Genomic DNA, 107,978 nt, shown 5'->3' on the forward strand with positions numbered 1-107,978 from the left:
AGTCATCCAACAAATAGACAGGAAGCTAGCCATGAGCAATGTATACACTTGAGCGGGGATGATCTCAATGTTCACCATAATGTTGAGGAAAGATTCCAACTGCATATAAAATATGTCCAACAAAACGAAAATCACACAATAACCTATACACGTCTTATCAGAATAATCGGCTTTGCAAGGACACTCGCCTTTCTAGGTTCACGACTCATGGAAAGAAATGACGTGTACATGAATGAATACATGTTCATTGCAGCCATGCAGCTAGGTACGACGACCATGGGATGTTTCGTTAGAAAGTTAGACAACCAGAGTGAGATATAGGTAAAACAACAAAAACAAAAACGACGGACACAAAAAAACTTGGTCTTCCCTGCCAAGGGCGACATGAGGGCTCCACCTACCAGCCCTAGGCGCCACCGCCCCAATCTCCTTCCCCCCCTACATAGCGATGCCCGAGCGGCCGTCGGCAGTGGCGGGGTGCTCTCTTGCGGGGCTCCTAGTTCTACGGGTCGGCCTAGTTCGCCAGACAGAAGGGATCGAGGGTGTGCGCGAGTGACGGGTAACGAAGTAACGGACGCCTGAAGCACCAAATGTGGTTTTCGAGCTGGAGGCACGTGGGTCTATCTTGTTGATTGGTTTGCTGCTAACATTCTTGCCAATATTTGCCAAAATAATAAGTTGTTAAAACTTTGTAACTTTTTGTGAGACTAGGATAGGAAACTGATAACTAACCAATTTAGTCAACATTATGCTTTGTATTTCACAGAATAATCGTTGCCTGCAGCGACACGTGCATAAGCCAGGCCTGTGACGGGAGAGTGCGAGGCACACTTCTCACGGAAGCCACACACGCAGGGGTTTCTTTTCTTGCTTCAATTTTTTATATTTTATGTTTTAGATTTTACAATGCTTTTAGAAAATAGCTTAAGAAATTTACTATTTTTTGTACTGATCTATAGAAAATGTTTGGCTTGTCTTTGAGAAAATTGTTTATCACATATTTAAAAATTATCATCATTCATTTTAATTTTTTTGGTGTATTCAACAATGTTCAACATGTAATGACCAGGGTGTTTAGAATAATGTTCACAGAGTCTTTATAAAATTTCCGGCGTGTATTTGAAAAATGATAAACGGGTGTTGTAAAAATGTGCACATTGTCTTTAAAAATGTTCACAGTGTATTTGAATAATTTTCAGGATGCATTTGACAAATGTTCAACATCTCTGCCTAAAATTTTCAAAGTGTATTCAGAAATGTTTGACTTGTATCTGAATTTTTTAATATATATTTAGAAAAATGTTTGAGGTGTATCTTTAAAGCTTTTTTTTTGACTGGGAACTGTAGGGGAAACCCCCACAGCATATCAAAACTTTATTGAAAAAGAGAGAGCAAGTACAAGTACAATGGGGGATTACAAGAGGTAATCAAACTAAGCTAAGGGAAGAAGGAGAAGAAAACAAGTAAAAAATACAAAAAAATGGCCTCAAGGTGGCAGAAATGAGATCCATCTAAGGAGATCATCCTTATAGGCAGCTTTCACCCTATATTGCATTAAGGTAATATCATGGATGAATGCACTTCTCCATTTATTGAATCTAGCTCTCTCATGCCTGAAGACCTTAGCATTCCTGACAATCCAGATATTCCAGCAAGCAATAAACACCACTTCAGTGAAGAAGGGCTTCCTGAAGCTCCTGCTAGCATTGATAACCAAATCAGCCATAGAGTCACCAGATGACCAATCAATTTGCAGGTAGTTCCAAACTCTGACACTAAAATTGCAATTAAAGAACAGATGGTCTCTTGTTTCCCTAGTCTGCAAAGGACAAAGAACACAATTTACTCCATCCTCCAAATGCCAATGCCTCCTTTCCACCATGTCCTTGGTGTTCAACCTGTCCATAATAAGCATCCAAGCGAATACTTTTATTTTCATTGTACAGGAGGATTTCCAGATCCAAGCTGTCAAAGGGTTGAAGGACTCTGACACAAAAGTATGTGAGTAAAACAACTTAGGTGAGTATCCCTTGGCAGTGCCCCTCCAAAACCAAATATCCTTGGACCCAGGTGCTCTATTGTGGCCGTCCAACAGAAACTGGAGAGTGGTCAGGTCATCAAAAGCCTGGCTGGACAAAGGAAGGTGGAAGTGCTGGAACATGTCCTGGGAGTCCAAGAACTCTTTAACAGTGATCCAGGGGTCCTTAACATAGGAAAAGAGCCTGGGAAATCTGAATTGGAGGCTAGACACCTGATCATCAAGCTGCCAGTTGTCTGACCACATGAGGGCCGTGTCCCCTTCATTAATCTGAACCCAAGCACACTCCCTAAAGTTTTGCATGACCTTGCATATATCCTTCCACCAGAAAGAGCCACAATCAGAAGTTCCTTGGGGTACTCTGCCATGATAGTAGGAATCCCAAATTAAAGATACCCATGGGAGATCCTTTTTATTAAGAAAGTTATTTGCATGTTTGAGCAGAAGTGCAACATTCTGAACACCCAGATTAAGAATACCAAGGCCTCCCTTATTTTTTGGCCTGCAAATAAGGTCCCAAGCAGCAAGTGAAGGGGCAGGCTCACCCCTATTCTTCCTCCAGAGGCATTGTCTCTGGATTCTCTCCAATTGCTTTAGAATTCCAGCAGGAATAGCCAAACTGCAAAGGAAAAAAATGGGCATAGAAGACAAGGCAGAGTTCAGAAACTGCAGTCTTTCCCCCTGATTTAAAAAAGAGGAGCTAGCTGTCATTCTCCTCTCCATGCAGTCCACCAATGGCATAAAATCCACCATTTTGGGCCTTGTAGTTCCTACTGGCAACCCAAGGTAGGTAAATGGCATTTTCCCAATCTGGCATCCAAATGCAGCAGCTAATTCAGTCATGACAGCAGTGTCCACATTGATGGGAATAATAAAGGATTTGTGGTAATTCACATCAAGACCAGTGGACACAGAGAAGACCTTGAGCATGTCTTTCAGAGCTATAAGTTGGTCCTTGTCAGCAGGCAAGATAATCAAAGTGTCATCAGCATACTGAATCACAGGGTAATCCTGGTCATGACAAGGTATAGGTAGATGAAGAATGCCCCTTCTGAACATGTCATTGATTACAGTCTGCAGGAGATCAGCAGCTAGGACAAAAATGAGGGGAGAGACTGGATCACCCTGTCTGACACCCTTTTTACATATGAACTTCCTACCAGGAACTCCATTAAGCAGAACAGATGAGGTACCTGTGGACAAAAGCTGCTTCATCCAAAGAATCCACTTCTCATTAAAGCCCTTATATCTCAATAATTGCACTATTGCCTCATGCTCAAGGGAATCAAAAGCCTTCTCAAAATCCAATTTTAGAATCACAATTGGTCTCTTGGACTGGTGACACTGGTGTAAATACTCAAAAGTCCACCCAATACAATCCTGAATTGTTCTGCTTTTTATGAAACCATACTGGTTCTTGTGAACACACTGCATAATCACCTCTTGAAACCTATTGGCTGCCATCTTGGATAGGAACTTAAGACCCATTCCTGTTAAAGAGATAGGTCTGAAGTCACCCACCTCTTCAGGTGAGGGCTTCTTAGGCACCAGAGTGATATATGAATCATTGATATTTTCCAGATGAGCAGAACCATCAAAGAAAGCCTGGGCCAGTTCATAAAAATCCTGAGAAATTATGTGCCAGCACCTTTTGAAGAAGAGACCATTAAAACCATCTGGGCCTGGAGCTTTATCAACTGGCATATGCTTGACAATCTTGTCCATTTCCTCCTTCTCAAAAGGCTTAGTGAGAATATCTAAACCCTCCACTGGTTCAATGAGGGAAGAAAGGTCAAAACCCATGTTAATTCCCCTGGAAGAACCCATTCTGTTTTTAAAACAATTCCATATAATACCCTCCATTTGTGAGTGATCAGTCACCACAGAACCATCAGGCAATTTTAAGCTAGCAATAGAATTCCTTCTATGCCTCTCAGTAGCCATAGCATGAAAGAACTTGGTGTTCTCACCACCCACTTTTATATATCTGACAGTACATCTTTTCTTCCAATAAAGACATTGAAGGTGGAGCAATTTCTCCACATGGTTTTTAACCACCTTCCTGAAATTGGATTCATGTCTGTAAAGTGGTCTATATTCCTCAAGCTCATCCAAAAGCAGAATAACCTTATTGCATTTACAGACAAGAGTTTTCAGTTTGGAAATGTTCTTCTGCCATCTCTTGAGACACATTCTCAGGGACTTAAATTTGTCAGCTATCCTAGCAGTAATATGCCCCTTTCTGGATTGTTTCTGCCATGAAGAATCAACACAATCCATAAAACCCTCTAGCTCCAGCCAATAATTCTCAAACCTAAAAAGATTAGACTTGGGAATAGAAGTTTTGATTGTAACCACACAAGGCACATGGTCAGATGCAGTTTTAGCAAGAGGTAGCACCTCAGTCATGGGATAGTCAGATATCCAATCAACAGAAGTGAAGAACCAGTCTAGCTGCTCAAGCAGTGGAGTATCCTGCATATTGGACCAAGTGTAAGATCTGCCTTTGATGGGCAATTCCAAAAGACCTAAGTGCCCAATAATCTCATTAAAGATGAACATGTCATTCAAATCACCACCAGGCAGGTTTCTGTTATCCAAAGAACGCAAGAAATTAAAATCCCCCAGTAGCAGCCAATTTTCATCCACAGGAATATTCAGGTGGTACAGCCAGGTTACAAAATTATCCCTAGCTTCCCCCTGACAAGGACCATAAACAACCACAAGTGTCCACCTCTCATTGTTTTGCCTAGAAACAAACTCAATCACCACTGCAAATTGTTGGACTTCCAATAAAGTCCCATCAAAAATAGATGAGTTCCAAACAACTAGAATTCCACCAGAGGCCCCCAAAGAAGGAGAGAAAGCAAAGCTGTCAAATCTCTTAGGGCAAAAGCTTTTAATTGTTCTGGAATCGAATGAAGCACATTTAGTTTCTTGCAGACAAGCAATAGCACAGTGACTTTCATCAATCTTTTGTCTAACAGCTCTTTGCCTAGTCTCAGAGTTTAAACCCCTGACATTCCAGCACAGGACATTCCAGCTTCTACATTGAGTATTCATAAATAAAGATCATAAACAAGTCCCCAAACCACATGACACACAATGTCATATGCCCAAAAAGCACATAAAGGTCTGAACCAACATTATTACATATCCAGAGATCAGAAAAAGAAAACCAAACGCAGGAAGCAAATTTATGGGCTTGCAAAACCCAGCACTTGAAAAGCACACTATTCATTGGAGGCATGATTTGCGGCAGCAGCAGGGTCCACCATAAGTGCATCCTCAGTGAGCAGTGTTGCATCAATCTCCAGCTCCTTGCCAATAGCTTGCAGATGACTTATGGGAGTAGGTGGAGGAACATCCCCAAGTGCAGGGTCATCAGGCATCTCTGCAGAAAGGGGCTTGGCATTGGGCTTCTTCTTCTTGGGCTGTAGAACCAGCTCATGGAAAGTGGGCTTAAACCCATCACGATGGGCCGAACTTCTGGTACATCTTCGAACAGAGGTTTCAACGAGAGGCGTTGGCGCCAGAGTTTTGCAAGGCCTCCTCGTTTTTACACGCGCAGGGGGAGAAGGGACAACATCAGGCGCATCCCTCTCAGCATCATCCACAAATAAAGCTCTAGCCATAGGTCGAGCAGGTTCCGGCTCCTTCCACGTCAACAGAGGAAGATCAGCATGCTGAAAAGCAAAGTCCCACTTTCTCTTTGAAAAAGTGACCGGCGACAGAGGTTTAGGCAGCAACGGTTTTGGCACCTCAAACACAACTGGTGCATTCAGTAGGTTTTCAAATGATCGCCTCCAGATCATTTCAGGGGGTAGAGGGGGACCAAAGGGGATCTTAATCGCAGGTTGATCCAAAGCTTGAACCTCAATGACAGGAGGTTGATAGACCACAATTGCCCAGTTACTAGCATCCTCCAGGTCCGGTGCAATCTCCATCAGATCATTTTGGTTCATAGGTTCAGCCGCATCAATCAGAATGATAGGTGCAGGGGACACCTGTTGCTGCACATCAGAGCTTGGTTGAGCAGAACTTGGTTGAGCAGAGGCATTCAACACCATGGATTCTTGATCCTCAACAGCTGGTTCCGCAGCAGGCTCATCCCAGTTTCCCCAATTGTCCTCATGCACCTCATTATGTGCAGGTTCAGGCGGAGGTGGCAGCACATTGTTCCATCCCAGAGCTGGGAATGGAGGCAGAATAAAAGGTGGCATCTCCGGGAAGGGCACACCAGGCAGGGGATGAGGATTGCCATTGATGGGCATCCAGTCTTCATCTTGGGGCATCTGTTCAGCAAAATTGGCCCCAAGAATATACAGAGGCGCCGTCCAAGACACCCTGGCACCACCCCAGGCTGCATAATCCATGAACACCACATCTCTGGGCACTAGAATATCTTCTAGAAAGGATGCAAAGACTAAAGTACGCACAAGGTATGGATCCTGACTAACCCAATGATGAAATTTCCCAAAGGTGTTGACCGCTGCCCGAATACCTTCCTCATTGTGAAGATCAAGCGGAATCCCGAAAAACATTATTAGTCCCTGACGGAAACCCTGAACACCTCTAAAAGATTCGCCCTCATCGTGCTTCATAAAACGAACAAAACGATCATTGCCAAGAGGTTGGGGCGGCATCTGAAGGAGCGAGAATCTGACTGCAGCATCCCGTAGCTCAAAAAGACCCACCGATCTAATCCAAGGTTGAGCAGACCTCACCAAAACCCCATGAGCTTGCAGCCACTGAACAACTTCCTCTCTAGCAGCACCAATCTGATCAGGAGGAGGGATGGGCACCTTAGCTAACATGAACTCCTCATGGCGACACACAATTGGGATATGTGGCCTCACAAAGGTCCGAGGCAAACGAGCATCACCGCCGTCCACAATGTGATGGCCCGCCGACACATACAGCAAAGGGTCGAGGGGGAAGTTGGCCATCGGAGAGGCACAACCCGGGCTTGAAGCAGACAACGAGGACTCCGGCGGAGGAGGGGTCTCAGGCGGCACAGTCGAAGGTGTTTTGGGACCAGGACTGATGGAACAGGGCGAAGAAGTTAATGCGGAAGTGCAAGAGGAGTCCAAGTTTGGTAAAAGCTGTGTCAGAGAGATATTCTCGGTAGGAGCTGAGCGATCCTCGGAAGTTGCAACGTTACCGGGTTTCGGTTGCCAAACCAAACCCAAGATCTGTGCGAACCTTTTGCAATCTTTTTTTACCATGCCCCACCCTCAGACAAGAAGTACAACGCAGCTTGGACGTGCACGCCGCAGCAAAATGGCCCTTTTGCAAGCATTTCTGACACGTTAAAATTTCGTCCACCATACCCGAAGCCAAGTTATCAAAATCTTCTTCTGCTTGCTGAGAGGATGGAATAAAAGAAGGCCCAGAAGATAACACCGGCTCAATTTGGACCGTGGCACGTCTAGATGACGGCCCAACATGGGATGACACGTCCACATTCAAAGAGCCAGAATTCCCGCCCGAGATAGACGGCGTTCGTACCGCAGCTGGAAGAAGATCCCTAACCGTGCCAAAAGATATGGAGGGGGTGGTTGACGTCCACCGGAGTTCAGCCGGCGGCGGGGGATGGATGACCACCCTCTCATGCGCAGAAAGCGTGTACCCCGCATCTTCAATAGTTTGAATGCAATTTTGTGTGGCCGGATAACGATAACCACGACAAGCAGGATAATTCTAGAACTTTGAAAATGAAAGCTTCTTGGCAGGGGCATGTGATGATCTTACCGAAGACTTTGGGGGTTTGGAGTGCATGCCCAACATGCCAAGGGCAGCTCGATGTTTGGAAGGACTAACAATGATCCACTCAGCATCACATTCCAACTTCCAAAGTTTGAACTCACGGCCCCAATTTGGGCCCCCATTGCCCCAAAGATGAAAGAAACATTTAAAATGATCACAAGAGAATGAACGGAGCTTGAGAATGATCATAGCCACAACCTTGGAAGAAACTTGAAAACCAAAAACCTTATCCTTGACCAGAAAAACCATAAACTCAATGGCAGAACCTTCGATTGCCGCCTCAAGCGCCGCTGCCATTGAATCCTCATTCAAACGAAAAACATGCCAGCCAAAAGAAATTACCATGGTGAAGAAGCCCGTGTCATCCATGGGGTGCACCGGAAAGCCCGTAGATTGAAACACCATATCCGCAAAAACCAGACCCTTGGAGAAGTCCAAGCCAAGGGTGGATCCATCGACAGAACCCATGGAGATGGGTATTAGGACGTAGATCTCAGAGCGCCGGAGAGATCTAATGGAGAGGAAAGGAAATTAGGTGGCTAGGGGAGGAGATCACCGGAGGTGGTGGCGATCGCCGGGGAGGGGTGGCATCTTTGTCACTTGTTGACTGTAGTTTCTTGTCCATACCAAATCTTAGTTTATCTTTAAAGCTTTCAACGTGCATTTAAAAAAGAAAATATAAAGAAAGGAAAAAAATAAGATTAAACAAAGAAGCAATGCAAAAACCAAAATAGAAAAAACAAAATAGCAGGCTAGAGTGGTCCACCTGGCCGAGCCGGGTGAGAAGCAATGCACTATGTACCGAATCAAAAAATAAACCCCGCTGCATAAATAAGAAACATGTGAGATGAACTCGCGCAAATGGAAAACCACTTACTAGTCCAACCAACTACTAGGAGGGCCGAAGGAGGGCGCTGATGTATCTCGTAGTAAGCGAGATATCACATTCGCGAGCTGAATGCATAAAGAGGACTATGTTAGTGAGATCAGAGTACTTCTTATTTCAGTTGAGAGATCAGAGTAATTGAAAGATCAACTTATGTCCTCTCGTTCCCTCAAATAATAAAAAGAAAACAAAATATGTCCTCCCGTATGACTCGATGGCTTGTTTGATTGCCGCCATGCCGCCAGCTTTAGGGTATTAGAGCTGACGATCAATGAACAGGACGATGGAGGAGCTGCCACCCGCCCGCCTGATAGATTATCTTGTTACGTACGTATAGCCGCTAGATGGTGTTTATTGCTTAGATGTGCAAGGTACTCTTCCCGTCTCACAATATAAGACGTCTCCATTCCATAATATAAGACGTTTTTATAAGTTATGTTTGTCAAAACGTCTTATATTGTAGGACGAAGGAAATACGAATGCACGGAGTGATTCGTTAGATCAATGCAAATCAAGTTTGTTTTGTGTACCTTTTCTTATGGGAATACATATATTATGTACTCCCTTTAGTGATCTAAAAGATTTAATATTAGTTTACAGAGGGAATACTTACTAAACCAGGACAGTAGGAGTGTAGGATAGCATAAGTCAAGCGCAAAAAGAAAAACTGATTAAAGTATTGCCGCGTGCATGGAAGGAGCCACGCCTTCGACGACGCTGCGAGGTCCAACCGGTACCTTAAATCACATTCTGCCCACCAGAACCTAAATGATGCATCGCCCACAAAACAATAAACCTAACTGATGCATCAAGTGCTCTTATATCATGGGACGAGGGGAGTATTTTTTACTGCTTGGTCGACCTGGAACATCCATGCCTGGTGAAACCAGCCAGCAAAATATTTAAAGTTCTAAACTTGACTGATTAATCCCTGACGAAATGGTATGGCAAACAAATAGTTCAATTCATAGATAATGGTAGGCTGGGCGCCTGACAAATCCTTAGACCAGAGGAGGTTATAGTTCGGTTCTTCTCTACAGAAACAATTTAGTTCACCCTAATGGGAAAAATGAAAGCAACTGAGTTCACGTTAATTCAATTTATGCCTATCACTAATGCTCCAGGAAGAAAAAGAGAGACATAGAAAGCAAACCATTGTAAAAGCAATTAAAAACACACGAGAGGAACTGGGACCCAAAGGAGTTGGGGGATGGTGCCATGCCATTGAGGAGCCGCTCGACCTGCGCGATGACCTGCCTCCCATGGGCGTACATGACCAAAGTGTCCCTGTTGCACCTCAGCACATCCACGATGACGTTGAACTGCCGATCATTCACCACGTCAATCATCTGCCACACCATGCAGTTTGAATACTGGTGGATTATCATGCCCTGTATGACCAGGCAACCACGCAAGATTAGTCATGTACTATATCTCTCTAGGGATGTCGAGTAACAACGGTAAGATCTCAAGAGCCACATACCATGAGATGATCTGCTGTTTGACCACCGCCTGCAAAAAGGATCTCATTTATGACAAGCTTGCAATCGTGGTAGCTGGCATACATTAGGCACTTCTCAATTACTTTGGAAGAGTGCTTCTGGTGGCTCATCTGTACTATACTTCCAGCAAATCTCAACATAATAATTTGTCGATGATGAGGTCCTCCATGCTCCACAATGTACTACAACATGTCGATAGAACACACATGTGAATTGTTTGTTTAGCTGCGACAATATTTCATCAATTACAAACCAGTACACACTTTACCTGCACAACATAGTTTCCATATGGGTCTACAAACAACTCCTTTACACAATCGAGAATCTCTGTGATAAACCTGTCCATAATTTGGGGATCCTTGCAGAACTCCAGCATTTTCTAAGAAGATCACGAGGACGGGAGGAATAATCAGTGAACATGGTACAAACAAACGTCGAAAGATAGGAAGCGGTAAAAAGTGTAATGCCTAAACTAACAACCTGAACCACATGGCATCCGTAAGGATGGGTGGATAACATCTTGGCCTTGCCACATAACCGTCTATAGATGAATTGGATATAATGTGGTTGCACACACTCCATACAGTTCTGAACGACATGGTTTGCATGTTGATCACAAACACATTTGAATAAGTTCCTAACAAGCTCCTTGGCCATCTATATTTGTTGATCAATGTCGCTTATTTCAAAAGCCTGAAGAAAGCGACACCATCAATGACCAGGCTCGCAATGAAATAATATGGCATACCAAGGTAAAAACTTAAAACATAATGAAACATAATCAGCTTAAACTATTTATGCATTTGACATTATATTATATTTATAACAGAAGTAATCTAAGATAATGAACATATTAACAAGACAATAAATGAGTGAATGGTTTGACTAAATTACATATTCTATCTTACCTGACATTACAAAGCAGAGGCCTTCCAAATATAAAAGTGCAGTTTTGCAATCTACAAACACACCTTAATTCCTTCCGTCATGAGATGTTAGAAAAGATATATATACACTACAAAAAAAAGACACTTCCGTGATGATACATGTTTGTCACAGTAGGTCACGTTTTCTGTCATGCATGTACATCCATGACAATTTTATGACAGAATCAAGATAGTCATACCTGTGCTGTCGTACAAGTGTTCCATGACATTACCAAAATTATCATCACTGAAGTGTCCACTTCCATGACGATAAATCGCGCGTCATAGAAGTGCTTTCATCAAGGGTGACCGACACGTGGCATCCACCATAATAGGTCGCCGTTAAGCTATCGGGTCTAGTTTTGGATCCGATAACCCGTTAACAGCCCGGACCAATGGGTATTTTCCACGTGTAAAATTCTCATTGGCCAGAGGAAACACGTGTTGGCTCACCGTTGGGACAGATGTCATCCACTCATTGGACAGGAGGCGACTATGATACGTCGACACATGGCATGGCCCAATAGAGGCCCATTCCCGTGAAAAGGCCGCCCGTTTGATTTGGTCAAAAGGTAACGGCCTGGCCCACGGAAAGCCTGTTAATGGCATGTTCGTATATAGCCCATTTACGGCCCGCTAACTACCGGCCCGTTACGGCCTATCGGAATTAAGCCCAGTAGCTTCATCTAGGCCGTCCAATATGATTCCAGCCCGTTGTAACTTCCGGCCCATGTATGGCCCATGATGTCTTTCGGCCCATATGAGGCCCTTTGTAACTCTCGGCCCATTAAAGGCTCGAGATGAAACTGGCCCATAATGAACAGTGTATCGCTTTATACCCATTAACGGCCCATTATTCCGTCGGCCGTTTCCAGCCCGTGTTAACTTTTGGCCTTCTAAGGGCCCATTTATTCTTGGGCTCATTTCTAGAATTCGGTTAGATACGGTCCGTTACTGGCCTGTTCCATTTGTGGGCCAAATACAGCCCGTGGTTACATTCGGCCCATTTGTGGCCCGTTAACCCGTTGGGCTTTTCATATCGTTATCAAATACGGCCTATTAACGGCCCGTTATGGTCCATGAATAGTACAACCCATGTTTGGAAAAATTATTATACGCCCCGTAGAAGGCCCATGGATCCTACGGCCCGTAGAAGACCAATGGATCCTACGGCCCGTAGAAGGCCCATGGATCATACGGCCCATAGAAAGTCCATGGATCCTACGACCCGTAGAAGGCCCATAGATCCTACGGCCCGTAGAAGGCCCACGGATCCTACGGTCCGCAGGAGGCCCATGGTTACAACAGTCAGTGTGTTGCCATGATTATTGTGGCCTAGTTACCAAAAATAGGTTATTGTGGCCACTAGAAAAACGCGAAAAAAGAACTGCAGTGACTATAAGCAAACAACTAAACAAGACAATAAGGAAATAAATAAGCAAGCAACTAACGCTAGCCTATTACAGCTATTACACATATTACATCCACCGGGCATCAAAGTTCGCCACCCGTGCAAATATAGGGAACAAAGCAGCATATTACATACACTAGCCGTCAAAATTGGCCACCAGTGCAAATAAGCGCGGCAGCAAAACAAGTCCATAACTGAAACAACTTCAGAAGAGCTCAAGAAATGTTATCCTGGGTATCCACCATGCTGGCAATAAGCTTAGCAAGCTTATTAGCTTTGTCCTGTTTGGCGCTAAAATCCTCCAACGCTTGCTGTTGCACCAGAAAGTATGCATCTGAATGCTCCAGGGACTTCCGCAGTCCTTCCGCTTCTTGTCGCAGCACAGCTGATCGATGTCTTTCAGCTTGTAGTTGAGATTCAAGAAACCAAACTGATTCAGACAGTGAGTTTGAATAGCTTGTGCAAGCGGTAGTGGCCAGTAACTCGAACAGTAAACCATGACAGGACTTTGGGGTTGCCTCACTATCTTCAAGATAGTTTTCCTTAGCTGTTTTATCAAATTTGTTGGAGACCAACAAGGATGTCTCACGATCCTGAACCTTATCTGCATTACTTCCTTTATCATTGCTTAATAAGGCACTCTCCCCAATATTCTGTCAGCATTCTAAAAGAAGAAACAAGCAGACACATAACATGTTTAGCATGTACTAGTATATGAAGCTCATTTCGGTGAACCAGTTCATTAGTAAGGTGGACAAGATTAAACTACCAAGTCTTCTATTGCCAAGTAGTACATTATAAAAGCATCAAACAAACATATATCTATGTCCTATGGTCACTGCATTGTCTTGCCAAATCAAAATAGAGACACGGTTCAAATCATATCAGTTCAAGAGAAAGCAGCATTGAAAGAATACGAAGCGTGGGAAACTAAACTGCACAACAAGATTTCAGATGGGTACCACGGGTCTACATGTACAACAACACTATTGGCCCTATTATGGTGCTAGTAATGTGCATGATATGAGAAGTCAACTATATACACAATTGAAATTGAAATCAATAGAGTTATTTATAAGAGCAAACCTGTTAAAGAAACATGCGTAAACATACCTGCTGTGCCATTGGAGTTTCCATTGGATCGTTCAATTTAAAAATAAGTTTGTATGAGTAAATACAGTGATACAAGAGTAAAGCAGTATGCGCGATAGCAATGGAATCTTAAGTGAGAACATTTGTTCTTCAGGTTTAAGCACTTGTTCTACATGAACAGAGTACAGTAAGACGCAAGCATATAGTACTTAAAATAAAATGAGCTCATAGACCTTACCACATTCTTGGTTCGGGACCAGTAAAGAACAAGGCGTTCCTAATCATCGTCCAGTAAATGTGTCTCAGGAGAACGTAAGGGAATTTGATGAGTTTCTTTGCCAGTGAAGTATGTTTTCTTCAGGTAATTCCGATACTGCCACCAAGCATTCTTGAAGATAGCAGAGGTATTGGCACAGGTTACCTCATCCTGAGTTTCCAAATCGGTCCTTCCCTATAGAGAAAAATGGGAAAATTTGCTGTATTATAACCATCATGGAGGTAGAATGTATGGGACAAAGCAAAGTAATTGCCATGAATAACATTACTTACACATAACTCCTGGACAAACACCTGCAACTGGCATTTTCCTTCATCTTCAGTATAATATTTCCATGATGGGAAGATACGCACATAGGATTTAACAACATCAAATGTGATAGATGCTAAACTATGAATGGCTGGTTGTGCTTCCTCCACAGGAATAGGTGTACTAACTGGTGGAGTTGGGGTTCGCCGTGGTAGTACTGGCGCTTTGGGCACTGGAGCTGCCTTACTAACTGCTCTTGTTTGGGAGCTCTGTGGTGGAGATGGTGCTGTGTCAACAGGAACTGGATTACTATCTGCTGGGGTTGGGGTTAGATTGGGTGAAGCTGGTTCTCTGTCCATCGCAGTAGGTGTAAAATCTGCGAGAGTCTGGGTTATGTGTGGTAGGGCTGGTTCTCGTGCATGTACAAATGGGGTGCTATCTCCACCAAGAGGTAGCACTATTTTATTTGAAGACCGTGTTTTTACTCCGCTAGATACTGCCATCACCCGCTCCAATTCAAATGGCTGATAAGTTGAATGTACAGACATTGTATGAGAGACAGATGCAATAGATAGTGTGGAAAAAAGAGGGCATTAAATAGTTGACATGTATATTGTTTAACTAAAACGGATAGCATGACATAATTTCACATATATGATGTCTATCTAAACTGGATAGCATAGCATAACATAATTCAAAGATATGATGACTAACTAAACAGGATCACATGACATAATTCACATACATGTTATCTAAGTAACCAGGATCGCATGATTTAATTCACATATGTGATTTATATGCTAAGCGGAGGGCATTCGCATATATGATGTCTGAACTAAGAACATGGTGTTAAATATTGTGTATATGATGTCTAAACTATGCACACTAGTAGAAAAAGGGCCATTTGTCCTGGTTCGTAAGGCCCATTTGTCCCGGTTGCGGAACCGGGACTAAAGGGTCGGTACTAAAGCCCCATACCTTTAGTCCCGGTTCTTACACCAACCGGGACAGATGGGCCTCCACGTGGCCGCTGCGGCGAGCCCAGGCGGGAGGGCCTTTGGTCCGGTTGGTAGCACCAACAGGGACCAAAAGGAATCCACGCGTCAGCAGCTGGCAGGAGCTGAGGTTTTTGTTTTTTTTGAAAGGGGGTGGGTTTAGGGGGTTTTGGGGGGTTAATTTAGGGTGTTAACTAGCTAATAGAGAGAAGTGTCCTCTCTTATCTCCGTGCTTGGTTTACCAACGCTATTGCTATGCCTAAACATGGCTTAGATTGAAGTGAAGGCAACATGTGGTGCATGTCGAAAGCAATACTAATCCTAACTTGATCAAGTTTGGATTAGTACTACTTTCGACATGCACCACATGTTGCCTTCACCTCAATCCAATCCATGTTCATTTCACCCACTGATATATAATAACTCTTCATGCTCGCATCATGCATCATCATAATAACAAGTCCTACTAATCATCATCATACGACTTCTACTCGTTATTAATAACAAGTCATACGATCATCATCCTCATAGTCATCGAACCAACCCAACTTAATTGTTCTTAGCACATGATCATCAGTATTAGGTAGGACCTAAATACCCTCTTTAAGGTAAAATATCATAAAACAATATAGGCCCTGACTCTCCATTATGGAGAATGGAGATCATCCTGTCTCCAATTCTTGCACTTCGCTTTCTTTTGCTTCCAAGAACCTCCTTACGACTGTCCATACATTTTTTCCATTCTTTGATTAGCATGTGTTCACCTGTTTTAGAAATCCGGTATGGACACGTGAGATTCGTAGGATGACTTGGCTGTATGTTCAAAACATCAAGGCGACCATTTAGATACATTAAATGAGGCACACAACCCATCGGGATTTTCTATTGAAAAACATAGTAATAACTTCGTAGTTAGCAATGATGTACTAGTTTTAGAAGTATGCAAAAGATGCATGGATGTCGTAATAGTAAAAAATCTTACCAGGGTATCTCCATAGAAGTTACCGTGGTTCAACACGTGCACTAGTGGCACGTATTGACCATAATTTGGTGGAGTATCATAATAGGTATTGTAATTCTCAAGGTCAGTACAAAATGCGATCAGATGATTTTTTCTCCTGATAAGTTAATTCGGAGCCATCGGTGTAGTGGGTTTTGTCTACCATCTTCCGCACATTGTTTGAAGAATGAAAATAAGCTATTAATGGAAATAAGCTGTCAACTATTTTGAAATAAACAATATAAATTAGCTAATAACTATGTTTGAGAAACTCACATGGCGGTAGAATTGGAAGCGTATCAACAAGGACCCAAATGTCCATATTGTCTTGCTCGATGTCAGGATCACCAAGATCCATGGTGACAAGCATATCCTCATAAAAACCATACATCTTGCAAAATGCTTCCCAATTTGGGCAACCAAAATGGGTTACGCTCTGAGAATTGTACAGATTTACTTCAAAATCCATACCATGATGGGTCCTTAGGTGAATTTTCTTTGTTTCGAAACTTTCATGGTCTTCAAAACCCATCCTCTCCAAGACATAGCGTCTTGCATGGCATGGGATAAGCTAGTCGAATTGTAAAAGATGAAAATTACACGTTGAAATAGTTGAAGTCATGCTTAATTACGAAAAAAACACTTGTCGTTGTTGCGTACCATTTCAACATCGAAGGTCTCTTGAAGCTTAATGCTGAAGCGCCGATCTTCATCCAGGTGAGGGCACCTGTCGCACAGACCTCGGTCATCGTTGCACCAGGAGCACTCCCCCGGAAGACTTTCGTCGTCTGAGTACGACATTTCCTATGTTCATAATTCAAAGATTAAACTTGTACAATTAAATATATGTACTACAAAAACTAAATTAGAACATTATTATTCATCATGGGTTGACTATCAGTCTGTCGAGTCTTTTCTTTAAAACTCCCAGCTCACGTGGTGTATATATTCAACCGTCGGTGATGGTAGCTCCTCCTTTCGTTCCCGAGTGCATTACAACAAATTGTCTAGCACACGGGAACGAAGGAGAAGCTACCCCCACGACAACAGTCGGGATTATTCGTCCTCTCATATATGGTGGAGACTCTCCCTCACTGATTCCTCTCTGACATTTGCGATCGTTGGTGATGGTAGCTCCTCCTTTCGTTCCCGAGTGCATTACACCAAATTGTCTAGCACACGGGAATGAAGGAGAAGCTACCCCCACGACAACAGTCGGGATTGTTCGTCCTCTCATATATGGTGGAGACTCGACAGACTTAAAGTCAACCCGAAATATACATGTTTTTATCTACACCATATGAGCATTCAAACTTGATGGCCATTACATTTCAGTGGTTGAAAATATGAGAAAAAACATTTCAAAATATCTTATAGGACTCATATTGACATGGAGATTTGGCTGGTCGACGAGGACGGTGACGGGGACGACGGCGGGGATGATGGAGGGGGCTCCTAGATTTCTGCAAAATCAAAACCCCTATAAGCCATCAACTAATCAAATGCATATGCCTTGCAGCTCTCCAATTTTAGCATTCAAAGTAGGAGTAGTTTTCCAATTTGAGCATTTTTAAGCAAAACCAAATCGTAAAATAAATTAGTATTCAAATTAGCATGCATTCAATAAGCAAAACTACACCATCTCTTGCGTTCGTACATCGTCGAATATTATCACTAATACACCTCGAATAGTATCATACATATAGCATCGCTAATACAGCTAGAACCGTAGCGCCCGATGGGTATCGGCGCGGGTGGTGGACACCCAAAGAGAAGGAACCATCACGGGATCATAGCTCTAGTGAGATCCCTGAAGAACCTGCCAGGTATTTTTCGAACCTGCCCTCCAACGCAACCATGTAGCGACGGATGTGCTCGTCCTCCTCGCTGACGTACCACCTCCGCGGTGTCCGGAAGACTCGGCACCGTCACTGGCCCACGCGACCACCACCAAACAAGGTTCGGGTCAACAATGGGCTGGCTCCTCACCAAGCTACACCCCCGGAAGGTAGCACCTCCCAATACCAGCCCGGCGGAGCCCAGTCCCGAACATGGTCCCTCTGATCAAGCAGGCCTCCTCCGCCGAGTCGACGACGAGGATGCGGGATAGGCATCATCGACGTCGATATGGGAATAATTTCTTTAACTAAAAAATAAACTAGTTCTACTAATTTTCTTACTAAAAATAAACTACTTCTATAGTAAAATAAAGTAGTTTTATTAAATCAACTAGTTCAACTACTAAGCACTTACTATAAATAAAATAAAGTAGTACTTACTAAAAATAAACTACTTCTATAGTAAAATAGAGTAGTTTTATTAAATCAACTAGTTCAACTACTAAGCACTTACTATAAATAAAATAAAGTAGTACTTACTAAAAATAAACTAGTTTAACTAGTTCTATTATTTTTCTAACTAATTCTATTAAACACTTACTAAAAAACATCTAATTCAACTAATCTAAAATGCACACTAACCTAACATCTAATGCACTAACCTAAATCAGAGAATGTTCAAATAAAGTAGTATTGCTTGGTTTTTTTAAAGAAATGTTCAAATAGAAAATTTAGTCAAAAAGTAAAGGTTTTGCCTAATGCATTCTTCATATAGAAAATTGTTACTCTATAATTTAATAATTTAGTACTGCGTGACTATACATAATAATCTATACAAATTACTAGTATATATAAATGGAAAAAATACATATATTAAAAAAAATGAAAAAAAGAGAGCCGGGGCGGCGGCGGCTCATAGCGGGGCCGGCCGGCGAGGGCGACGGCGGGGGCGGCTAAGGCATCGGCGGGGGCGAGCGACGGCGACACGGGCGACGGCGACGGCGTGCGGGGGCAGGGGCAAGGGTGACGTACGGCGTGCGGGGGCGCGCGGGGGCAGGGGCAGGGGCACGGGCTCCGGTGACGGCGTGGGCGGCGGACAACGTCGGCGTGGGCTCCGGGGCGGGGCGACGATGACGGTGTCCGGCAGCCTGGCGGCGTCGAGGAGGTCCGCGCATGCGCGTCGTCGGTGGCAACTGCTAGATGAAAACTGAAATGTTCTAAGTGTTTGCTATATATACATGAAGCATTGGTCCCGGTTCGTGGCACTAACCGGGACCAATGCCCCCCTTTAGTCCCGGTTGGTGCCACCAACAGAGACCTTTGGTCCCGGTTGGTGGCACCAACCGGGACTAAAGGTGGCATTGGTCCCGGTTGGTGCCACCAACCGGGACCAAAGGCCTGTGCCTGCCAAAGTCGTGCTGCGGTGGGATGTTTAGTCCCACCTCACTAGCTGAGGAGCTGCCGCACCTGTTTATAAGCACCCCCTGCCATCTCTCTCGAACTCCTTTGAATTGCAGACCTTTGGTCCTAATCTCACACTGCTATGCCTGTGGGCCTGCTGGGCCTTCTGTGGGCCTGAATCCTGGCCCAACTAGCTGGGTTCCTAGTCGTATTCAGGCCGTGGTGGCCCAGTAGGTTGCATTTTTTTATTTTTTTCTCAGTTTTTTGTTTTCTTTTTTACCGTTGCTATTTTTATTTATTTTATTAAAGTTTTCTTATTTTATTTTATTAAGGTTTATTTTATTTTATTTTGTTTGTACTTATTTATTAAAGTTTACTTTGTTTCTACTTATTTATTTTATTTTGTTTCTACTTATTTATTTTATTTTCTTTTTTTGCTTTTTTATTTATTTTATGAAAATTCTTTTTGCTTATAATGTTTTGAAAAGAAAATACTTTGATAATTTTAGTTGCATAAATTTTATATAATTTTAGTTTCAATAACACTAGAGGTTTATAAAAGCTTTTTAGTTGATTCCTTTTGCTATTAGAGTTTCATTAAAGTTTTCTACTTCATTCTTTTTTCTATTAGAGTTTCATAAAAGTTTTCCAGATCATTCTTTTTTATATTAGTTCATTATTTGAGCCAAATGACCCTGAAATTGAAAAGCACTTCAGATGAACTCTGAAGAGGATGAAAGTTGGCATGGTATCATCATTTCACCCACATAGCATGTGCTAAAAAGTTGAGAGGGTTACGAGAAAAACTGGATGCACTTCATGTACAAAATGAACAATCTCTTTCAAAGCCACACCATCAATTTTCAACCCTTTCTGACTTCATTTGTTATTTTTCATGCATTTACTGATTTTTTTGAGCTAAATGACCCTGAAATTGAAAAAGCACTACAAATGAACTCTGAAAAGGTTGAAATTTGGCATGGTATCATCATTTCACCCAAATAGCATGTGCTAAAAAGTTGAGAGGGTTACAGCAGTAGTTGAGAGCGTTACAGCACTACAAAACAGACAATCTCTTTCGAAGTATCATGGATATTCTAGATCAAAGGCATCATCATAATAGTCGTGGAGAGAAAGTCTTCACTTTTTCTTCGCTTCTATCCTTTGCTTATTGCGCCGTAACCATGGATAATCTTCATCGTTTAACAGGGTGCTTGGGTCAGCCTTGACTTTGAAGGGAGGAATTTCATGAAACTTTTCATAATCTTTGGACATGTCTGTCTTGCCCTCCACTCCCCGATGTCTCTTTTTCCTGAAAGAACTATGTGGCGCTTTGGCTCATCGTATGATGTGTTCGCTTCCTTATCTTTTCTTTTTCTCGGTTTGGTAGACATGTCCTTCACATACAAAACCTGTGCCACATCATTGGCTAGGACGAATGGTTCGTCTTTGTACCCAAGATTGTTCAGATCCCCTGTTGTCATTCCGTACTGTGGGTCTACCTGTACCCCGCCTCCTGACAGATTGACCCATTTGCACTTAAACAAAGGGACCTTAAAATCATGTCCGTAGTCAAGTTCCCATATGTCCACTATGTAACCATAATATGTGTCCTTTCCCCTCTTGGTTACTGCATCAAAGCGGATACCGCTGTTTTGGTTGCTACTCTTCTGATCTTGGGCGATCGTTTAAAATGTATTCCCATTTGTCTCGTATCCTTTGTAAGTCAATACAGTCGAAGATGGTCCCCTGGACAATGAGTACAGCCCATCACAAATAGTGTTGTCACCTCTGAGACGTGTTTCCAACAAATGCCAAAAGTCCTGATGTGTTCACATGTAATCCAGTCGTCACACTGCTCCGGGTGTTTGGAGCGCAGCCTGTTCTTGTGCTCATCGACATACGGGGTCACCAAGGCAGAGTTATGTAGAACTGTGTAGTGTGCTTGAGACCAAGAATGCCCGTCCCTGCATATTATTGAGTCCCCTCCAAGTGTGCCTTTTCCATTCAGTCTCCCCTCATACTGCGATTTAGGGAGACCAATCTTATTAAGGCCAAGAATGAAGTCAACACAAAATCCAATGACATCCTCTGTTTGATGGCCCATGGAGGTGCTTCCTTCTGGCCTAGCGCGGTTACAGACATATTTCTTTAGGACTCCCATGAACCTCTCAAAGGGGAACATATTGTGTAGAAATACGGGGCCCAGAATGACAATCTCGTCGACTAGATGAACTAGGACGTGCATCATGATATTGAAGAAGGATGGTGGGAACACCAGCTCGAAACTGACAAGACATTGCGCCACATCACTCCTTAACCTTGGTATGATTTCTGGATCGATCACCTTCTAAGAGATTGCATTGAGGAATGCACATAGCTGCACAATGGCTGATCGGACGTTTTCCGGTAGAAGCCCCCTCAATGCAACCGGAAGCAGTTGCGTCATAATCACGTGGCAGTCATCAGACTTTAGGTTCTGGAACTTTTTCTCTGGCATATTTATTATTCCCTTTATATTCGACGAGAAGCCAGATGGGACCTTCATACTGAGCAGGCATTCAAAGAAGATTTCCTTCTCTTCTTTGGTAAGAGCTTAGCTGGCAGGACCTTCATACTGCTTTGGAGGCATGCCATCTTTTTCGTGCAAACGTTGCAGGTCCTCCCGTGCCTCCGGTGTATCTTTTGTCTTCCCATACACGCCCAAGAAGCCTAGCAGGTTCACGCATAAGTTTTTCGTCACGTGCATCACATCGATTGAAGAGCGGACCTCTAGGTCTTTCCAGTAGGGTAGGTCCCAAAATATAGATTTCTTCTTCCACATGGGTGCGCGTCCCTCAGCGTCATTCGGAACAGATAGTCCGCCGGGACCCTTTCCAAAGATTACGTGTAAATCATTGACCATAGCAAGTACGTGATCACCGGTACGCATGGCGGGCTTCTTCCAGTGATCTGCCTCGCCTTTGAAATGCTTGCCTTTCTTTTGACATTGATGGTTGGTCGAAAGAAATCGACGATGGCACATTCTTCCTGCATTTGTCCAGGTATATACTTTCGGTGTCAGCTAAATAGTGCGTGCATGCGTGGTATCCCTTGTTTGTCTGTCCTGAAAGGTTACTAAGAGCAGGCCAATCGTTGATGGTCACAAACAGCAACGCATGCAGGTCAAATTCCTCCTGTCTGTGTTCATCCGACACACGTACACCGTTTCCATTCCACAACTGTAAAAGTTCTTCAACTAATGGCCTTAGGTACACATCAATGTCGTTGCCGGGTTGCTTAGGGCCTTGGATGAGAACTCGCATCATAATGAACTTCCGCTTCATGCACATCCAAGGAGGAAGCTTGTACATACATAGAGTCACGGTCCAGGTGATGTGATTGCTGCTCTGCTCCCCGAAAGGATTAATGCCATCCGCGCTTAAACCAAACCATACGTTCCTTGGGCCACCTATAAACTTAGCCCGTTACTTTCTCTCGATTTTCTCCACTGCGACCCGTCAGCGGGTGCTCTCAATTTCCCGTCTTTCTTACGTCCTCACTGTGCCATCGCATCAACTTGGCATGCTCTTTGTTTCCGAATAGTCGTTTCAACCATGGTATTATAGGAGCATACCACATCACCTTCGCAGGAACCCTCTTCCCGTGGGGCTCGCCGTCAACATCACCAGGTTCATCTCGTCTGATCTCATACCGCAATGCACCGCATACCGAGCATGTGTTCAAATCCTCGTACGGACCGCGGTAGAGGATGCAGTCATTAGGGCATGCATGTATCTTCTGCACCTCCAATCCTAGAGGGCATACGACCTTCTTTGCTGCGTACGTACTGCTGGGCAATTCGTTATCCTTTGGAAGCTTCTTCTTCAATATTTTCAGTAGCTTCTCAAATCCTTTGTCAGGCATAGCATTCTCTGTCTTCCACTGCAGAAATTCTAGTACGGTACCGAGCTTTGTGTTGCCATCTTCGCAATTGGGGTACAGCCCTTTTTTGTGATCAGCTAACATGCGATCGAACTTCAGCTTCTCCTTTTCACTTTCGCACTGTGTCCTTGCATCAACAATAACCCGACGGAGATCATCATCGGGGACAATATCGTCTGGTTCCTCTTGATCTTCAGCAGCTTCCCCCATTGTAGCATCACCGTATTCCGGGGGCACATAGTTGTCATCGTCCTCTTCTTCTTCGCTGTCTTCCATCATAACCCCTATTTCTCCGTGCCTGGTCCAAACATTATAGTGTGGCATGAAACCCTTATAAAGAAGTTGGGTGTGAAGGATTTTCCGGTCAGAGTAAGACTTCGTATTCCCACATATAGGGCATGGACAACACATAAAACCATTCTGCTTGTTTGCCTCTGCCACTTCGAGAAATTTATGCACGCCCTTAATGTACTCGGAGGTGTGTTTGTCACCGTACATCCATTGCCGGTTCATCTGCGTGCATTACATATAATTATGTGTGTCAAAAACCATTACAGATTCACATGGATAGATAAGTGACCAAATTAATAGAAGTTCATCATCACATTAAAACCAAAGTACATACATAGTTCTCATTGAACAACATATAGCTCTCCAGAGCATCTAATTAAACCATACATTGAAACTATGTAAAACCTTTCAATGCAACAACAAATGCGATCGTAATCACAACCAAGGTAACAATTGATCCAACAACATAATGATACCAAGCCTCGGTATGAATGGCATATTTTCTAATCTTTCTAATCTTCAACCGCATTGCGTCCATCTTGATCTTGTGATCATCAACGACATCCGCAACATGCAACTCCAATATCATCTTCTCCTCCTCAATTTTTTTATTTTTTCCTTCAAATAATTGTTTTCTTCTTCAACTAAATTTAACCTCTTGACAATAGAGTCGGTTGGAATTTCCGGTTCAACTACCTCCTAGATAAATAAAATCTATGTCAACTTGATGGGCATAATTGTCATAAACAATAAATGAACCAAATAGTTATAGAAGATAATATATACCACATCCGAATCATAGCCAGGACGAGGGCCGAAGGGGGCGGATACCAAAACCATCGCACTATATAATAACAAGCAATAATAAAAGTAAGAAAATTAGACAAGTATCTATCTAAAGTAAGAATATTTTTCTTTCAGAAGAAGATAAGAACAAGAGGCTCACCACGGTGGTGCCGGCAACGAGATCGGTGCGGGCGATCGACGGCGTTGAAGACGGGGACGGGACGTGACGGACCGCCAAACCTAGACAAATCTCGAGGAAAATGGAGCTTGGAGGTCGAGCTTCGAGAGGAGAAAGTTTAACTAGTGTGGCTCGGGAATTTCATCGAACACCTCATGTGCATAGGAGGTGAGCTAGAGTACCACAAAGCTCTCCCCTCGCCGGCCAGAAAAAACAGAGCACTGTGGAGTGCTCTGCTCGCGGGCGAGGGGTATATATAGGCAACTCATTGGTCCAGGTTCTTGACTAGAACCAGGACTAAAGGCCCCCCTTCTGTCCCGGTTCTAGGAACGAACCGGGACCAATGGCTGTGGGCTAGGAGCGAGGGCCATTGGTCCCGGTTCATGCCTAGAACCGGGACAAATGGGTCCACACGAACCGGGAAAAATGCCTCCCGAGGCCCGACCGGCCCCGTGGGCGCACGAACCGGGACGTATGCCCCCATCGGTCCCGGTTCGTGACAGAACCAGGACTAATGGGCTTGCCAGGCCCCAAGCAAAGCCCTGTTTTCTACTAGTGGCAATGCAAGACACCATATGCATGATATGAGCAGTAGAACCGTGCCAAGTTAGAGCATACACCTCGGTGGGGGAATAGGACTGGTCATCTGTCTCTGAATCCATCTCCGAGGAGCTATCAGGACCCAGAAAGAGATCTGCTTCCACAGGTAGCACTGTCTGCTCTGAAGGCCTTATTTTCACTCCAGATTTTTCCATCACCCACTCAAATGGCTGATTCACAGGAAGAGTAGTTTAATGTACAAACATTGTCGACAAATGGAAATTTAATGAAGAAAAGGATGGGCTAGATATCATTCAAATATATGATGCCTGGTTAAACAGGATGGCATTGCACATTTGACATATATTATGGCTGGCTAAAAGACATGAGACAGCATAATTCCCATATATGATATTGAAACTAAACAGGTGGCATTACATAACATGTCTAAACTAAGCAGATGACATATATGATGTCAAAAGTAGGCACTACAAGGCAACATATGCATGATATGACTAACATCATCATGCCAAGTTAGAGCAAACACCTTGGGGGGTAAATAGGAGTGGTCAGTTGCGTCTGAATCCGCCTCAGAACAGATATCTTCCTCTGGATTACGATGTGGAGGGGGGAGAGTTTGCCATTGAACCCACCATGGAGCGATGTCTGCATGACATTGTATTGCCGCGCAAAACTCTTCTCTTTTTCTCTACATGTTCAACATGACTGTGTACAATATCTTACATGCATACAAAAAAATATAGTGAGATTATGTAAGGAGAGCATGTAGAAATCTAGAGTAATGGTAACAACCAGTGGATGGATCCAAAAATAATGATAGCAGGCTGATGATTGCTTTAATTTAGTAAAAAAACAGATGACGATTGCTTTACTATTTGTTTCCCACCCAAGATGAACAACATAGGCATACCCTAGGTAAACCAGATATTAGACAGAGATACTATTCATTGTTGCCTCGATATGTGCCCACAACTAATTTATAAATCAAGTTTGAACATCAATTTGGACCTGACTTGGAGTCTAAGAGGTGAACAGGACTATAAAGTAGCAGGTAATATTAAGCAATGCATAACATAAGCAGAAACAAAAGAGTGTGACCTCTCTTGTGGACCCGTGTACTCCTCAGGTTCATCTGCTGAGTCGATGATGGTGATGCCGTTGCGGTGGGTGCCGGTGGCAGGGAAGGAGATCTGAGGCGGCGAAAGACGGTCAAGAGTCGTGATGTTTGGTTTGGTGGACGCTTCTGTCGATGGAGCAGCTCAGGTGAGGCGGACAACATCACGGCAGGAGTAGGACAAACCACACAAAGTTTTCTTTGACACCTACCTGTAACTGAAGTAATTTTGTAAGGGCTCATTTGGCTTGCATGATTCTAAAAACGCAGGGTTAGGAGGAAAAACACCGGAATAGGATAGGAATGCACATGGGAAACAGAGCATTTGTGAACACAGGATTTCTGTCAACTTGGGTGTTTGGTTCATAGGAATTGGAGGAGCAGAGGAATGCAAAGAAACATGGCCAAAATAAAGTGAAACCATATGAAAGCATGTACAGTTAGAATGTTATTCTGCCACTAATGCACTTGGTCTTGTTTTCATGCATTGGATTTTGAAAAGTAGGTCCAGGTGGATGTTTTGCTCCATTCCTTTCAACAAAATGCATGAATAATTGAATAGTAGAGTGCCATAGGAAAAATTCCTATTGCTATGTTTTTCCGTTGAACCAAAATAGCCCTAATGGATTGACATGAATGTAGAGTAATAAGTGATGCGACAAGTGTACAACCTCTTTGCCGTAGTCGTGTCAACCTCACCATCATTGGGTTGGTCGCTGAAGAAGTTGAGGCAGAGGTGGCTGTCGGAGGTGTGGAGTAAGATCTGAGGAATCTGTAGATGGCGTTCAGGGCACTGCTCTGTTATGATGGATCGTTCCGTCGTTGGAGCAGCTCCGGTGAGCCGTAAGACGTCAAGGCTGAAGCAGCACAAGACATACATCGTTAATCTCAAGTGGGATTCTAATAGCATCTCCAATAGATGATGTAAAATGCATTACCAAAAACTGATAGATGTAAAATTTACATCACCAAAAACCACCTGACTACAACAGATGATGTAAAAACTGTTGACTCTGAACTTAACTGTCGAAACTGAAATTTACTGAGGAATCTGAATGCTACTGTCGAAACTGAACACAATGGTAGCAGAGAGGCACTTCACATGAGATAGTTTAGGGAGGGCCTGCAGTTCATCTTCTACCTGCACCCCCCTGAGCCGCCAGCCACCACCGGCCGAATCCCGCGTTGCCTCACCGCCCCGAAACAACTCCCCATCGCCGGTCCTCCGCCGCCTCTCCGCCTCGAAACAACTCCCCACCGCCGGTCCGCCGCCGCCCCGGCCAGCCCTCTAGCCCCCCCCCCCGCGCCAAGCTTTTTCACCGGCGATCCCCAAGACACCGCCTCACCACCGCACCTCCACCATCGGCGAGCAGCACCGCACCCAGAACCCTAAGATAGATAGTGGGGTACCTCTCCGGTGAGCCCCCTCCCTCCTGCGGGTGGTTCTTGCTTAACTCCGGCGAGACCCCCCACCCCCTGAAAATCGACTGACCCAAAAGTCGATTCAATCGACTGAAGTGTAGCTAAATCTGAGCAGAGCAGCAGCACGAGCGAGGGGGAGAGCAGCAGGAGCAGCGCGAGCGAGCGAGAGCCGGAGCAGCAGCAGCTAGGCGAGCGAGCGAGCGGGAGCCGGAGCAGCAGCAGCAGATCCGGCTGGTATGGCCGCCGCCGTTGAAGGGGCCTCGCACTGGGGGAGAGCCACCGTGGAGATGTCGCCCGCGGCGCCAGCTTCGATGTAGCCGCTCCATGGGGGTGCGGGATGGAGCACCGTCGGCGCCGGGAGGTGGAGTTAAGGAGAAGGTGCGATGCGATGAGTGTACAACCTCTTTGGTGGCGTCGAGTAGGCCTCGGCTTCGTCCGAGGAGTCAGTGAGGATGCTACGGTTCCGGTGGAGCAGGTTAAGGCGGCGTTGTGGGGATGGAGCAGCCGCGATAGACGAGGCGATCGACGGAGCAGCTCCTTGGAGGTGGAGGATGGGGCGGTTGAACCGGCGGGACGACGAGATGGACGAGGATCCTCATCCGGGGAGGTGGATGAGGGATGTCGAGCTGTTGCGGTGGACGACGTCGTCGGGGAAGAGGCTCCGACTGGGCAGCGGTGAGGTGGCGAACGGAGGAGGGTGGGGTTTCGCGGCTGGAGCGGAGAGGTTATGGCGGCCAGATTTCGAATGGCGAAAAGAGGCGATGGGAGGGGGGAACCATGACTTAGGGACGCGCTTGTCCAAAATGTAGGGTGTGTTACAAAAGTACCCCCACCGATTTGAACTAGCGGCCCTTTCGGCTCAGGGTTAGAAGGGGGATTTCGCGTGTCGGGATTTGGCAGCTGGAGGGAGTTTTCGCGCGCGTTGTAATTTCGGGATAGCAAGGCGCGGGTTGTGAAGGCGCCAGTTTTGGGAGCACGATATCTGAATTTTCGGGATATAACAAGGCGCAGGTTGAATTTTAGGGACAAGCCTAACGTGTAATATTCTACTTGGACGTACCAAATCAATTCGCACTTCCCTCAACGAAAAAAAACAAAAAAAACTATTCACACCACACAAAGAGAGAGTCTTGTCCCGTTTTACTATACAAATGTTATTCGAAGCTACTCCCTCCTTCCATCTATATAGGGCCTAATGCGTTTTTCGAGGCTAACTTTGACCAAATATTAGAGCAATAATATATGACATGCAACTTACACAAAGCACACCGTTAAATTCGTGTGTGAAAGGAGCTTTCAATGATATAATTTTCACATTCTGCATGTCATGTACTATTAATCTTGTCAATAGTCAATGGTGGTCTTAAAAAACGCATTAGGCCCTATATAGATGGAAGGAGGGAGTATGAATCCATGTTATGTCCAATTAAATTTTTTCGCTGGCTGTATAATGCATGTAACCTACTCATACCAACATTTTAGTGCATTCCAAATGTTTATACTACCGCTACAATTCGAACTGAATTTGAATTCGTTTCTCTATTTCAATAAGAATCTACAATCATGATTGTTGCCAAGTTCAACCATCATTCGTGTATTACATTAACAACACACCACATGATTACTATAGAGATAGATATGAAATATGTCTACTATATGAACTCGAATTCATTTTTATGAATACACTTGATGTTGATTCCAAATAATAGTACATTTGATGTACTAACTATATATATTCATAATCTAACCATGTTCCATACGTACACCATGTTTATCACACAAGGTATAGTGCCCCGCCCCCTACATTATGACAAGTATTAAGCCATGAGCTGCAAAAGCCACACATTAGCCCAAATTATAATCAATGTTCTATATATTATATGTAGTACTAGCAAGATGCCCATGCGTTCCACGGAACATCAACATGATCAAGGGGATGCCTTATTTGCAAATATGGAGAGGGGTGTGGGTATCTTTTTTCAAAATTGCCATAGTTTCCTTCCTATCCGTCAGATATAAATCGGACGGCCTATATTGCAAGATGGCAGGCACACCATCATCAAAAACTCTGTTTTTATAGGAGTAGAGATAAAATACATTATATGTAGTATAACATGTTCATAACCACACCATGTGTATCACCGTTATATATATTCACACATGCGTCGGTTAAAAACACTATGATAAATTCTTCAAATATCAGAATTCGCTTTTTATAATGAATTATGATCTCTATTCCTCTTTTACACCCACACAATCCTCTTATCTTTGTAGCTAGCGCAAACTTTCTCTTGTGCATGCACACGCCCACATCCCTCTCACCCTCCCTCAGCATTCTCTAGCTCCATCGCGCAAATTCGTCTTTTCACTTTAGGTCGTTCACCCATGGTGTGTGTAGCCCCCAGCTCCTTCTTTATGGCACACATCGATCGATATGCCTCTCTAGCCAGGTGTGCCTACCACAAACACATACTTCCCCTCTTCTCTTCTCACCATCCATGCCCCCCTATGTCCAATACGGTTCTACGCAGGTGCACACTCCCGCCCCTCTTTTCATCGATCTCATACTCGTACACTCCTACCCCCTCGACATGGTAGTCCTCTCGCACCACCTCCTAGCCGCACCCTCTCCCCCTGTCTGTCTCTCTGGACCTTATTTGCTTCCAACGCATGCATGCATGTATACGTACCGATCTCCCTACATATAGCCAGGTCGACTATAATTTGTTTTCCCCACGCACTGATAGACTTACCTCACTTGTTATGTCTCTCCCTTTCTCGGACACACGACGGCTGATCTTCCTATGTAGTTACGTATGCTTACCACAACCATATCGTCCCCCCTCATCATCATTGCATACCTCCCGACCCGTCTCTCACACGCACGTGCATTGACAGACATCCCTGGCCCTCTCTTATCGATATTGCACTCGTACCCTCCGTTTGTCTAGCAGGCCTCTCCCACCATTTGTGAGACGCCACTCCACCACCAACCCTTCGACACTCTACCTTTGTCTTTCTCCCAACCTTATTCCTCTGCTACACATATCCATGGATGCCGATCAATCTCCCTCTATACATAGCTAGGTCTCTCTCCTTCTCCACACATATACTAGTCGATCTACCTCTCTATAGTTAGGTATCCGCCCCGTCCCCCCCCACACACACCGATAGTCGAACGTTGTAGGTAGGTATCCATGCCACAGAGAAAAACTGCACCTCTGCCCTCTCAAATTCCAGTAGGCCAGCCGCCCTATATCTTTGACGTGGGCAAACACAAATTTGATGGCACTCTTTATTGATCGCGCAGCCACACACTTCATCCCTGTTTTCAATTCTATCGATATCTCACGCCGATGATCCCTCCACTCTCTTGTTGTGGATCGCTCCCTCTATATATGATATATCAATGACTCTGTTTCACACACATTGCATATGTTACGTTTTTTTGTTTGAGATATCATCGACACATTGCCTCGGTTTTGCACAAACCATCTCTCTCACACCCACCCACGTACTACGTACCTGCACCTAAAGAAGAGGTGCACGCAGGACGCACGTACTCACGTCTCGTTCCTGGCCACTCCCACGCGGGTACACGGTGGAGTTTGTTTCTGTACGAAAAGGCAGCCCACTTGATAATTTGACGCGTGTAGCGGTTATTTACTCGAAGGAGGGTCGGGTACCACGCCTAGACGGAACAAAGTTCGACTTGACGCATTAGTATTAAATAAAGTTATATATTCCTCCTCAATGGCACGTACTCCTTCCGTTCCAAATTACTTGACCCATATTTATCTAGACATGAATGTATCTAGACATAAACCAAGTATAGATACATCTGTATCTAGATTCTAGACAAATTCAAGTCAACTAATTCAGAACAGAGGGAGTAGTACAGAATATAAAATGATTGCCGTGGGGAAAATGGAAAAATCCGTTCCACTATATACAACGGAGCCTGCCTGCCGGGGTTTGTCTCTCGTCACACCATCTCACCCAAGGCGGCTGTGGCCTCTCTCTCTCACCGTTGGTCAGTGATCCGGCCGCATCCCGTCCGCCGGCGGAAAGGGAGGATGTGCATCGTTTCTCCGTTCGACGGCGTTGAGGCAGCACGTCCCGATCTGCGGTACCCGCCGTTCTCTCTGACCAAGCTCCAACGCGGTAGGGCCTTCGCCACTTGCTTGCCACCGCAGTATGGGCAGATCCCGGCCGCTGGTTCCCTCCTAGTAACATCCTGACGACCCTCAGATACAGCTTCCTCCGGCCTTGCTCCACTGCCCATCTTCCCACGTTGCTGCATGTGGATCTTCTTTAGTTGTTTGCTTAAAACGTATCTCGGCCGGCGTACTTTCCATCTTGCAATCTCGTCCTCAGACCATTTTTGATAAACCACCATGCTGCTATCTTTAACTTATTACATGGAATATGCTTCTTTTTTGTCGGCGTATGTGTCTTCAACTCGTGTTATTGGCCAGTGATTGTTTCCTTTCTACCTGTTTTTTGCAAAGAGGGCTATCCATTTCACCTCATTGCTATTGCGACCTTTTGGTGAACTACACAAATCACTTTTTTTCTTAAGAGTGTTTTGTGCAGTTCCGCCAAAATGTCACACGGGCAATGTTTTTTACATTTCTGTGGGACTGCAGAAAGGGATATTGGTTTTGCTATCCTCCTCATCCAACTCCGTGCCTAATCTTCTCCAACAAGTAGTTAGTCCTAAAGAGAGATCGCAGAGGTGACCGACTTCTACTTGTGTGTGTTATGTTTCATCATCTAGTTCCACTATTATTGTAATCACACTGACTGGATATCTTTGCAGACAGGGATGGTCAGCTCGCTTCTAGTAGAGCTACACAAAATGATCGGATTGTGGTGTCCTCCTTGGGTCCACTGAAAAATTACTTTTCTCTCTCCATCAAGTGCATTTATTGTCAATCTAACCCTGTCACCGAAACACCTCTTTGGCTACAGTTAGTTCAGTGTTAGTCATGAGTTAGTCTAACCTCTAGCTAAGTTAGAGTATCCAAACAGGAGCAGTATAGGACATGCAAGTTGCTCAAAGCATACTGTCAAATTCGTACGTGAAAGGATCTTTTTTCTTTTTGAAAACAGAACGTGAAAGGATCTTCGAATGATATAATTTTAAAATTATATAAAATCTTATCAATAGTCAAAGGCATCCTGAAAGAATACATTAGGCCGTACTCCCTCCGTCTAGGTGTATAAGTCACCTTACGAAAACCAAATAATCCCAAAATACTTAGGCACGGTGCATTAACTCCCACCTCATTTCTTGTTTCTTGACATATCCACCAATAAGAGATGTGGGGCGTGCATGTTTTCAATGAGTTAGACTACCAAACACGACATGCAATGGTTAGTTCATTGCATGCAATGCTATTAATTAGCAAATAAATATTAATTTCTCTCGTTTTCCCCTCTTCCTTGGTCACGGTGCACAATCTAAGATGCTTATTCTAGACAGAGGGAGTATATAAAATCTTACCAATAGTCAAAACCAAGTGTTACTACTACACCAAACAAGTTCAAAACGAGAAACTGGACCCACTCACGGCACGACACGCCTGTCTCGTTTGGTCCGTCGGTCAAAGCGCTTCCTCTTCTTGGCATAACAATATAGTACAATAATTATTTTTGAATGCTCTTGGCACGTTGCTAACATGTGATGAGATAACCGACCTCAATAGGTGGCAAAAATGCCTGCCCGCCGCACTTTGAGAGAGACGAGGAGCGAGAAGCGATACGGGCTGGTGGATTACTAGAGTTAGGTGTCGCACGGAGGCCAAGAAATATGGTGATAGCGTGGGTTGGCCATGTACAGTATGATGTAACTACACTGGGCTGCCATGTTTCGTACTCTTCCGGTCTACTGTGGAGATGATTGGTTGATTTTCTATCGCTAAATAATAGAAAATATTATGAGTGCAGACGCTCCACCACGAGGTTCCTTGCTCCTTCTTGGTTATCGGGAATCTATGTTCTTCCACTCTTTTTTTTGACATGATCTTTGTTCATCCTTTTGCCAACACGCGGGACATCTATCATCAAGGTGCACATGTCATGCAAGAAAATGGAGATAAGCAGTGCGTAAGTGAGTCGTGCACTACGATGGCACCTAGTACTACGCAATATTTTTCCTCCTTGATGGCACGTGAATAGTGCACATACTCAATGACGGAGCACGGGACGGTAGCCATGGACATGGTCGGCCCTTTTTGGAGAGAGTACTAAATACGTATTAACTTTGATGTGTCCCGTCAACTCGCAGAACGATGAGAAGCACACACTGAATGACGGAGCACGGGATGGGAGCCATGGACATGGTCAACCCTTTTTGGAGACTAATGCACTACTTTTGATGTGTCCAGTCTACTCGCAAACGAGGAGAAGCTTTGCTTACTAGTAGTACACTATTTACCATAGTACCATCATCATTGTTCGACTTTCGGAAGAGGCGAAGAGCCAAGCGCATGGTCACCTACTCACAGTATAACCGGCCATGTTTGCACTAATTTTTTAACGTAGTACCTGAGTGTATTGCTCCAGTGGTCATCACACGTGAGCCAATCGATTCGCACCCTTCCACACTCCATTTTGTCTTGCGTTCCTTCCTCCGTCCAACACGATGACAAGTGGGCCCAATGCTCATGTATACCAACGTGGTAGTTAATTATTTTGCAAGAGTCAGCTATCACACCCTTTCGATGCCACGTCAATGTACCCACTAGAAACAAGTTATACTTGTTCGGTTCAACCGCCTCCCTATGTGTTTGGAGCGGAATTGGCCAGTGCGAGGCAGTTCTATAGGTGGACAGGCGGCAAAAAACAGGGGAAAATGCGCGAACTAGCTAGATGAGGGAGGGATGCTTCTTCATTCGCAGGGGACGTGGCATTGGCTATTGGGCGGCACCAGGCGGTCATCCAGGTATGCCATAAATGATACAAAGAGGCATCCTATATCACCAAGGACCAACTTCCCTACCGATAGCTCATCTAACAGAACTCCCAAGTTATCTTTGTTTTGTAATTTTTGACATTTTTTTAAACACATGTTAATCGAAGGTATATTGTGTTACTTTTTAATTTTTTTTGAACACATGCTAATTGACTTGAAAGAAGGTATATGGCGTTACATTACGACATGTTTCCAAAAAAGGTCATATGACCTCTGACAACTTATAAGTCATGTCTGTCAAATCAACCTCGAGGTACTTGTTCTCAAATTAACCTCTAGGCCTTGCCGGAGTGCTCCAATGTAGCCGGCTGTTGGCTATAAGGAGATGCCACCTCACTTAGAGTCATCATAAAAAATACTCATATAATAGGTTGGCTCTTAGAATGGCTATTAGGTTGGCTCTAAGCATTTAATATTTGCATGAGCAAGGTACTCCCTCCGTCTAGGTGTATAAGTCACTTTACGAAAACAAAATAATCCCAAAACACTTAGGCGCGGTGCATTAACACCCACCTCGTTTCTTCTTTCTTGACATATCAACCAATAAGAGATGTGGGCGTGGATGTTTTCAGTGACTCGAGACTACCAAACACACGACATGCAGTGGTTAGTTCATTGCATGCAATGCTATTAATTAGCAAATAAACATTAAGTTCTCTTGTTTTTCCCTCCTTGGCTACACCAATAGACCTCAAACAGGTCCAGAAACTAGCCGGGTGCGTGGCAGCTTTAAGCCGCTTTATCTCCAAGTTAGGAGAAAAGGCATTGCCACTATATCGCCTGCTCCGACGCACCGACCACTTTGACTGGACGGACGCAGCAACGGCCGGAGTGGAAGAAATAAAAGCTCTTTTAGCAAGCAACCCAATCCTGACCGCGCCAAACGTCGGCGAACCCATGTTATTATACATCTCTGCAACACACCAGGTGGTGAGTGCGGTGCTCGTCATTGAACGAGAGGACGACGGATACAAATTCTCACTCCAGAAACTGGTATACTATGTATCCACTGTCCTCACATCATGCAAATCCCGGTGCCCTCATTACGAAAAGATAGCATACGCGGTCTTCATGGCATCCTGGAAGCTATGGCACTACTTTCAAGAGTGCTCGATCACAGTGGCTTCCGAGGTACCACTCAATGACATAATAAACAACCGCGGCGCTACAGGCCGGATTGCCAAGTGGGCCATTGAGCTCTTGCCATTCGACATAACATGCAAACCGCACTGAGCCATCAAATCCCAAGTATTGGCCGACTTCGTCGCCGAATGGACAGAGGCCGAACTCCCTAAAGAGTATGGTACATACTCTACTGCAGGATGCTGCTAACGCGACACTACAATCAGAGACCCTTCGAGAAACTGTGTGCGATGCCATAATCGCAAACGGTGCTGTATGAAAACCGTCAGAAATGTATAAAACATTTGCGATGACGGATGCATCAAATATGGTTCAGGTTTTAGTTGCGTGTGCGATGAAGGGCATACGGTTCAGTTCAATTAACTGTTTGCGATGAGGAGGAACAAAAGAAATAGGTAGACAGATGAAGGCGTGTGTGATACACATCATACGGTTCACTCGGATGAACTGTTTGTGATTAGGCAACACAAAAGAAATGGGCAGCTAGATGAAGGTGTGTGTGATATACAGCATACAGTTCACTCGGATGAACTGTTTGTGATTAGGCAACACAAAAGAAACGGTCAGCCAGATCAAGGTGTGTGGGATATACGGCATGCGGTTCACTCGGATGAACCGTTTGTTTTGACACAAGAGAACAGAAACGGTTCAACTTAACAAGACGTGTGTGTTGTGCGATGGGATTACAGGCGGTTCACTCGGCCCTTGTCGTCAGTGTGTGACCTCTGTGGCAACCGTTCGCTCGCCAGGCGCCTCTTCATGTACCGTGGCAATCGTCCATCGACTCTTCACCTTTCCCTCTCGATTTGGAACTACTGTCGCACGCTAGCTCTTCCTCCCTCCTACATTTGCCTTCACCCTTCCTTCTGCCATTGTTTGATCGTCTTCTCCATGGAGGGAACAAGCCAGAATCGACCCCGTTATTCTTGCCCCAATCTGAATGATGACACGGTGGAGGAAATCATTGATTGGTGCGACGTCATCACCTCGGCTAGCATGGCAGGTTCGTTCAAGACTGTCGGTGTCAAAATCGGTGGATCTCGGGTAGGGGGTCCCGAACTGTGCGTCTAAGGTGGATGGTAATAGGAGGCGGGGGACACAATGTTTACCCAGGTTTGGGCCCTCTCGATGGAGGTAATACCCTACTTCCTGCTTGATTGATCTTGATGATATGAGTATTACAAGAGTTGATCTACCACGGGATCGTACAGGCTAAACCCTAGAAGCTAGCCTATGGTATGATTGTTGTTGTCCTACGGACTAAACCCTCTGGTTTATATAGGCACCGGAGGGGGCTAGGGTTACACAGAGTTGGTTACAAGGGAGGAGATCTACATATCCGTATTGCCAAGCTTGCCTTCCACGCCAAGGAGAGTCCCACCCGGACACGGGACGAAGTCTTCAATCTTGTATCTTCATAATCCAACAGTACGGCTGTCTGAGGACGCCCGTGCGCGCCCCTCCACCCGGATCCGGCGCAGGTGGGATCTCCCGAACACTGTCCGTCGGCAGAGCTAAGTCATGCCTGTCGTGACTGTGCGGCGCACCTGACATGGGCTCGAATCCGTCGAAGATCAAGTCTCCGCGGATGTCGGTAGTATAGTTCAAGCTTCCAAACCTGACTTGATGGCCAGGGGCGTAGCTTTCGATCTGCTCCAGATGGCCAAGCGAGTTGGCCCGCAGTGCGAAGCCGCCGAATACGAAGATCTGTCCAGGGAGGAAAACCTCACCCTGGATCGCATTGTTGCCGATGATCGAAGTAGCCATCAAGCCTTATGGTGACGGCACAATGGAACTCTCAATGAAAGCACCAATGTCGGTGTCAAAACCGGCGCTCGGGTAGGGGGTCCCAAACTGTGCGTCTAAGGCGGATGGTAACAGGAGGTGGGGGACACGATGTTTACCCAGGTTTGGGCCCTCTCGATGGAGGTAATACCGTACTTCCTGCTTGATTGATCTTGATGATATGAGTATTACAAGAGTTGGTCTACCACGGGATCGTACAGGCTAAACCCTAGAAGCTAGCCTATGGTATGATTGTTGTTGTCCTACGGACTAAACCCTTCGGTTTATATAGGCACCGGAGGGGGCTAGGGTTACACAGAGTCGGTTACAAGGGAGGAGATCTACATATCCGTATTGCCAAGCTTGCCTTCCACGCCAAGGAGAGTCCCACCCGGACACGGGACGAAGACTTCAATCTTGTATCTTCATAATCCAACAGTCCGGCCAAAGGATATAGTCCGGCTGTCCGAGGACCCCCTAATCCAGGACTCCCTCAGTAGCCCCTGAACCAGGCTTCAATGACGATGAGTCCGGCGCGCAGATTGTTTTCGGCATTGCAAGGCGGGTTCTTCCTCCGAATACTCCATAGAAGATTTTGAACACAAGGATAGTGTCCAGCTCTGCAAAACAAATTCCACATACCACCGTAGAGAGAATAATATTCCCACAAATCTAATCTGCTGACAACTCTTCTTAACGTGACGTTCTGCCGTGGACTGGTCATGACGAACCATTTTTCCAAGCCTGCCACTGCACGTGTTGCGAGGCGGTTTATTGGCACGTCTTGTCGAAGCAGACATCGTGTCCCTCTTTTCACGGGATTCTCATCAATACGGGTGTGGGTAACCCAACCGTGCCCGCTGGTATGACTCCTCGATTTTAGGCAAGTTCCAGACGGTCGTGTGGAGGGCGCTTGATATTTACCCTCTTTATAAAGGGGTCAAGGCCTGTCATTTTTTTCTTGCGCTCGATCTTTCCCTTCTCCCACCTCGAATTCCAGCACCCAAGGCGGAGGCCAAGCGCTTCGGACCTTCAATCATGTCCGGATCCAACCTTCAAGGCCGGTGGGTGGCCTCCTCTGTCACAAAGGAGGACATCAAGAAGCTAGGAGAAGCCAGGTATCTGACCGCGGAAATCTCGCACAGGCTGCCTGCTCAAGGGCTGGTCATCCCCACTCCCGAACCTAACGAGAGCGTCATATTTGTTTCCCACTTCCTCCGAGGGCTGGGCTTTAGTCTTGATCCCTTTGTTAGAGGGCTTATGTTCTATTACGGGCTCGATTTCCATGATCTGGCTCTGGATTCCATCCTTCACATCTCGTAATTTATCGTCATGTGTGAGGCCTTCCTCCGCATCGCCCCACACTTCGGCTTATGGCTCAAGACCTTCAATGTGAAGCCGAAGTTGATCGATGGGCAACACGCAGAGTGCGGAGGCGCCATAATAAGCAAAGGCGTCGATGCTCCATGGCCGAAGGGATCCTTCCCCGAGATGTCCAACTTATGGCAGCGGGAGTGGTTTTACATCACGGCTCCCCGAAGTACTAAGTGGGTAGCTGCCCCTGCCATCCGTTTGCCCCCCCGCCACAACTGGCGCCATGGGTCAACAAGGGGCTAGACTGGGGGCTGGCTAATGATGTGCCGACATTGCAGAGTCGCATCCGGGATCTCCTCAAGAGAGATGTCAGCCTTGTCAAAGTAATGCAAGTCATGCTAGTTCGTCGGGTCCTGCCATGCCAACGTCGATCTCTCCGTATGTGGGAGTTCAACCCGGAAGGACCGCGAACCATTCAGCAATTCTTCGGCATGACGCTTGAAGAGATGTACAGATTGTTCTTCGGATCACGAATAAAGTGTCCAGACACCACCGAGGACGCGGGCCTAAACTACAACCGTCCAGACGCCCAAGTAAGTAACCCCTCGGCCGAACATTCTGTCTCTTTATTTATCACAACATCATTCTGAAAAGTCGGTCTTTGACTAGCACTAGATAAAAAAGGCGAAGATGATCAGGTGTTCGGCCCCCCTTCCCGAAGGCTCACCGGATCCTGTAGTAGCCAAGATGCTTGAGCTTGCGCCTTATCAAGCGCCATCGGGGGAAGATAAAGGGAGGAATGAAGAAGCCGAAAGCGGGCCTCACTCGTTATTCATCCAAACCGGGGGAATTAGTGCCTCCGCGAAGGAGGATAATCGGGGAGAAGAATTTAAAATTCCCTCTCCCTAGGGAAGGAAGAGGACCGCCTCTAAAGACTTGGAAATAATGGTCTCCAAACGAGGGAAGGAACCTTTGTCAGGGGGCCCTACCCCGGAGGGCATCCTTACCGCACAGTGCCTGCAAGGGGACCAGCCCTCCACCGAGCTGTAAGTAAACGAAAGTACTTTATAGTAAATATATCCTACTTTATTTTCGAGGACAATAACCGAGACGTATGTCTTGTAGTTCGGATCGTAGCCCTTCTCGACAGAGTTTGTCATCGGGGGATCTTCTTCCGGAGATGATGGAGAGCGAAACGCGTCCCCATGCCTCCCTGCCTCATGAGGCGGACGACCCAGAGGTGTCGTCACGAAGGATTTCTCCTGATCCACCAAGGCCAGAAGGTGACCCTTCGGCCTCCCGAAGTCCGGAGTATTCGGCTCCTAAGGGGAGCAACAGAAAGAGTCCGGAGTTGTCTGGTGCGCGACCAGACACACTGATGAATCTTCTGGAGCAAGCGGCTATCTTAGTAGCGCATCGTACGTTAATGGGTACGGTGGTTGAGAGGATTTCATCCGCCGAAAGCGGGTTGCATGAAGCTTTTACGAGCCTGCTGAGAGGCTTTGAGGTACGCAAAGTAATATGTATATTTTTGATGGTACCGCACATGCTAGGTGTGCCCTATGCAGATAGTAGCCCCTGAGACTCTGGTTTCTGTCGAAAAGGCGGCAAACAAAGGATCATAGTCCCAGGTGATGATCATGCCGCTTTCATGTGCAGGCGGCTGAGGGTCCGGTGGCTAGCCGGACTGGTGAGTTTGCCGAACTGAAGCGGCAGCTTGATGCGGCGGATGCCGACATCGTGCTTGTAAACAGGCGGCTTGACGAGGCACAGGGTATGTATTCTCCGGCGATCAACATATATTAAGAGGAGCATGATGCTAGTATCTATAATATGCTGTGACTGCAGATGGAGCTGCCACCGTGGAGACCCTTCGGGCGGAACTTGCCCGAGCCAAGGAACAAGCCAGGAGGAGTGACGCGGCCGCCCTAAAGGCGGTCGAAGAATTAAGAGCCGAACAGGCTGCGCATTGCCAGAGCAAAGAGAAATTAGCCAAGATGGCTATTGAGTTGAAAGATGTCGCCGACCGTTATGAGCTTCTTGAAAGGGAAAGTCGAAGAAAGACGGCGGACCTGGAGAAAGCCATGGTAGCAGCCAAGGAAACCCGCTCTAAAATCAGAGCGACGAAGGAGGAGCTACGTCAAGCCGGAGATATCACGGCTGGGAAGCCCTTTTTGTTGCGGACGAAGTTCGGAGATCCTAAGTATGCCCCTCTGGATCCATTATGGAGTTATGCGGACACGTACTTAGATTTGGCAGCGAGTGTTGCTGATGCGACCAAGTTTTTCAAAGATAAAAAAGATCACGAAGTGGAAAAGTTGTTCTGGTCGCAGTTCAATGCTCCAGCGCGTCCGCTGCTGTTAAATGAGCAAATGGCCGAGTGGGCCGAGCTCCATAGGTTGTCCGGACTTGCCATGAGGTCTGTCGCGGATCGTCTTTGGCCGGAAGGACCAATACCGAATAGTTATTTTGGTCTAGTGCAACGATTCCTTGGTGTTGTGCCGCATATCGACGCTGTAAATAGGTCGGCGTGCATAGAAGGTGCGCGGATGGCTCTTGCCCGTGTCAAGACATACTGGGCAGAGATGGAGGCCACCGCTATTGCAACCCAAAATCCGGCCGTAGGCCAGGTTTCGGCCGAGCATTATTTTGAAGAAGTCCAAGAAGGTGCTCGTTTAATAGAGACTCAATGCTCGAAGAGTGTCATGTTCGAGTGACATGTATCCCAATTGTAAGAACAATGCTATTTGAATTATAAAGGCTGTGTTTATACTTTTGCCTGAAAGTATTTATGCCTCCTGTGCGGTCGTTTATGTATATATATATATAACCTGAAAGTTTGCAGTCGTCGGCTTCAGCCCCCACGCATATAATGCGGGGGTGTTCGCAAAAGCGGGTGTTCACACTTGATCCAACGTCTTGGTCCATTAAGGAGGTGGTAGCACGGCGAACGAGGCAATCAGACTATATTGCTTTAACACTTTCACTTAACCATAGGAGTTTGATAGTGGGGCTACTATATAGCCCCTGGTACTTCCGCGCTCATCCGAGTACGGGGCGCGTACGTACATGACCGGGAAACCGGTCCTTCGTTAATGCGGAGGAATCATGAAGATTCCGATGAGTCATCGAGTGGTTGACCAGTCTCGCGCTTTATCATGACAATCAGTTTTTGGCTTTCTCTACTGAGGTGCTCGTCCAGATGAACCAGGGCACAATCGCAGTAGTTCTCCCAGTGCCACCTTAGCCGATAGAGTGGAACATAAGGTAGCAAAACACGGGAGCCGGGCAAACCCAACATTTGACCAAAGACATGATTCGGAGCTGATGCATATAAGGCCAAACTGGCGATGCCGAACACTCCCTAAGGTATTCGGTCTTTACAACATATACCGGGCTTAGTAACGCCCTTGAACCCTGAATTTCCAGGTACGTGCATTAGTCTGACGTGGCGAAATGCCAACAACGCCAGCATCCCTCACGGTTGTGTTAGGTATCCAGGGGGTGTCAAGCAACAAGAGACAGTAAGAAAGGTTTGCACAGGGTCTTAATCTAAAAAGAAACCTTTGAGCGGGCCCCTGCTGCACGTCTGCGCCTGTGTCTCCGTTGTGCCGTATCCTGGAAGGGTGTAGCACGATTGTCATCTGTACAAGAGAAAAACTTAGATGAAAGTCATCGTGCGAAAAACTGATTATTCTCACTAAAATTCAATCTAAATGAGATAAAGCCAAACTGTAGTCCTTTTTACATGCGGGAAGCCCCTGTTACCGCCTATGGGGGTATATCCATCAAACCAATCTCATGTTTATCTAAGCTGTTACAGTTGGTGGTGCGCCGGACTCGTCTAGCCGTGTCCGCGGTCTTGACGACCGACCATTTATTCTAGTTGGAGAGGCCGTTTAGTGTTCGACTGCTAAATCCGCCACACGTTCTTCCGCACGTAAGGAACACTCAGTGTTTCCGCTAACTATGATGATGCCACATGGACCGGGCATCTTAAGCTTAAGAGAAGCGTAATGCGGTACTACATTAAAACGAGCGAAGGCTGTTCTTCCAAGTAGTGCTTGATAGCCGCTTCAGAATGGAGCGATGTCGAAGGTTAACTTTTCACTTCGGAAGTTGTCGGGAGAACCGAATACAACCTCTAGTACTAGAGAGCCCGTACAGCGGGCCTTTGGGCCTGGTATTACTCCTTTAAAGGTAGAATTGCTTTGGCTAATTCTCGTTGGGTCTATCCCCATTTTTCGGACGGTGTCCTGATATATCAGATTAAGACTACTGCCGACGTCCATGAGGACTCGGGTGAGATGGTATCTGTTGATTATTGCGTCTAGCACCAAGGCAGCCAATCCTCCGTGCCGAATACTAGTCGGGTGATCCCTACTATCAAAAGTGATCGGGCAGGCCGACCAAGGGTTGAACTTAGGGGTGACGGGCTCTACGGCGCATATGTCTCGGAGTGCGTGTTTGCTCCTCCTCTTCGTCACATGAATCATGTTCACTGTTTTCACCTCCGGTGGGAACTTTTTCTGTCCCCCAGTGTTTTGCTGGCGAGGCTCATCCTCGTCTTCACTTGCTGTCTCCCTCCCCTTGTGTTCGGCGTTGAGCTTGCTGGCCTGCTTGAAGACCCAGCATTCTCTGTGGGTGTGATTTGCAGGTTTGTCGGAGGTGCCATGAATCTGACATAATTTGTCTAGAATCTTGTTTAGGCTGGATGGTCCATCTCTGCTGCCTTTGAAAGGCTTTTTCCGTTGAGCGGGTCGAGAGCCCCTAAATCCGGCTTTTACCGCCGTGTTGTCTGGGCTGTCTTCATTATTTCGACGCTTGCTTTTACTGCGTCATGGTTTTCCATTGCCATCCCTGACTTCAGATGTGCCTGGGTCGCTGGTGCTACTATGGGTCAGCCAGCTATCTTCGCCCGCACAAAAGCGGGTCATAAGGCTTGTTAGGGCTGCCATTGTCCTCGGTTTTTCTTGGCCGAGGTGTCGGGCGAGCCATTCGTCCCGGACACTGTGCTTAAAAGCTGCTAAAGCTTCGGCGTCCGGGCAATCGACGATTTGATTCTTCTTAGTGAGGAATCTGTTCCAAAGCTTTCGGGCTGACTCTCCGGGCTGTTGAATTATATGACTTAAATCGTCTGCATCCGGAGGTCGGACATAGGTCCCTTGAAAATTAGCCCTAAAAGCATCCTCAAGCTCTTCCCAACTTCCAACTGAGTTTTCGGGGAGGCTCTTCAGCCAGTGCCGAGCTGGTCCTTTCAGCTAGAGGGGCAAGTACTTGATGGCGTGGAGATCGTCTCCGCGAGCCATATGGATATGGAGGATGAAGTCCGCAATCCAGACCCCAGGGTCTGTCGTTCCGTCGTACGCCTCTATGTTCACGGGTTTGAATCCCTCTGGAAATTCGTGATCCATCACCTCATCGGTGAAACATAGGGGGTCCGCGGCACCCCTGTATTTGGATGTGCCATGGCGTTCTGACGGTTGTAGTGTTCGGTTTTGATTCTGCGCTGGAGCACACTTCCTAGATCCGTAGATGGATCTGGTCACGCCGGCTTTTTGATGCAAGTCCTCGCGTGAATCGTGTGCTGACTTATGTGCGGCCTCGTTAGCCGCCCTATCGCGGCCACGAGGTGGTCGGTCCGACCGGTCGGCCATTTTATTTTTCGGCTGTGTAGGCTCTAAGGCCTCATCATCGAATTCAGGCAACAGCTTGCGCTTTGGATAGCCCTTTGTGTGGTGACTGCCACCGTACTTTTCTTTAGTATCGAGCACTTTGTTACATCTACTGTTCAGCGTATTCTGCGCGGCCTTAAGCCTTTGCTTCTGCTTCTTCAGACTCCTCGCGGTGGCAATAAGTCTTCTATGGAGGTTCTCTTGTTCCAAGTGCCTTTTCGGGATGATGTGTGCATCGTCGTCCGGACTGTTTTCCTCTCCGGAGAGAGGTTGATGAGCTTTATCCTCGGCGTCGCCGTGATCGCACAGCGGCTCCGTACTGTGTTCGCCGTCCGCTGGTTCATCCTGCTCTGTCGCTGGGTCCGTGTGGTCGTTGTTTCCTCTAGAATCGACCGGGGTATTGTTTTTTCTTGCGCTGTTATCGCTGTTTTCGCCGAGGCGGGATTTGGAGCGGCGCCTACGCCGTCGCTTTGGTTGCTTCTCGAGGGAGCTATCCTTCGCGGCATCCTTCCGTTCCTCGTCATTGTTCTCTTTGGGTGTATCCACCATATATATATCGTGTGATGAAGTGGCTGTCCAGCGCCCTGTGGGCGGTGGTTCCTGTTCCTCTCCTGCATCGTCGTCCATACCGTCGATGTCTTTGGAGTCGAAATCGAGCATGTGGTTAAATCGTCGACAGTGGCTATTAAGTGGGTGGTGGGTGGGGAACGAATTTCTTCGTCGTCCGCTTCCCGTTCGAGCCGGACATAATTCGGCCAAGGGCCTCCTGACAAGGAGAGAGACCTTAATGAATTTAGCACATCGCCCAAGGGCGAGTGCTAAAAGATATCCGCGGAGGAAAACTCCATGATCAGTGCCCAATCAGATTCGATTGGCACGGACGCAGGCGGTTCGGAGCCCGTGGCCGGGGACGAATCCAAGTATTCGGCAACACGGGTCTCACAAGAGGTGAAGTCAGTATTCCGTTCTATCGCCGCTGAGTGTGCGGCCTCCGTGGCGGCGTCCATCCACCCGTCCTCGGACGGCGCAATCTGCTCCGGATCGAGGGCCGGAGTAGCTGCAGGTGGGATCTCCCGAACACTGTCCGTCGGCAGAGCTAAGTCATGCCTGTCGTGACTGTGCGGCGCACCTGACATGGGCTCGAATCCGTCGAAGATCAAGTCTCCGCGGATGTCGGCAGTATAGTTCAAGCTTCCAAACCTGACTTGATGGCCAGGGGCGTAGCTTTCGATCTGCTCCAGATGGCCAAGCGAGTTGGCCCGCAGTGCGAAGCCCCCGAATACGAAGATCTGTCCAGGGAGGAAAACCTCACCCTGGATCGCATTGTTGCCGATGATCGAAGTAGCCATCAAGCCTTATGGTGACGGCACAATGGAACTCTCAATGAAAGCACCAATGTCGGTGTCAAAACCGGCGCTCGGGTAGGGGGTCCCGAACTGTGCGTCTAAGGCGGATGGTAACAGGAGGTGGGGGACACGATGTTTACCCAGGTTTGGGCCCTCTCGATGGAGGTAATACCGTACTTCCTGCTTGATTGATCTTGATGATATGAGTATTACAAGAGTTGATCTACCACGGGATCGTACAGGCTAAACCCTAGAAGCTAGCCTATGGTATGATTGTTGTTGTCCTACGGACTAAACCCTCTGGTTTATATAGGCACCGGAGGGGGCTAGGGTTACACAGAGTTGGTTACAAGGGAGGAGATCTACATATCCGTATTGCCAAGCTTGCCTTCCACGCCAAGGAGAGTCCCACCCGGACACGGGACGAAGTCTTCAATCTTGTATCTTCATAATCCAACAGTACGGCTGTCTGAGGACGCCCTAATCCAGGACTCCCTCGAAGACCATTCTCGACTTAACTAATAACATCATTACAAGGAACCCAAGGGTTCAGGTGCGGTTTGATCTGCCCTATCTTCTTCGCCGTGACCCTGTTGACTCACGCGGGGACGAGGGAAGCCTCGCCTTGTGTAAGTTGATGCCGCTTGATAATGATACGTATGATGTTAAGATGCCATCGCTTGGGCAGGCGCAAATGGAGATTGGGCTGTTTATATTGGTACAACTGCGAGTGGGAACTTGTGAATGTGTACACTCGTCACCGGGTTCCACTTCGAAAAATCTCAGACGACTACCCAGAGGTTGAGTACACCGGTATTCTATGTGAGTTCAAATACGATCATGCTGACTGCCATCTACGGAAGATAGAAATTTGTCGAGTTCCCAACCGCTCTTGGGGTTATAGGAATGCTTATGTTGTCGCTATCTTCGACAAGCTTGTTGCCGTCCTTCATGGTTCGACTCGATGGATATTGCTCCAAAATCAGTTTCTATACACGGATGAGTACTGTGATGCAATTCAATATGATGGTCTTGTGTTTGCTACCACCACTCGTGGCACTGTTTTTGCATGGAATCCTCATGATTTCGGTAAGTTTGTCTTCCACCGTAATTATAATTGTATCATCCACATGCATGCGGGTTAGCTAGTTTCCCTTTACTAATTAACCTTCTTGTGTTTCCAAGGTCCTGTGAACATTCCACCACCTATACTTGAAAATTTTATTCACGAGCATGAGGACGAGCAGGACCCATATACTCAGTGGCGCCTGGCAACTTATTCCGATGGATCACCTCTTCTTGTCTGTATACGGGGCACTGCTGATGTTACTAAGGAAGCAGGTGTTGTCTCGTATGGTTGCACTCTCCGGACCTATTCCAACATCCGTTGCAAGGTATTCAGGATGGATACTGGTGTACTAGCGCCAACACCATCTCCCTGGTTCAGTATTGAAAGTCTTGGAGGAAACTCGCTCTTCCTTGGACAAAACTATCCAATGATGGTGGAAGGCGATCCAGCTGCTGTTGACACAATGTTACTACCATTTATGAGAAGCAACTGTATCTATACCTCAGACATTACTATGCTTCCCTACCGTCCCAATATGGGTATTGAAATAGGCCGCTTCAGCCTGGATGATCAGTCCTACGTTGGTCTCGAGATTGACAGTAGCTGGCCCTTCCCAGAGAATCACTTCTGGTTCAAAGCAAGCGTTTCCAACGCCGACGAGTGGTTGAGCTGAAGTTCATTTCATCGCTTTGTTATTTGTTGTGTGAGAAAAACTTTACTAGAATGTTTTGTTGGAAATGATCTATAATCCAACGTGTATCCTCGTTTTCGTTGTGGATTGATGAATTGTTGTATTTAATCAATGGTACATTTGCATATGCGTCCATGAACTCGCGCCTACTAGTGGTGTCCATATGAATAGTGCTAGTGATTTTAGGTTCAAAAATTAGATAGTGCTAGTGATTTGCAGCTGCATATTTTGACAAATCGCAGTGTTACAAGGTTGACAAATGGCAATGTTACTAGATAAACAAATGTCAATCTTTCCAGTTTGAGAAATGGCAACATACCCAAAATGATAGATATGCAAATCTTACCCAATTGTTTCTATGTAGTTGCACACGGGTCATGCAAAACAACCGTTTGCGTTGAAGGGATGCAGAAATCCTGCTCGGCACATTTTCCCTTGGCTTCCTGGGGAAGCTGTCGGTTTGCATACGGGTGTTCTAACTAAAACATTTGCGATGAGTGTTTTATATTTAAAAACAATTGATGTTTTTTTCAAAAGAAAATCCTTTGATAAGTCTGTACATTAAGAGAGAAAAACGCAAGTTCGTTCAAACCATATCTTTCATTCAGTCACACTGCAAATTTATATTCATATGATCGAGAATTGAAGATACAGTATTAAACCCCAAAAAAAACTATTTCCGGCGGCGGCGGAGGCGGCGTGCCGCGCCGTCGTTGTCGTCCTCCGGGACGCCGTTGTTGAAGTCTTCAAGGCAGCACAAAATGTTCTTCACTTGTAAATCAAACGTCATGTCGTCGCGCGATCGACGGGCGGGGCGCGGGAGGACGGCAACTGGCGCCGCTGAGAGGTAGCAGTCGACGGCAGCGTCCCATGCCGCTGAGGGGGGGCATGGGCACGGGCGCGGCGGGTGCAACCAAACGCACGGGGACCGGCGCCGCAGTGGGTGGAGGGGCGCGCACGGGCGCGGTGGGTGCAGCCAAACACACGGGGGCCGACGGCACGGTGGGTGGAGGGGCGCGCATGGGCATGGGCTCGGGCGCTGGCGCTGGCATGTACACGAGCTTGCGCGGGTCCGCGGAGACCTCGCTGACGCCCGCGGCTTCCAGCTCTGCGATAGTGCTTGGCGACCAGCTCGTCAATGCTACGGGGATGGTCGCTAGCATGGGCGCGGGGATGGGAGCTGGGACGGGAGCGGGGGCAGCAACCGCCGCGGCCAGCTCGTTCTGGGCCATGTCCATGAGGTCCCATTCCTCCTTATTTTCTATGTCCTCCGGCTCGGAGTCGACTTCACCAAACTTGAAGACTAGTGGCAGATGATCATTCTGCACCATGACGGTGGAGGTCCGGGGGGGGGGGGGATGGGAGGCAAATAGTAAGGCTGCCCGTATTAAACAGCAGCTCGGGCGCCATTAATGGAGAGGAAGGCGGGCGGCCATGGAAGTCAAAGGGCTCGCTTCCCAGTGAGCCTGCGTAGCGTAAATCTTGCACGCTTCCCGATGAGCCTGCGCATTGGAGGACAACTTGCACGCCTCTCGATCAGCCTGCTCACCGGACCGCGCTCGCACGCCTCCTGTTCAGTCAAGGTCAAGCAGCTGTCCGCACGGCACCTGCTACAACCATTAAAACCAAGACACATGGCGTCACGTGAATGGTTAACAGAACGCACGTGTTTTGAATTATACAAACGTTTAAGATATTAAGTGGCAGCTATTTTTTCAAAATGCCTTTGTTGGCTGTCATTATTCGAGTGCGTCTTCTCTCAAAATGGACACGAAAAATACCACATCATGTCGGGCGCCATTCCATGATAGCATGCCAAGTTTCATGAATTTTAGACGAGTTTTGGATTTACTAGAATTTAAAAACCAGGCATCTCAATGTTTTGACGGCAATCAATGGTGCCCTGGTGTTCGAAATTCATTCCCATTTATTGCATGGGACCTAAGCATGCACCAAAGGACACATATTTGATTTTTTAACAATTTTATATGCACTGGAGCATGTGCATGTAGTTCAAATTTGAATTGTGCACATAAATGGATTGAAAACTCAGTTAATGCATAAAAATGTCCAAAAGAACCCCAAAAAATCACAAAAATTGACACAACACTCCTGTTGTTCTACGTTGACAGGAGAAATTTTTTGGAAGCAATAAGAGGTAGTGGATATCGTTTCGTCCCGAAAGGTGGGACGTTCCCTACCGAAACCATGATGCTTGTTGTGAGAAGCTCTAGTTTGTGAGAAGCATATACCCAAACCTGCCCCAAACGGGACAAAATTTTTACCACGGCATATTGATGCCGCTCCATGAAAGCATGCCAAGTTTCATGAATTTCAGACGAGTTTTGGTTTACTAGAATTTAAAAATGAGGCATCTCAATGTTTTGCCGGCAATCAACGGTGCCCTGGTGTTTGAAATTCATTCCCATTTCTTGCATGGGACCTAAGCATGCACCCAAGGACACATATTTGATTTTTCAACCAATTTATATGCACTAGCGCATGTGCATGTAGTTCAAATTTGAATTATGCACATAAATGCATTGAAAATTCAGTTAATGCATAAAAATGTCCAAACAAACCCCAAAAAATCCCAAAAATTGACACAACACTCCTGTTGTTCTATGTTGACACAATAAATTTTTTGAAAGCAATAAGAGGCAATGGATATCGTTTCGTCCCCAAAGGTGGGACGTTCCCTACCGAAACCATCATGCTTGTTGCGAGAAGCTCTGGTTTGTGAGGAGCATATACCCGAACCTACCCCAAATGGGACAAATTTTTTAACACGGCATGTTGATGCCGCTCCATGATAGCATGCCAAGTTTCATGAATTTCAGACGAGTTTTGGATTTACTAGAATTTAAAAACCAGGCATCTCAATGTTTTGTCGGCAATACACAGTGCCCTGGTGTTTGAATTTCATTCCCGTCTCTTGCATGGGACCTAGAAATTCACCCATGGACACATATCGGATTTTTCAACCAACCTTAGTGCATTGGAGCATGTGCTTGTAGTTTAAATTTGAATTATGCACATAAAATGCCTAGAAAACCCAGTTAATGCATAAAAATGTCCAAACGAACCCCAAAAAATCACAAAAATTGACACAACACTCCTGTTGTTCTATGTTGACACTAGAAAATATTTGAAAGCAATAAGACACAATGGATATCGTTTCATCCCCAAAGGTGGGACGTTCCCTATCGAAACCATCATGCTTGTTGTGAGAAGCTCTCGTTTGTGAGAAGCTTATACCCGAACCTGCCCTAAACAATACAAATTTTTTACCATGGCATGTTGATGCCGCTCCATGATAGCATGCCAAGTTTCATGAATTTCAGACGAGTTATGGATTTACTAGAATTTAAAAACCAGGCATCTCAATGTTTTGCCGGCAATCAACAGTGCCCTGGTGTTTGAATTTCATTCCCATCTCTTGCATGGGACCAGGAAATTCTCCCAAGGACACACATGTGATTTTTCAACCAACTTTAGTGCATTGGAGCATGTGCTTGTACTTCAAATATGAATTATGCACATAAAATGCCTAGAAAACCTAGTTAATGTATAAAAAGGCCAAACGAACCCTGAAAAATTCCAAGATTGAACACAACACTCCTGTTGTTCTATGTTGACACTAGAAATTTTTTGAAAGCAATAAGAGGCAACGGATATCGTCTCGTCCCCAAATGTGGTATGTTCCCTATCGAAACCATCATGCTTGTTGTGAGAAGCTTTGATTTGTGAGAATCTTATACCCAAACCTGCCCCAAATGGGACAAAATTTTCACCACGACATGTTGATGCCGCTCCATGATAGCATGCCAAGTTTCATGAATTTCAGACGAGTTTTGGATTTACTAGAATTTAAAAACCAGGCATCTCAACGTTTTGCCGGCAATCAATAGTGCCCTGGTGTTTGAAATTCATTCACATCTCTTGCATGGGACCTAGAAATTCACCCAAGGACACACATGTGATTTTTCAACCAACTTTGGTGCATTGGAGCATGTGCTTGTAGTTCAAATTTGAATTATGCACATAAAATGCCTGGAAAACCCAGTTAATGTATAAAAAAGGCCAAACGAACCCCAAAAAATTCGCAATAAGAGGCAACGGATATCATCTCGTCCCCAAAGGTGGTATGTTCCCTATCGAAACCATCATGCTTGTTGTGAGAAACTCTGATTTGTGAGAAGCTTATACCCAAACCTGCCCCAAATGGGACAAAATTTTCACCATGTCATGTTGATGCCGCTCCATGATAGCATGCCAAGTTTCATGAATTTCAGACGAGTTTTGGATTAACTAGAATTTAAAAACCAGGTACCTCAATGTTTTGCCGATAATCAACAGTGCCCTGGTGTTTGAAATTCATTCCCATCTCTTGCATGGGACCTAGAAATTCACCCAAGGACACACATGTGATTTTTCAACCAACTTTAGTGCATTGGAGCATGTGCTTGTAGTTCAAATTTGAATTATGCACATAAAATGCCTAGAAAACCCAGTTAATGTATAAAAAAAGGTATCCATAGGACCTAAGAATGCACTGAAGGACACAGATTTGATTTTTCAACCAATTTGTATGCACCGGAGCATGTGCATGTATTTTAATTTTGAATTGTGCAGCTAAAATGGCTAGAAAACCAGTTTAATGTATGAAATGTCCAAACAAACCCTGAATAATTCCAATTCTTTTACGACACACATACAGTTGCATGTTCACCGCAGATAAAAGGTCTAGCAATTCAAACACCGTCCATTGCCGCTGTGACCCCATTTTGTAATTCAAATCAAGTAGACCCCACACAGTTTATTCTCACCAACCGTGTGAGATGTAGTACAAAATATCTTGGAGCACCATCGGTGTATAGTACGCGTATGGCTTACGCGAGAAGGTGCATCGGCTACAATCCACAACCGGCGTGTCAAGCACACTAGCTTGCTCCCCCAATACTCCCCCTCTGCATCCCTCTCCGCTTCAGTCCCTTGATTCAAATTTTCAGTAGGCCCGGCGTTTTACGCCCGCCTCTGCATCCCTCGCAATCTCAAAAATATCTGCTTTCCCTTGATCCAAATTTTTAGTAGCCCTGCCTTGTTACTCCCGCCTAGTAAAATTTTCAGTTGCCGCAGTATTTCCTCAAACACAACCTCCGCTCACACAGACACACACAACCCTAGAAACCATTGGTAGGTCGCCGCCATCACTGGCGCCTCCATCCTCAACCTCTACCTGTGTGGTGGGGAGCTCGAGTAGCCAATGGCCAAAAAGAGGTTTATCACGGCCTTTTCGCCCGACGCCGGCTAGGTGGCCGCCGAGGTGTCCCTGTCGTCCTCCGCGGGCCCGATCCACCGTCGTCGGTCCCCCGATCCGCCCGCCTCCGCGCCCCTATGCCGGTTCGAGGACTTCCCCGTCCTCCCCCGGACCCAGCAGCCAACGAAGTCCTACCTCGGGGTCCGGCAGCGGCGGTGGGGGACGTGGGTCGCCGAGATTACAGATCGAGAGACCCGCACCCGCCGGTGGCTTGGTAGCTTCCACAGTGCCGAGCTCGCGGCCATGGAGTACGACCGCTGGCAGGTCCGCTACCACGGCGCGGCGGCTAGGCTCAATTTCCCCTTCGACACACATCCGGTCCACCTCATTCCACCGACGCCAGGGTGGTGAGCTCGGCAATGGCGCGGGAGGACCGCGAGGCGTGGGAGCGTCTCGAGGCCTAGGCCGCCGACGAGGCCTACATGCAAGAGCTCCACCAGCAGCACCCGGAGCTCGTGGAGGCGGAGCGGGCCATCTTTGCCGGTGCGGAGGGCGGCGAGGTTATCGCGCTCTCCTCAGATGACGAGGTCGAACGCGGCGAGGACGGCAGCACGGAGGGCGGCGAGGTTATCACGCTCTCCTGTGATGACGAGGTCGAAGGCGGCGGCGACGGCGGCGCGAAGGGCGTCGAGGTGGGCCACGAGGACGAGGAGATCGACGTCGATGAGTGGAGGAGTGCCTTCCCCAATGACCCCGACGACGGGACTGGCCCGGACCCGGCTCGCAGCACACCGTACATGGCGAGGAAGGATTGGCTCGACCTCTACTTCGACCGAAAGTAGTTTAGCTTAGTTTAAATTTATGTTTTATGTTCGGTTATGCAAACCTATCTATGTTTATATTTGAATGCATGCTACTTTCGGTTGAACCTGCTTTGAACTTGTTCAAATTGATGTTTACAACCTTAAGTTTAGGGGATCGACTAGAAAAGGCCAAAAATTGCTGGAATATATATATATATATATATATCCACTAAGGGTTTTAGTCCTTTAACTTTTTAAGGATCGCCTAGAGATGTCCTTATGACTTGTTTATTTCAGTTCTTCACAATGTGATGCTCTATATGTGGAACTATTTGCTGTGCAGTTCAATTTCATCAATAACAATTTCAACAATACCACTATGAATTACGATATTTGGTTGTTATTAAGGATATTGCAGTTAACATGCCTTTTCGTTTTTCAATTGTTGTTTAGCGACATGCATTGTACTGAATGACTAAATATGCAATCCCAGGCTACATAGCAACAAGGAAGAGTGTTACCTTAATGTTCTGATGATGTCTAGATATACATGTAATAAAATCTTATATAATGGGATGGATGGAATGTTGTACTACATCATTTTTCAATTGTTGTTTAGCTTCTAATATTAACTTGGTGCTTTTAGGTACACATATCATTGCCAAAGATCCACACTTCGACCCTTTCTGCGCATGTGGCAATGAGATATTCATGAACCAGCATCAAGTGAGGAAACTGATAAAGATTGTTACTAAAATGGGTCAAAAGATGTCAATCGAACTATCTGTTTACACTTAATGCAAGACAACAGTGAACTGCAGGATGGTAAGTAAGAAACTTGTAGCCTTCTTTTTACTGCCCGTAATGAGTTGTGTTAGTTGAAAATATCTGAATCTTTTTTCTTTTGCAGTGGATCTTGAAGCAGTTTACTCAAGATTACCTCTCAAACTACATGATTGGCGGCCATCCATCACAAGGGGTTGGACTAGAGTCCTGCATGCCTTCTACATCCAGGAGAGCACAATAGGGCCATTCCGCTTCACCTTGTTCAGCAACTGGAATGTCTGTCGCCTCTTTCTTTACCATCTGTAATAGTACAAGTATAGAACCCTGGTACATCATTCTTTATTTGGTGCTTCTGTAATTCTTAAACATGTGTACCTGTGAATCGAATAATGCATTGGTTGTTTGAACCTGATGGATATGAATAAAGCTATAGCCTACTTTCAACTTTAAATTAGGTACAATTTTAAATAGCGGCAATTAAATTAGGGCGAAATTATGTTGTGTAGGTCTTTACGGCACACACGGTTGGTAAAACACAAACGTTTGTGATATACACCATAATCCGAGACGGTTCACAGAGAGGAAATGTGTGCAAGCATGCACACAGTTGCCGTTCGCGAAGCGTGTGTGATGTCAGACACTATCACATACGGTGCGGGAAAACTAATTGTGTGTGATTGTCTACCTATCGTACACGGTTTATAATCATGAACTGTTTGTGGTCGATGTGCCAGGCATCGTAAATCTCCCATGCCTGGAATCTGCCTAGAATCTGCCTGGAAAGCTCCCGTGCCTAGAATCTGCCTAGTTTTAGGCATAACCACAAAACTCCGACTACGATGGGAATGCGAGCACAAACGAGTAGCAAGGATGAAGCGTTTGGCATATTCGAGATATCGGAAACGGTTATATAGGGACAACTATATGCATCAAGGCTCCCTATCCCGACGGTTTCTGGGTCGTGTGGGAAGGACCCCCCTATCGCCCACACTCACTTGGCGACGGTTCCAAATGTCGTCACGGAAAGGGGTAAAAAGCGTTTGTTTAGGACCGACGCGCACCGGTGTCAGAATGACTTGGAAGGGGGCAGAGGAGATGTAAGAAATGGTTCGTCATAAGTCTTTCACCAGTACTGTAGTAAAAATTTCATACATGGAAGATTCTAGACTAAACCATAAATGGATACACTTTTATTCATGCGCGATACTCCAATAGAGCAAGATCATGCATGGAAGTCTCCACATGCTTAGACAGCGGATTACGTTGAACGAAGACTAATGATCAATATTTAACTTGGTAATGCATATGTCGAGGTGAACCTCCTTGGAGTCCCCGTGCACCGCGTTGGGGGCCAAATCATACCATGCGTCTTCCATGTCCACATCGGCGGGAAGGTCCTAGCTCGGCACAGTCGTTGTAAGCTTGATGTTGCCAGTGTCGCCACCCACGTACCTCCGAGGGGTAGTAACAGTGAGCACGCACCCGTACATCGGCCTCGTGGCAGTGTTAGCCTCCGCGGCATCGCCCCTGACGCACACTACAGAGACGAGGCGGCGGCCTGCGCGGGCCTCGCCGGTGCCCACGATCAAGAGGAATACGCTGCCATCCTCCCCCGAGACTAGCAGGTGGCGGTGATCCTCCAGCGACTCCGGCACGGTGAACGGGTAGCACGTCTCATACTTGATGTTCTCCGCCAAGGGCTAGTAGTGATCGCCGCACGCCTGCGTGAGGTGATGCATGATGTTCGCCGGCGAGCCCTAAAACGACATCGGGCACTCATAGCAGTAGACGAAGGGCTCCTTGGAGGCATCGACCAAGCCGTCCATGAAACGGGAGTGGCTGTAGGGGACAGTGTGCTAGTTGAATATATGAGCAAGTTACTACGAGATTTAGTCTGAATAAGCACAAAATAAATCATGATGGCTATAACAGAGATTAAACTAATCATGTGGACTAGCATAGTAGATGAACAGATCGAATCTAGGACACAGACTAGAAACATGAATTCTACCACGATCTCGAACAGGAAGGACAGAAACACATACGGTGCAACGGGAGCAGCACCGTGGGCGTTGAGGTTGTCGCCCATCGTTGAGGAAGAGGTTGCCGAGGTCGGGGAAGATGTTGTCGTCGGCGAAGTCGTCGCTGCCAGGAGTCGCGAGAGTGCGCTCCCCAAATTTCAACAGCGCCCGCCGAATGGAGCGCAGGAGTAGAGCCCACGAAGCAGTAGATGGTGCTCCTCCCTAGTCTCTACTCTTATCTCTATCTCTACTACTCTTTGTTTTTATAATATACTAGTAGTAGCTGTCAAATCGAATAGTACTGCGCCGTCCGCTGCACGCCCGGCTGAACACGCCTCCTCGCCTCCATCAAACCCCTCCGTTAAGCCCGCATAACTAGCTCATAACTAGCTCCAATGGGCTGTGTTGCTACATGACCACCAGATGGTTTGATTGAGCCCAGTCGAGATGGTTTAGTAGGAGAATGTGGATATTTCTCAAAAAAAAGAACACATGGAAAAAGTGAAGCAACGTGCAGTTCTTTTTAAATGAATGTACAATTTTATGGCATGAATACTACTTCCCGCTTTTACAATATTGAACTAATATCGGCATTTATACATCACTATAATTTCTTTGTCTTTGAATCTATTAGCACATATATTACTTCTTTTCCCTTTTACCAAAATCACTCTGTTATATTAAGACGTGCCTTGCACGTGTATACATACTAGTAAATGTAGGTTTTTGAATGCGGCGAGGAGGTGCGTACAGCTGGGAGTGCAGCGGGCGGTGCCCTGGGCCAGCGCACCGCTTCAAATGGCGGACGCAGTGAGAGGTCGCGTCTGCCCTGACCCCCTTGACTGTGGACCTTGACGGTGTACGTCACCTTGTGTCCAGATCTGAGATGCCACGTGTACCAGATGAATGAATCCAAGTTTGACCACCGTGATGCAAGAGGTGCGAGCCGAGGAACACTGTTGGAGACACCCCCCATAAGGCTAGCCATAGTGGGAGTAACTTAGGTAGTAACATAACACATCCCAAGAAAAAATTGCTTATGTGGCATGGAGTTAATGACGAAAGAGATGCTTGTGGTAACATAACACACCCCGAGGTAAAATGAGTCTATATCTCAATTAATGAAGGCTTGCATGTTAGCATCCATATGTTACTACCCAGTATGAAGGTAGTAACATAGACTAGTAACATATGCATGTTACTAGTCTAAGTTACTCTCCACTATGACCAGCCTAATTTTCCTCGTCATCATCTGAGTCCTAGAAGATCTCACCCACATCATCATTAGGCATGCAGCCGCCTTCATAGACAACGTGCGCAGAAGGAGTAGAGGCGACTGGGGACGCACCATGTCGTGGGCACTCCGTACGTGCTCGTGTGCGTGCAGCGTGCGTGCTTTTCCATCGGTGCTAGCTCTAAGGCTGAGGCTGCGGTCGTCTTCGTCTCCGGCTAGTCGTTGAGCAACGACGGCAAAGAGGTGCTGCAAGAGATGCGTAGGCGCCGTTGTGTGCGAGCTTCACCGTAGCACGACGAACCAGACGTCACGGCAGATGGCGCACGCCTCCATGCAGTCAAGTGTGTGCGCATGCATGTGTTATTCACGTGCATTCTGCGGCCGAGTGTGTGTGCATGCATGTGTTGTGTACGTGTATTGTGTGCTCCATGCTGTGCGCGTTTGTGCATGAGTTGGATCGACGTGAGTTAGTGCGTTGGCGTGTGTACATGCATGGCTGCATGCATCCTATACATGCGTGGCTTCTTGCGTGGTTATCAATATAAACTAATAAAATATCTTCAACTTAGCATCCTGATGTATCGTCTCTAGTGGTTAGCGAAGAGTTCATGTTCTTTTATTAATCGGGCAGGCGGCAAAAAATAGGGGAAAACGCGCAAGGTTCCTTGCAGACGCTCCACCGCGAGGTTCGTTGCTCCTTCTCGTTCGTCGGGAATCTATGTTATTCCACTCTTTTTTACATGAGCTTTGTTCATCCTTTTTCCAACACGCGAGACATCTAGCATCAAGGTGCACGTGTCATGCGAGAAAATGGAGATAATCAGATAAGCAGTGCGTAAGTGATTCGAGCACTTTGATGGCACCTACTCCTACTATGCAATATTTTTTCTCCTCGATGGCACGTGAATAGTGCATGTACTCAACGATGGAGCACGGGATGGTAGCCATGACATGGTCAGCCCTTTTTTTGGAGAGAGTACGTACTACTAAATAACTTTTATGTGTCCCGTCAACTCGCAGAACGACGAGAATCTTGCTTACTACGCCTTCTCCCTCGCCAACGCGTGCACGGTGGCTCTCAGCACGAGGAGAAACTTTTGCTTACAAGCGGTGGACGTGCAGTAGTTCATTTGGTGTCAGATTGCTAGAAGTACTACTGTAGTACCACCATTATTGTTGGACTTCCGGAAGAGGCGAAGAGCCAAGCGTAAGGTCACCTACTAACCTTAGGATAGCCATAGTGGGAGTAACATAACTACATAAGTAGGAGTACCTCCTTTTTTATTCTACAAACAACCACACGCGAATATTGGACGGTAGCAGCACAACAACTGAATCAAAAATCGAAACCTTCCCGCCCGGCGCTAGCTGAGCCCGCAGCTCCACATTCATGGCAAGTCATGGCGACGCGACCTCTCACTGCTTCCGCCGTTGAAGCGGTGCGCCGACCGAGGGCACCGCCGGCTGCACGCCCGACATTTCAGACTACACATACTTTGTGAGACAAAAGGTGGGGCCATTATTAATGATATAGTAGTATACTAAAGGGACTAACTATTGTAAGCAGGCTACCTATTAGGTTGGTTCTAGATGATGTGTCAACTTCATATAGCCGGATGTTGGCTATACTATTAACCATGCTCTAAGTGTGGTGTGAGTCAGAAAATTTATTAAGTCATTAATTAATAATTAACGGAGGCCTTAATTACTCAGCCGTTTCTGATTCTGTTGGATAGTGGGGCTATTATTGACTTGGACGTGGGGTTTGGGCAAAAGGCCTACTATTATACTTGGTCTCTAGCTCACACGACCGACCTGACAGGCTCTACCCTAGCTGCCGCTGTATCATATGGTTTCGCACCGTTCCAGATCTTAGCGCCACCACACAATTCTTCTCCATCCCTCCTTCCAGCATGCACCGTGAGAAGGGACAACAGTCCTCCGAACCCCGCCTTTTGTGATCCTGTACGGGAGAGGGACGATCCGGTTTTTGGGGAGCACACTCCTGTGACTGCTGCCAGCAATGACTTCCTCAACGACAGCCTTCTTCCCCGACCTTGGTAACATCTTCATCAACGACATGAGTGACAACATCAACCACAGCGGTTCTGCTCCCGTTGTATAGTATATGATTCTGTCCTCCTGGTTTAGTCCGCTTCATTACTTTTATCTTTGCAATTGTCGTCATGATCTATTTACTGTTGATTCGGATTACATCTCATAGTAAATTGCTCATATATTCAACAATCCAATGCAAAAACCTGATTATAGGGAATTTACTCCGAGTGGTTTTGCTGCGCTTTTGAAGCCGCCTACTTTTAAGGGGGTGCAGTATAGAAGGTGGCGCACAAGAGCAGTATATTGGTTTCATATCATGTACTGCTATGACGCCACTAAGGGTAAGCCTGAGGGCGTTCTTAATCCTACACAACAGGAAGCTTTTGAGAACATGGATACCCTCTTCAAAGCCTCCCTGCTGAGTGTTCTTGACGATTCCATTGTGGATTCATATATGTCGTTTGACAGCGGCAAAGACATGTGGGCTGCGCTCGAGGCCACGTTTGGGGCCTCGGGAGCTGGCAACGAGTTGTACGTCATGGAGCAATTCTGTGACTACAAGATGACTGATGAGCGCTCTGTTGTTCAGCAGACTCATGATATATGGTCACTCGCTAAGGAACTTGAGTAATTCAAGTGTGTGTTGTCGGAAAAATTTGTTGCTAGGACCATCATTGCCAAGCTTCCACCTTCGTGGAACGATTTTGCTACTTCCCTGGAAAACAAGAGACATGAGTTTTCCGTTTCGGATCTCATTAGCACTCTTCATTTTGAAGAGAAGGCAAGAGCAAAAGACACACGTGCTCGGGTCGCTGAGGGAGCTTCTAGTGCCCAGATGGTACACGGGAAGAACTTCCAGCCCAACCAGCCCCAAAACAACAAGAACAAATCTCGGGGAAAAGGCAAGTTTGATGCAAAGAACAAGCCGTCACATTCAACCAACTTCAAGAAGAATCCTCATAACGGGAAGGGATACAAACCTCAATTTTGCTACCACCGCACAAAACTTATATGGCTGCATCTACCTGCTGTCAGCTAACCTCATGGTGCTCCAGGTATTCCTACATTCGTAACTAGGTACAATGACCATCGCAAGATGAAATAAGCTTAATTATTTGTACGTTGACTTGCTGATTGCAGTGTGGAACGATCCTGTCATGTGTGGAGTAGCAAACAAGCAGTGCAGCCGAAGGTGGAAATCAACCAAGGACTTATGGAATTATATATAATCTTCCTCAGGCAGGTCAGTATCCCCTTCGTCCAGATGATCATGTTTTGTCATGCCGAGCTATTGATATGTGCTACTGTTTTGCAACATCGTTTAAGTATAGCTATTGTTTTCCTATCTTTTCAGATTCAGGATAATGAAGATGATTTTAGGGGAACTGCACAATATGGACTCATGTTGAGTCATCTCTATTGCCTCATGTGTTTCCTGCAAATGTGTCAGCATCAATTGCAAGATGAGGCAGCCAGCTAGCTGTGGAGTTGCCAACATGCTCAAAGTGCTCGCAACATTGAGAAGAAACAAGCATGCCCAAGAAATTAATGCGTGCGCAGGGAGGCCCTTTGCTCAGAGAAGCATCGACCGATTTTGTTTATTTCCACACCTTCTCACAGCTTTGTATTGGTTATAGTATGGTGAATCAGTGAGATGCATAAACATGCTGAACTTTTGTTCTTTTGAATGTTAGTATGCATACCGTATCTTCTGAAGCTTAGTTTAATGTAAATGTTGACTAGCCTGTGAACCTTCACAATCTAGTAAGTATATTGTAGGCCTGTTATTTGACACCTCACTTTGCCGCGCTACGCGACCAGTGTGAGTGTCTGCATCCACCGCATCCTCTAATTTGGTGGATGCCAAGTTGAAAAAGGATACCGATGAGTAGCCATAAGCTGGAGGCGTCTCTTTTTTTCTTTCGAATGGGCAATAAGCTGGAGAGTGTCTCGGGCTGCCTCTAGCACAAAGCCCTCCAGTACGAGACACGGGCAGCCGACTAGGCCGATATAAAAGCCTATCCATCTCAAAGCCCATTTTTTTTTGCTTTTTGCGAGGAGAATCCCATATTTCTTGAAGAGGGGGCGATCCCAGGAAACCCTCCTTCCTCCTCGCTTCCACTTACGCTTCCGTCTCGCCACAATTCCCCACGCTCCCCATCTTCCTCACTCTTCCAGAAAACCCCCGCTCACCTTCTTCCTCACTCGTACAGAAAACGCCTGCTCCTCTTCTTCCACTCCTACAGAAAACCACATACCTCCTTCTTCCCCACTCGCACTGCCACTAGGCTCGTCTCTGGCTACTCTGCTCAAACCCATGAGCTCGGCGCGACACCCACAAGGAAAATGGATTCGGCTAGCCCCAGCGCCAAGAAGATGAGGCTCCTGCTAGCGGTGACACCCGTTGTAGATCCCGCACCCGGCATCGCGGGGAGAAGCGGCGAGCCCCCCCCCCCCACACCCGGATCTGAGGAACCGGTAGAATATCCGGTGGACCACATCAGTGATCTCCCGGACCTCATCCTTGAGGAGATCATCTCGCTTCTCCCCCCAAGGATTGCTGCCGCACACAAGTCCTCTCAACTCGGTGGCGCCCTCTATGGCGCACCGCGCCCCTCAATCTCGATTGTTGTCAGATATCTATCCTTCCTGAATTTGATCTCCTCAGAGCCATCGTCTCCTCTCACCAGAAGGGCCCCGTTCAACGGCTCTGCATCCTGACACGCTACCTGCTGTCCATACCCGACACGGTGGACGCTTGGCTGACATCCCCTGAATTTGGAAAACTCCAGTAGTTTGAGTTCTACCATTACCATGAAAGTTTCATACTGCGAACACACCAAGAATTCGTGCCCACACAACCGTTGTCCATCTCGCGATTTTACTCCTCTCTCCACACCGCCACCTTCGCCCGGTGCCATCTGCCAGACGATTTGGTACAAATGCTTCGACTCCCACTGCTAAAGAAACTTTCTCTTGTGGTGGTTTATCTGTCAGAGGCCTCACTGCACAACATCATCCACTCCAGTTGCCTTGCCCTGGAGTGCTTGCTGATTGTTTGGGGAATAGAAATACCTATCAGTTGTCTCCAAATAAAGTCGCCTCATCTTAAAAGCATTGGAATTTGTTTTGAAGGACAGCAACTCATCATCGAAGATGCCCCTTCACTTCAAAGGTTGCTCCTTGATAATTGTTATAAACCTTTGCAAATAACTGTCGTCTCTGCGCCCAAACTGGAGACCTTGGGTGTAATTCGTGATCCGTTTAATGATCACAGGAAGTTGGTGTTTGGCTCCTCACTTTTTCAGGTACCATATATTATCATCTACACATTTGTAATCATAAGCTGCATTTTTCATTTGTGTGCATAAGTTTTATATCATCTTGGAGTACACTTTGGGTACTAATATTATGTTATATGCTTAATGAAGAGTTTGTCCATGGATAGCCTATCAATGCTGCTAGATTCTGTCAAGATCTTATATATCAGAATGTCTAGTTTTGATCTTAAATTGGCTTGCTGCGATGCTTTCGATCTCTGGAGAATTTATATATAGAGGTGATGATTCCATGCACATTGAAAGCCCGTATATGTTGTACTAGAATTAATTGTTTAGTTGTCGCTCTTTCGGCATACTCTTTTTTCAGACCTTAACTGTTTTCAATCTTCATGTCTACTTAGGTACTGCGACCACATGGAGAAAAACGTATAACCAATCGGTGGCGTAATAACCACCAGGATTTTCTCAGTTCTCATGACATTCGTTTGAGGACAATAACGATGGAAAGATATGCATCCAACCAGGCAAACAAAAGCTTTGTCACATTCTTCCTGTTGAATGTGAGGTTACTATTGTCCATGAGGCTTAAGTTTTACTGCAAGAGATTTCTCACGGACGGACACGTTGAACAGCAAAAAAAGAAGTTTCAGGTGGACAAATGGGCTTCTAAACGTGCTCGGCTTCTATTTACAACAAGTTGTAGTCATCCTGAAATAATTTTTTTTGCACAGGATGTTGATTTTATGGATCAGACCAATCCATTTGTTTGTGACTATGAAAAAGAGTGGTTGGGTTAGATGTTACTGCCATGTTCAATCTGGGTTTTGTCTAAAAATTTGATGAACAATTAATCCTTGGGCTTTTTGTACCGTTTGTAAGCTTGAGTTGCATGTTGTTGCCATCGTACTCCCCTCCACACCTGCCACTACACTGCCGCATCTTCCACCTGCCACTACACTGCCGCATCTTCCCTTTGCGATGAAAATATCTGGGTCTATTTAAGTCTCCCTCCTTAAGCTTCGCCGGCTCGTCTGCTCCAGTGCCGGCAATCCCCGAATCCATGAATCCCAATCCCCATTCCCGCACCCCCTTCTTGCAAAGATGACGCCATGGAAACGCTTCGTGAAGGCCCGTACGATGGCTGCGTCCCCCCCGGAGCACCGCCGCCTGCGCCGAGAGCGGGGCCGCCTACGCCGAAAGTGCCGCCGTATCCGCATTGAGCGCGGCTGCTCCAGCCAAGAGGGCGTCTGCGGCAGCTGACAGGGCAGGTGCTGCTGCGATGGCGGCTGCAAACATCGAGAGCGCTCGAGCTGCCGTCCGTGCCGCCGATGTCGCCCTGGCCTGGGTCGAGGCCATCCACGCCAAGATCGAGGACGCACACGCCAAGATATTCTAGGCCACCTTGGACTCCAGCATGCAACCCATGTCTGAAAAGGCGGCGGTGGCCATGGAGCACTTGCTTCCTCATGAGGTCACCGAGCAGGAGCTGCAGATCCAGGAGGCGGCGGAGATCGAGGAGCGTCGGGAGGAGAAGTTGCGCGTGCCCGAGGTCGAGGTAAAGAAGAGTCTATCCGTCGAGGAATTGGTGGTGGAGTACCAACGCGAGCTCTGGCGCTACCACTACTACGAGTACTACAACCTTGAGGGCGGCGCCGAGGAGGAGGAGGAGGGCGCAGAGTCCACCAATGGTGGCATGTTGCCAAGAAAAGTTATCGACGTCTCATCTCACACCGGCAATGCATAGGCCCGCGCGGCGACGGATTTGTTAAAATTACACAATGAGCGGATAACACCAGGGACCCAGCAACTCGCCCAGTTGTTTTTTTAGTTTCAGAGAAGGAGCTCAACTGCGCGCTGTGCGGGGGCTGTGGCCCATCTAGCCCACGCTTACGCTTTTATTTAAGCACATGACGAGCCCACTTGATATCTTTTTTCTTTCTGAAAATGGCTAGCCCAGTTCTTTTTTTGGAGAATACCAAAACCGAGGCCTACTTGCTTTTCTCAGCCCTGCTGGGCAGCAAATCTTTCAAGACGAGGAGGGAGGGATTTAAGTAGTAAGAAATGGGCTTCCCCTGAAAATGGGCTATAAGTTGTAAGAAATGGGCTGTAAAGTTTTAAACCAAAGCCAACCGGCAATTACATTAAAATATCATTTTTTCTGGATTTCTCTACTCTCTACCCTTATAAAAACCAAAGCCAACTGGCAATTACATTAAAATATCGTCTTTTCTCCCACAAGATAAACTACTCATACAAATGCATCTTCATGTTCCGTGCAACGCACGGGCATCCTACTAGTTAAGATTTTAAATTTCATTCATTTTTTTGCAGAGAATTATTTTTTGAATTTTATTTTGATATAATTTTTTAAAAATTATTTTTAACGTGACTCGAAATTTCGTGATTAAAAGAGTTCGGACCCCACCGAAATATGCAAAATTTCGTTGATTTTTTAGGAGTGCCCAGAATATATGGTCTGTAATGCTAATAAAAAGAACATGGGCTCAAATATCTTGGAGGCAACGGAACGTGTGCTGTTCATCAGGAGGCAATGGAACGCGTGTTGTTCATCGGGAGGCAACGGGATGCGTGCTGTTCATCAGGAGCCAACCGGCTTGGACGGAACAGCCGATGGAAATGAGGCCTGGCGTACCGCAGAACGGAGGAAACGGCCTTGTGTTCGACCGTCCACGGTCGAAACGGGATCCTGTTCATCGGGAGGGGTCTGGCATACCGCAAAACGGAGGAAACGGACCTCCTACGGTCGAAACGGAGTCTAGTTGATCGGGAGGGGTGTGGCATACCGCAAAACGGAGGAAACGGACTTGTGTTGGAGCACTACGGTCGAAACGGGGGTCCTGTTCATCGGGAGGGGTGTGGCGTACCGCAAAAGGGACTCCACGGGATAATGTTCATCTCCACCGTCGACCTCCTCAAGCCTCCACGAGCTACTGTTCATCCACCGTCGACCTCCTCCAGCCTCCACCTGCGACTGTTCATCCACGGGCTCCTATTCATCCAGCCTCCACCGCGCGCACCTCCACCGGCTACTGTTCAACCAGCCCTCTCCACGGGGTCCTGTTCAACCACCCCTCCACGGGCTACTGTTCATCCAGCCCTCCACCGGCTACTGTTCAACCAGCCCTCCACGGGGTCCTGTTCATCCAGCCCTCCACGGGGTCCTGTTCATCCACCGGCTCGATCGACCGGGGTCCTGTTCATCCAGCGGCAACGACCTCTACTACCACGGGTTCCTGTTCATCCAACCCCCACCGGGAACTGTTCATCCAAACCCCCCAACAACGCTCACTGTTCATCCAGAGGCAGCATCGATCGGCTTCAGTTAGCAGCAGTAGCGAAGGAATCACTCAGGTTCAGTTAACAACAAGGTATTGATCGATCGCTCGGGCTCAGTAACGCGTAGCCTACAGTGCAATCGCTCGGGTTCAGTAATGCATAGCCTACAGTGCAATCGCTCAGGTTCAGTTAGAGCCCAACGCCTCACTCGGGTTCAGTTAGAGCCCAACGCCTCGCACACACGCGCGTACGTACGAGAGAAACGTGCATTGCTCGTCCATGACCACCCACCATAACCGGGAACTCCCCCGATATTTTCCTCGCCCTCGCTTCTACCACGGTTTTTTCTGTCATGGAAGGCCCAAAGAATGTCATGCAGCTGCGCCTCCAGCCCGCCCAGGACGAAAAGCCAATTTTCTGTCATGATTTTGTCATAGAAGTAGGAGCCCACCACATCTATGATGATACCGGGTTTTGTCACAATTATCGTCATAGAAGTGTCATAAGTATGATAGAAAAAAATTCGTTCGGCCCAAAATGTCACGAAAGTTTCTTTTTTTGTAGTGATAGTGTTTAGCTTACCTTCTGGATCATCCAACAACCATAGAGATGAAGGCTTAGGTCTAACACATGCCCCATTAGATTAGCAATTAGTATCCTCAAGTAGACTTTTGGTCCATGCTCAAGAAGCTATATAAAAAATTAGAAGGTAAGTACAGAAGTTTATGTCCGATTAATCTCACCATCCTTAATTAGAGACTAAAGATACAAAATTCTATAGGAATTGGAAGAAAAAAACTTTTTGATAACATAAGTGGGAAAGGCATGAGTGGCCAGTGTAAGGATGTGAGGCGTTGCTACCTCTTGAGCATGCGTTGGTTTTCCCTTGAAGAGGAAAGGGTGATGCAGCAAAGTAGCGTAATTATTTCCCTCAGTTTTGAGAGCCAAGGTATCAATCCAGTAGGAGACAACTCACAAGTCACCTAGTACCTGCACAAACAATCAAGAACCTTGCAACCAACGCAATAAAGGGGTTGTCAATCCCTTCACAGTCACTCGCAAAAGTGAGATCTAATAGAGATAGTAAAATAATATTTTTTGTATTTTTGTTGTATAGATTGGAAAGTAAAGATTGCAAAATAGTAAATGAGATGCGATGTAAATAAAAGAGATGCAATATAATAGGAAAGAGACCCGGGGGCCATAGGTTCCACTAGTGGCTTCTCTCAAGATAGCATACGGTGGGTGAACAAATTACTGCCGAGCAATTGATAGAAAAGCGCATAGTTATGAAGATATCTAAGGCCATGATTATGAATATAGGCATCACGACCGTGTCAAGTAGACCGAAACGATTCTGTATCTACTACTATTACTCCACACATCGACCGCTATCCAGCATGCATCTAGAGTATTAAGTTCATAAGAACGGAATAACGCATTAAGAAAGATGACATGATGTAGAGGGACAAACTCAAGCAATATGATATAAACCCCACCTTTTTATCCTCGATGGCAACAATACAATATGTGCCTTGCTGCCCCTACTGTCACTGGGAAGGACACCGCAAGATTGAACCCAAAGCTAAGCACTTTTCCCATTGCAAGAAAGATCAATCTAGTAGGCCAAACTAAACCGATAATTCGAAGAGACTTGCAAAGATATCAAATCATGCATATAAGAATTCAGAGAAGAACCAAATAATATTCATAGATAATCTTTTTCATAAATCCACAATTCATCGGATCTCGGCAAACACACCGCAAAAGAGTATTACATCGGATAGAACTCCAAGAACATCGAGAAGAACTTTGTATTGAGAATCAAAGAGAGAGAGGAAGCCATCTAGCTAATAACTATGGACCCGAAGGTCTGTGGTAAACTACTCACGCTTCATCGGAGAGGCAATGGTGTTAATGTAGAAGCCCTCCGTGATCGATTCCCCCTCCGGCAGATCGCCGGAAAAGGCACCAAGATGGGATCTCACGGGTACGGAAGGTTGCGGCGGTGGAAAAGTGGTTTCGTGGCTCTCCCTGATGTTTCTAGGGTATAAGAGTATATATAGGAGAAAGAAGTACGTCAGTGGAGCTACGAGGGGCCCATGAGGGTGGGGGCGCGCCTACCCCCTGGGCGCGCCCTCCTGCCTCATGGCTTCCTTGTGGAGTTCCAGACTTCGACTCCAAGTCTTCTGGATTGCTTTCGGTCCAAAAAAGGATCATCGCGAAGGTTTCATTCCGTTTGGAATTAGTTTGGTATTCCTTTTCTGCAAAACTCTAAAATAGGCAAAAAAACAGAAACTAGCACTGGGCCTCCGGTTAATAGGTTAGTCCCAAAAATAATATAAAAGAGCATATTAAAGCCCATTAAACATCCAAAACAGATAATATAATAGCATGGAACAATAAAAAATTGTAGATACGTTGGAGACGTATCAAGCAACCCCAAGCTTAATTCCTGCTCGTCCTTGAATAGGTAAATGATAAAAACAGAATTTTTTATGTGGAATGCTACCTAACAAAATTATCAATGTAATTTTCTTTATTGTGGCAAGAATGTTCAGATCCGAAAGATTCAAGACAAAAGTTTAATATTGACATAAAAATAATAATACTTCAAGCATACTAACAAAGTAATAATGTCTTCTCAAAATAACATGGCCAAAGAAAGCTATGCCTACAAAATCATATAGTCTGGTTATGCACTATCTTCATCACACAAAGTATTTAATCATGCACAACCCTGATGACAAGCCAAGCAATTGTTTCATACTTTAGTATTCTCAAACTTTTTCAACTTTCACGCAATACATGAGCGTGAGCAATGGACATAGCACTATAGGTGGAATAGACTGGTGGTTGTGGAGAAGAAAAAAAGGAGCAAGATGGTCTCACATCAACTAGGCGTATTAATGGGCTATGGAGCTGCCCATCAATAGATATCAATGTGAGTGAGTAGGGATTGCCATGAAACGGATGCACTAGAGCTATAAATGTATGAAAGCTCAACAAAATAAACTAAGTGGGTGTGCATCCAACTTGCTTGCTCATGAAGACCTAGGGCATTTTGAGGAAGCCCATCATTGGAATATAGAAGCTAAGTTCTATAATGAAAAATTCCCACTAGTATATGAAAGTGACAACATAGGAGACTCTCTATCCTGAAGATCATGGTGCTAATTTGAAGCACAAGTGTGGAAAAAGGATAGTAGCATTGCCCCTTCTCTATTTTTCTTTCATTTTTTTATTTGGGCCTTTCTCACTCTTTTTTATGGCCTTTTTTTATTATTTTTTTATTTTTCGTCCGGAGTCTCATCCCGACTTGTGGGGGAATCATAGTCTCCATCATCCTTTCTTCACTGGGACAATGCTCTAATAATGAAGATCATCACACTTTTATTTACTTACAACTCAAGAATTACCACTCAATACTTAGAACAAAATACGACTCTATGTGAATGCCTCCGGCGGTGTACAGGTATGTGCAATGATTCAAGAGTGACATGTATGAAAAATTATGAATGGTGGCTTTGCCACAAATACGATGTCAACTACATGATCATGCAAAGCAATATGACAATGATGGAGCGTGTCATAATAAACGGAACGGTGGAAAGTTGCATGGCAATATATCTCGGAATGGCTATGGAAATGCCATAATAGGTAGGTATAGTGGCTGTTTTGAGGAAGGTATATGGTGGGTGTATGGTACCGGCGAAAGTTGCGCGGTACTAGAGAGGCTAGCAATGGTGGAAGGGTGAGAGTGCGTATAATCCATGGACTCAACATTAGTCATGAAGAACTCACATACTTATTGCAAAAATCTATTAGTTATCAAAACAAAGTACTACGTGCATGCTCCTAGGGGGATAGATTGATAGGAAAAGACCATCGCTCGTCCCCGACCGCCACTCATAAGGAAGACAATCAATAAATAAATCATGCTCCAACTTCATCACATAACGGTTCACCATACGTGCATGCTATGGGAATCACAAACTTTAACACAAGTATCTCTCAAATTCACAACTACTCTACTAGCATGACTCTAATATCACCATCTTCATATCTCAAAACAATCATAAAGAATCAAACTTCTCATAGTATTCAATGCACTTTATATGAAAGTTTTTATTATACCCATCTTGGATGCCCATCATATTAGGACTAATTTTATAACCAAAGAAAATTACCATAATTTTCTAAAAGAGTCTCAAAATAATATAAGTGAAGCATGAGAGATCAATAATTTCTATAAAATAAAACCACCACCGTGCTCTAAAAGGATATAAGTGAGGCACTAGAGCAAAATTATCTAGCTCAAAAGATATAAGTGAAGCACATAAAGTATTCTAATAAATTCCGATTCATGTGTGTCTCTCCCAAAAGGTGTGTACAGAAAGGATGATTGTGGTAAACTAAAAATCAAAGACTCAAATCATACAAGATGCTCCAAGCAAAACACATATCATGTGGTGAATAAAAATATAGCCTCAAGTAAAGTCACCGATAGACGAAGACGAAAGAGGGGATGCCTTCCGGGGCATCCCCAAGCTTAGGCTTTTGGTTGTCCTTGAATTTTACCTTGGGGTGCCTTGGTCTTCCCCAATCTTAGGCTCTTGCCACTCCTTATTCCAAAATCCATCAAATCTTTACCCAAAAACTTGAAAACTTCACAACACAAAACTTCAACAGAAAATCTCATGAGCTCCGTTAGTATAAGAAAATAAACCACCAATTTAAGGTACTATAATGAACTCATTATTTATTTATATTTGTGTTAAACCTACTATATTCCAACTTCTCTATGGTTCATACCCCCCGATACTACTCATAGATTTATCAAAATAAGCAAACAACACACGAAAAACAGAATCTGTCAAAAAACTGAACAGTCTGTAGCAATCTGTAACTTTTGAATACTTCTGTAACTCCCAAAATTCTGAAGTAAATTAGCGGACGTGAGGAATTTGTCTATTAATCATCTGCAAAAATAATCAACCTAAAATCACTCTCCAGTAAAAAATGACAGCTAATCTCGTGAGCGCAAAAGTTTCTGTTTTTTACAGCAAGATCGCAAAGACTTCACCCAAGTCTTCCCAAAGGTTCTACTTGGCACAAACACTAATTAAAACATAAAATCACATCTAAAAAGAATCTAGATGAATTATTTATTACTAAACAGGAGAAAAATCAAAGAACAAAAATAAAATTGGGTTGCCTCCCAACAAGCGCTATCGTTTAACGCCCCTAGCTAGGCATAAAAACAAGAATAGATCTAGGTATTGCCATCTTTGATATGCAATCCATAAGTGGCTCTCATAATAGATTAATAAGGCAATTTAATTTTCTTCCTAGGAAAGTGTTCCATGCCTTTCCTTAATGGAAATTGGAATCTAATATTTCCTTCTTTCATGTCAATAATTGCACCAATCGTTCTAAGGAAAGGTCTACCAAGAATAATAGGACATGTAGGATTGCAATCTATATCAAGAACAATGAAGGCACATAATTCCTATTTGCAACAATAAGAACATCATTAATCCTTCCCATATGTTTCTTAATTGTGGAATCCGCAAGATGCAAATTTAAAGAACAATCATCAAATTCACGGAAACCTAGCACATCACACAAAGTTTTTGGAATCGTGGAAACACTAGCACCCAAATCACACAAAGCATAGCATTCATAATCTTTAATCTTAATTTTAATAGTAGGTTCCCACTCATCATAAAGTTTTCTAGGGATAGAAACTTCTAGTTCAAGCTTTTCTTCATAGGATTGCATTAAAGCATCAACGATATGTTTAGTAAAAGCTTTATTTTGATTATAAGCATGAGGAGAATTTAACACGGATTGCAACAAGGAAATACAATCTATCAAAGAGCAATTATCATAATTAAATTCCTTGAAATCCAAAATAGTGGGTTCATTGCTATGTAAAGTTTTGACCTCTTCAATCCCACTTTTATTAATTTTTGCATCAAGATCTAAAAACTCCGAATCATTGGGACGCCTTTTAACTAAAGTTGACTCATCTCCAGTCCCATCTTTATCAAGATTCATATTGGAAAACAAAGATTTAATAGGAGTCACATCAATCACTTTTAGATCTTCATCATTATTATCATGAAAACTAGAAGAACACGCTTTCACAAAGCAATCTTTTTTAGCACGCATCCTAGCGGTTCTTTCTTTGCACTCATCAATGGAAATTCTCATGGCTTTGAGAGACTCATTGATGTCATGCTTAGGTGGAATAGATCTAAGTTTCAAAGAATCAACATCAAGAGAAATTCTATCCACGTTCCTAGCCAACTCATCAATCTTAAGCAATTTTTCTTCAACCAAAGCATTGAAATTCTTTTGCGAACTCATAAATTCTTTAACACTAGTCTCAAAATCAGAGGGCATCTTATTAAAATTTCCATAAGAGTTGTTGTAGGAATTACCATAATTATTAGAGGAATTACTAGGAAACGGCCTAGAATTAAAGTTTCCTCTATACGCGTTGTTACCAAAATTGTTCCTACCAACAAAATTCACATCCATAGATTCATTATTATTCTCAATCAAAGTGGACAAAGGCATATCATTAGGATCAGAAGAAACACTTTTATTAGCAAACAATTTCATAAGTTCATCCATCTTTCCACTCAAAACATTAATCTCTTCAATCGCATGAACTTTTTTACTAGTGGATCTTTCGGTGTGCCATTGAGAATAATTAACCATAATATTGTCTAGGAGTTTAGTAGCTTCTCCTAAAGTGATTTCCATAAAAGTGCCTCCCGCGGCCGAATCTAAAAGATTTCTAGAAGCAAAATCAATCCGGCATAAATTTTTTGTATAATCATCCACAAATTCAAACCATGTGTAGGGCAATTACGTATCATTAATTTCATCCTCTCCCAAGCTTGTGCAACATGCTCATGATCAAGTTGCTTAAAATTCATAATATCGTTCCTAAGAGAGATGATCTTAGCGGGAGGAAAATACTTAGAGATAAAAGCATCTTTGCACTTATTCCATGAATCAATACTATTTTTAGGCAAATAAGAGAACCAAGTTTTAGCACGATCTCTAAGAGAAAACGGAAATAGCTTCAATTTAACAATATCATTATCCACATCTTTCTTCTTTTGCATATCACACAAATCAACAAAGTTGTTTAGATGGGTAGCGGCATCTTCACTAGGAAGGCCAGAAAATTGATCTTTCATAACAAGATTCAACAAAGCGGTATTAATTTCACAAGATTCAGCATCGGTAGTAGGAGCAATCGGAGTGCTAATAAAATCATTGTTGTTGGTATTGGAAAAGTCACACAATTTAGTATTATCTTGAGCCATCGTGACAAACAATCAATCCAACACACAAGCACACAAGAAGCAAGCAAAAAGAGACAAACGGAAGAGGGGCGAAGAAATGGCAAAGGTTTTCGAAAATCATTTTAGAAGTGGGGGAGAGGAAAACGAGAGGCGAATGGCAAATAATGTAATGCGAGGGAGAAGAGTTTATGATGGGTACTTGGTATGTCTTGACTTGGCGTAGATCTCCCCGGCAACGGCACCAGAAATCCTTCTTGCTACCTCTTGAGCATGTGTTGGTTTTCCCTTGAAGAGGAAAGGGTGATGCAGCAAAGTAGCGTAATTATTTCCCTCAGTTTTGAGAACCAAGGTATCAATCTAGTAGGAGACAACGCACAAGTCACCTAGTACCTGCACAAACAATCAAGAACCTTGCAACCAACGTGATAAAGCGGTTTTCAATCCCTTCACGGTCACTCGCAAAAGTGAGATCTAATAGAGATAGTAAAATAAATATTTTTGGTATTTTTGTTGTATAGATTGGAAAGTAAAGATTGCAAAATAGTAAACGAGATGCGATGTAAATAAAACAGATGCAATACAATAGGAAAGAGACCCGGGAGCCATATGTTTCACTAGTGGCTTCTCTCAAGATAGCATGTATTACGGTGGGTGAACAAATTACTATCGAGCAATTGATAGAAAAGCGCATAGTTATGAAGATATCTAAGGCAATGATCATGAGTATAGGCATCACGTCCGTGTCAAGTAGACGGAAATGATTATGCATCTACTAGTATTACTCCACACGTCGACCGCTATCCAGCATGCATCTAGAGTATTAAGTTCATAAGAACGGAGTAACGCATTAAGCAAGATGACATGATGTAGAGGGATAAAGTCAAGAAATATGATAAAAACCCCATCTTTTTATCCTCGATGGCAACAATACAATGCGTGCCTTGCTGCCCCTACTGTCACTGGGAAAGGACACCGCAAGATTGAACCCAAAGTTAAGCACTTCTCCCATTGCAAGAAAGATCAATATAGTAGCCCAAACTAAACAGATAATTCGAAGAGACTCGCAAAGATATCAAATCATGCATATAAGAATTCAGAGAAGAACCAAATAATATTCACAGATAATGTTGTTCATAAATCCACAATTCATCGGATCTCGGCAAACACACCGCAAAAGAATATTACATCGAATAGATCTCCAAGAACATCAAGGAGAACTTTGTATTGAGAATCAAAGAGAGAGAAGAAGCCATCTAGCTAATAACTATGGACCCGAAGGTTTGTGGTAAACTACTCATGCTTCATCGGAGAGGCAATGGTGTTGATGTAGAAGCCCTCCGTGATCGATTCCCCCTCCGGCAGATCGCGGGAAAAGACCACAAGATGGGATCTCACGGGTACAGAAGGTTGCGGCGGTGGAAAAGTGGTTTCGTGGCTCTCCCTGATTTTTCTAGGGTATAAGAGTATATATAGGCGAAAGAAGTACGTCGGTGGAGCTACAAGGGGCCCACGAGGGTGGGGGGCGCACCTACCCCCCCTCGGCGCGCCCTCCTGCCTCGTGGCTTCCTCGTGGAGTTCCAAACTTCGACTCCAGGTCTTCTGGATTGCTTTCGGTCCCAGAAAGATCACCGCGAAGGTTTCATTCTGTTTGGACTCTGTTTGGTATTCCTTTTCTGCAAAACTCTAAAATCGGTAAAAAAACAGAAACTGGCACCGGGCCTCCGGTTAATAGGTTAGTCCCAAAAATAATATAAAAGAGCATATTAAAGCCCATTAAATATCCAAAACAGATAATATAATAGCATGGAACAATAAAAAATTATAGATACATTGGAGACGTATCAGGCGTGATTTCTTTATATAGCATAACTATCTCTCCAGTAGTTGTTTCGTCAAGTTTCTGCCGTATAAAGTAGCTCCCGATTGGGTCAGCACTACAATGTCAAATACAACAAAGGGTAATGGACCGTTTACCATATAAGGTCGCAATTTCATCCAGGGATGCATAGCACAATAGGAGGCATAACCTTAAGAATATACTGATTGAAACTGATGCTTAGTACTTGTGTTATCTTAATAAGGTAAGTATGAAGATAAGGTTGCATGAGTTATATGCACCTGAGAGCAGGCACGTGAACCTTGACATTGATGAGCCGCATAGACTGGTTTACCGGATCCTTGATCCGGTGAAGAAGTGAATAGAACTGAGAATTCCTAGGAGCATTTATATTTGGCACATAGCCCCCAGAACATGCCATCTCAATGTCAAGAGCATAATGATTCTTCAAAGCCTCAAGGGACTGACGCCATAGTCTGCAGGATAGTTCCTGATCTGGGTCAATCAACGCACGAAGGCATGCCTCCCGCATCGCCGTCATATTAGCAAATTACTAGGCACAATCCTTGACGAACATGATGATGATTGTGCACGCAAATCTTCCATGACATCCATATATTGTAGTGGATTTTGGGAGTGTAGCGTGGTATAATCCTTCACTACACTCTTTGTAGAGGCAAGAGAGTTCATAGGCAGAAATGGATCTATGTATGTCTCGCCAATTTGGGGCAACTTCTGATTGTGTAGGGTCGACTCTTCTTCGCTCTTTGGATCATCCTGAAAAGGAAACAACAATTTATTATTTCCATTACGGGGAGCACTCATGGTGCAAATATTTCCAATAGGTAAAACAACAATGATAACGAACAACAACCAACAGTTACTCACTCATGATCATAAGGTAGTTTCAATGGTAAATTACATCCATATGTCAGATGTATGATACTGGTCATTGCTCACTGCTCAGTGGATCACACTGAGTGTAGAGTCCACGACAATAAAATTTCCTCAATGCAAATTTTATCTACAACAATCAGTATTTCAACTTTCAAGACAATAACAAAAACTGAAAAATATTTGGGTTTTTCGGGCAAAGAATTATCATGTCGTGTAATATAGCACAAATATAGTGTTGCCAGATTAAAATCAAGAAAATTGTAGGTAAATTTAGCAATACAATCAACCAATCACACAACATCACTTTTAATCATGCTAAACCAATTTGTCCTGTAAACTTAAATTTTTTAAAAGAGTTGAACAGAAGTAGTGGAGAGCACTAGTGCAGTGTAACTTCCATCTCAATCGACTGATTAATCTAGTAATTGAGCAAATTGCAAGGAAACAATTTCAAGCATAATATAAGGAATGCATGGTGCTCGTCACTATGTTCAACTCATAGCACCAAGACACAATTGAGACAAAAATTTCTCACAAATACTCCCTCAGTCTCGAAATAAGTGACTCAACTTTACACTAACTTTGTAATAAAGATAGTACAAAGTTGAGTCCCTTATTTTGGGACGGAGGGAATATAAATGAAGGAGGTGATTCACCATCGTTTGATAAGAAAAGCATCATCCATGAGCTCGCGATCATGCAAGCGACATCCCGCCCGTATGGTACCATTGGCTCCTCCCTTATCTAGGCATGCGCGTGGTGGGGATGTCGTAATGCAAGAAAAGCATGCCAACACATTGTCACAGTGTACCACGAACAATGCAGAATGTATCACAATCTTTGCCTTTCGAAATTCATGGGGAAGGCGTCTCTCATCGTGGAGTATGGTGAGATAATAAATTGGGAGCAAGGCACTTAAAAAACGGGGAGAGATCTCGGCGAAAGATGCAAATTATAAGAGATGAGAACAATCCAGCAAAAAATACTGTTGATTAAATGCAAGGCCTCATCATGGGTCAATTTGATTGTTTATGGACTAACCACCTAAGTGAAAAATCATTACGTATCCTTCAAAAGGTATTTCATATCCTAACACAAATGTATGGTTGCTCGTGTTATTTGGAGAAAATGAAAATCTTCTACCTCGAGGACTACAAGCACAACATAGATAGCGAGGGTCATATCTCTAGAGACCTAAACTTTACTTCTTCGTAACCTATCCCAAAAACAAGCATGGCAATACTTTTTAGATTGACAAGGAACAAGAATAAAAAGAACAGGATATTGAGGTCTATTTCTAGAAATTCAGATGGTTGAGTCACAAATTTATGATCAACCTTCTTTATCGTGACTCTGGTGTAACCTTAGTTGTTCACCAAACACTGGCCTTAGATCTTCGATGGATAGTTTCCGTATGAGTATTAGGAAGATTATGTGGAGATCTATAATCGATGGGCAATGAGAAATGGAATACAATAACTCAACATGAAGCATACATGGCGCAAGTAGGGGGAGGACTGTGACTTGTGAATAAGAGAATACAAGAGAGGACTACCAATAGAGGCAACAATTTCGATGCAGACAAGGTCAGGAAACTATGAGATCAAGGGAGATGCAATTGAATTTATTTATTTATTGAGGGGGAGATGCAATTTAATAGGAGGGAGGAAAGCTATCACTACCCACTCATGGCCATGATGGGCCGCCTAAGGTAGTGTGCACGGTTTGGGATGTAGGAATATTTTTGGCCTACCAATTCACACATCTCTATAGTCATACTAAGGCACTAAGCACACCAAACGAAATCGTAAAAAAAATTGAGAGATGACTCACAACATTGATTTAGTTTATGATTGCTACACCAAATTAGGGTTTGGTTGGACACTAAATTTAAGTGAGCATGGTTGCAGTTAGCAAGCAGTGACCTTCAACGGGGAATGACCATGGAGAGGCTTGTGATGCTAAAATCAATATAAATTCTCTATGGGTGGATGTGGTAAATTCTATAGTGGCATCATCGTAGTTGAGAAATTTTTAGCATGTCACATCAGGATTTTGTTCCTCGTGAATAGTTAGTATCTTGAGGTTTATATGAAATAATTGAAGTGATGATGGTGTATTAAGTCACGTACAAGGTATTTTCCATACATGCCATTGGTCTTATAAAGTCGCCTTGTTATAAGATGTTTTGTAGAAGCAAACCCTGATATTGCCATGAATATCATAACCTCTATAATGAAAACTAAAATATGGAGCAGAATGTATACTTGTCATTTTCTAAAATAAAAGTATTAACACTAAGTCAAACCATCGACTATACTTCATTCTTTGCCATGAATTATTGTATTCCAATTGAAGCAATTTCTTGTAGTGCTTTTGTACCATGACATTTTTAACAAGGGAATTTTTAATCAATTTTCATAAAGAGTTTCTATGAAGGGGTTTTGTAGAGAGATAAACGCACCATCGGTCACTCAACTCTCACGAGATGAGCACATTGGTGACACTTCTCTCAAAATGTGATGAACCGTTCACATTGGTTTATTTCACGAGTGAACTGGTCACTCCACCATTTCCATAACGGGGTCAACGTGGCGTGCTAACTTAGCATGAGGCCCACAATGCAATCGCTCGGGAGGGTTTTAACTTGTAGAAAATATACTGGGAAGAAGTTGAGCTCCCTTTCGCCTTGATTTCCAAATAGAGCATCAAAATCCTAACCCTATGGAGGCGACACGGCGCCGGCAGTGGAAGGTACCTTGCACGGCTGTGTGGACCATGTCGGTTAGGCGTCGTAGGCTAGACTAGGAGGAGCAGGCGTGACCACCGGTGGCATCTCCCCTCCCCCTCCCTGTCCCTCCGTTGTTTGGTGAGATGGGTGGCGCCAGTGGGTAGAAGCACGCGAGGGAGGAATGGAAACCGAAGGCTTTGTGGTACTGGTGATTGAAGACAAGCTCTCAGGTAATTAATCCAAGTCCTTTATCAAGCATCTATGCATGACTACTCAGGTTTTGCTCAGAAAGATTTCAATTTTAGGAGTTGTCAGAATTCGACTTTCGGCTACCACAATACCATTTCGATACCTAGTTCAATGGTGTGGAGTGCAAGGCGGACAAATGCATTCACCTACTTCTCCCTTCTCGTCGTGTGGCAAAATAAGGCAGTGACATCATCCGAGGGCTTTTGGGGTGCCAATTTGACATAAATTGTTTGATCTCATCCCAAAATGTTTTTGACAAAATCAAATCCAGCAGTTAATATTCTGTCAAAAAGAACAAAGGAACATGATATCAATTTGATATCATGTTGTGTCTAGCAGTGAATCAAGTCTAGATGTGAGTGTTCAGTACAATGAGTTGGCCTGATCCATGTTCTCCTATTTGAAATTGAGCACATGTAGTTTGTTACTGAATTAATTTGATGGTGTTGGCCTCTTCATCTACGTCGTCGAGGGAGGCAAAGGCAGCCTCGCTGCAACTTGGCGGCAGTGCGACGGCAGCCTAGTGCCTGATCGCCTCAGCCTGTGCAGTGGAAAGAGATGTAGTGAGTACCGCTCGGTCGAGCTGTTGTTATGCACAACGTGATCTCCTATTCATGCACGATGAGCATAGACGCTTCATACGCAGGTGTTAGCAACCCAAAAATCACCTTCTTGGCAGGAAATAACTTTTCCTGCTCACCGTCAACAACTTTATTGCACAGTTGTGCCTACATCACCTCGAGCGCTTCCTCTTCCCCGGCAACTTCCTGCTCAATCTCCCAGCATTTAGCAGAGAGCTCTCACGCCGTCGGCTTGATGTCAGAGAAGTTGTAGTATCCACCCATGCTAGAAGAGGATTTGGATGTGCCGAACTTGGAGCGGGGCATGCCACATGAGAAGTCACCCATCCCGAGCACTGGGCGATGGTGCCATTGCGGAGCCGTCCACTAATGGAGACCCACGAGGTGAAAAGCTTCCTCACCATTCTGCCAAATGAGAGGAGGACTGAGCAATGGTGTTGCTTGGCTATGGCAAAATCATGCAGACCAACGTCATTATAAAGTGAGGTGGCCATGGCAGGAGCGGGAGAGGGTGATGGCGGGAAAAGAGCATTGTGAGAATGGGCGATGGCGGGAAGATCAAAATGGAATTAGTGGGTGATTATGAGAAGGCGCAGTGGACATGGGGGCACTGCCGCGTGTATCCTCTGCCAACATGCGTACGAGCGGCGGAGTAGAGAAGAGATGTAGAGATGAGAGAGATTACAAAGGAGGCTTTGCAAAAGAGTCCCCCCCTATGATTAAACTCAAGGTGTGCATTCCAAAAAGGTGAACGCGAAGTAAAATTCCCCTGAGTTCAGCTTGTCTCCACGGCGTTTTCTGGAAACTAAACACCTCCTAAGCGACCGCACTATGGGCCCCATGCTGAGTCAACACGCCACGTCCACATAGATAATGGTTGGGAACGACCGAGTGACCAATGCGCTCATAAAACATCCCAAAGTGATCGGTTCATCACATTTTGAGAGAAGAATGGCCAATGTGCTCATCTTGCGAGAATTCAATGACCAATGGTCTGTTTATCTCTTTTTTAGATATTAATTCATATGAAGTATATACACTCCTTCAAAACGTATCATAAGGAATGACTTAGGAACTACACAAATATTTCGTTTCCCTTGATTCACACTAGGCTTTGCGTCCGAATGTATGCTTCAAATGAGTGATATGTAGTTTCTTTCTAGGAACAATTATCATCTTGACGACACCCTTAGCTCTTCAAATCTCTTATCAGTTGAATCTCACAACTAAACACAATCACTTAACTCGATACATTATTCATCATTACAACACAATGTCTATTAATGTTACATAAGTTGCCGACTGATTTGGAATGTTCTACAATACGCATCAATTTGGATGTTCTAAAGGGAGCTCACTTAAGCTTGGGGTTAATGATGCTCGATGTCTCTCACATCATAGAACAAGGCTTGCATCCTTGGTAGCGGATAATTGCATAACTGTGACTCGCAGAGGAGCTTCCATGTACTACCCATATTGATACATCTGAAGCAAGCTTCGGTAGAAGCTTGTTGATACACAACAAACAAGTAGAATGTTGGCCCAGAACTCATAATCCAAATGCGGCCATCCCATCTGGTATAACCATACAAGATATTCAATTACACTTGAATAGAATTGATACCATTCAAATCATCTTGATACATGTTTTACTTATTAATATAGTAACAACATGCATGGATACATGGTTTATGCCCTCGGTATCTAATCACATAGTTGCAATCACTACAACTAGCCACCACTTTTGACCACACAAGATGATATCTTGGTGCTTCCTTCGTAGAGCACAATATTTTAATTAATCAATGCAATTGGACCAACTAAAATACTAAGCACTGACGGTTGAACCACCACGCGCGCTAACAAGTAGGCTCTGGGAATCGAAGCATGACTTTGAGGTTTCTTTCATCCTTTGGACATTTTGAGAAATAAGGCTTCGAGGACCAAGCCATGCCATATATTAGGAATACCCCCAAAAGTAGGTTGTCAGCATTTAAGCATCACTTTAAGGCATTGCTCGTGTTCCTATGGAGGATTTTGACTCTTGATGCCTTTGTGAACTTTAACTTTACATACTTGGGTTAATAGTACGCATCCAAGTAGTTTGTTTACCCCTTTTGATCAATTGGGGGTGCCTTTAGAGGTTGTGCTTTATTAACCATGAATGGGATAACCTTTATTGTCTCACTTCAAGTGCTTCATGTTTCTTTAAAGAATGGTGTCAATGACACTGGAAGCACATCCTAAGAGACAAGCACGAGGCCTATGACTCAATGTTTGTCATGATGATCTGGTCCCTATGGCATGAGCGGAAATCCAGGGTCTCCCTGAATATGTTGATTGGTAGCAAGCCATTGTCACAATTCACACACGAAATGAAGAGGAGAAGAACCAGACACAACTATTTTTTAAAACGTTAAGAGAAAATCTAAGCTGATTGCAGTAATCGAGCACTTTGCAGGAATGGGTACTTGGTTATAGTGCATAGATAGAACAACCAAATATATATTGATCTAGTGTCATGAGGTGGTCCACCCCTGTTGATGGCCTGGAGTCTGAAATGTGCTCCAAACCAGTGCGGTTCTGCGATTTATGATTCCATCCCCAACCCATCACCTAGCACTTTCACTTCACGCTGAGGCCGTCGATGGAGCTACCACCAGCCGATTGCGCAATCGTGACCCCCATCTTTATGTTACTTAAGATACATGCATTTCAGGATCCTCCATGTGTGCTTCAACCATCATATCACCAGCACTTGCCTCGCCACCCGCCACCAATTATAAGGGGAAATTGATATCCCCCCAGCTTTGTTGGTGCCTTGAGGATTTGTTATTTCTTCGGTTGTAACATGTTGTTTTGCCCCATCAACCTTAGACCTTGAGTATTTGACATTTTATATTATTATTTTCTTTGACACTGTCTCAATATGCGAGGCAATACTTGGTCAGAAATGTCCCTAGTAATCTTTGTTCCCCACCCAACCTTTTTGCATCTCCTAATCTCCTCTTGTTAGACCACACTAGAGCAGACCATGCGTCAAGGTCTCCAGGATGAAGGCAACAATGCCCCCTAGGGTGAGGGAGGACATAGAGGTGTTGGAGAACGCACATCGCAAAATGGGCAGTGACTACGGTGAGGTTTGTGTGGGGTCGACTCCTTGTGTGTGACCTTATCTCCTTATAACGATTATCGATAGGCAATAAACCATTGCTCGAGAATGTAGTAAACAGAGATGGTTGCTGCAACCATTTCGGCAATGAGTGCGACAAGGTCATTGTCAGAGAGAGGTACACATGGCTCCCATGTGACATCGACACATCAATGTGACATCAACACATCAAGAGACATCTTTCGCCCTTTGCGATTTGTCTCGATGTACCGTTGGTGCAGTATACTAAACGCGGATCGAGATACCTCCTTTGGCCATCGAATTCGTGGACAGTATACCCCTAGCTTAGTTAGAATTGGCCGGATGAAATTAGAGAAGGGATTTTTCGTGCATGTCGTTGCCCAGGTCGCCGCATCCATGCATCTAGGTCGCCACCACTGTGCCTCATCTCCATCAGAGGTAGTGCGGGATCAAAAACTAAAGTGATCTTTACTAATCTGCATTGTTGGCCTGATTAGAAGATCTTCCATTTCACCAGGAAGGCTACTTCTGACCCATTAAGGAAGAAGACAAGCGATCCAACAACCATTCTCTAAGACAAATGGCCCAACACCAGGATATTTTCTTTTGTCTCCTTGTTTTGGCGGGAACACGAGACTCTTTTCCCTTAGGAGAGAGCACCGAAGGATATGTATTAGTCTTGAAAACCTTAATTAAAAAAGTTGCGATCTTATATATGGCCAAAAAATATCCTTTTAAAATGTAAAACTAGTTTCCAAAATAATTTGGATCAGTAGGAAACCACATCTGCGGTAGCTAATAAGCAACCTACCATAGTCGTTGTAGTCCATGGCAACTATAAATTATAGTGGAAAACATATCCTGCTCTCATTGAGTATACGTATAAACTAGTACCACTAATGATGTACCAAATAATTATATAGTAGTACTATAGTTGGGAACTTAATAATATTCTTGTGATGCCCCCGATTCAATCGTACACTAATCATACACGCAAACGTGTACGATCAAGATCAAGGACTCATGGGAAGATATCACAACACAACTCTAAAATAAAAATAAGTCATACAAGCATCATAATACAAGCCAGGGGCCTCGAGGGCTCGAATACAAGTGCTCGATCATAGACGAGTCAGCGGAAGCAACAATATCTGAGTACAGACATAAGTTAAACAAGTTGCCATAAGATGGCTAGCACAAACTGGGATACAGATCGAAAGAGGCGTAAGCCTCCTGCCTGGGATCCTCCTAAACTACTCCTGGTCGTCGTCAGCGGCCTGCACATAGTAGTAGGCACCTCCGGTGTAGTAGGAGTCGTCGTCGACGGTGGCGTCTGGCTCCTGGGCTCCAGCATCTAGTTGCGACAACCAGGTAGAATGGAAAGGGGGAAAAGAGGGAGAAAAGCAACCGTGAGTACTCATCCAAAGTACTCGCAAGCAAGGATCTACACTACATATGCATGGGTATCTATGTAAAGGGGCAATATCGGTGGACTGAACTGCAGAATGCCAGAATAAGAGGGGGATAGCTAATCCTATCGAAGACTACGCTTCTGGTAGCCTCCATCTTGCAGCATGTAGAAGAGAGTAGATGGCAAGTTCACCAAGTATCATCGCATAGCATAATCCTACCCGACGATCCCCTCCTCGTCGCCCTGTTAGAGAGCGATCACCGGGTTGTATCTGGCACTTGGAAGGGTGTGTTTTATTAAGTATCCGGTTCTAGTTGTCATAAGGTCAAGGTACAACTCCAAGTCGTCCTGTTACCGAAGATCACGGCTATTCGAATAGATAAACTTCCCTGCAGGGGTGCACCACATAACCCAACACGCTCGATCCCCTTTGGCCGGACACACTTTCCTGGGTCATGCCCGGCCTCGGAAGATCAACACGTCGCAGCCCCACCTAGGCACAACAGAGAGGTCAGCACGCCGGTCTAAATCCTAAGCGCGCAGGGGTCTGGGCCCATCGCCCATTGCACACCTGCACGTTGGGTGGGAGGCCGGAAACAGAACTAGCCCCCTTAATACAAGAGCAGGCTTACGGTCCAATCCGGCGCGCGCCGCTCAGTCGCTAACGTCAAGAAGGCTTCAGCTGATACCACAACGTCGAGTGCCCATAACTGTTCCCGCATAGTTTGTTAGTGCGTATAGGCCAGTGGCCAGACTCAGATCAAATACCAAGATCTCGTTAAGCGCGTTAATTGATGTAACCGCGGACGCCGACCAGGGCCAGGCCCACCTCTCTCCTAGGTGGTCTCAACCTGCCCTGTCGCTCCGCCACAAAGTAATAGTCGAGGGCCGTCGGGAACCCATGCCCACCTCTACCGGGATGGAGCCACCTGTCCGTTCAGCCCCCATCTCCGAACAGTATCATAAGTAATATAACAGTATAAAGTATATAGCATATGCCCGTGATCACCTCCCGAAGAGATCACGGCCCAGTAGTATAGCATGGCAGGCGGACAAGAGTGTAGGGCCACTGATGGAATACTAGCATCCTATACTAAGCATTTAGGATTGCAGGTAAGGGTAACAACTGTAGCAACAATGACAGGCTATGCAGTAGAATAGGATTAACCGAAAGCAGTACATGCTACACTACTCTAATGCAAGCAGTAGAGAGAAGGAATAGGCGATATCTAGTGATCAGGGGGGGCTTGCCTGGTTGCTCTGGCAAGAAGGGCTCGTCGTCGATGTAGTCGATCACAGGGGTACCGGCAGTGGCCTCAGGGTCTACCGGAAAGAAGTAACAGAGGGGGAACGCAATAAATAACAGAGCAATCAAAGCATCACAAAGCATAACATGGCAATGAGCGGTACTAGGTGTGCCCTAACGCGGTGGTAGGTGATACCGCCGAAGGGGGAAAACATCCGGGAAAGTATTCCCGGTGTTTCGCGTTTTCGGACAGATGAACCGGAGGGGGAAAGTTGCGTGTTTGCTATGCTAGGGATGTGTGGCAGACAAACGGGCTGCGTATCGGGATTCGTCTTGTCGTTCTGAGCAACTTTCATGTACAAAGTTTTTCCATCCGAGCTACGGTTTATTTTATATTAATTTTAAAAGATTTAATCATTTTTAGGATTAATTAATTATTTAAATCAACATTATCCAGAATAGTGTATGCTGACATCATCATGACGTCAGCATGACGTCAGCAGTCAACAGGGCGTTGCCTGGGTCAAACTGACATGTGGGTCCCGCATGCCATACACTGTTAGTTAATTAACAATAGTTAATTAGGTTAGTTAGTTAATTAGGCTAATCTAATTAGGATTAATTAAGTTAATTAATTCTTTAATTAATTAATTAATTAATATTTTAATTACTATTTACTTATTTACGCATTATTTATTTATTTATTTTTAATTCTTTTTTAAAATACCGTTCTGGGGCTAGGCCCCACATGTCTGTGGCCCAGAGGGGCCATAGCGACCACAGGGCGATGCAGCTAATGGGGCAGGCGCCCGAACGAGGGGCGAACCGGGCCGCGGCGGGGGCACGGGCGCCAGAGCGCGCCGTTGGCCAGGGCGGGGCCCGCCGGCCTGCCTTTTCCGAAGGAGGGGTCGCCGGAGGCAGCAGCAGGCGCGCCACGGCCTCGCGCGAGGCGGCAGAGGCGAGGTGGATGCCGGAGTGCGGCCACGACGAGCAAGGCGGCTGCGCGGGAGGGCAGGGGCGCGTGCGGGGTGGAGCAGGCGTCCACAGGCGCCGTGGCTGCGGCTGGATGGCGCGGGTTGCGCACGCGGGGGCACACGGGAGCGCGCGTTCGCGCGCTGGGTCGATCAGGGGCGAAGGCAGCCGGCGCAAGAAGCAGGCGCGGGCGGAGCGGTGGTAGGCGGCAGCGGGTGGCCGCAATGGAAGCGGGAGGCGGCGACTCGGCGGGCACGAGAAGCAGTCGGCGAGCACGCCGAGCTGGATGAGCGGGAGGGGCGGCAGAGCGGGCAGCGGGGCGCCGGAACGCGCGAGGGAGAGAGGAGGAGGGGGAGTGCGTGGTGGTAGTGGGTTACGGTTTCGGGGATTGGGGATAAGGGGAGTCGGGTGGCCGGTTGGGCCTTTTGGGCTGGTGGCCTGCTGGCTAGCTGGGCCATTCAGCCCAGGGGGAGGGGGGTTTCTTCCTTTTCTCTTTTGTTTAAGTTTTTATTTTTATTTATTTTCTGTTTATTAGTTTTCTAATTTTATTTTCTATATATATTTGTTTTATAAAATATATAAGTAGTACCCAAATTAGTGTTTCAAAATACCCCGATGCCACAAAAAGTTTGGTGACAAAATAAAACTGTTTAGTATTTTATTAATTGTAAAAGGCATGTAATTAATTGTTTTTGCTACTGTCATAATTATTTTAGAGCCTTTAAACACTTCTTCAGAGTTTGGTTTCGCCACCACAATTACCTATGATTTATCCGACACATTTAGGACATTTTTTTAGTGTTTCAAAACTTTTGTTGCTTGCTTGATTGAATTTGAGTTTGAATCGGTTTCGAACTAACGCAAGATTAGCAACACTAATCGAGGTGACGTGGCATCATTAACAGGGAATTACTGTAGTCTGATTATCCGGGCGTCACAATTCTCCTCCACTACAAGAAATCTCGTCCCGAGATTTAAGAGGGGAGTAAGGGGGAAGTTCTGGTTACGAAATTCTAACGAATATTCTCGGTCTTGATTGCTCTTCTCGAAGAGGTCAATCCATACCGTTGATGTCTCCATTCCTATGCATCAATGCATCATGATGAAGTTGTCGTCCTTCCTTCAGGATCTTCACCGTACTTACGAAAGGATAAGAAGGGAACTCCGGGAGAACGGACCCTTGCAGGGTTGACTATCTAGTAGATAACATCGGGGAAGGTGGCAGAAAGTAACTCTCTCTGTTTTTAAGGCGTCGCTAAGGCGTCGCTTAGGCGACGCCTAGGCATTAGGGCGCCCCCAGGAGTCAAGGCGTCGGCCTTGCCTTACATGTGTGCCTAAGGCGTCCGCCTTAGTCCTTAAGGCATCCAAGGCATCCGCCTAGGCGCCACTCTGCCTGCCTTAGGCAAATAAGGAGGCCTTAGACAGAGCTGGGTGGTCTAGGCGGGAAACAGAGAACTGGGAGGGAAGGAAAGGGCGGGAAAGGTCTGTTTTGGCGCCAACAGGTACTAGAGGGAGAGAGAGATCTGAGCTTCAGTTTCCCCCACCCCCAGGCTGGATCTGAGCTTCTCCCCCTCCTCCACAGCAGCTTCTCCCCCTCCTCTCTGGCAGCTTCCCCCTCCTCTCCGGCAGATCCCCCTCCCCCTCCTCTCCTGTAGTTCCTCCTCCCCCTCCTCTCCTGCAGATTCTCCATCCTCTCCAGAACAACAAGCAAGCAGCACCTCTCCAAGAGGACCAAGGCAGCAGGCAGCAACAAGCATTCAACAAGGTATGGGGCTTCCTTCCCTCCTCTTCGCCCCTCCCTTTATAGCATATTAGTGGAAGATGGGTAGATTAGAATAATGAATGATGGGCTCCTGCTTGTATTAGAATAATGATGGCTCTTAGATTGATGGGTGGATTAGAATAAAGGCTAGTTGAATACTGATGCATGATGTCTTGTGCTCAACAACGGATTAGTTTAATGACTAGTTGAATGCTGATTAGTTTAATGGCTAGTTGATTGTCGTTGTTTGCTACATCTGCATGAGTAGAGTAGTTTAGTTGCTGCCACAACAGCCTTTTCATCTGTCTGGTACCCTTTTGTCTATCTAGTAAGTACTTTATTGTTTGTTGCCTTGTTGGCTTGTTGCCATGGCAGCCCTTTTATCAGTTATGCTAATATTCCTTTGTGTTTGGTTGTTTGCTGCAGGTAGTAGAAGTGTAGCACCATGGATGGAAATGCAGCAGCTGATGGGGGTGAGCCCCCCTATGATCCAATGAAAGATCCAACAAGGAAGCCACAACGATCAAATGATCCGGGATGGAACTATGGATATTGGTCTGAGCCTCCAAATCAGGATCTTGTTGTGTGCGCTCTTTTTGGCAAGATAACGTCTGGAGGGATCAAGAGGCATAAGAAGCACCTTGCGGGCGTCGGGGGTGATGCAATTGGTTGTCCTAAGGCCACCACACAACTGAGGAGAGAAATGAGAGCATATTTGGAGCAAAATAGGAGGATCAAGGGAGTAGTAGATGTAGATGATGATCAGGAGGTTGTGGAGGTGAGTTCAGTTGGAGCAAACATCGCCTCTAAAAGGCCAAGCTCAGGGACAACAGCCAAACAGAATAAGAAAGCGTTTATCATCAACATGCAAGGTAAAAAGAAGTCTGTTACTGCTGCCGCCAATAGTTCCAAGCCTATTGTTGCCATGTTACGAAGAACACCTGAGGATCTTGCAGATGAAAGGGACTCTGGGTGTTCTCAAAGCACCATGGAGTCCAGCACAAAGACTCAGGAAGAGAGGCATTATGTCAGTATGCAGTGGGCATTGTTCTTTTACGAGTGTGGCATTCCATTTAATGCTGCAAGTAGTAGGCAGTTTGAGGTTGCAATTGAAGCCACTTGTCAATATGGTTCAGGTTACAAGCCACCTAGTGCACATGAGCTGAGAGAGCCATTGCTTAATGATTGTGTGAAGGAAACAGGACTTTCGAGGAGGCAACACGAGGCAGCATGGAAAAAATATGGATGCACACTCATGTCGGATGGCTGGTCAGATAAAAGAGGACGCCATTTGATTAACTTCCTTGTTAATAGTCCAGAGGGCACTTTCTTCTTGGAGTCGGTTGATGCCTCAAGTGTATGTCATGACGGTGATATGATAGCTAATTTGCTTGAGAAGAGAATTCTGGTTGTTGGAAAAGAGAATGTGGTACAAGTTATCACCGATAATGGTGCTAATTACAAGAAAGCTGGCCACCTTCTAATGGAGAGGATGCCTACTCTATATTGGAGCCCGTGTGCATGTCATTGCTTGGACCTAATGTTGGAAGATATAGGAAAGTTGAAGGCATTTAAGAAGCCTATTGCAGGGGCTAGACGTGTCACAACTTTCATCTATAGACATGGAAGACTTCTTAGTCTAATGAGGAAGGCCACGGGTGGGGATCTTGTGAGACCAGCAGCAACTCGTTTTGCCACAGCCATCCTCACACTTAGGAGTTTGGTTAAGAACAAGGCTGCATTGAGGAGTTTATTTACATCTGATGAATGGGTTGGAAACAAGTTAGCCAAAACACAAGTTGGCTTGAATGTGCAAGAGATTATACTTTCAACGGAGTGGTGGAGCGCAATTGAGGACTGCCTTAGAGCTTCAACTGCACTTCTTAGAGTACTTAGAGTAGCGGATGGTGATGAGAAGCCTGCCATGCGAGAGATTAAAGCACTTATGATTTATGCAAAGGAGAGGATCAATCTAGGTTTCCCTCGACAAAACAAGCAACAATTGCTCAAGAAGATCTTGGCCATTGTTGACAAGCGTTGGGAGAATCAAATGGATCATCCATTGTATGGGGCTGCTCTATTTTTGAACCCAGGAAAGTTCTTTCCTATTGTAAGCAGAAATGATGATGCCTTAGTTGGGGAGCTTAGGAGCTGCTTTAATGATGTGCTTGCAAAAATGGTACCGGATGCCAATGTTCAGAAAAAAGATGGATCAATAATCTGTGCTCTATGAGGGCCAACGAGAAGGCTTTTCTAATCCATTGGCACTCGAGACCATGAGCACAAGAAACCCTCGTAAGTCATATTAAATGCATCATGTTAATTTTAGCATGTTAGTTCCAGTTCCAGCAATGTAATTTCTGTACAAACTCTTAATATGTGTCAGTTTTTATCATTTTAGTTGATTGGTGGAGTTCATTTGGTGGTCGGGCCATTGACCTACAAAGGTTTGCAAAGCGCATTGTTAGTCTTTGTGCTTCATCATCTGGTTGTGAGAGGAATTGGAGCACGTTTGAATTTGTAAGTCAACTAGTAAAGCAGTATTTGTGTTTGTTCAATGATGATTTCAGCAAGTTATTTACTTATTTCACTTGTTGTATCTACTTTGTAGATCCATACGAAGAAAAGGAACAGGTTACAATGGTAAAGGTTGAATGATCTTGTCTTTGTTTCATACAACCGGAAGAATATGCAACGGTTTCAAAAGAGGCATGAGAAGGTGGGCGAGAATAGCTTTGAGGCTTTGGTCATTGAGGATTTTGATTGGGGCAATGAGTGGGTGGACCCATCACTATCACAGCCTCAAGGTGCTCGAGGTTGTCCTGAAGACAATCAAGACATTACATGGGAGGATGTTGATGTGGCTATTGGTGCATCTTCGAACCTTCGAGGCCGCAATCTGCATAGGACATCAACTATAGTTCGTAGGGGCCAGACAAATGTCTGTCTGCAACACTACGCACGCAAGAGACCTACTACAACACGACCTACAAATCCTGAAGAAGATGAAGCAGAGGAGGACTTGGAGCAAGAACAACACTCAAGTATGCCCAATGCGGAGGGGGAGGATTCAGACTACGTTGAGGATGATGATGATGTGAGCAATGACGATCAAGAGCCAACTAATGTTGACCAAGATGGTGAAGACAGCACCAATGCCAATGAGTTTGATGATGATGACTTTTGATTGAGACTTTGGGAGTGGAGAGACATGAGAGAGCTGAGTTGGCCACCTTTATCCCTTTTGCTATGCTGGAATTATCTATTATTCTGTTTGTCTTATGTGGACCTTTCACCTTTGTTATGTGGACTACTGGACTTGTGTCATTTGAATTAGTTAATGGTTATGTAATATGCCTGCATTGCAGATTGCAGTTGCACTCATACTTGCTATCTTTCTTTCCACTTTTGCTCGCTGCCTCACTTTTATTTCTATTTTTTGTGGAATGTGCATTGGTAAGTGATACATTATTCTAACATATTTGTTCATGACTTCATGTTGATGCAGAATTCTGCTGGGGAGAAAAGCAAGTGCAAAGAGGATGGGAATGGATGCTATATGGGCTCTACAACAATCAGTTGCAAGGTGTGTATGGCTGTATGCCTAGTTGCTTAACGCCTACCAAGTTCTACTTAATTCTGTTGCTTACAAGTCTCTAAGGCGTCGCCTCGCCTTATGCCTTAGCTATTAGGCAGTGAGGCGCCCCCTCAGCGCCTCGCCTCGCCTTAGCGCCTTAAAAACATAGGTAACTCTCGAATTGAAACCTTAGAAAATATCGAGAGCAAAGTAAGAAGGTGCAAAATAGAAGTTTCAAGCGCATAGGCAATCGTTTGTTGCCTGAAGCGAAGTGTGAAAGGGGTTCAGAGCAATGGGAATAAGTATTGCGTCTGATACCAGATAGATGATCTCATCGGAAGGTGGCTCGTGAATTACACACGAGGCCACACGCGAGGAATAACTTTGGGAACAGGAGGTGTACAGGAGAGTCAGGTTTCGATCTTGTGAAACTGTGGGTTATGGGCCCACCATGTGGGTTAAAAGCAGGAAGGGCGGTGACATCTTGCATGGTCATGATAGCAAGGCATATCAGAGGGTAGCCTGTCAGTTATGTCGGCAACCACATCGGTACCAAGGGCGAGGGACGAAGAGAACCATTTTCCTGCTCGTTGAACGAGGCGGACCAATAGGCAAAGTTCTCGTCCATCGGTGGCTACCGAAATGTTATCAACAATAGTAACACGGTCCTACTTCAAGGTTGTACACCAGGGTGTTTACATAAGGAGCGAATCATTACTACTTAGATCTTATAGATCACAAGAAAGTTTAAACAAACAATGGAAAGGAAAAGGTGATCATCAGATTAAATAGAACAATGAAAAGGAAAAATGTGTTTAAACACATAATTCAGGGGTATATCCTTCCCAAGGACAAACAGAGCATGATATCCATGACAGGATATAATATAGAAAACCCTTTAGGAAAGGGGAGAGAAATTTCATGATATTACCCATACAATAGTGTTTGGATAACTTGATAAAGAAAATTTGGCATTGTGCTTCAAATGTTCTTATTGAAAATTGGAGTACCACATACATGCTTCGAGATAGCATTGACATGGTCATCATGTAAGGGTCAAATTTTGGATAAACAAAGGATCCATCAGGAACAACTTATAGAATAATTTTACAATTTCATCATGCAAGAATGGATATCCTTGCTAAGAAGGAAACTATAACAATAGGTCCTCTGGTCAGGCGTGCTAGCCATGATATCACCTTACCGAGTCATCTAAAGACCAATGTTATAACTCTTGGAAATATGTTCCAACCATCATATCTGACCGAGGTACAGACCCGCTTGGTGTCAGGATACCTCAGACTTAGGATGCCTGAGAAGAAAAGGTGCAACACAAATTTGACGAGATGGCAATGTAAGATTCTCGGGAAATGAACTATGGGAGCAAGTTCCGACACAAGAGTTCATCATTAAACCAAGGAGAAGATGAGGAGGTGGCTGATGAACTCAGCGATAATTCATTGAGATTTTCAAAAGATGGATTTCCACACCTAGGTGAACAAGGAGATAACATTTGTCAGATCAAATGATATAATGAGATATGCTCAAGGAAAACATGCACAGTTAAACATTGGTTGAAAGGTGCATCCAAAATATGGGCTTACGTAGCATGATCGATGTTAGAGTGGTGATTCAGTAACCAATGGTCTAAGAATGAATTATCGACCATTAACTTCAAAGCAATAGGGTTGCTAGAAGTTTTGAAGTCGCACATCATACTTCAATTGTCGATTTCCGGTTAGAAACAACACGGGGACCAAGAACAATGGTGATGGTGTGAAGTATCATAATACCAAGAATTATTTAAGAGGTGGAGCAATTCTCACAACATCCTTGATATAAAAGATGATAATAATCCAAGGTGGAACATAATACAAACTGGATAGCAAGTTGCATCCATAACATGAACAAGTTTGTGATGAAAGGAAGGTAAAGATGTTGTAGATGGTAACTCAAATTACCAAGGGACGAGGATGGCACTTACCATCATGAATTTGATTGATATCCTGGAAGGAATCAAAATGTTGATGATGATCACGATGACAAATTTTGTCTAGAGGCTCCACGAAGATGTAATCGATCGGTGATGCCATCAAGCCAAGGGAATGGTGAAGCAAAAGGCTATTATAAACATAGATAAGATGTCATCTCGGGATTCAGAGTTGTCTCTCAAGACAAACAATATGATGGTGAAAGTTCGATGTAAGCTTAGAGCATTGTCGGGATTGTGTCCCGGGGATGAAGGACATAGGTAGAATGGTCAAGCAGTCAGCCTAACGATGATGATGTAGTCAATCAGCTGGGAATGACACGATCGAGTACAAACTCGTAAGAAATGAAGTTTACTAATAGTTGTTGAATCACAGAGCAGACTCGATTCAGTTGTCGGTGTACTTGAGTGACTAACTACTCAGTATCCAGGAAAAATTGGAATCAGTGAGAAGGTAGTACTTGATGAAGAACTCATAAGAAGTTATGCAGTTCCATGACAATCTCGAGATACCAGGGGGGCAATACTCGACGACAGATCAAAGTAGAGGTTGGACTAGGGTATTGCTCTGCAGAAGACAAGTGCTCAAACTTGCACGAGAAATGGAATCAAGGAGAAACATGGTCGGAACCACGATTGCAAATGATCAATTCACAGATACCAAATGATATTATATCAAGGAAATAGTTATTATTACAAGAAGCTTACATGATAGGATCTACATCATGTCCATGGGCATGAACACAAAGTTCAAGGTTGACTCCCACTTCTCTAATGCATAACCTTCCATTCACTTCTCGCCTTCGACGAAGTGGTAGTGTTGAAGTCTTATCTGACATAACAACAGTAGAGTATGGCCCATAGTAGTTTCTGGGTTCACACAGATTAGAAAAGGCATAGGTTCAACCCATCAGGGTCTCTTAGGAACATATACCGCAAACTTCAGGAGTAAATAACACAAGCTCGAAAGCAAAGCATGGTTGGCCAAATCAAGGAATAGGATTTACCAGTGGCATTATGTATCAGGGAAAGAACTTCCAAAGTGATTGAATATGAAGGACGTTGTCGGATAAAATTCAACAAAGGATCAGATGGTCCTCAAGGGATCTGATGAAAGCATCGGTACTCAACCAGAAGAAGAAAGAAGGCAAGGAGATAAGATTATAGAAACAACTGACTAATTCAAAGCTCAAATGCAAAGGAATTATGATTCCCAAATCAAGGGATCAGAAGCAAACGCTCTGATTAAGGATGGATAAGTCGAATAGACTTAGTGGTACAATCGATGGCAAATTGATTGGTCGAGAACCAGCTCATGTTCGGGAAGACGTCTGAGCCGGAAAGATAATTTATAAGGATCAACTGATGATTACGTGCATTCGCACACATGTTGAATCAAGAGAATCATAATAAAATCAGAAAGGATTTTCTTGAATATTGTTGGACATATGGAAGTAACCATAACGTAAGCAGATAAGGAGGAACAAGAGCAACAGGCTACTGAGGATACTTGGAAGATCGAATAGTATTCTAAAGAATTTTGTGAAACACATGAATAACTGTGGACTAACAGATACTTGGCAAGCGCGAGTAATTATCCATAGCGGTATTCATGTGGCAAAGAACTGCAAGGCAGTAGGCTCAACAGATTCTCAGGACAACAGAGGGTATTTTGGGGCATCTTGTAATAACAAGAGCAATTGGAAAGGAAGGTATGGACGCCAAGTGTAGGAAGCTATCCATAATGATATAACAGTGGTAGGGAATTTGCAAAGGCGGTGGGCACAAGTGTCTCGAGAGAACATCGGAGATTATCTTCGGAATCTTCTGGTGCAGTAGACGATCAACTGTAATAAGGGGCTCTCCGGAAGAAAGTTGTTACGAGAACCTAATGTTAGTGTTTAGCAAATTTATTTAACCCGAATAGAAGAGAGATCAGAGTTCCAGAGTATAGGTCGAGGAATAAAAGATCCTAATACCACCCAATGGCGACGTGGGCCCATGGGTCGCACAACCAAGTTAGTAAAACAATTTTCATCGACTAGACTCAACTTCGGCCAAGGAGTGTGGAAGGGGGATTCCTACGGGCAGTCGGCTCTGATACCAACTTGTGACGCCCCCGATTCAATCGTACACTAATCATACACGCAAACGTGTACGATCAAGATCAGGGACTCACGGGAAGATATCACAACACAACTCTAAAATAAAAATAAATCATACAAGCATCATAATACAAGCCAGGGGCCTCGAGGGCTCGAATACAAGTGCTCGATCATAGACGAGTCAGCGGAAGCAACAATATCTAAGTACAGACATAAGTTAAACAAGTTGCCATAAGATGCACTACAAAAAAATACACTTCCGTGATGATACGTGTTTGTCACAGTAGGTCGCGTTTTTTGTCATGCATGTACATCCATGACAAATTTATGACAGAATCAAGATAGTCATACCTGTGCTGTCATAGAAGTGTTCCATGACATTACCAAAATTATCATCACGGAAGTGTCCACTTCCATGACGATAAATCACGCGTCACAGAAGTGCTTTCGTCAAGGGTGACCGACACGTGGCATCCACCGTAACGGAACGCCGTTAAGCTATCGGGTCGGTTTTTGGATCCGATAACCCGTTAACAACCGCGACCAATGGGGATTTTCCACGTGTAAAATCATCATTGGCTGGAGGAAACACGTGTCGGCTCATCGTTGGGACAGATGTCATCCACTCATTGGACAGAAGGCGCCTATGATACGTCGACAGGTGGCACGGCCCATCAAGTTTAAATGGGCTGCCCAACTAAAGGCCCACAAGATTTTGCAGACCATAATGGGCCAGCCCAGCTAAAGGCCCACGAGATTTTGCGGACCATAATGGGCTGGCCCAGCTAAAGGCCCACAAGATTTCACGGGCCATAATGGGCCGACCCAGGTAAAGGCCCACAAGATTTTTGTGTGCCATAATGGGCCGGCCTAGGTAAAGGCCCACAAAATTCTTGCGGATCATAATGGGCCGGCCCAGCTAAAGGCCCACGAGATTTCGCTGATACTAATGGGCCGGCCTAGCTATAGGCCCACAAGATTTTGAGGACCCTAGTAGGACGGCCCATTAACTGGCTGCCATGTTTTGGGCCAAATGCCGGCCCATATTTGATCCGGTCCATTAATGGCCTGCCACGTTCCGGGCCTAATAATGGCCCATATGAGATCCGGCCCGTTAAAAGCCGCCCACGTTCTGGGCCAAATCACGGCCCAGATCAGGTCCGGCCCTTTAAGAGGCTTTGGCCTCAATTATGGCCCATATCAGATTGGGCCCGTTAACTGGGCGCTATGCTTTTGGGCCCACTTGCTAAAGGCCCATTTAGTAATTCGGCCTCATATTAGTTTCGGCCTGTTAAGGGCCCGTTTAACATTTCGGCCCTATATTAATTTCGGCCTGTTAAAAGCCCGTCATATAGTTGGGCCTAACTACGGCCCGGTTTGCATCTGGCCTGCTCGCAGCCGATATCTGATTGGGTGAAACAAGGACCGAGACAATTTTGGCCTGTTAAAAGCTCGTGATTTGATTCGCACAATCATGGGTCGGGGTCCATTTCGGGCTGCTGCCGGCCCGTGAGCTGTTCGGCACGTTTCAGGCCCAACCTACTTCTCAGCCTCCTAAAAGCCCATTGAGTTTTCTTGCGAAAAGAGGGCCGGGGGTTACTCGGCCTATTAAAGGCCCGAATCTACTAGTGGTCCAGTTTGACGAGGCCCATGATGCGGATCATACATCGTGATTGCATGACGGCCCGATTATGTACCGTAATTTTACGGTTTGGCCGGTTTACTGCGAAGACATGATATATATATAGTAAAATAACTGCAGCATTGTGAATAAGAAAAAACCTAGACTATACAATAAAGAAATTACGGCATATTACATCCACTGGGCATCAAAGTTCGCCACTATGATAATAAAGCACAAGCAGACAGCAGATTACATACACTGGGCATCAAAGATCGCCACCAGTGCAAATAAACACGCCGACAAAATAATATACAAAACCGACAGCACTTCAATAGAGTTCAAGAAAGGTTAGCCCTGCTAGCGAGTTGCAGCGCAACCACCTGAGCAAGATGATGAGACTGCGCTTGTTCAACACTTATATCTTCCTCACTCTGAAAGATAAACAAGCAGACAGATGACAGGTTTTGCACATAAAAGTATCAGTGCTGACAATTCATCACATTTCTTACTGACGAATAAAGTGACACAGTTTAAAATTGCATTAACACAATATGGTATTGTTCAGGTCAAGACATGGCAGGAAATGACATTGTGAAGGAGTTGTGTAACGCCCCGGATTCGATGCACCAGGTGTCTGCCAGTTATTCGTCGTTGTTGCCATTGTTGGGAATCGTAGCATAATTTAAAATTTTCCTACGCTCACCAAGATGCATCTATGGAGTCTACTAGCAACGAGGGGAAAGGAGTGCATCTACATACCCTTGTAGATCGCGAGCGGAAGCGTTCCAATGAACATGGATGACGGAGTCGTACTCGCCGTGATCCAAATCACCGATGACCGAGTGCCGAACGGACGGCACCTCCGCGTTCAACACACGTACGGCGCAGCGACGTCTCCTTCTTCTTGATCCAGCAAGGGGGAAGGAGAGGTTGATGGAGATCCAGCAGCACGACGGCGTGGTGGTGGATGTAGCGGGTCTCCGGCAGGGCTTCGCCGAGCTTCTGCGAGAGAGAGAGAGAGGTGTTGCAGGGGAGGAGGGAGGCGCCCAAGGCTGTAGGTTGCTGCCCTCCCTCCCCCCCCGTTATATAGGCCCCTGGGAGATGGGATCTCCAAGGGGGGGGCGGCGGCCAAGGGGGGAAGGGTTGCCTTGCCCCCCAAGGCAAGGGGGAAGCCCCCCCACCCTAGGGTTCCCAACCCTAGGCGCATGGGGGAGGCCCATGGGGGGCGCCCAGCCCACTAGGGGCTGGTTCCCTTCCACTTTCAGCCCACGGGGCCCTCCGGGACAGGTGGCCCCACCCGGTGGACCCCCGGGACCCTTCCGGTGGTCCCGGTACAATACCGGTAACCCCCGAAACTTTCCCGGTGGCCGAAACTGGACTTCCTATATATAATTCTTCACCTCCGGACCATTCCGGAACCTCTTGTGACGTCCGGGATCTCATCCGGGACTCCGAACAACTTTTGGGTTTCCGCATACATATATCTCTACAACCCTAGCGTCACCGAACCTTAAGTGTGTAGACCCTACGGGTTGGGGAGACATGCAGACATGACCGAGACGCCTCTCCGGTCAATAACCAACAGCGGGATCTGGATACCCATGTTGGCTCCCACATGTTCCACGATGATCTCATCGGATGAACCACAGTGTCGAGGATTCAATCAATCCCGTATGCAATTCCCTTTGTCAATCGATATGTTACTTGCCCGAGATTCGATCGTCGGTATCCCAATACCTTGTTCAATCTCGTTACCGACAAGTCTCTTTACTCGTACCACAATGCATGATCCCGTGACTAACGCCTTAGTCACATTGAGCTCATTATGATGATGCATTACCGAGTGGGCCCATAGACACCTCTCCGTCACACGGAGTGACAAATCCCAGTCTCGATCCGTGCCAACCCAACAGACACTTTCGGAGATACCCGTAGTGCACCTTTATAGTCACCCAGTTACGTTGTGACGTTTGGCACACCCAAAGCACTCCTACGGTATTCGGGAGTTGCATGATCTCATGGTCTAAGGAAAAGATACTTGACATTGGAAAAGCTCTAGCAAACGAAACTACACGATCTTTTATGCTATGCTTAGGATTGGGTCTTGTCCATCACATCATTCTCCTAATGATGTGATCCCGTTATCAATGACATCCAATGTCCATAGCCAGGAAACCATGACTATCAGTTGATCAACGAGCTAGTCAACTAGAGGCTTACTAGGGACACGTTGTGGTCTATGTATTCACACATGTATTACGATTTCCGGACAATACAATTATAGCATGAATAATAGACAATTACCATGAACAAAGAAATATAATAATAACCATTTATTATTGCCTCTAGGGCATATTTCCAACAGTCTCCCACTTGCACTAGAGTCAATAATCTAGTTACATTGTGATGAATCGAACACCCATTGCGTCCTGGTGTTGATCATGTTTTGCCCTAGGGAGAGGTTTAGTCAACGGATCTGCTACATTCAGGCCCGTATGTACTTTACAAATATCTATGTCTCCATTTTGAACACTTTCACGAATGGAGTTGAAGCGACGCTTGATATGCCTGGTCTTCCTGTGAAACCTGGGCTCCTTCGCAAGGGCAATAGCTCCAGTGTTGCCACAGAAGAGAGTCATCGGGCCCGACGCATTGGGAATCACCCCTAGGTCGGTAATGAACTCCTTCATCCAGACTGCTTCCTGTGCTGCCTCCGAGGCTGCCATGTACTCCGCTTCACATGTAGATCCCGCCACGACGCTTTGCTTGCAACTGCACCAGCTTACTGCTCCTCCATTCAAAATATACATGTATCCGGTTTGTGACTTCGAGACATCCAGATCTGTGTCGAAGCTAGCGTCGACGTAACCCTTTACGACGAGCTCTTCGTCACCTCCATAAACGAGAAACATATCCTGAGTCCTTTTCAGGTACTTCAGGATATTCTTGACCGCTGTCCAGTGTTCCATGCCGGGATTACTTTGGTATCTTCCTACCAAACTTACGGCAAGGTTTACATCAGGTCTGGTACACAGCATGGCATACATAATAGACCCTATCGCCGAGGCATAGGGGATGACACTCATCTTTTCTATATCTTCTGCCGTGGTCGGGCATTGAGCTATGCTCAATTGCACACCTTGCAATACACGCAAGAACCCCTTCTTGGATTGATCCATACTGAACTTCTTCAATATCTTGTCAAGGTATGTACTCTGTGAAAGACCAATGAGGCGTCTTGATCTATCTCTATAGATCTTGATGCCTAATATATAAGCAGCTTCTCCAAGGTCCTTCATTGAAAAACACTTATTCAAATAGGCCTTAATACTTTCCAAGAATTCTATATCATTTCCCATCAATAATATGTCATCCACATATAATAAGAGAAATGCTACAGAGCTCCCACTCACTTTCTTGTAAACACAGGCTTCTCCATAAGTCTGTGTAAACCCAAACGCTTTGATCATCTCATCAAAGCGAATGTTCCAACTCCGAGATGCTTGCACCAGCCCATAGATTGAGCGCTGGAGCTTGCATACTTTGTTAGCATTCTTAGGATCGACAAAACCTTCCGGCTGCATCATATACAACTCTTCCTTAAGGAAGCCGTTAAGGAATGCCGTTTTGACGTCCATCTGCCATATCTCATAATCATAGTATGTGGCAATTGCTAACATGATTCGGACTGACTTCAGCTTCACTACGGGTGAGAAAGTCTCATCGTAGTCAACCCCTTGAACTTGTCGATAACCTTTAGCGACAAGTCGAGCCTTATAGATGGTCACATTACCATCCGTGTCTGTCTTCTTCTTAAAGATCCACTTGTTTTCTATGGCTCGCCGCTCATCGGGCAAGTCAGTCAAAGTCCATACTTTGTTTTCATACATGGATTCTATCTCGGATTTCATGGCTTCTAGCCATTTGTCGGAATCCGGGCCCGCCATCGCTTCTTCATAGTTCGAAGGTTCACCGTTGTCTAACAACATGATTTCCAGGACAGGGTTGCCGTACCACTCTGGTGCGGAACGTGTCCTTGTGGACCTATGAAGTTCAGTAACTTGATCCGAAGCTTCATGATCATCATCATTAACTTCCTCCCCAGTCGGTGTAGGCACCACAGGAACATTTCCCGCGCTGCGCTACTTTCCGGTTCGGAAGGGGTGACTATCACCTCATCAAGTTCCACTTTCCTCCCACTCAATTCTTTCGAGAGAAACTCCTTCTCCAGAAAGGACCCATTCTTTGCAACGAAGATCTTGCCTTCGGATCTGAGGTAGAAGGTATACCCAATAGTTTCCTTAGGGTATCCTATGAAGACGCATTTTTCCGACTTGGGTTCGAGCTTTTCAGGTTGAAGTTTCTTGACATAAGCATCGCATCCCCAAACTTTTAGAAACGACAGCTTAGGTTTCTTCCCAAACCATAATTCATACGGTGTCATCTCAACGGATTTCGACAGAGCCCTATTTAAAGTGAATGCGGCAGTCTCTAAAGCATAACCCCAAAATGACAGCGGTAAATCGGTAAGAGACATCATAGATCGCACCATATCCAATAGAGTGCGATTACGATGTTCGGACACACCATTTCTCTGAGGTGTTCCAGGCGGCGTGAGTTGTGAAACTATTCCACATTTCCTTAAGTGTGTACCAAACTCGTGACTTAAATATTCTCCACCACGATCTGATCGTAAGAATTTTTTTTTTCTGTCACGTTGATTCTCAACCTCACTCTGAAATTCCTTGAACTTTTCAAAGGTTTCAGACTTGTGTTTCATTAGGTAGACATACCCATATCTACTTAAATCATCAGTGAGAGTGAGAACATAACGATATCCTCCGCGAGCCTCAACACTCATTGGACCGCACACATCGGTATGTATGATTTCCAATAAGTTGGTTGCTCGCTCCATTGTTCCGGAGAACGGAGTCTTGGTCATCTTACCCATGAGGCATGGTTCGCACGTGTCAAATGATTCGTAATCAAGAGACTCCAAAAGTCCATCTGCATGGAGCTTCTTCATGCGCTTGACACCAATGTGACCAAGGCGGCAGTGCCACAAGTATGTGGGACTATCGTTATCAACTTTACATCTTTTGGTATTCACATTATGAACATGTGTAACATCACGTTCGAGATTCATCAAGAATAAACCATTGACCAGCGGGGCATGACCATAAAACATATCTCTCAAATAAATAGAACAACCATTATTCTCGGATTTAAATGAGCAGCCATCTCGAATTAAACGAGATCCAGATACAATGTTCATGCTCAAAGCTGGCACTAAATAACAATTATTGAGGTTTAAAACTAATCCTGTGGGTAGATGCAGAGGTAGCGTGCCGACGGCGATCACATCGACCTTGGAACCATTCCCGACGCGCATCGTCACCTCGTCCTTTGCCAGTCTCCGTTTATTCCGTAGTTCCTGTTTTGAGTTACAAATATGAGCAACCGCACCGGTATCAAATACCCAGGAGCTACTACGAGTACTGGTAAGGTACACATCAATTACATGTATATCACATATACCTTTGGTGTTGCCGGCCTTCTTCTTGTCCGCTAAGTATTTGGGGCAGTTCCGCTTCCAGTGACCACTTCCCTTGCAATAAAAGCACTCAGTTTCAGGCTTGGGTCCATTCTTCGACTTCTTCCCGGCAACTGGCTTACCGGGCGCGGCAACTCCCTTGCCGTCCTTCTTGAAGTTCTTCTTACCCTTGCCCTTTTTGAACTTAGTGGTTTTATTCACCATCAACACTTGATGTTCTTTTCTGATTTCTACCTCCGCTGATTTCAGCATCGAATATACCTCAGGAATGGTCTTTTCCATCCCCTGCATATTGAAGTTCATCACAAAGCTCTTGTAGCTTGGTGGAAGCGATTCTGTCAATGACCGCGTCATCCGGGAGATTAACTCCCAGCTGAGACAAGCGGTTGTGCAACCTAGACATTCTGAGTATGTGCTCACTAACAGAACAGTTCTCCTCCATTTTACAGCTGAAGAACTTGTCGGAGACATCATATCTCTCGACCCGGGCATGAGCTTGAAAAACCAGTTTCAGCTCCTCGAACATCTCATATGCTCCATGTTTCTCAAAACGCTTTTGAAGACCCAGTTCTAAGCTGTAAAGCATGCCGCACTGAACGAGGGAGTAATCATCAGCACGTGATTGCCAAGCGTTCATAACGTCTTGGTTCTCTGGGATTGGTGCTTCACCTAGCAGTGCTTCTAAGACATAATCTTTCTTGGCTACTATGAGGATGAGCCTCAGGTTCTGGACCCAGTCCGTATAGTTGCTGCCATCATCTTTCAGCTTGGTTTTCTCTAGGAACGCGTTGAAATTGAGGACAACGTTGGCCATTTGATCTACAAGACATAGTGTAAATATTTTAGACTATGTTCATGATAATTAAGTTCATATAATCAAATTATTTAATGAACTCCCACTCAGATAGACATCCCTCTAGTCATCTAAGTGAAACATGATCCGAGTTAACTAGGCCGTGTCCGATCATCACGTGAGACGGACTAGTCAAGATCGGTGAACATCTCCATGTTGATCGTATCTTCTATACGACTCATGCTCGACCTTTCGGTCCTCCGTGTTCCGAGGCCATGTCTGTACATGCTAGGCTCGTCAAGTCAACCAAAGTGTATTGCGTGTGTTCCGAGGCCATCTCTGTACATGCTAGGCTCGTCAACACCCGTTGTATTCGAACGTTAGAATCTATCACACCCTATCATCACGTGGTGCTTCGAAACAACGAACCTTCGCAACGGTGCACAGTTAGGGTGAACACTTTCTTGAAATTATTGTAAGGGATCATCTTACTTACTACCGTCGTGCTAAGCAAATAAGATGTAAAACATGATAAACATCACATGCAATCAAATAGTGACATGATATGGCCAATATCATCATGCTCCTTTGATCTCCATCTTCGGGGCACCATGATCATCTTCGTCACCGGCATGACACCATGATCTCCATCATCATGATCTCCATCATTGTGTCTTCATGAAGTCGTCACGCCAACGATTACTTCTAATTCTATGGCTAACGCGTTTAGCAACAAAGTAAATTAATTTACATGGCGTTATTCAATGACACGCAGGTCATACAAAATAATAAAGACAACTCCTATGGCTCCTGCCGGTTGTCATACTCATCGACATGCAAGTCGTGATTCCTATTACAAGAATATGATCAATCTCATACATCACATATATCATTCATCACATCTTCTGGCCATATCACATCACATAGCACTTGCTGCAAAAACAAGTTAGACGTCCTCTAATTGTTGTTGCAAGTTTTTACGTGGTTTGTAGGTTTCTAGCAAGAACGTTTCTTACCTACATATGACCACAACGCGATTTGCCAATTTCTATTTACCCTTCATAAGGACCCTTTTCATCGAATCCGTTCCGACTAAAGTAGGAGAGACAGACACCCGCTAGCCACCTTATGCAACTAGTGCATGTCAGTCGGTGGAACCTGTCTCACGTAAGCGTACGTGTAAGGTCGGTCCGGGCCGCTTCATCCTACAATGCCGCCGAAACAAGAAACGACTAGTAGCGGCAAGAAGAATTGGCAACATCAACGCCCACAACTGCTTTGTGTTCTACTCGTGCATAGTAACTACGCATAGGCCTGGCTCATGATGCCACTGTTGGGAATCGTAGCATAATTTAAAATTTTCCTATGCTCACCAAGATGCATCTGTGGAGTCCACTAGCAACGAGGGGAAAGGAGTGCATCTACATACCCTTGTAGACCGCGAGCGGAAGCGTTCCAATGAACGTGGATGACGGAGTCATACTCGCCGCGATCCAAATCACCGATGACCGAGTGCCCAACGGACGACACCTCCGCGTTCAACACACGTACGGTGCAGCGACGTGTCCTCCTTCTTGATCCAGCAAGGGGGAAGGAGAGGTTGATGGAGATCCAGCAGCACGACGGCGTGGTGGTGGATGTAGCGGGTCTCCGGCAGGGCTTCGCCGAGCTTCTGCGAGAGAGAGAGAGGTGTTGCAGGGGAGGAGGGAGGCGCCCAAGGCTGTAGGTTGCTGCCCTCCCTCCCCCCCCCGTTATATAGGCCCCTGGGAGATGGGATCTCCAAGGGGGGGCGGCGGCCAAGGGGGGAAGGGTTGCCTTGCCCCCCAAGGCAAGGGGGAAGCCCCCCCACCCTAGGGTTCCCAACCCTAGGCGCATGGGGGAGGCCCATGGGGGGGCGCCCAGCCCACTAGGGGCTGGTTCCCTTCCACTTTCAGCCCACGGGGCCCTCCGGGACAGGTGGCCCCACCCGGTGGACCCCCGGGACCCTTCCGGTGGTCCCGGTACAATACCGGTAACCCCCGAAACATTCCCGGTGGCCGAAACTGGACTTCCTATATATAATTCTTCACCTCCAGACCATTCCGGAACCTCTCGTGACGTCCGGGATCTCATCCGGGACTCCGAACAACTTTCGGGTTTCCGCATACATATATCTCTACAACCCTAGCGTCACCGAACCTTAAGTGTGTAGACCCTACGGGTTCGGGAGACATGCAGACATGACCGAGACGCCTCTCCGGTCAATAACCAACAACGGGATCTGGATACCCATGTTGGCTCCCACATGTTCCACGATGATCTCATCGGATGAACCACGGTGTCGAGGATTCAATCAATCCCGTATGCAATTCCCTTTGTCAATCGGTATGTTACTTGCCCGAGATTCGATCGTCGGTATCCCAATACCTTGTTCAATCTCGTTACCGGCAAGTCTCTTTACTCGTACCGCAATGCATGATCCTGTGACTAACGCCTTAGTCACATTGAGCTCATTATGATGATGCATTACCGAGTGGGCCCAGAGATACCTCTCCGTCACACGGAGTGACAAATCCCAGTCTCGATCCGTGCCAACCCAACAGACACTTTCGGAGATACCCGTAGTGCACCTTTATAGTCACCCAGTTACGTTGTGACGTTTGGCACACCCAAAGCACTCCTACGGTATTCGGGAGTTGCACGATCTCATGGTCTAAGGAAAAGATACTTGACATTGGAAAAGCTCTAGCAAACGAAACTACACGATGTTTTATGCTATGCTTAGGATTGGGTCTTGTCCATCACATCATTCTCCTAATGATGTGATCCCGTTATCAATGACATCCAATGTCCATAGCCAGGAAACCATGACTATCAGTTGATCAACGAGCTAGTCAACTAGAGGCTTACTAGGGACACGTTGTGGTCTATGTATTCACACATGTATTACGATTTCCGGACAATACAATTATAGCATGAATAATAGACAATTACCATGAACAAAGAAATATAATAATAACCATTTATTATTGCCTCTAGGGCATATTTCCAACAGCCATGTCATTTGCTTGTGTGTCGCATTGTGCCATGTCATCTTCTGCATTTCATATCATGTCATCATGTGCATTGCTTGTACATACGTGTTCGCCTCATGCATCCGAGCATTTTCCGCGTTGTCCGTTTTGCAATCCGGCACTCCCAACTCCTCCGGCGCACCCCTCTTGTTTCTTTTCGTGAGCGGGTGTTGAACGTTCTCGGAATGGACCGAGTCTTGCCAAGTGGCCTTGGTATACCACCGGTAGACCACCGGTCAAGTTTCGTTCCATTTGGAGGTCGTTTGGTGCTCCAACGGTTAACCGGGTAACCGCAAAGTCCGTTTGTGTGTTGCAGCAAAACCCCTCTCTAAACAGCCCAATACTCCTCTAAGTCTCCGTCATGCTCTCGGTCGTTCGATCATGATCGCGTGGGCGAAAACCGCACCTCATTTGGACTCTCCTAGCTCCCTCTACCTATAAATAGGTGCCCTCCCCCGAAAATTCGCGGATGAATTCCACCCTAACCCTAGCCAAACTCCTGCCCGCTGCCGGACATGTCCGCCTCCGTGCCGGACGCGTCCTCCGCCGCCTCCTCGCCCAACCCCGGCGTGCCACGTCGCCCCAGCTCCTTCCCCCGCCGCCGGGCCAGCTCGGCCCATCCGAGGCCCGCCCCGGGACACGACTGGGCCCGAGCGCACCGCGCCCGCGCCGCCCAGCTCCCTCCGCCGCGCCGCCGTCCTTCGCCGAGCTCCCCGCCGCCATCGCTCCGGCC

General features: G+C 45.5%; 1 pseudogene; it reads right to left on the reverse strand.

The window, feature by feature from the left end:
- Positions 1–9,805: 9,805 nt before the first annotated feature.
- LOC123055883 (pumilio homolog 1-like) lies at positions 9,806–77,646 on the reverse strand (annotated as a pseudogene).
- Between the last annotated feature and the right edge of the window lie 30,332 nt (positions 77,647–107,978).

Source organism: Triticum aestivum, chromosome 2D (assembly GCF_018294505.1).
Source record: "Triticum aestivum cultivar Chinese Spring chromosome 2D, IWGSC CS RefSeq v2.1, whole genome shotgun sequence".
Taxonomy (NCBI): Eukaryota; Viridiplantae; Streptophyta; class Magnoliopsida; order Poales; family Poaceae; genus Triticum; species Triticum aestivum.